The 137,737-nt window shown below is 39.7% G+C and overlaps 2 protein-coding genes across 10 annotated transcripts; one reads left to right on the top strand and one right to left on the bottom strand.

The window, feature by feature from the left end:
• Nucleotides 1-19,499: 19,499 nt before the first annotated feature.
• On the bottom strand, nt 19,500-111,762 carry thsd7bb (thrombospondin, type I, domain containing 7Bb). 5 transcript variants are annotated; one of them, XM_027171507.2, is made up of 29 exons: nt 111,448-111,761; nt 89,759-89,897; nt 60,455-61,289; nt 57,951-58,199; nt 57,545-57,705; nt 54,595-54,750; nt 52,623-52,823; nt 47,344-47,535; nt 46,310-46,544; nt 44,939-45,054; nt 44,715-44,862; nt 43,279-43,382; nt 41,795-41,986; nt 40,586-40,885; nt 39,585-39,763; nt 37,917-37,922; nt 37,658-37,812; nt 36,265-36,415; nt 35,957-36,095; nt 33,963-34,078; nt 33,714-33,828; nt 30,515-30,660; nt 28,438-28,612; nt 27,396-27,569; nt 25,442-25,537; nt 25,060-25,142; nt 23,884-24,070; nt 23,659-23,746; nt 19,500-21,506 (listed from the first exon to the last, which is right to left on the bottom strand). In XM_027171507.2, exons 2-29 carry the CDS (start codon nt 89,883-89,885, stop codon nt 21,425-21,427), a joined length of 4,908 nt encoding a protein of 1,635 aa, XP_027027308.2. In that variant the 5' UTR covers nt 89,886-89,897; nt 111,448-111,761; the 3' UTR covers nt 19,500-21,424. The 5 variants fall into 5 exon arrangements, with proteins under 5 accessions (XP_027027308.2, XP_047666453.1, XP_027027310.2 ...); XM_047810497.1 differs by having other exon boundaries at nt 41,795-41,983; XM_027171509.2 differs by having other exon boundaries at nt 44,715-44,847.
• An 8,073-nt stretch (nt 111,763-119,835) lies between these two features.
• On the top strand, nt 119,836-130,282 carry lims1 (LIM and senescent cell antigen-like domains 1). Of its 5 annotated transcripts, none has more exons than XM_047810047.1 (10): nt 119,836-120,025; nt 124,904-125,063; nt 125,308-125,374; nt 125,533-125,653; nt 125,763-125,912; nt 126,389-126,539; nt 127,015-127,107; nt 127,260-127,308; nt 127,763-127,838; nt 128,259-129,149. In XM_047810047.1, exons 1-10 carry the CDS (start codon nt 119,997-119,999, stop codon nt 128,398-128,400), a joined length of 1,038 nt encoding a protein of 345 aa, XP_047666003.1. In that variant the 5' UTR covers nt 119,836-119,996; the 3' UTR covers nt 128,401-129,149. The 5 variants fall into 5 exon arrangements, with proteins under 5 accessions (XP_047666003.1, XP_047666004.1, XP_027027269.1 ...); XM_047810048.1 differs by having other exon boundaries at nt 124,901-125,063; nt 128,259-129,145; XM_027171468.2 differs by lacking the exon at nt 128,259-129,149 and adding an exon at nt 129,238-130,282 and having other exon boundaries at nt 119,837-120,025.
• Nucleotides 130,283-137,737: the final 7,455 nt, after the last annotated feature.

Here is a 137,737-nt window from a genome sequence, read left to right as displayed (position 1 = left end):
GAGTATCACTTGATTTAAAATATATTGTTTGCTATTTTAGTTTTAATAAATTGATCTATAATCTAACCATCCACTCTATCATTTAAGGTTTTCATTAGTAACATAAACTTAATAAGTAATATGACAATAAGTCTTATGACACATGGTCTCTTTCGGATAGCTACTTTAAAAAATAATTCCTGTGTAAGACATAAAAAACTTGTCAGAAGTGAGTGTAATTACTTCCATCAGTGTGTTGAAACATTTTTAAATGTGATCAGGAAAATATATGCCGATATGATGAAAGAAAATCATGGTAATATAGTTTCTGACCCCAATTTACCACCAAAATTGCCAACGTCAGGCAAGTGGGCATTAGAACTGGACTATGGACCAAAAGAAGGTGGCCTGGTCTCATGAATCATGATTTCTTTCACATCATGTGGACGGATGGCCAAATGTGTGTGCGTCATTTATCTGGGAAAGAGATGGCACCAGGATGCACTACAGGGAAAAGACGACCCAGCAGAAGCTGTGTGATGCTCTGGTTAATGTTCTCCTGGGAAACGTTCAGTCCTGGCATTCATGTAGATATTTTGTTGACACATACCACATAGCTGAAAGTGATTTCAGACCAAGTAAACTCCTTCATAGCAACAGCATACCCTAATACATTTACAGCATTTAGCAGACTCCCTTATCCAGAGTGACTTACATTTTAAATTTATACATCTGAGGGTTAAGGGCCTTGCACAGGGGCCCATCAGTGGCAACTTGGTGGACCTGGGACTTAAACTCACAACCTTCCAATCAGTAGTCCAACACCTTAACCACTAGGCTACAACGTACCTGAATGACTGTGTCCTCTTTCAGTAGGATAATGTTCCTTGTTGCTCTGCAAAAATGGTTCATGAATGGATTGAGGAACATCACAAAGAAATTAAGGTGTCGAATTGGGCTTCAAATTCCTCAGATCTCAATCCTTTCGAGGATCTGTGAGATTTGCTGGACATACATCTGATCCACCTCGCAACTTACAGGACTTAAAGGATCTGCTGTTAATGTCTTGTAGCACAGCACACTTTAAGTCTTGTGGAGTCCATGCCTCAACACATCAGAGCTGTTTTGGCAGCATAAAGGGGAACTACTAAAAATGAAGTAGGTTTTTTAATGTAATGGCTGATCTGTGTACTGTGATGGTTGACTGTGCCCTTAGAACAAACTCTGTGCTGTTTGTATCAGCGAATAGCAGATTCTAGTGCTGTGGTAGCAGCGCTTTTGGTGCCAACATGCAAACCAAAACACTCAAACAATTCAGATAGGAAGATGATTCCATGGTCACTTACAGCTTTTCAAAAAGACATGAGTTCATCAGCAACTGGGTATTTTTGTCTGAAGTACAGACGCTAAAACAAAAATTCACTCCTTTACAGACTATTCAATGGCTTGAGGAATGACTGACTTGACTGACGTGTGATCCTTCTTAAAGGTGTCTCAATTATTGAAGCAGTCATGAAATTATATCTCATATGCAGACTTTCTATATCTGGCCAAGAAGCTATTATTTACTTTTGGAAATGTTGGTGTTGTCATTTTGGTGTTGTCTGAATGCATATATAACAAACAAAAGGGCAAAAAAAACCTCATAAGTGATGCTGAAGTTAGCTCTGGATACAACAGATACACACATTCACACTTAATAGTGAGCTGATGACCGAGCTGATATGTTCACCTAATGTCTAGAACATCAACTGGACTGCAGAAATTAATCCGAAAGTGCATTTGGATTCAACCTCTAGTGCCTTGTTTCAGGAAACTAATCTACAGTGATGCTGTAATATAATATTTACATGGAAGTATTAATATAATTTCTGATTTTAAATCATTTATATTGACATAAATTCTGGTTTCTTAATCCTTAATACACGGGTTTATGTTTGCCCAGTGAGAGAGGAACACTGAAATAAATGCTGAAAAGGTAAAAATAATCAATGTCACATTGCTGCAGAACCCAGGAGAGGCCCACCGGCAGATCGGCCGGAGTGTGCTCCAGCTCTTGGTTACACACCAACACATTGGACAAAGGGGAAGGGGACATGCTGTCTCAGGTGGCTGAAGGAGAAGACCACCTCATGCTGTACATCAACTGCAAGTACAGCACAACTGAGATAAAGTGTCTGGATATCAAGTGTGTGGTTCTGATCCTCCAAATGAGCCTCCATCCACTTCCCCTGCCTGCTAAAGTAGCATCTCATTCAGGGTGTGATACAAGTTTGTGCTCAGTGTTCCAGGGTTAGCTCAGTTACTCAAAGCTGCTACTGAAAATGAAGGAATAAAATCATTCTGCAATTTGACTTTATAAGTCTAAGGAGACATTTTCCCCTTTAAAACATGTTGCTGAGGAACATTTTTGTGCCTGTTAGAATAAAAAAAAACATCTGCTTAGCTCCAGTTGGTGTGTGAGATTTCCCTCATCACCCTGCCTTATAATTATCTGTCTTAATTAACTTTATTGTTTGCGTTCTGGAGTCTAATCTGGGAAATGGTAATGAGTTTTAAAACCTGTGTGTGAAAGAGAGAGGGAAAGTGTGTGTGTGTGTGTGTGTGTGTGTGTGTGTGAGAGAGAGAGAGAGAGAGAGAGAGAGAGAGAGATAGTGAGAGAGAAAGAGAGAGAAAGAGAGAGAGAGAGAGAGAGAGAAAGAGAGAGAGAACTACCAGTGTAAAGAGCTAACAGTGAATAACCTTCAGATATTAAAGTCAAATTATAAAAGGAATATATAGCGAGTGGCAAAAATGCAGGTGTATGGGGTATCTTCTAAATTTGTATATTTATTACTTCTCTCTTGACTCTTCATGTATATTATCTATTATACACTTCCATTTCTCCGTTCTAATCCCTACACTCGTGCTTGTTTTGAAGTCATTCAGCAGAACCGTGAGCTCGGTACAACAGAAAGTTAAGAGCCGACTGAAATCCAGCCCTTAGTAGTTCTGCTTCATTAACAACCCTGTTACAAAGAAAACTGCTAACTTGTACAGATAAATAAACATAAATCAAATGTTAATTTTGTCATTTCAGAAATATAAAAAAAATATATGATGAAATATTAGACACATAGAGACAAATCTATGTACTGTATGTATTGTGAACAGAATGAGGAAAGGTTCAGCTGCTATTACCTACATTTCCCACAAATCACCTTTATACTCATTACTTTAGTCAGAAACATAATTAAGCCATAGACGGTTAAGGGACTTGTATAAAAGGACAACTGTTGCAGTTTGGTACTTAAGTGAACTCTTAACCTTTCAACCAGTAACCGAAAGCCTTAACCACTGAATGACCACAGCCTTCGTCAGCCGAGACCAGATAAAAGTATTAATGCTAACAGCCATTTACACTGTTATCAGTCTGTTTATCCGTCTTAACACCAGACTGTTGTTTAAATAGAGGCAGAACAGCCTCTTGGTGTTCTTTGGGTGAAAGCTGTATTGTTATATATTTCTTTTAAAATTTTGCCATAAAAGTTCTCTCATCAGATGTTATAGACTTTACCACATGGTTTGAGGTGATTCAGTTGGACTTGAATGCTCTAGCCCTCTACATCATAACTCAAACATGTGAAAAATGTAAGTGATTGTTGACACATGCGCATGAAGTGACCTGTACTTGCCAGATATCACATATTATATATAGGTCTCTTGGCGCTGATAATTTTTCCTCTTTGAAAGACATCTTGTTCTTTTTAATGGGTGTGTAGACGTTTTATAACCATTGTCATTGTACAAAATCCTGTTCAAACAGGCGAAATTACATTCCTGAGAGAGATCAATTCAAGTCTCGATGTTTCATCCAAATTTGGTATTGCACATTGTCAGGATAAAATAGGACCTCTGCCAGCTTACGGGACCTCCGTATACTAAACCCTGGCTATTTATGGACAGGAATGCCTTTACTGAAGGACCTAATACAGCCTAATGCAGATCAGACATTTAATCAGACAATTTATAGTGGATTGATTTATTTACTTAGTTTGTGATTAATATAAAATCTAAGTATAAAATCTAAGTATAAAAGTGTGTTCAATTTTTTTTTTTTTTTTTTTTTTGTGGCCGGCAAGATTGTGGCTGAAAGTGAGAGGAATGTAGGAGAATCTATCACCTTTACACCTCGGGACAGAACTGTGGCATACTTCCCTTTTAAAAACAAGTATTTATTAACACCAGCAGAAAGTTTGTAGGTCATGAATAATTAAAAAACTGGAGAATACTAGCTGAGTTTGTTAAAGAGGAAATAACCCACAAGATAATTACCATTTTGCTATTAAAAAAAGGCAACATATTGATACATGACTACAGCAGCATGAAGGATGACCTACATCTGCATTTCATCATATATTTATATATTCATTCTTCCTCATCTCTCCTTTTGCATCTTTTGGGAAATAAGCAGACACGATTGGTTGGAAAAGAGAAGAAGACAAATTATTAGGGGTGTGACAATTCATCGATCCGTGTTGATGCATCAACTAAATAGGAAAAGAATCCGACATGATGCACAGAAGTCGATTGCATGCATGATTATTTCCACATGTGCTCCAACACTATGAACTCGATCCACTTAACTCTGACACTACAGGTGGTGCCGTGGTACGCAGTGCACTTGTTAACACTCTTTGAATCTTGAATCTATTTACTCTTACTTAAATGCAAAACGTGAAAAAAAAAAAGAAAAAAAAAGTGCTGCCAACAGTTGAACAATGCAGCAGCAAGAGTCAGCATGTTGTAGTAGCAGTAAAAAGGGTTAGAGAAGTTTTACATTCTCCCATACTGTAGGTAATAAATCATGGGCGTGGAAACATTTCGGTTTTAGAAAAAATAATGGACAGATCGATAGAACCTTTGCAAAAAATTAAATTAAATACTCAGGGAATCTCTCATATGTCATCATTTGAAAGGCACCACTATGTTGAACTCGGCGGTTCTAGCTTCAAGCAACTCCCTACACCTGCATCTGTAGCCACGATTTTCCCTCTAAAACTGACCCACACTTCAGAAAGAGCGACGAGAAGAACATCTGTCATTTGTTGTTTCATTTGCAAAGACATAGTGTTGTTGAAAGCGAGTGTTTCCTTGAGCCGCTGCAATACAACATACCATCTAGACAACACTTCAGTGAAACCTGTATATCGAGGCTATATAAAGAAGTGAGAGATGACATTAAACGCGGATTAACAGATGCAGAAGGAGTTGCAGTTGCAATAGACGGCTAGACTTTATGCACAACCGAAGCAGATGTAATGGTGACCTGCCATTTCATCAACAGTGACTGGGAAATGAAGAACTATGTTCTTCAAACACCCTTTCATCTAGGGATGTACCGATACCACTTTTTCTCTTCCGATCCGAGTTTGCCGGTATCGGGCCGATACTGATATCGATCCGATCCGATATCTGTGTTCTTTTCTACCTTTAACACTAAAGAATGCATACAACTTGCTCAGTTATTACGATTTACTTGTTTCTGGCAAAGAAATACAAAAATGCCCATATTACTGGATGAAAAATGAAAACGCAAGAAACCTTAAAAAAAATGAATGCAGTAGCAAACAGTACTTTTAACAGTTAGCGGTATAGCAATCTAAACCATATACACTGTAATTATTAAATTTAATTACTTTCTGAAGAAAATGCAATATTTTAAAGTGAATCTTATATTAGAACTCTTGAACCACAATGTAAAATGTATTAAACAGTAAACCTCGCACCCAAATGAGCGACATGTTTAACGCGCTGAGGTAAATAGAAAGGATGCCTGCTAAACTTGCCTGTCTGTCGCTGGTGGTCGTGTGACATATTACCTATAAAATTTATTATATTTATTTACATTAATGTAATTTAATATATAAGTGTATTTTTCTTATAAGTTTAAGCAATAGTCTATGATGTTTGCTGTTCATTAATCAACCACCACGGGCATGGGCTTCTGAAGCAAATAAAAAGTGGGCGTGTCCTGTCGCACCCACATATAATGGTTCCGTCGCCCATGGATTTCAGGAAGCAGGAATAAAACGCTGCAAGAATGCTGTAGGTAAAACGCGGAATGGGGTTTAATTTAGTAAGGCATTCCTCTATGGGGTCAGAATTGTTTCATTATTCTGAATAAATACACTATGATCCACAAATAAATATAAAGAGTTTCACAAATATTTTTACAAATTTCACAAAAAGAAATGAAATTCACAAATAAATAAAATGGGATTTGCAAATAAAAAAAATTTATAAATTGTATTTATTTGCGAATTGCTTCCTGCTCAGGGGGGGCACGGTGGCTTAGTGGGTAGCACCTCTAGGGTCGGGGTTTGATTCCCGCCTCCGCCTTGTGTGTGCGCGGAGTTTGCATGTTCTCCCCGTGCCTCGGGGGTTTCCTCCGGGTACTCCGGTTTCCTCCCCCGGTCCAAAGACATGCATGGTAGGTTGATTGGCATCTCTGGAAAATTGTCCTGTGTGTGTGCGCCCTGTGTGTGTGCCCTGTGATGGGTTGGCACTCCGTCCAGGGTGTATCCTGCCTTGATGCCCGATGACGCCTGAGATAGGCACAGGCTCCCCGTGACCCGAGAAGTTCGGATAAAGCGGTAGAAAATGAGTGAGTGAGTGCTTCCTACTCATTTGTGAATCACGTTCTGTGCATTTGTGAATCACTGCACGCATTTGTGGATTTGAAACATTTCTAAAGCACAAGAATCCACAAATAGGTGTCTACTCCAGCCAATCACGTTCTGATTTACTCGCTCTTCACACTACAACTGGACCCATTGATGATGCTGAAATCGTTTCCAAAGAAAGCAGAATTGAACTAACCCTTAGTGCTGGCTACAATCCATACAGGGTTACCAGATTGGGTTCGAATCTGCGACAAATGTTTTTTATTTGGTTTTTTTTAAATCGTATTTTGCAGTACATATTACACTGTGATAGTGCGAGTAAATCAGAACGTGATTGGTTTGAGGTAGACCGTGCCACGATTGGTCAGCGCCACGAGACCGTTGTCCGATTGGCTGGAGTAGACGGTGGGCGGAGTCCACCTATTTGTGGATTCTTGTGCACGTCTTGGCGTTAGAAATGTTTCAAATCCACAAATGCACAGAACGCAATCCACAAATGCGTGCAGTGATTCACAAATGCACAGAACGCGATTCGCAAATGAGCAGGAAGCAATTCGCAAATAAATACAATTTATAAATATTTTTTTTATTTGCAAATCCCATTTTATTTATTTGTGAATTTCATTTCTTTTTGTGAAATTTGTAAAAATATTTGTGAAACTCTTTATATTTATTTGTGGATCATAGTGTATTTATTCAGAATAATGAAACAATTCTGACCCCATATTCCTCAAGCAGAATGGATTCGACTGGCGGTGCTCTGAAAAGTAATAAAAAAAAGACATTATGCGCTAAATAGAGATGGTAAAAGTGGGTGGGTCCAATATTATTGGTCATAAAAAGTGGGTGGGTCCTGTCCCACCCACATATAATGGTTCCCACGCCCATGACCACAGGTATCGGATTTGGATCGGTCACGCACCACCGATACCCGATCCACTCAAAATGCTTGGATTGGCGCCGATACCGATCCAAAATATCAGATCGGTACAACCCTACTTTCATCTCAGAAAGGCATAAAATGTGCGGGTGAAGTCCTTCTCTTGGGGCAAGTGAGACGGGTTGTGAGTTTTTTTGATCGCAGCACGGTTGCTAAAACAGGATGTGATAACTCACTGGAATAGTTCATTTGATATGTTGGAGCGATATTTGGAAAACAGGCAGCAGTGTGTGCTCAATAAAATGACATCACTACAGTGGAAGAGATGGTAAAACTTGGATCAGTGGAGTCCTCCACGACCATCATGTGTAAGGAGGGGTAACCTACACTGTCAGTGATCGCACCACGACTAGACAAATTATTGGATCATTTCCAAGTTGACGAGGGTGGTGGCACTTTGATACAAGAAATAAACAAAACTATGTCAAGAGAGTTGGAACATCGATATGTAGATGTGCAACAATTCTTACACCGAGCATCTGCCTTAGACCCCAGATTCAAAAAGTTGCCCTTCTTGAATGAAGAAGAGTCTCATCCAGGAAGCTGAACAAATGATGGACCAAAAGGTAAGACATTTGATGTATTTAAAATTGTGAGAGGATTCATTATCTATTTGTGTCTTTGTTTACAGACTGACAAAGCAATACAGGGTGAAGAAACACGTCCCTGCTCATCTAGTGACCTAATTCCTGTTACTTGTCCCAATGTATCCCAGGCTCAAACCTCTGATGAAGTTATGCATAATGATTTGTTTTTATTCAGAGGGCACTTTCAAATAGTCTTTGTCTATTCTTCTATACTGAAGACACTAGCCAGAGAATCAAAACCACCAGATTCTTAAATACCAAGTCACACCACTGCTATTCAGACTGTTCAAGCCTCAGACCAACTCTCCTGTCATATATAGAAGACATGGGAGACTCCCATCAATAAACAGAGATGGGCTACTGGATAAGGAACTCATCACTATGACCTATGGGTTAGCTGTGACAATCCACTTTATGAGGAGCATCGCCTTCTCATGTAGTCTACTAGTTTAAATAGTATCAGGTTTAACGTTGAACAAGGTTATCTGTGTATCACCTTTATATTTAAATCACATACTTATTTACATAATGAATTATTAGGTTATTTATTTATCAGTTACCTAGGGTTAGGGTTAGGGCTAACCTTATCAGCCATCTCATCATAATGTAGAAAAATTGTGATCGGAGTGGTTTTGGCTGTGAAATGATTGTTGGTACCAGACATGATGGTTTAAATATTCCTGATACTGCTGAACTCCACAGAAGTCTCTGAAATTTGTTCAGAATGGTGCAATAAAGTAAAACCAGTAACTCAAATAATCACTCTTTGCTACTGTGGTGAGAAATCAGAATTCATTCATTCATTTTCTACCACTTATCCGAACTTCTCGGGTCACGGGGAGCCTGTGCCTATCTCAGGCGTCATCGGGCATCGAGGCAGGATACACTCTGGACGGAGTGCCAACCCATCACAGGGCACACACACACTCTCATTAACTCACACACTACGGACAATTTTCCAGAGATGCCAATCAACCTACCATGCATGTCTTTGGACCAGGGGAGGAAACCGGAGTACCCGGAGGAAACCCCCAAGGCACGGGGAGAACATGTAAACTCCACACAGACAAGGCGGAGGTGGGAATCGAACCCCCAACCCTGGAGGTGTGAGGCAAACGTGCTAACTACCAATCCACCGTGCCCTCCATTAGTCAGAATTTATTTATTTTATTTTTTTCAGATTTCATCTGCCCTGTAAGCCTGTGCCCATGATGGCTGACAGAAGTGGACCCTAATGTGGGCTTCTGCTGTTCTGCTGGTCTCCTCCACCTCAAACCTCTATGTATTGTAGCATGCTGAGATGCTTTTCAACTCACCACAGTTGTGAAGATTGATTATATGAGTTACTAGATCCTTCTTGGCAGCTTGAATCTATCAAACCCTTTCCTCTGATCTCACATATCAACAAGGTGTTTATACCCACAGAACTCTTGCTCAGTGGAAGCTATTTCTTTATTGCACATTTCTGAGTAAACTCTAAAGACTGTTGTGTGTGAAAATCCCTGGAGATCAGCAGTAATAGGAATGTTCAATCATACCACAGCTGAAATCACTCATTTTCCCCACATTCTGCCTCATGACTAACTAGATAATTGAAAAGTTAATAATCTAATAAAAATCTTCAAGCCATTCTCTTTACAAAGCCCTAATTTATTCTGTGTCTTTATGAAGCATCCGTAATTGCACCCGGGTTTACACTGAGTTTTATTTAATGGCGATAACAATATGGGCAGAAATGATAACAAAGCTGTCCACAAGATAACACCGTTTTTCAGCTGTGACAAGTTGCTTAAGATTTGAATAAAATAAATGAGCATGCTGACTGCTGACAACCAGAGAAGTAACTAATTTTCACTCTAGAAATCCCACTAGATCTCACGTCTTTTTTGTCTTTTCTTCTTCTTTCAATACTAATATGCTATATTATTCTACAGTGGTGGCTGTTATTATATTTTTTAATAAGAGAAGCAAAGGTCTCTATCAAAGGTGTCTATCATCTGTTGATCTGGACTGTGGTCTCTTCTCATAAGTCACAGAATATTACGTATTGTTTGCCATTTCATAATATAAAGCAGCTAAGCTTATAACTACAGTAGCTAGCAAATTTCACTTAGCTACATTTCCACAGGGGGTCAAGGTGGCTTACTGGTTAGCACGTTTGCCTCACACCTCCAGGGTCAGGGTTTGATTCCTGCCTCCGCCTTGTGTGTGTGGAGTTTGCATGTTCTCCCCGTGCCTCGGGGGTTTCCTCCTGGTACTCCGGTTTCCTCCCCTGGTCCAAAGACATGCATGGTAGGTTGATTGGCATCTCTGGAAAATTGTCTGTAGTGTGTGTGCCCTGTGATGGGTTGGCACTCCGTCCAGGGTGTATCCTGCCTCGATGCCCGATGATGCCTGAGATAGGCACAGGCTCCCGTGACCCAAGGTAGTTCGGATAAGCGGTAGAGAATGAATGAATGAATGATTAATGTTACAGCAGTTACAGTATTAAAGGTCTATAATAAATTACAAATGTGTATTTTGTGCTTCTTTTTCTACTCCCTCCACATCCACCTATTGTTTAATCAGTACTTACTGACCTTGTCACCTGTCCGAAGCTCCAGTGTATTAGTAGGGGTCTGTATTAAAATTCAACCCTCTGGGGAAAGTAAAAGCCTTTTAATTTCCCTGTGACATTAAAACTGCCTGGCTGCAGGGCAATCTCTGGTGTTCATGCAGCGCTATGCAAATTTTAAGCAAGCAGCAGTTGCTCTGCATGGCTCTTTTTTTAAGACTCAGTGTTATGTTGAGAATAAAGTCACACAGAGGAGAAGTTATAATCTTGCATTAAATTGTCTGTAAAAATGAAGGTCTGCCAGACAGCTTATAATGTTATTCTACGTTTCATTGATCAGAAAGAAAACACACACACACACACACATACACATACGCATGCACGCACGCGCACACACACACACACACACACACACACACACACACACACACACACGCACACACAGTCAGTCATTTATTCGGCATCATCTCAGGAATCCCTCAATCACATGAGATTACAATTCGTTTGTCTGTATCATTATGCATGAGTGAACTTCATGAAAGTAAAGTTCATAACTGACAATCATTTAATTACAAACTAAAAATCAAATGAACCGGAGATAGATTAATTAATTGACATTTGCATGATGAAATGTGATTGATTGCAGTCCCAAGTAAACATACGTACACACTGCTTTATAATAGTAAAATACACAGACAGTGTAATCGCTCAAGATATAACATTAAATAAATGGCTATAAGAATACTTTCTAGGATCATGGGTTTGTTTGCGCAGGTTTCATCACATCATTATTATTATGGAATTTGTCTAAAGTATGAACCTGTACTGAGATTCAATGGAAATAGTGCACATAAATATTATTAACTTATAAATACATTTGGATATGCAATTGGAAATACCAGAAATACAACAACAACAACAACAACAACAACAACAACAACAACAAAAAGATTCAATATCATAAAATTCATTAATGTTTAGCTGACATGGAAAATATTTTCCATCTTAAGAAAGATCTGATAAATGGTAATCAAAATGAGATCAATTTTACAAATAAGTATTAAATGTATTAGGTCATTTTTATCTTATTTGTACTGGTGGATATTTGAGTAGCTATTGGAAGCAAGAATTCATTCATTCATTCATTCATTCATTCATTTTCTACCGCTTATCCGAACTTCTCGGGTCATGGGGAGCCTGTGCCTATCTCAGGCGTCATCGGGCATCGAGGCAGGATACACCCTGGACGGAAAGTGCCAACCCATCACAGGGCACACACACAGGGCGCACACACACAGGACAATTTTCCAGAGATGTCAATCAACCTACCATGCATGTCTTTGGACCGGGGGAGGAAACTGGAGTACCCGGAGGAAACCCCAGAGGCAAGGGGAGAACATGCAAACTCCACACACACAAGGCGGAGGTGGGAATCGAACCCCCAACGCTGGAGGTGTGAGGCGAACGTGCTAACCACTAAGCCACCGTGCCCCCCTGCAAGAATTCATCTGAAATTGAAATTCACTTAAACTTGTGCCAAATAATAAAAATTGAAAAAATGTAAATGTACCCTGAGTAAATAAGTATATAGCACTTGCAGACTGTACTGCCAGAGACACTTTTGCTCTGCGGTGCCTTTTCACTGAGAAAAAGAGAGAGATTAGCATAATGCCTGACAAACAGGAATAATAGCTAGCACCTTATCTGTGCAATCAGGAGAGAATAGATGGTGTTGTCAAATTCCAGCCAGAGAAGTACACAAGGACTTTTACCCAGTGGAAAACAGCCGGTGCTTATTAACTCTGGTTCATACAGTCAAAGCACTGATACATGAGGCTGTAGAACTTGGTCCTAATCAATGAGAAGGAACTACACTGAAATAATGTCAAACTGTAGAGAGCTGGAAATCTATTCAGCCTGGACTTACTCAGTACTTATTACGAAGCTCACTGGCTGAGCTGTAGTACATTAACTTTTACAAACCTATTGTAAGAATGACAATACATTATGTAATACAGAACATGCTCATATCTGTATAAATGTAAAAGCTTTCTATGTAATGCTTCAAACTGGCTCCAAGTCACTTCCTGTCTAGGTTGCTGGTATATTTAACACTCAGGTCACGGTGCATCACGACAGCCGTTTAGATGGTAGTTCTGGAGACGAGGAGCCGAGTGACATTGATGTATGATCTCTGTTAAAGCAGTGTCTTAGTCTGTTGATTACCATGGACTGGGACTCCTCAGCTGGTTCTGCTCTTGGGAAACACTGATAGTTTTTTCTAATTAACCTCAGGAACATTTTTTTTTGCTCACTAGCAATAAAGAAGAATTTGCATTTGCAATGCTTTGTATTGCGTGGCTTTCTGAAGGACTTCACTGAAAGCGCCGATGGCTATTACAACACAAATGGCTTTTTATATCAAAGTTTAGATTGTTTCATTCTTGGTCAATGGACTCAGACGTTCACTTTGTTCCAAAGGTTATCACCCTACGCAGAGATGGTTTGAGAATGTCTTGCATCATAAATCCCAACATTGCTATAAAGATGTCTTAGCATGACATGAGATAAACAGCTCAGTAGTCCAAGCTGGCCGTGTTCAGGGTTTTATCTGAGCTCACAGCAAGCCCGGCGAGGTCGTGTCAGGATGAGCTTCGGCACTCGGCGCATTTACAGCGTAGTATTAAAAGAGAGATGTTCAACCATTGAACATCACCCAGAGCAAAACCATCAAATCTCTCAGGAAAGAAATGGATCAAGTGAAATATAATGTGGTCACAGGCTCCCTCCAGGCAGCTGCACTTAAAGCCTTGCATTACAAAGTGGATTGCAGCATGGTGCCGAATTGTGTCTGGGTTAGGGAGATGATGAGGTGCTGTGCCAAGCCAGGCCCTGAGCACCAAATGTGACATAGAGTGAAAAAGAGAGAGACAGAGAAGGAGAGAGAGAGATAGAGAGGGAGAGAAAGAGAGAGAGAGAGACCAGAGTAATTCTGCCTTCCTGGAACGAGTTTTCTCTGCCTGAAGAGCCCGGGCATGCGTCCATCGTCTATCTCACAAAACAGCATTTACACACTCAATTTTTACCCACAAGTCCCATATTTCAGAGAAGTTTTCCTTTTTCATTGCCTAAATGGACAAGTATAAGGAGAACGGCAGATAGAGAAGAAGAGAGAGTCAGAATGTACATTTGGCAGTGCCGATAAGACGTCAGAAGTGGGTCAAGGACTCTTGCGGCTTGACAATTTGCTGTAATTACAGAACTCCCAGTGCCATAAGTGGGAAGATCAAATCCGTCACGGGATTTGGGAAGCCATTGTGTTGCTTCCCCTTTCTCTCTGTTTCACTTGTTAGCCAGGCGTTTTAGCTGGATTTATTTGCATAGCCATTTGTAGCCAGTTTGTGTAATTTAGACTGTGCAATGTTCTAAATATAATAAACAAGTCCAGTTTTTTAAGGACAATATAAATCCACAGAACCATCCATTACAAAGATAAGGGAAGAATTTGAAGAATAGTCATTTTTTTAATACCCAGCAACAAACTGTTCAGTTTTATGAGCCATCGAATTCCCTTTCTTTAAAGCCGAATACATAAAGCTCAATGATGTAACCTGGTTCCACAGGTCGGATAACAGATACTGTAATGTTTCTAGTGCAAGGTTGTTGCCTTGACAACACTATTGGCAGGTGAAATTGACAAAGAGGTGTTCAAGCATTAAATGTTACACGTGCAACACTTCACAAGTTATTGAATATAACACTTGCACGTGATGTGCCGCCTGCGGCTTTAATTACCACCGTGTTTCATACAGCAAAGCGTTTGCAGACAGCTTCGTCATATTGTTTTCCAGGCACCGTCGATTATTTCAAACACCTGGTTGTAGAGAACCTGGATATTATCACTGGTGACTCAGGGCATAAGATATGACACACACACACACACACACACACACACACACACACACACACACACACACACACACAAAAACACACAAACATACTGTACATACTACAGATCATTTTGTATTAGGATGAAACCTGAGCACATGTACAGTAAACCCCACACACAGGGCAGAGATTGGAATGAAACCCAGCAACCGTGGAACTGAGAGGCAAATATGGCCACCATTAAGCCACTGTGCCTCCGGTGTTTTATTACAACCGAAATGTCATCCCAGCTTAAAGTATGGTGGAGAACTTCGCACAGTTTGGGGCTAATATCGCAGCTCCCTGAACTGCTCTCAAAAAACTGAGAAAACAACAAATTCTTTTGCAAGACATTTTGCAGGACAATGTCAGGGTCGTGTGTGTGTGTGTGTGCCCTGCGATGGGTTGGCACTCCGTCCAGGGTGTATCCTGCCTCGATGCCCGATGATGCCTGAGATAGGCACAGGCTCCCCGTCACCCGAGAAGTTCGGATAGCGGTAGGAAATGAATGAATGAATGAATGAATGAATGAATGAATGAATGAACGAACATACATAAACATACACGGAATGACATGTAGTGAAATGTATCATGAAAGGAAACTGGAACAAATATTTGTGTCTTCAAGAAGTTTCTAATAGACTATGCTTTGTTTATGAAGACAATATCAGGTAAAGTAATGTAAGGTACTTTATTATCATTGTTTACAGTACAAGACATTTAGTGTGCCAACTGTCAGACAGCAACAAGGACATTTAGACGTAAGACTCTAAAAGAACCGACACAATAAAAATATATACAAGATTGCATTAGTTAATGAAATGTATAATGAGACGTATATAATCCACACAAAACCATTAGAAACATATTGTACATCGTATACGGTGAACTTTACAAGACAAGGCAGAGACAACAGGGAATGATCTTAACTTCTTTGTTTGTATCTTCCATAAACAGGCTTTTACAATCAGCAAAATCCTGACATGTTCAAGAAGGTGTGGAGAGGTTGTGTGACGAGGCAAAGAACAAACCATCATTATGAGGATGATAGAAAGTGTCTGTCAATGTTTGTGTGAAACATACTCAAACAAGTGCCATCATTCCCATGACCTGTCCTGGTCTGACAGCAGACCCACTCATAACCAGCGCTGCCGGGTCTCCATGTTTGATTGATAACGCCTGCATGAAATTCAGAAGGTGTCGGGCCGCCTCCTCCTGGTGCAGACGGAGTCAGGGAAAATGAAATCGATCGGATTTTGTGGAGACAAGTCGCTCTAACAGCCTCTATCGCACTTTTGTCAATAGGCCTCTACCTTTATTGATCCTGAGCGAGAAAACTTCTGCTGGCATTCTCACCGGTCTAACTGATTAAACTGCTGCAGAAAACAAATGATAGATTTGATTAGAGGTGAAAAACGCTGAGGTTTTAAAAGCAACCAGTCAGTAAGATAAGAGATCTCTTATTTATGACTCATGGGCAGAGAGAGAGACTCAGAGAGGTTCTTTTGATGCCAAAGGTATAAATTCAGGGACAGATTCTGCATAAACACTTTGGTTACTTTAATGGGAAGCTTTTCTCTTGGAAACCCGATCAGTTATTTTAATATAGCTTTACTGATATTAGTCAGGGGGCACTGTGGCTTAGTGGTTAGCACGTTCGCCTCACACCTCCAGGGTTGGGGGTTCGATGACGCCTGAGATAGACACAGGCTCCCCGTGACCCGAGACGTTCAGATAAGCGGTAGAGAATGAATGAATGTATGAATGAATGATATTAGGCAAAGGATTATTCCTTGTATTACAGGATCAGGGACAACATGTTTACGATGGAGGCTGTTTAGGACCGGGATTGAGAAATGCACATAGATTTACATAAAGAACATGTTTATAATTCTAAACGATGAGGCACCTTTAGTTCTAGTAACTGAATAAAAGACAGATGAAGGAAAGTTAGTCATGTTTAGATGAAAACTGATTATCTAGTAGAACATTCAGATACTTCACACTTGCCCATGTCACATGCTGCTGGAGATCATATTTCGTGCACACCCTCTAAAAGTTATTTTCCTGTTCCATTTCTCATAAAAATGATTGTGTGTGTGCAGCGTGTTTGTGTGTGTGTGTGTGTGTGTGTGTGTGTGTGTGTGTAGAATGACAACGTGGTTATTAGGTGAAGAAGGGGATTCGTCATCCCTGTGGGTGAGTACTTTAAATAGTGTAAGAAGTGGCAGACTTAATTTCCCCAAGCACAATTACACACATCACCTCTCACCTGAGACATCAGGAAAAATCAGAGGAGGTAGAAAATAGTCTTAATAAAACTTTTTTTAATCCTCTACCTTTTTTTGGCTATTTTATGCTGCATGCTGATTGGAGTCATGTTACACTGGTTTAATGAAATCTGTGACCATAAAGTTCTCACAAAGAATAAAACACATTATGGTTTTCTAAATAATTTTTAATAGATACAAAATATTGACAAGCAGCACACACACACACACACACACACACACACACACACACACACACACACACACGCTTTGTTATAGTCTTCCTGATAGTGTTCAGGGCTCAGACACACTTTCGCAGTTTAAATGTAGATTAAAAACTCACCTCTTTAGTCAGGCGTACACACACACTTAATACATCCCATAATATTGTGCACTATTATATCAGACTTGCAAATATTATGAACAGCAGCTACGCTAATTCCTCTCCACTGCTTCTCTCTTTCTTCCCATCCTGAGGCATCCAGAAACTGTACCAGCTCAGATCTTCTTCCGTGCCATGAAGATTTTGGACCTCCACTGAGACGAGGCCGACTCTGTGAGGCTCCTGAAGCATCTAGAGATCTACCAGCTCCAGTTAGACTCTGCTATACTAAAGAGGAGATGTGAACTCCATGTGGTCTTTTACACCAACACAACATTTATCAGACTGTATATTTATAATCAGACCCCCAGTGTCACCCAGATGAGGATGAGGTTCCCCTTTGATTCTGGTTCCTCTCAAGGTTCCTTCCTTTACCATCTAAGGGAGTTTTTCCTCCCCACAGTCACCTGAGTCACCTAAGACTTGTTTATTGGAGATAAATACATACACATTTAAAACTATCTAATATTAATCTTGAATTTTTGAATCATATTAATCTTTATATTAACCTTTTGTTTTATGTTTATGTTCTGTAAAGCTGCTTTGAGACAGTTTCAATTGTAAAAAGCGCTATACAAATAAACTTGAATTGAACACACGTGAAACTAAACTTCAGGCTTGTTCTCAGATTTTACATAAAACATTACGTGCACATTTATTTCTAAGGTTACGGACATTGTCCACTCCTTAAACCCACTTTTCCTTAGACACTTAGACTTTACCTTTATTTGCAGTAAATTATTAGATTTCATTTATTTGATATAACATTAGGAATTCGATGCAGCTTCATTTGAAACCCAGTCAGTTCTGACATTCATCACTGTTTCCCTTCACAGCAACAGCATGATTCCTGTCCCACAGTTTCCATGTAACAGTCTCTCCTGGACCTCCTGATTTTGCTATTGCAGGAATGAAAGCAAAATCATGCAAACTCCATGATATCCCATACTCCATGAATTAATGGAATTAAAGTATTAAAAAATGTAGTTTTCCGTCTAAAGCACAAAAAGCCCAAATTTGCAAATTTTGAAACATAGCAGGGGGGCACGGTGGCTTAGTGGTTAGCACGTTCGCCTCACACCTCCAGGGTTGGGGGTTCGATTCCCACCTCCGCCTTGTGTGTGTGGAGTTTGCATGTTCTCCCCGTGCCTCGGGGGTTTCCTCCGGGTACTCCGGTTTCCTCCCCCGGTCCAAAGACATGCATGATAGGTTGATTGGCATCTCTGGAAAATTGTCCGTAGTGTGTGAGTGAATGAGAGTGTGTGTGTGCCCTGTGATGGGTTGGCACTCCGTCCAGGGTGTATCCTGCCTCGATGTCCGATGACGCCTGAGATAGGCATAGGCTCCCCGTGACCCCGAGAAGTTCGGATAAGCGGTAGAGAATGAATGCATGAATGAAACATAGCAGCAGAAACAAACAATCACAAAGAAAATTCTGGAGGGATTGTTTTTCTGGAGTTAGATAGACTGTTCCTTCTCATGATTGTGCAACATCTAGAAAGGCAAAGTAATCATAGTGCCTTAGATTATTCAAAGAGCAATTAGGAATGATCACTGGCCTGAGAATCCTGAGACATCTCCAGTTAGACTCTGTGATACTAAGGAGATCTGAAGTCCATGATCCTTACACCAATACAACATTTAACTGACTGTATATTTACAATCACACCCCCAGTGTCACCCATATGAGGATAAGGTCCCCCTTGGGTCCGGTTCCTCTCAAGGTTTCTTCCTTTACCAATTTAAGGGAGTTTTTCCTTGCCACTGCTGCCTGAGTCACCTCAGACTTGCTCATGGGGGATAAATGCATACACATTGTGAACTATATATCTAATAATAATCTAGAATTTTTTATTCTGTCAATTCTTTTACTTTTATTATTCGTTATTTCCTTTATCATTAATTATGTTTACCTTCTGCTCTATGTTTATGTTCTGTAAAGCTGCTTTGAGACAATGTCTATTGTAAAAAGTGCTATACAAATAAACTTGAATTGAATTGAATGGCCAGTCAAAATGAGATGATTAGTATTTCAACAGAATTTCAAATGACATGTGAATGAGTTTGTGTGTGTGTATATATATATATATATATATATATATATATATATATATATATATATATATATATATATATATATATATATATACATACACACACACACACACTGTATATGTGGTGAGTTTGTGTCTGCTGGGAAAATGCTACTTGAAGTAAATTTTCCTGGAATGTGGCAATGACTAAACCCTGGGCTTGATGTATGAGCTAGTTTTGTGTTAAGGTACCGCATGCTGTACAGGAATGATGTATGATCCTGCGGCTGGATGATGTGTTTGTTTGTTCGGCGCACACGTGAGAAGAATCTCACTGGGCCAGGATGCTATTAGGACCCAAGCTCACAGTCTTATCTCATCTGATAAGACACACACTGAGCAAGAAAGTGCTTCCTCTCAAATACAGCGCAGACAGAGGAGAGTGGAGAGATAGAGGAGCGGAGAAGAAAGGAGGAGTGGAGTGTCCTAGAAGATAGGACAGGTGAAGGAGAAAGTCAACTCCAATCTCTGGATGGTGAAATGCTTGATACAATCATTGAGGCTGTTGACTGTCTATCTGTCTCGGAGCGTCGGTTTTTAAACCTGGTTCAGCAGACAGGCGCTAGAAGAAAAGTGTGTTCATGTACCTGATGACACTGCAGGATGTGTGTGAAAGATAAGTGCGAGTATTTTAAAAAAAAAATAAGTGAATTATTAATCTTGTGGTGAACTCATTTAGAGATAAAATGATTCAATGTCTAAATAGCCTTCAGTATTATCTGTTTGGAGCATAATAGGTTCTTTTTAACTTAAACTCATAAATCAATGTACCCAATTTCATATCTGAACGTGGGTGAGGCTTATCGCAGACCTCCAGTGGTGCTGAGGAATCAAACTACCTTAGGAGTGGAGTCGAATTTAAGTTATTGGACTCAGTTGATGCTACGTGTGAACAGAGTGCGAAATACAGACGAGTGATGAGGACGTATTTCCATCCAGGTGCTCAATTTATTGTTTACCGGATTTATACAGACTTGAAAACTGGACTGACCTTTGTTGCAGTCAAAGTGGACCACTATAATGTATTTTTTTTTCTGTGTATAGTGAAGATCTAGGATCTTGAAGTTTTTCTGTGCACTAATTTCTGATTTGCATTATATTACCACCTATTGTAATGTCCATGCTTGTGCAGCCTGATTCTGGTCTTTTATCCTGTGCATCTACATATAATGATTCTAATAACTCTATGATGCTGCTTGTCTTCAGCTTGGTATCCGTTTGAGTTTGGTCCAGTTCAGCTGGTTGGGACTAATGGAAAACGACAGAAGAGCTCAGTAGTGGGGCAGCTTGCACAGATGTCAGTGACGATTTCACTTAATTTCAGAGCAGGCAAAAGAGAATCTGACAGATTAAATTACTAAAATGAATTAGCAAAAGATGCAGCTGGCTTAGGGTCACATTTTTTGTCACCCTGTGGATTAAAAATCTACCCACAACTTCTAGGCAATTCACTACAGCGTCCATGAATGTGGGTTATGTCCAACATGTGTGCATGATTCTCTGTGCTCAGAAGATTGACATTTTTCTACAAACCATTCAGGACACAGTCCTGCCAGATATCTCACAAGAAGCTATATAACCGCTGCTGCTCCTCTGACTGAATTAAGCCATACACTATGATGATGATCCAATGTCTAGAATTAACAATATGCAGTGGTGGTCATCCTGAAGAAGATGAAACTGTAGCATCATAAAAACATCAACATGAAAGGTTACAATATAGGTAACAAAACAAAAGCCACATTATTATACTGCACTAACATAGTGCATAAAGGGAATCCATCTGTTTGAAAAATTAACTAAATCTTTTTTTCAGGTCACTTTTCTCTGTGTGATAATTCTCCAGGTTTTTTAAGCCCACTGTACATTTATAGTACATTTGTTTCATAAAAAAATGAAACCACACACATTACATGTAGAGGCACAGGGCTTGGTTTGAAACAGCATGGTTCTTGTAGCTGGAATGACCTTGGTTTGTCTCAGGAGGTCTCTGTGTTGCATAAGTTGTTTTCTCATCGGCAGAATAGTCACATGTCTGTGTCTCCATCATAGGCCAGTGCTAAAGCCCTTTGGGTCCTGCTGGAGTTTTTGTCATCCTTAGGGTTTTTGCTAGTAGAACACACACACACACACACACACACACACACACACACACACACACACACACACACACACACACACACACACACACACACACCAAACAGGAAACGATATCTCATACACTTCCAATTTCCACCACAAGAGGGCAGCACTTTTCTAGTAAATTATTCGTCTCATTCTGTGACAGTTCGGTTTCATTTTTAAGGATTTTATTACCACATTAAGTTTTTTTAATCTATATATAAGACGTCATGGAAAACTTTTACGTTTTAAGCTTCATGCCATCGTGGTTAAACTGACGGCTCTTATAAATAACTTTAGTGTAGCTGTGTTTAAATTTTCTGTGCTATTTGTTAGAATAGTCTTATTTGTGCCTATTTATGTCATCTTTATGTCTTATGTGTTGGTTTCTCATTATAAAGTCAGGGTCTCCGATTTTTGAAAGCCAACGTTGACATTTGAAATCACCAAAACAAACACGCCCCTAACCCAAACGGGCCCCACCCCTGTATCGATAGCTCTGCCCACACATACATACGTAACCCAGGCGACTAACAGAAAGAAACGTGTCTATCATAGCTGAAGGGAAGAACAATACGATTGTAGATAAACAAACAAGCAAAAATGACACACAAGCATAATCATGTAAAAGACAAAGGCATATATTAGTTCTGTGTAACAAAGCAAAACCAACGTTGCTCACCTATCGAGAAGGAAAAAAGCGCCTCGGCGTCTTAAGTAAAGTCGGCCACATATTCACAGGTCGGAGTTTCCCGAGTCAATAACTCCTGAGCTAAACGCTGTTACTACACAAAACGCGGTTGTAGCTGCCTCTCTACATTACTACGATAGAAAAGAGGTGTTATTTGTGTAGTAACAGCGTTTAGCTCAGGAGTTATTGACTCAGGAAACTCCAACCTGTGAATATGTGGCCAAATTCCTGCTCCTTCAGTTCTCTCCAGCGCTGGAAAGCTGATCCTATATTAACATGTCCTACTTCTTGCCTTATCGTAAGTCTTTCTTCTCTTTCTTTCTGTTTTTATCCTCCATGTCAATGTTAAAACCGCTTTCTGCTAATGTCACACATGCGCACTGAACACTCTCTCCGTCCATATTGACATGACACGCTCCTTTCTGCTCATTGGCTACACGTTTGTTTTGAATTTTGTTTTGATTTTTGTTTATTATTCGGACCGACTCAGTTTTCTGAATCATTTCTAAAAAATCGGAAACCCTGCCTTTAATTTTGTTGTGTCTTTTGCTGCCTCCTTGGCCAGGTCACTTCGGTAAAAGAGATTTTAACCTCTGAGTTTTTATCCTGGTGTAAACTTCTACACGGCACCTAAATAAGCTGTTCATCACAACACAGTAAATGTGTCTTTGATTCCAATTTGTGCCGCATTCATGTTTCTGACAAATACACACGATTTCTGAGAAATGAGCAGAAAAGATGATAAACTACAGATTAAATGTCAAATAATAATTAAGCAAGGTAAAGATTCTGAAAACACTAACATATTTCCAATATCTTCTAAGTACATTTTAAATTCTTGTATAGATAAAAACTTTGATAAGTGTCTCACACATTTTGTGCCTTTTTCTGGTCTCGATAAACAGTCTATTTATTATTTAATTTTAAAAATATTTAATTTTTTTAATTTTTTGCCACTACAGTAGAATTCCATACTGCATTAATTATTTTATTGTCATAAGTCTGATCTAAAATGAGTCAAATGAATAAAATGAATCAGACTTTATCTAAAATGTTGTCTTCCCAAGTGAGATGTGGGTTTTTCCCTTTGTTGATAACTTTATACTGATCTTTAGTAGTTGAAGAAAAAGACCTTAAATTTTTAAGATGATTATGAACAAGCTCTTGGGGCTGAATTGGGTTTGAGATCAAGATTTAATAAACTTTTCTATGAATATATTGCCCTTAGTAGGCTACATAAAACCAGACGTGTTTATAGATGTATGTTTACAGATGTAATGTTGACTTTTATATTAACACCACTGTGGAGTGAGACATGACAGAGACATTCAAAGAACACAACAAAACAGGAGCAAAGAATTTTTTGGGAAAAAAAATATTAAGATCATCATTACAGTCTACAAGCACTGGTAACACTACAGACTGTGAAGAATGACATATTACACTTACCACAGTAGAAAGGACATTGTGATGATGAGTAGGATCATGATGAATCCACCTGCCATTAACCCGTACACCCACAGCCTGACCCGTCCATCTGGTGATTAACAGAAAAGGCAGCTTCATAACAATGACTCTTACCTTCTGATCTGTAAACAGCTGAAATTAAGAAAAACAAGAACAGTAAATAAGAACTGGTGCAGTAATATAAAGAGATAAATGAGGCTTTTTCACCCGGTCCGAGTGGCTGTAGGGTCCAGGTTCTACTCTCGTTCTGCTTGTGTAAGCGCCTCAGACGACCACCGCTTCTCTTTGCATTCGCTTTCTTATAATCTGACTCTGGGGTTTTCGTACAGTAATCTAAGAAGCCACTAGAAGTCACGACCTCAGTAAAGCCCTTCTCACAGCCACACATGCCACCCTGAAAGAAAGAAACAAAGGAAGAAAGGAAGGAGTGTTGTCATCAGCCATTAACACTGTTTTTTAAACCCTGTCACACTATTTTTGATTTTTTTTTTTTTTGAAGTGTCCAGTATGGTGAGAATGCTCGAATATCCAGTGTAAATGTGACAATGAGAGGGGTAAGTTAGCAAAGCTGATACTTTACAGATGTAAGATTAGAGTTTAATGTGCTTGCAGTGGAATACAAGGTAAGAACACTGCTATCACGATCAGACTAAATCCTAATCTCTCAGTTTCTATGTTTTGTTTTATATCAATAATCTGATGTGTAATGCTGAAACAATATTTAAAACAACAACATTTAAAAAAAGAAATCAATTAACTTATTCCTCATATTATCTCAGTGAGTTGTTCCTCACCACCATCGCCTCAGCTTGATTAGGGATAGATTCATTCATTCATTCTCTACCGCTTATCCAAACTACCTCGGGTCACGGGGAGCCTGTGCCTCTCTCAGGCGTCATCGGGCATCGAGGCAGGATACACCCTGGACGGAGTACCAACCCATCACAGGGCACACACACACTCTCATTCACTCACACACACACACACTACAGACAATTTTCCAGAGATGCCAATCAACCTACCATGCATGTCTTTGGACCGGGGGAGGAAACCGGAGTACCCGGAGGAAACCCCCGAGGCATGGGGAGAACATGCAAACTCCACACACACAAGGCGGAGGCGGGAATCGAACCCCCAACATTAGGGATAGATGTTAGACATAAATAATAATTACATTTAAATGAATGTTTATTCTATTTGTATACTTCTGTAAAGCTGTTAAGACAATATGAATTGTTAAAAGTGTTATACAAATAAATTGGATTTATAATTTATCTTAACATATTACTTTCTTTGTGTAACGTTCTGACATCTTGTTCCACATCATTGTTTGTGTCGTTATACTGATATGTAAAGTGCCAAATCTGTCACGGAACTGGTTACCTGTGTACAGAAGGAGAAAGGCTTGGTACATGCTGGAGTGCACTGACGCACAGTAGAGGGTTTAGTCTGAAGAAAACACCCTCCTAACAAGAGAAATACATGACCATATTCATTCATTCTTTCATCTACATTAAATCAGGGCCACAAACACAGGAGTGTATAGAACTGTAATATGGACTGTAAAACAATGCACCACCCCCTCGCAGGAAATACATACAGTCCTCATTATATTCTTTTAAATGTTAATGAAATAAGCAGGAGCCCAATATGATGCTGCCACACTGTTTATATTAACTATCAGTAAGCTCACATGTATCATCCACAGTAAAAGCTTACTTTCACTATATGAAGTACTTTAATAATGTTTAAATGACATTACTACCAGTGACATTAACCCCGTCAGAGCGCTGGCACCACACTGCTCTCTGATTTTCTTTCCATTCACCTGTGACCCACTCATAACTGAGACAGGTTCCTCCTGCAAATAGACACAACAGACACACAGACAGAAATGTCAGCAAGTATACACTATTTAACGAATGTATATGTAACATCGCGGGTGCCTTTCAGGAAAATCTGCAGACAACAGCACGTCTCTTTCTAGTCTCTTGTTCATGTGACTATAATTAGCACAACTCATGACTTTACACAGCATTATTTAAGACCCCAAGTTTCAAAACAAATATTCTATGCCAGAGTAGTTTGGTAATATATAGCATAGTGGTCATTTCCCTGAGAGCCAGGAGTCAGTCTCAGTCTTGGGCTCTCCCCTCTTCTACCCCCATCCAACCCTGCCACCGCCAGGGCCTGCGGACCTAGAGGGGGTCCCAAATGACTTCAGAGACCTCCAAGCGGTCTTCTCTAAGCAGAGGCCAGGCCCTGCCGCCTGACCAGCTCTTTGACTGCGCCATCAACCTGTTCCCATGGGCAGGCTCAATATATCCACATTATGAATATTTAGTGATACCCCTTGGCCTAATGAATGCCTCGTTTCCCAATACCTTATTAACAAGGCCCTCAGGGAGACCATGTACCACTATGCATTTGTGTACCTAGATGACACTCTTATCTTCAGCAGTTTGTTGAAAGAGCATGTCATTCAGGACCCTCGGGTCCTACAGTGCCCTGACCAAGTTTGTATGGACCATTGAAGCACAGGGGACATTCGTGGCCTTGATGAAGAGGCTGATTTTGGTCCCAGTGCTTTGGATGCCTGACTCAAGGGCCCAGGTCATAGTGGGAGTCAATATTTCCAACATAGGAGCAGGGGCTGTCCTGTCCCAGCGGTCAGGCTCTAAGAAAGAGCTGCACCCCTGTGCATACTACTCTCATCGACTGACGACACCAGAGAGGAATTATGATGTAGGATCATGATCACCTGGTTATTAAATTGACCCTGGAGGAGTGGAGGCACCCTTTCCTCATCTAGACGGACCACAAGAACCTGACCTATAAACAGCAGGCCAAGCGACTGAGCCCATGACAATCCAGATGGTCCCTGTTCTTCACCCGTTTTGAGTTTGTCCTCTCTATCAAATCTGGTTTGCAGAATGCCAAATCAGACACCCTCTGCCACCAGTGGGATTCCCTGGCAGAGAACCCTGAAACCCAAACAATAACACCATCTTTTAGGACAGAAGCACCATTATGTTGGGGTTTGGAGGTGGCAGTATGCTGGGCATCCTGACAGGAGCCCGACCTGGCCTTGAAGCAACCAATAGGCGCTATATAGCAACCCCATTTCAAAGACAGGTTCTCACCTGCGGCCACCCGTCACCTTTCGCTGGGCACCCAGGAGTAATGAAAACCTTGGAGTTCCTGCGGTGCTGGTTCTATATGGATTGAGACGTCCGGGCTTTCGTGGCTACCTGCCAGACATGTGCCTATAACAAGGAGCCCCGGACGTGTCAACAGGGCTTGCACCGGCCCTTACCTATAACATGTCATCCGTGGTCACACCTCTACCTGGACTTCATTACCAGCCTTCCTTGCTCCCAAGGAATTCTTGTGATCATATCGGTAGTCTCAATCTGTCCTGGGCATTTCAACCTTCATATGCCAGTTCGGCTGATTTTTTGGCACCCTTGCTCCGCCTAGGTCAGAGGGTAAGGCTGGCGACCAAAGACCTGCCCCTGCGGGTGGAGTCCAGGAATAGTGCATAGCGCACGCAGAGGTAATATATAAGAGTAGGATTAAAAAAGGTGTCAATTAAGTTTCAGGGTGGTAATTTGTATCAGAGCGCATGCCTCCTTGCATCAAACCCTGTTTTGGGCATTTCTACTTAACATAAGCACTCCTTCTTCCCCTATTACTTTTGGTTGCATATATACACATACGTTGGCATGGTCGTGTTTCGTAGACTTGACTCGGACAGGAAGCCTTGTTCTCCAGAACTTGGACAATCACTGCTCTGGATCGAGCCTGGTGTCCCAACATCTCAAAGCTCCGTCCGTCCAGACAAAGCAGCTGACACATACTCCATTGTGACCAAGTGGTCAGATGACAGTCTCCTGATGAGATGTGACAATTATGCAAAGTGACTCATGTTCAAAGTAAAATAAAATAAGGTGATTTTATTCCCATATGACACACCTCCTATGTCTTCACATTAGCAAGCATGGAATATCTGTTTATTAGCCTAAATAATATTTAGACAGAGGCTATTTGAACCTGGGTTAAAAACGGTGTGCACTACAGTATGACTGCTACCTCACATTCATGCTTTAACATATAAAAGGATACAGTACAAAAATACTAGGTAATTAGCCATGTCTCAATATTTTATTGCACCTACATATTACTCAGTAGAATAAAGTTCTATGGACTTTAATAATTAACATGTCCAGTTTTGTATTAATTAGTATAATATATTAATTAGTAGAATTTGCTAATATTGATAAAAATTACATTATAAGTGTTTTTTAATGGTGAATATTTAGAGAAGCGGTGTCCAATCTTATCCGGAAAGGGCCGGTGTGGGTGCAGGTTTTCATTCCAACCAAGCAGAACCGCCCTTTGGCACCCACACTTGCCCTTTGTGGATAAGGTTGGACACCGCTGATTTAGAGGGACCCAATTTTGACTATTAATTAATGGACTATTGGACTATTAATTCATTTGACTATAATTAATGGTCTTAATAATACAAGGTTAATTTAATATAAGCCAACATTAACTAATTTAAAAAAAAAAAAAGACATATACATTCTGTTAAAATATGAACAACTCTCCTTTATTGGTGTTACTGATGCAAATATTTGTACTGTGTGGCCTTCTATGTGCTAATAATAAGAACTATATACTGTTACACATATGGAAACCCAACTTCTTCCCCCCAGTATAATTGTGTAGGTAGTGAGAGGTAGTAGGGTTTTTTACCTGGACACGGGATGGAGCAGGGCTGCTGTAGTTCAGTCATCATCACTTTACTTAGTCCGTTCTCCACACAGTGCTCCCCCTGCACTGCTTTGGGATGAGGAGGCCCAGAGAGAGAACCCCAGTGCACCACACATGATATATTTCTCTCCTTCACCCCGTCACCACACTCCGCACCCTCAATATGTACACACACAAGCAGGTGTATCTATTACGATAAAGGTTTTATGATATATGTGAAGTTATCTGGACAGTATATTGAAGGAGTGCATTATTCTTTGGTTCATTCATTCATTCATCCATTTTCTACCGTTTATCCAAACTTCTCGGGTCACGGGGAGCCTGTGCCTATCTCAGGCATCATCGGGCATCGAGGCAGGATACACCCTGGACGGAGTGCCAACCCATCGCAGGGCACACACACTCTCATTCACTCACACACTCCGGACAATTTTCCAGAGATGCCAATTAACCTACCATGCATGTCTTTGGACCGGGGGGAGGAAACCGGAGTACCCGGAGGAAACCCCCGAGGCACGGGTAGAAAATGTAAACTCCACACACACAAGGCGGAGGCGGGAATCGAACCCCCAACCCTGAAGGTGTGAGGCGAACGTGCTAACCACTAAGCCCCCTTCTTTGGTTCAATGAAAACGTTTTTATAAAATCCACATTTCCAGGTGAAAGTCATTAAGTTCTACTCCTTTTTTTTGGTAGAGTGTACTTGAAACTCTTTGTGGATGTCAGATCTACTCTTCTAGGATAGATTCACCCTGTGGCACATTATTGCACAGGCACTGAAAATATTTCATCACTGACACATCAGTTTACATCCTGAGTTATAGAAGTATTTACTGACACATTCTGCTTTATTTTAAATATGCTATTTTCTCATTTTGGACTTTTAAGATTGCATTGGTGTCATATGAGATCAGAACTTATCAGAATTTATTAGGTATATCTACCTGGCTATTGAATATCTATTCTTTCAAACTCAGAAGAATAATTCCAGTCTCTCCCTGTTCATGTCGCATCAGAGTGCCACTAAAAAGCCAAGCAACCACACCCGACTAATATATTTAATCAAACAAGCTTTTATTTGAGTTCTTAAATTGTGCAAATTAAAACTTTTTGGTAAATTTATGAATAAGTCAGTTTTAATTTCCAGGTTTCACACAGCCACAGATAGTAAGACAACAGTTAAGTAACATTTAAGCTTCTCGTGTGACTTCCATGACAGTGCTGAAGAGAAGGTACCATTTCAGCACCAAAGATAATGACTGAAAGTGCTGCTGTGAGGCAGAGCTGGGGCAACACCAGCAGACCAATCAGAACCAACGTGCTTTCCTCCATTAGGATGGATGGATGGAGAAGAGAGCCAAGCGATTCCAGACTCTGCTCAGAGGTAATGTTGGCTATTTAGCCAAAACTAGCTTGTTTTGTGTGCTGTCTCTCTTTCTTACAGAGAGCCATGAAAAGCATGATGCTACCTGAGATGGGAACTACGCCTAGCAAGGCTGAGTTCATGCTGCTACTGCACTGCTACTTCCCCTAGTGCAGTCTTGCCCACTCCACCTCCCCATCGAGGTCATGGACTTCACTAACAGACCTCCTTCACCGGCCTCCATCACTTCACCCAGGATAGCACCTTAAGTTACATGTCTTCTTCTCTCTGCTCTTTCACTCCTTTACTTTCTTCTTCTTTATTCCATTGTAAATTAACTGCTCAACCTTTCGATACTTAACCAAAAAAAAAAAAAAAAAGATCTTCTCCTGGGGTTTTCACACAGAACACGTTTGAGTTTAAAGTGTGGCAGAAGCACTTAAACAACATAAAACATCCAGTGAGTGGCACATCTACAGCATCTTTTTCTATGTTTTTGTAACTGAAATCACATTTTTCCTCACGTAGGATGTAACCGAAACTCTTGACCTGTATCTGCAATGACATATTCTGCTGATGGGATGACTGCATGAATGAGCAAGCAAATAGTTTAGTTCTCAATAAATCAGTTAAATTGTATGCTTTTTGTAAGTGTGTACTTGCGTGTAAACTGTACAACAGGAACTGCATCGGTACCTCCACATTGCAGGAGCTCCAGTCTCCCAGCATCCAGCTGTAACATGGCTGAATGGGACATGGTTTTGTTTGAGAGAGCTGAGAGGAGCAGGGCCTTCCACTGTCTCCTGCCTGATGTACAACTAATCTGGATCGTGTCATCTGACCTGACACACACACACACACACACACACACACACACACACACACACACACACAAACACACACACACACACTCATTATATTCCCAGGAGCAACAGCATTATTTATGCAGTTAACAGTAATAAGCACCAGGAGTAAAGTTCCCTCCTGAATGAAGACGTGTTAAATTAACACATAATGAACTGATACTTTAGAGTATTATGACTCTGAAAGGCTTATGAATGACCTTTTAATGAGCTCTGATCACATAGTGAGCAACAGAGATCTGAAGTGATCTGATAGTTATGCTTTAACACAATATAATTTATATTTTTTTTACATCCTTGTGCATACTACTGTATATATTTATATTCATAAGAATGCTATGATAATATGCTATGACTGACTAGCTATAACTCCCAGAACAAACATCACACAATCATTAGATAAAACAGAGGTAAGTCCTCTGGATCCTGCATCATAACCACAGAATAAATCATGAGTTACCATGACAGCTTATGTCCAGCGATACGAGAGTGACATGCATCTGCTATTGGGAATTGCCATAATAATTTTCGAAGCCATCACAGCTTACATGTTAATATTATATGTACTCTAGTTATCATATTAGTCAGTTTAATGACAAATGACAAGCAATGCTCTTTTCTGATTGGCTGGGAAGTCAATTAATATCTTAGTTTCATAAGGAATTCAAGTCCTTATTATTTTGCTTATATTTGGTTAAAAATGATTTGTATTTTTAGGTTAATGCTCATGACACTTATTTTCTAGCATACTGAAATGTAACCTAAGACAGTAAGCATGAAAAACAGCTTGGGCTTGACTTATATTTTTGAACATTAGGGGGGAAAAGTTTTTTTAACAAAGTAAAAAGTTAAATAAATAAATGTAATAAACTAAAACAGATGGAAACATTTTAATTAGAAGTGACAAGAACAGAAGGGCATACCTTTCTTCAATACTGTGACATCTGTATTAAAAAAAAAAATCTGCCGATGTGGATGTAAATCCAGGTAAATAAAATAATCAGTTGACATTTTCAATTAGAAATGAGTGAAAAACATGTAGAAAGCCTTCGAAAACGCTTGAATCTGAAATTTCAAAATTCCGCTAGAAATTTCACAGTTGTAATTTAGAGTCTGGGGTCAGCATGGCTTTTTCCACAGAGTTTCGCTTAAAGCAGAGTGTAATGGTTGCTGAGACGGATCCATACATGGTATATCATGGAATATTAATGAAGAAAAACCAGCAGATAAATCCAAAACTATAGCAAAATACAACAAGACAAAACATAAGGCAGACAAAAGGTTTAGCAACAATCAATCAAATCAGTCCGTGAAGCAAACAAATCAAAAACAAACAAAAAAAAAAATGCGGAAAATACAAAAAGCAATAAATAAACGGCTTGGTAAGGCAGGGATAAGCTGACAACACTTTGCATCGCAACATAGAGTGAGCATGGTTTAAATGCTCGTAATCCCAGAAGTAGAAGCCAGATGTGAATCTCGATGACCGGAAGTGGCTAGAATTCTGGCAAGGGTTCCCTTTGGTGGATTGTGCTCTCGTTACAGAATGCACCCTTGTGGAACACCTCCTGGGGTTCTCTTACTACATTGGCCTCTGGGTCTGGTGCAGGGCCGTTAAGGTGGGACTGGTGAAATTTCCTGAAGAACGTAGGGTCAAGATGTTGTGTGCATCGACCCAAGATTATTCCTCATGCCCGTATCCCTCCCAGTCTCACAGTTTTTGTCGAAAGTTGATGATGGAGGTTATTAGCTTTGCCGGGGTGCCATCAATCTCTAATGGTGGCTGCAGTCGTTCCTAATCAGTGGAGGTGCTGGAGTGGGCAGATTTGAGAATGGAGGCGTGGGTTTAAGGAGAGATTCTATAATTGGCTGGGAGCTCTAGGTGATAAGTTACCAGATTGACTTACTCGAGAACTTTTTCTGATGTATCTTGGGTTGAGTTTACGGCAGGGAATTTTAGGCAAAGGATCCTTGCGATAAGGCCAAGTATATCTCCTGTGCTTGGCTTGTATACTGTATGTTGTTGGCAAATCACACTCTGTAGACATGTGTTGGTGCTCTCCCAGAGCTCGTTGCTCCAGTGAAACCAGTCGTCTACCACCAGGAAGTCATATGGCTCACCAGATCGTGAAAATAGGGCTGGCCTAGAATGCACTGAAAAGGTGTAAGGCCCGGATACTCACGTCTTAATTTGTATCCTTTGGGGTCAATTTACGAGAGAAGGAAACATGGGTGGAGTTTCCCTGGAATCTTCCCTGATGTCTTTGAGGTTGCACCACCTACCCTGAAGCAAGTGCCAAGATCTGGGAGCGCACGGTTGATGCAAGCACGGAGAGGCTGATTTTAGATAACATTTTCCAGTCGAATGGCTGTGGTAACGTATTGTGACAGTGAGATTCTTGTTGTGGCAGGCAAACTCAGCCTGCAGGGAGGGGATGAGACTGGAAGTATCCTGTAATGATTGCTGAGATGGATCCATATGAAGTATAGCATGGATCTTTAATGAAGAAATCCTGACAGATAAATCCAAAACGGTAGCAAGAGAAGTCAAAAAAAGTTTCCAAAGCTGTAAAAGAATCTGCTTGGGCACAGAATTTCTCACTGAAGCGAAAGCGTGAGACAGACAGTTATTCAAAGTGCTCATGTACTGTATTTATTCAGCTCAGGTTGACTATTTGAGAGACTCGGTCAGAAAGGATAGAGGTAAGGATTACCTGGATTAATTGTGAAACCTGGTAAACTATGAGCAAAGTGTGAAAAGATAGGTTTTTTTTTATTATTACTATTTATTTAAATTATGGTAATTTACACCAGCCAAAGCATCAGAAGAGAATGAATTGCTTTATTGTCATCTGTGATTTTCTATTTTTGGTAATAATTCAGACATTATCTTGGCTATTTATAATTTTTTTATTTTTTTATATTAAAGCATTGTTGAATTCTCGAATCCGATTGGTCAGAAAGTGTTTATTAGTTTTTATAACAGCAGCTCTAACAGTATTACATAAATAAAGTTTGTTTTATTTAATTACTTTGCGCTCCACAGGTATGTGAGCACTCAGACCAGAGCGACCAGTCAGACAGCAGGCAGTCAACAGGACAGCCGACTTCACATGGAGCAGACAACTTCCCTCGTGAAGGACCCCACTGGTGTTAGATCACAGAAAAGGGCTGAATCGATCAGTGTTCCAACAGTGTTCGGCATTCCTCAAATCGACACAGATGACAGAGTGTTATGGAAGAACAGAATAATGGTAAAAACGTGTTCATGTGTTCGTCACCTCTTTGCACATGCTGAGTTCTACGAGCTTTCCTTTTCCATCGATGCAGTTCAGCAGCCGCGTCTTCGTTCCTTGGCCACATACTGCGTTGTCACTGAGCCGACAACTGCTCCAGTCTTTGAAACATATCATTTATGAAGTTACATTATTACATGCTTATAAAAGATATTCATATCATGATCGACCGAACCAAATTTATTTCTTAGAAAATTAATAAATTCTACTTTTTTTTTTGTTCCTAATCGATGGTGTTACCATAATAAATTAGATGAAAATACTGACAGCCCCGATTCTGTTTCACAAGTCGGTATTGCCCAACTACTGCCTCCCAGTGCCGGTGTTCTGCAGGTGATTGTGAGAACATGCTAAAAATATATTTTGTTATCTTAAATGTTATTTTAATAGTTCCTATTATCCTCCTCAACAATGAGGTTGTTCACTCTGTACATCAGGTTGCTCTGTTGTCTGTAGACAGATGGCCCACTTCTGCTTTAGGTATCTGAACATTCTGAAGTGACGTAAAGCTTCGACAGAATCATCGCATCCAATGAGAACATCCTCTGTCAGGGTCATGACTGGACATTCGCTGCTGGTACTCTAGGGTGTGTTCTGACGGTGTATGTTTTGTATTATATCATGTGCTGTTGTCTGGTCCATGTTCACATGTCCTTGTCTCTCCCTAGCCTTAATTCCTTCCAACCTCTGCACACCTGTCCATTCCTGTCGGTTTGCAGCACAGAATCCTTGTCTTTGAGTTTACATGTCAGTTTGGTGCCTCCAGATATTTACCCTGTTAGAGGTATCCCCTCACTGGGGACATTAATGTTAATTTCGTCACCCATTTTTAATTTAGTCTTAGTCTTAGTCTTGTGCCAAATGTCCGTGTTAGTTTTAGTCATATTTAGTCATTCACATATCTTTTTTGGTTGGTCAAGTTTTAGTCGACCAAAAGTCTCATCATTTCAGTCTAGTTTTAGTCAAAAGAAAACTCAAGATATCTTAGTAAAAAAGTAATTTATCAACTTAAATGCAAGTTATACATGGTATTGCACACACCATTATTGATGATATTTGGAGCAATATTACATGTAATTATTAAACTTGATTCCCTTACATATACATTTGCTTTTAAGCCTAATTATTAATTATCATTATGATGTGATTGTGACAGGGGAAGAGGTTTCAGGTTCGGGGTAAAGAGTTTTTATCTTAGTTTTATTTTATACAAAACATTTCCGTCCCGTCTTTTTTCGTCAACAATATTGCATGTTAATTTAGTCTTAGTCAGCGTTTTTGGACAGTGGTGCAGTCTTGTCATCGTTTCGTCTTGAAAAAAAAAAGGTTGTTGAACATATTTCGTCTCGTCTCATCTCGTCTGACGAAATTAACACTGACATACAATTTCACTGTTTTCACTTTGTGTATTTTTTACATTTGTGTTTTCTGTGAACATCTTTCATAGATATGCTTTGGAGAGAGAGAGAGAAAGAGAGAGCGAGAGAGAGATAGATAGATAGCGTTACATGCTACCAGCCGGCTTTTCTATGTATTCCTCATGTGATTCTTGCTTTGCCATTTCCTATTGTTCTTCCTTCCTGTCATGTCACCTGTTCCACATCTGATCCTAATATTCTGCCCTATATATATTAGCCTTTTTGTATCTGTCTTTGTCAGTCATTGTTTCATGTTTGTAAGGCATGGTTCCATATGTTTCTTGGTTTGCATGTTTTTGTTATGTTTGATTACCCGTGCCACATGTGTCTTGTGTTAGATTTGCGTCTTCTTGTAGTCTATTATGTTCATTTGAGCCGTGTTTCAAATAATCCTGCATTTGGGTCTGATTCTCTGATTGTGGCTGATGTGAGTAAAATGTGAGTAAACCCTCATTCATGTCACTCCACATTGTTCAAACCAAATCCTTTTCAACAGGGTGGTTTGCTCTATAACAAATGTCAGTAAGGACAGTGTTTCTGTGCGTTTTTGTGTACAAGTACCTGAATAAGCATAGGAGTAGGAGACACAGGTAGTGTTGGTACAGGACTGTGTCTGATTCAGCTCAGGACAGGTGTGTCCACTTCCTGGCATCCTCAGCACTCTTTTACTCCTCCATCTAAATCCCTTCTCATTACAGCCCTACACACACACACACACACACACACACACACACACACACACACACACACACACACACACAGCTACTAATTGCTATGCTAAACCTTAACCTCAGTAACCCAAAGAAACCTTTACAGCTCTTTAAGTTTTCAGAAACACTTATAAAATAAGAAGTCGGTCCCTCACTCACCATAGGACATTCGGTCCATAGGCTCCATTCTGATGTGACACACTGGCCAGGGCAAGGCAGGTAGCAGGCTTGTGCTGCTATCGGCCGATCAAACTGGCCACATAAAGAGTCACTCACACTGCTGCGCCGGTCCTCTTCTTCCCTCACGCACCTGCAGTACAAATCCTATAATGCGCTGGATGATTTCTACAACTTTCATTATTCATTAGGCAGAAAGACAACAAAGAAACATTCATAGGATGAGTTGTTCCTCTTGTAGCAGTCAGTGAAGTGCGACAGTACTTCTGTCTGAATGCAGAGACATAAAGGAGGAGCTTCTTTCCACAGACCATTCAGTCCCTCAACCTCAACCAGACACTTGAGTGGAACTTGAACTTTTATGGACCTGTCTGCACATCACCCACTACCTAAAGTGGATGTACCTGCACTTTACTCATAATAGTCATTGTCACCAATATATCTCACTTCGCCGCACAGCGCAGCTCATGACCGCTTTCTTCAGCGTTTTTACATTTACTTTGTTTGCACTGCTACACATTTTGTCTTAATTCATATCATGTTTCTGCCCCATATTGCCACCCATTGTTACCATAATGTTTTGAGTTTTGCCTTAGAATAATCTGTCTGTTTAAAACCGCAGTCTTGAATTCTTCTCAAAGTTGCGTGTGATTTATGCTTAGTGCCTGTTAATGCCAATGCTTTCTTCCTTTTTTTTTTTGCCTGCTCTGTCCTGAACCCAGTTCTCTTCCCAGTTCTTGTTCTTCTGTATTTTTTCAATTGCCTGTTGTTTGTAAATCTCCTGAATTCTGCCTGTTTTTTGGTTTTAGAATTTCTCACATTTTTGCCTGATTGGATTATTATGGATACTAAATTTTGTCCACATCTATGCCTCAATTTGTGACAGTCACACACATTTTATTCATTTTATTTCATCAGCTGTAGAATATCTCTACTGGTTACTCTTTCGTACCTGGAGAGTTACCTTATATTTTATATATGGAAGCCTGGCATGTTAAATAAGTCTCAATGTCATAGATTTTGTAGCCCAGTTGTAACCCAAGTCCTTGTGAATATTGTGACTTTGTACTCATCAATCTATTTGTCAGTCTTATATCATGCTCTCCATTTTAAAGAGAGATTTATGAGCCTATCTATTCATATGACATGGACAGGATGTCTCCAGTCTTTCTTTTTTTTTTTTTTAAAGAGCTGAATTTCAATCAACTATAGCCATGTTTATGGAAGTAATTTTCAAAGTCGGAGCACACACAGAATACCTCACTGATGAGTACAGGTTTAGCCTGAAGGGGCTGAGAACACTTCAAGCATCAGTGATGATGCAAGAAAAATCACAATTCATGACAAGTGTGGCATAGCAGTGAAGTGAGCCCACCTGATTCTCCGGGTCTGGATACCTTCTCCACACAATGGCTGGGTTTGTCTTGTGATGCTGATAGCACTGGGTGAGTTGATGACACACATGGACCATGGCTCAGCTTCCCAACTGTACCGATTGCACTCAGAGTAACAAGGCACTACCTCAGACACCTGGAAATGAAATCCATGATTAATCGCACCGTCCTGGCTGAAAACACAGACACATACATTTGTATTTGCAACAGCAGCATGCATTTCTGAGTAGAATCACTAACCTGAGCCTTTGTAGATGTCCGTACAGAGATCCGAGAAGAAAGAAAGGGATAGAGAAAGTTTCCATTACTACTATTCCGTGACTATTTTGAACTTGTTCTCTTTCTTGATGACCCTGGGCCAGTGTTTTAAGGTTTTATTTATAAGAGTGAAACTGAGCTTGAAAAAAATGTCTCCTGGTTCTAATAAAACATTAATGTAGTTCCATTTGCCCCGAAGGAGCACAGTTTAAAGGGCAGTAAGGCGCAGCATATAAACAGAAGAGACAGAAAAGAGATGCTGTTGGATGAGAGCTCCAGAGAGACACTAACTTATTTAGACTTGCTTTACCACAAAAGCACTTTGGAAACTTCTGGTACACATAACAGGGTCGAATAGAAGCAGCTTGAGCCTAAGGTACCAAGAACTGAATTTTCACACCACATTCTCTACTGTGGTTCCCTTTCATAGTCACACGGATGTTATAGACATGGTTGGGGGAAGTCGTGGCCTAATGGTTAGAGAGTTTGACTCCTAACCCTAAGGTTGTGGGTTCAAATCTCAGGCCGGCCACGACTGAGGTGCCCTTGAGCAAGGCACCGAACCCCCCCCAACTTCTCCCCGGGCGCTGCAGCACTGCTCTGGGTGTGTGTTCACGGTGTGTGTGTGTGTTCACTGCTGTGTGTGTGTGTGTGTGTATGTGTGTGTGTGTGTGTGTGTGTGTGTGTGTGTGTGTGTGTGTGTTCACTTTGGATAGGTTAAACGCAGAGAACAAATTCTGACATACTTAGCCGTATGTCACATCGTATTTCAGAAAGTGCTGTTTTATTTTCATCTTTCTCTTTCACAGGCAAAAATGGATACATCAATGTTGATGCAGGTCTCGTAGCACAATGAGAGACATTTGAAATCTGTTAGCAGATTTCATTTATAAATATTTGGGTGTTTGGATCAGCAATTTCATTTTGATCTATTAAATAACCTGAAGGACACTAAAGTAATATTTCAGTAGTCAAATTGGGTTTATTGGATTAACAGAAAATGTGCAACATGCATCAAAACTAAATTAGACAGGTGCATAAATTTGGGTTAGCCAGTATTTAGTTCTGGAGAGGTACCAGATGTGATCGTGTTTTCTTAAATTTGAATGATTTTATGTGCTATCTGAAATAAAGTATTCTGTAATTACAACCCGGTCTGATACCTGACTCAGCCATAACTGAACCTGTGTGGCTTTGGAGATTAATGTAAGGCTGAGTCCCTGGTAGTAGGACCCCCGGGGTGGTGCAGTTGGCCAATTTGACTTGCAGCCCAGAGTTAATATATTCCCCTTGCGCTGGTAAAAGTGAGGGGTTTAGGCATGTGTGCCACCAAATTAGCAAAATCAGGAAACTAGTATGTGATGGACGCTGCAGCAGGTCTTGAAGGGGAAAACTAAATAAAATGTAGTTTTAAAGTCTCCCATTATGTCTCCCACTGTTCAATCTCTTGTTTTATGTAGACAAGACGTTGCACCACCACCGTTACCAGAATAAGCAGTTGATGAAGCAGTTAATGAAGATAAATGATGTCACTCATCACCAGTGTATAACGTTCGTACATAGTCTAGTGGTCTACTGAAATAGATCCGCTCTGACCTAAACCCCTATTAACAATAATGCAAAATTTATCTGGAGCAACGCTACTCTCACCTGATTTTTGACATTCAGTTTCGGACAGGGTCGTCCTCCATTAAAAGGCTTCTCTCTTAACCACCGAGCACGCACTTTCACTCCACCACCACAGGGGGCGCTACACGAGGACCAGGTAGACCACTCACTCAGCCTGCAGTCGACAGGACACGGCACTGCACACGCTTCCTCTTCAACACCTGGAATAACAGACCATTTTTAGAGGCCAAGCAAAATACCTTAGTGCATCTTATTATTCAATGACAAATCCCACATTTCAAAGTCCAAAATACTACAAAGAATTGCTTTCGTTAACACAGTTATGCAAGAGAACAATTTCTAAAAGAAAGGTTTCATAGATTTAGAGGTTAATTTAAATAGTTAAATAGCAATATAAATTTATTCAAACAAATTTATGCGTTTCACAAACATTTATGAACTGCTGCATCTGGTGCTTCTTTGTTGCACAATCAGACTAATGATAAAAGCCTATTAAAAGGTATTCATTCACATATACCTTATGAAATGTGTGTGTGTATATATATATATATATATACATATATATATATATATATATATATATATATATATATATATATATATACACACATATATGTATATATGTGTGTATATATATATATATATATACATATATATAAACATCTTATAACAACAGAACAATTGCAGCTCTTTACAATTAACACAAACAACAAGAAAAAAAAATCATTCTAATATTGTTTTATTCCCTCCAACTATTGCAGATGAGTCACTTGGGCAATTATACTTTGAATATCACCTGCCACCTCACATGCAATTTATCAGACATGCAAATGAGTGGGTTGTTTTGAATCTTTGGAAATGAAAGCTAATATACAGACATACTGAAGAAATCAGGTATATTTCAGTTTTATAAACATGGGTTCATCAATTTATTTATTTTTTTTTACTAAATACTGTTTTTCCCCTGTAACAGACCCTATTGTGCATATCTTACTGTATACCAGGTAAATGATATGCCTCACCACTGCTGTTGCAAAGAGCAGGATTAACCAGACGCTCATGATGGTCTAGACATGCCAGGGCTCTATAGCGCCATCCTTGTCCACACTCCTTTCCCTCTGCATGCACATGCCAGGCTTGGGTGATCCTCTGGACCAGATGGGAGCTCCTCTTAGTTAAAGGATATCTAATAGGTGGCTGAAGCTTGGGGAACAGGCAAGGAGACCATAGTCCATGGGCTTGTGTGTGATACTCAGAGCAAGGACATGCTTCTCTCTCCACTAGTCTCTCCTGCTGGCAACGCCACCATTTCTTACTGCGGCCTGGAGGATAACATGGGACAAAGGGAGGTGTTGTTAAAGTGATGGTGATATCAGTCAAGCTGGTGATATCAGTCCCAGACACTCTACTAGATGTCTGACACGCAGGGCTAACTTACCGCTAGCTGCTGCACGGAAAGCGTCATAAAGACAAAATGCTGTAAACCTTGTACGTTATATAATGAATAAAAGTTGGTATTCAAAAGAGTTACAAGTTATAAGTCAGTGGTAGTACAATACAAAGCCAATTATACTGTACTTATTTCATATACATTTACTCAAGTAACAAACAACTCGTTCCTACTGAAAGACAATTAAACTAATCAGATGGATTGGAATCCCATACACATAATATTCCTGACTTGCACTCAGTGTTGCCAGGACACACACTGGGTCTCTACTGTGTAACATGTACTAGAACCCTCTCTCTCTGTATGTAAATATATTATATATTATATATATATAGGGAAAATGGCAGATGGTTTAAGTATCTCACAAATTAATGATCTCCTGGGATTTTCACACACAACAATGTCTTGACTTTACACGGAATGGTGTAAAAAACAAACACTCCATGTGTCAAGGGTCTGCAAACTCGAACACCTTGTTGTTCTCACTCCTCTTGGAGATCTCAAGAGCTCCAGTTCATTTTTATACATCCTTCCACAGAACTGTCCCTCATTCAAATGTTTGTCAATTCTGGTGAATCTGCAGTTTCTGAAATACATAAAACTAGCACACAGGACACCAACATGCATGGCATGATCACAGACACAGAGGTCACACTTTTTCTTATGTTTGATATGAAAATGAACTGAACACCTTGACTCGTATCTGCAGGTGTTTCTAATGCTTCAGAAACTGGCAACCCATCAACAGACATGTTCTGGTATCAGTGCTTGTATGTGATACCTATGAGCGTGCGAGTTCGAGTGCGTGATCCTCCACAGCTCTGGCACGGTGAGAATTTGCTCCAGGAGCTGAAGATGCAGTCATCTTTGCATGCTACCCTGCATTTCTGCACCGCAGTTGGCATGGCTCCTGCCCACTGTACACATTCTGTCATGTCTGCAGGAGCATCGTCCATCCCAATACATGTCACTGCTGTACAGTAGAACAGAATTGGGGATAAACAATAAAAATGAGAAATACTGTTATTATCCTGATTTCTTCATTAAAACATAAAATTGGTTAGAATTAGTTAACCACTTACTTGTTAGGACTCGCCTGACATTACCTGACACCTCATGAAATTAACATACAAGGTGAAGGAAAGTATAATGATCCTCCAGGAAATGTGAAGAGAGTCACTGCATCTTTCCAATTTGAACCCTTTCTTCGCTAATAAGAGACACTCAAACACTGGCAGCTGATCGACATTACAAGTTTTTGTTGCCAGGGTTACATAGACGAGAGCATCCCTGCCGTGAGCTGATTGGTCACTACTTACGTTTAAATGTGTATAAAATGCACAGCGGGCCTAATTACAGCAAGGCAGCATGGTGATGTGAGCAGCTGCATGACATTTCAATAAACAGTAATAAATATTATTTAGTGGTTTAAAGCAAATCTATATAAAAGTTTCTGTTTTGAAGATTAATTCCGACATTCTTCAGTACTGCAGAAAATGTCACTGCACCACAGAAACAGGAAAATCACCTGTGAAAAATGCAAATTTGACAGATAAATTCCATCACCTGTGACATGCACATCCCCTTCTTGTGGTAAAATGGTGTCATGTGGTTTCATAAATTCTGCATCTCATATTTTGTGTTCATTATCTTGGTTTGTGTCTGGTGTATTTTTTATTCCCAGGGTCCTTTGTTTTTATTTCTTATCTTTGCCACTGTCCTGTCATCGGTCTGTTCTCTAAAGCAGTGGTCCCCAACCCCCGGGACGTACAAAACAACGGAATAAACTGGACATAAGCAACACACTTCTGGTGTCATTGTCTCCTATTACCCCAGATGGAACCGTCTCGTTGCAAAGAAACAAGCTCGGGGTTCTCATTGATTTAGCGTTGTAGTGAGTTAAAAAGGTACGTTTAAATAGATTTAAATAAAAATTATTCATTCGTTCCATGTTTCAGATTTTTTTGGTTTTGACTCACTTAAAATAAAATAATAAAATAAAAGACCCTAATCGGATGCTGCCTGTCTGTGCTGTGAGCTCTGCTTCATTATTGTAATAATATAATAAATCAAAAAAATCCTCAATATACACACACGTGTATAGTGTTCAAATCAACAGAATGTTACACAAAAGCCTGGCTTTTACGAATTAGGAGATTAGTGCTCATAATCGACGATGTCAGTACACTTCACTGTCATACGGTCAATCTCAATTTTAAAAACAATTTTATCGGTTTAATCTAAAAATCCCAAAGCTTGACTCACATCTGGTCTGCAGACCAATCCCACAGGCTTCACTATGGCTACCAATCGTCTGTCTCACTGAATCAGGGACCAAAATGCATTGATTCCAGTGATGCGTCTGCCACCTGCCAGAAAAACAGTATTGAAACGTTTCGGTAAGAGACAGCGCATAATTACTGACATTGCATGAGATCATTTATCAAATATATGAAAAAAAATACTAAAGAACAAAAATAATGGAAAATCCAGCAGAGAAAAGAAAATTAGATTGTGATCACAGTGTGTGTCAAGATTAACTAGTCAGTTGCTCATTTCTTGCTTTTTGTTTACTAGATTCACTTTTATTTTATATGTATATGTTTTTTATTAATGCACAAACTGAATCTAAATCTCTCTTACCTTAAAATACAGTAGATGCATAAGCCATAATATATCCAGATTCTCAGTATTCAAAAACAGTAGGTGAAGATACTGAGATGACCAACTGCTTCACAGAGATTGTGCAGTATGGAAACAAGGGACCCTGTGCTATCCCATAATGCAACAAGGGACCCTGTGCTATCCCATAATGCAACAAGGTACCATGTGCTCTCTCATAATGCAACAAGGGACCCTGTGCTCTCTCATAATGCAACAAGGGACCTTGTGCTATCCCATAATGCAACAAGGGACCTTGTGCTATCCCATAATGCAACGACCCTGTGCTCTCTCATAATGCAACAAGGGACCCTGTGCTCTCTCATAATGCAACAAGGGACCCTGTGCTCTCTCATAATGCAACAAGGGACCCTGTGCTCTCTCATAATGCAACAAGGGACCCTGTGCTCTCTCATAATGCAACAAGGGACCCTGTGCTCTCTCATAATGCAACAAGGGACCCTGTGCTATCTCATAATGCAACAAGGGACCCTGTGCTATCTCATAATGCAACAAGGGACCCTGTGCTATCTCATAATGCAACAAGGGACCCTGTGCTATCTCATTATGCATAATGACTGGGCTGAGTGCAAGTGGGCTGAGAGTAAGTGGCTAAACCATTATTGATTAACAAGAGTACATTTTTAAATTATGACGACATCATGGGTCACATGACAAGGTGGTTGTACAGATGTAGGTCTGGATTGTGTTCATGCGACACACACATTGTGCATGAGTATGAGCTGTATGAAAAGTCAGTGGGTACTGAGTCAAATGCAGTAGGTAATGAGTTGAACGCAGTAAGTAGTGTCACAGTACACAATTCCGGATGCACCAAAGCCTTCCTGCTTAACCACAAATACTTTATACTCAAGGCGTATGGATCCTAAGACTCCTGCTGAGTACAGTTCAGCGTGTATGAACCAGGACACTCACTTTCCTGAGATATGCATCCGAAGCATTTTGACAATTTCACTCAAACATTTTACATCCTGTAATATTACACATCATTCAGGATACATTTTAGCTCCAGATTTCACCTGTATGTTGGGCAAAGAGTCTGCGGGTCACATTCTCTCTCTTCCAACAGTGTAGCTGGACATTCCTGACCACCGTTGGCTGGCCTCTGTATGATGATGCGATGTCTGGACTGGGTCCTAATACTGCTATTCACTGAGAAAAGGAGTTCTGATGATAATCAAACAGACAAAACTTGATAAATGCTGTACATTTACCTATAAACCGGATGTGTGTCTATATTTACTTGGGGAGCAGGAGGTTGGACACGGGCCCCATTCACTGAAAGGTGTAACGATGCAGTCCAGCTTGCATAGAAGAATACAGGAACGCTTCTGTTCTGGACGAGTTGATTCAGGGCAGCTAAAGGAGAAGTCAATCATATGAACAAACGTGGGCTTAATTAGGAATTTATAAAAACAACAAAAAATGTGTTGATTTGTTTCTTCATTTACACATTCGCAATATGCCACCGATGTGATCAGTGAATCAATGTGATCACGTGGTGAAGAGAGATCATTTGTTTCATCACATTTTTAGATGCTTTGATTTGTCAGCGGTTTCAGCGAGCGAGCGTTCTGCTAGTAGATTAACACCTTGTTTAAAGTGTTGTTCACAATTTTAACCAATTAACCTTGCCTAACAAACAAAAACCAAAACACACACACACACACACACACACACACACACACACACACACACACACACACAACTTTTATTGCATTAAAAAGGAACAATTAATACAATTTAATTAATTAATTGTGTTATAATTATTTTCCTATATATTTGAATGGAATTTCACAGATTTTTTGTTTTTGTTTGTATTTACCTACATAAAGAATTTCAGAGTGACATATTGGTCTGTCTGCCAGGAGCTTTTGACTTTAATAATGCAGAAATTAAAATCAAATATATTGTCAGGATCTAGCAATTTTATAAGATGACTTGATTTGTTGCAGATTTGGGCTGAGATGTTGCGACCTAGGGTTAGGGTTAGGGTTAAAGTCCTCTTTGATTCGCATACATAGAAAATAATTACACAGGTCTCTTCACTGGAAGGACTTTAAGCAATTTCACTAATCGAATAGTTTCCCCAGAAAACACAGTAATTGCATCAAAAATTTGAAAAAGCTGCAACAAAAATCAAGTATTTTGGCAGCAAAAATTACAAAAACACTCAAAATCATGGAGGGACTGATTATGGTTAGGGATAGTGACCCACAGTGAGAAAGTGGTTGTTTATTCTTATACACTTACAATTAAATGTTTTTCTTTGCTTACTGCAACTTTAAAAACTGTCTTCAAAAAGAATTCTGTTTTATTCATTTTTATGGATTTATTTGTTACATGGTCTTGAGTGTGTTCTTTATTGTTCAGGTGCACCTCGGTATAAAAGTTTTACAGTTGCACAGTGACAGCACATCTCATGCCTTTGACTAAACCCCGGCTCTTAGTCTGCTGATTCTTCAGTCATCTAGAAATCAAATGAAACTTCATGTTTGATCAGCCATGGAGATCAGCTTTTTATTAACTTTGAATTATTTGATATTTGGTGTATGAACAGTACAGTATTTGTCCTAACCTGACACTCCTGTGGTGTTATCCTCAGAGTTCCTACCTGTAAGGCTCCAGCTCGCCGCTGTCGGATCTCCTACAGGACACAAAGCGAGTCTGTATCCCAGTGCCACACCCCATTTCCTCCACCTCTTCCTGTTCTGTGCTGTTCTTGTCTGTGCCTGAGTCTGGAGTGCAAGGACCCCATGGGGATGTTTCCCAGTAGTACACTGTGAATCCCTGAATGCCACAGACTCTCCACTGCTGTAGGACAGGTGCAGGTAAGCATCCCATTCCATCTGTATTCACAAAGCATACGCTGTCAGCATACGTCAGCTCTATACTCCTCCCAAACGGAAGTACGTCACTCGCAAGTGAGTCTCACTGTTGTGCAACGCTCCAGAAATAGAAATGAGGTAAAATATATTTGCGTTTTGGGCGGGAGTAAAAAGATCGGATCAATATCCGATTCACCGGGACGCATTTATGTGGCCTAATGTAAATGGAACAGTTTTAACAAATCAGATAGCTATCAGATCAGAGACAACACGAAGTGACCAGGTGTAAAAAGGCCCTAAAATGAAGAATAAATAAAGGTTTCTACTTTCACGTATGTATACAGGAGTGTGGCTCAAACACGTGACTCTTTCAAACATTACTCATTCTAACACATTAAATTATTGTGTAACTCACAAACCATGCATAATAACAACAATAATTATGTTAAAAAAAAGTTCTCTCTACACGTTTAAGAAATTATTTCTGACAGCAGTAATCGTGTGTGATTTCTGCTTTCTGGATATAGAAAGAAAAACAAACAAACAAACTAATAATTGCTTTCAGACATAAGGCATTCAAAGGAGCTCATTTGCATGATATTCACCCACTGTTTTTGTTTGCCATCAATTATTTTCCACAGGACTGACCAGTGGTGCATATTAATTTGAATCCTCAAGCAAATCAATAATTCAAGGCTATTTTCACACTTGGTGTTACATATTCAGTGCCAGCCGCCATTGCAATAAATTATAATTAAGATTAGCTGTTTCCCTGCTGGGGTATTTGTTATGTGATTTGAAAGAGGTTGAAATGTCTTACGCTCTCCTGAAGGTGCGAGAATGACACGGGAGCGGGTTTGTTTGCCCTGCACTTGTTTGCTGGAGCAGCAGTGGGAGCAGGAGGACCAGGAGCTCCACTCTCCGAGAACACAATCTTCAGGACACGGCATCTCACACAACTTCTGTAGAGGAGGAGGATCCCCTGGACACCGCTCAGTGGGAACGACGTCTCCTGTAGTATAAGAAAGTGTGATGGATGTTTGGTTTGCTTCTGGTTTCATTTGTCTTTGTTGTAGATTTTAGATCTGAGAGCTTCAAGTTCATTGCACTTCAATTCAATGTGATTTATTGCAAAATACATGTACATTTTATAAAAAGGTAGAAAGGGTTGGTTCACAGACACATACAATTATTAACACAATCTCATTCAATCACATTCTAAATTGAGGTCAATTTCACACATACTGACACAGTGAAATAAATCAAATCATAAGTGTTAAGCCACTTATTCACTCGTTAGAAACCCACAGAAGGGAACATCTCTCCGAGTCCGCTACAATTACAAAAATGCAAATCAATTTGAAAAATGTGCCATACTAAAATGTACATTTTATGACCCACTAAGTAAAATTACTACAGAGTTTGGTATTTTATTAAAAGTGTCATTTGAATCTTCTTTGAAATATCACAATGTTTAGATGTTAAAAATTTGCTGTTTTGGACAGGGTCGTTTTCCTGACCGATCGAGTTGAAGGATATTAGATATGAATCAAATAGGCACAAGGGGAACCAAAATTGTCTGTACGCAGAAAAGAAATTCACACAAGTCTTGTCTGGCATTTAATGCCATGCTTAGGATTGCTAAGCATAAATTATATCCACCAGCTTCACGGTATAAATAAACTGAAGATCCAGGATATTGAATTCAACAATAAGTTCTGATTGAATATTTTACATTATTTCACTGGGGGAAAGAAGGCTAATGAGCACTATTTAATAATTCTGTACAAATGACTTACATGTCTGATAAATGATTGAACGTACAGACTGGGTGTAGTCATACAAAAGGATCTGAAGTTAAGCTGATGATCACAAACATTCTCAAGTCAAGAGTTGAAATGGTAGCACAGTGTCAACAAGAACATGAGCTATTTCCATATAATGGATTGCTTTGTGTTTGTTTGTGTGTGTGTGTGTGTGTGTGTGTGTGTGTGTGTGTGTGTGTGTGTGTGTGCGCTCATTAAATGGAATGCACAATTGCAACATTCACCCCAACTAATATTTTGTTGAAGCACCTCTCAGTCTTTTTCGGCATGGAACATTTTGACTTGCCAATATTTTATATCTTTTAACTTGTGCAAGGGACACGGTGGCTTAGTGGTTAGCACGTTTGCCTCACACCTCCAGGGTCGGGATTCGATTCCCACCTCCGCCTTGTGTGTGCAGAGTTTGCATGTTCTCCCCGTGCCTCGTGGGTTTCCTTTCCTCCCCCGGTCCAAAAGACATGCATGGTAGGTTGATTGGCATCTCTGGAAAAATTGTCCATAGTGTGTGAATGAGAGTGTGTGTGCCCTGCGATGGGTTGGCACTCCGTCCAGGGTGTATCCTGCCTTGATGCCCGATGACGCCTGAGATAGGCACAGGCTCCCTGTGACCCGAGGTAGTTCAGATAAGCGGTAGAAAATGAGTGAGTGAGAGTGAGAACTTGTGACAAACAATACATACTTTAAGCTCTTAATACTCAGCACAAAATTTATTTTGCTAAATTCATGATCGTTAGTCATTTACATCTTTATTTGATCTTGATCTAGTTAATCTTTACTGCTGAGACATGCAAAGGCTTTATTTGGCAATGTACAGTAAGGTGCTTTTTTAGCATCAGTCTGACACCTACTGTACTGCCAAGAATCCACAAAATTTGCCTTCTTTCTGCTCACAGGAAAAGCTCTGGATTGGGCATCAGCCATTTAGTATAGAGAGGCCCATGTGAGAAAATCTTATGATTACTTCACGCAATTGCTTCAAGAGGTTTTTGAATACCCATCGGGGGCCGTGATGTCGCAGATCTGTTCTTCAGCTCTGCTATGGCAATCTAACAGCAACCGAGTGAGTATACCGGAACTGTATACCGAGTATACCGGAATGCTGTCAGCGCTACAGATTATGCTTTTATTGTGGCCAAGCAGGTCACCAAGTTACCAGATGCAAAGAGAAGCCCCCCCTCCAGATCAGCTAAGGTGAGCATGAATTCTTACCCACTCAGTTTTCGAATACCAGACATGCTGCACCTAAATGGCTCCTCTCCTTTGGTTTCAGCAGTAGTGGACTGTTAACATCATCCACCACCTTGTCAAAGACCTTGAGCTTCCCATCACCCCATGCACCATCCGTCTAAATATCACAGCATAACCATCCAATTGGGGAAAACCTCATCATGCACCAAACACTTCCCCTCACTATCCAGATTAGACTCTTCCACTTTGAGTAGATAACCATGCTAATCACCACCTCTCTTGCTAACCAAATCATCCTAGGCTTTACTTGGCTCCAAGATGACCTACAGATATATTGAGCAGGAAAGGAAATTAATCACTGGTCCTCCCAGTGTCAACTCCAGTGCCTAAAACATACCATGCACCAGGCCTGCCGTCTACCACCGTAGAAAGTCCTGACACCAGTCAGGTCATGACCATGCCCAGGGAATACCGAGACCTGAAGGAGGTCTTCAGTAAGGAACAGGATACTTGGTTACCCCCACCGACAACCAAGTATCCTGTTCCTTACTGAAGACCTCCTTCAGGTCTCGGTATTCCCTGGGCATGGTCATGACCTGACAGCAGGTAACTTTTAATCAAGCCCACATTTCAGCTGGCTTCATCTGACCCTCCACATCGCCAGTGACATCAGGCTTCTTCTTTGTAGAAAAAAGGATGGGGGCTTGCGACCACGCATTGACTGGGGCCTTAATGCCATCACTGTGAAGCACCACTACCCCTTATTGCTGGTACCACCTACCCTAGAGCAGCTCCAGGAAGCTCAGATATTTACTAAGCTGGATCTAAAGAGCGACTACATCCTGGTTTACATAACGGGAGTGAGATAAACGGGATACGGCATTTGTCACTTCACTGGGCCGCTATGAATCTTTAGTAATGCAAGTCCAGTGCAGTGTAATCTTTTTTGTAATTTGTCATTTTCTTTTTCAATATTTTATATGCCTTGGTTTCACATTGAAGATAGAAAATGTTCTGAAATTATTTATGCTTTTATTTTTGATTGATTTGTACTTTGATTTTAGACTTTGTTTAAAGATATAATATATATTTATTTCACATCAGTAAGGATGTTCTACAATATGGGGTGTTGTATGATCTAATAAATTAGGCTAGACGTAATAAAAAAGGTTGTATTTTGTGAGATGTAAAAAAATGCAGAATCTTTTAATCAAGCCCACACTCCCTCTTCTGAAAACACACTTTCCACTATTCAACAACTCTGAAAATTATTACAATTACACATTATTGTGTCGCTTTGTAGAAGCCAACATTCTGTTTTCCTATTGAAGCTTAGACAAAAATTTATCAAGAGTAACTCCTCCTAGGGCTTTCAAGCCACATGCACCAAATTCGGATATGTCGAAGACCCTGGTCTGAAGTTTTTACTTTTCTAAGCGATCCGAGTACCAGTACTTCCGGTACTGGGTCACAAAGTGGCCTTTTTTCCCCCATAGACTCCCGTTATAAACTTTGGAGGTTTATAACTCGGCAAGCTTTCGAACTATCTACACCAAACTCAGCCAGCTCCTTTAGGGTGATACTCCGAACAAAGGTTCAAATCGGTGTACCGACTTCTCTTTCGGTTGTGCCGCAGCCCCGCCCACAATATATGCAAAATCAAAAAAATTTTTACAACATGGACATGTGACATATCAAAACACTTAGCCAAATGAGGGGAACTTCCTCAAGAGAATTTGGATGATGTCACATGCTTGTCTCCACTTACCTCCAAATTTTTTGGCACCCTAGCATTCTATGCACTTGCCTTCAAAAGCAACACTGACCCTTATGTCCACTTGCCTCCAAAAGCAACATCCTTTGCGAATACTTGCACCATCAAAGCCAACATCAAAGTTTGTCATGACAAACTTTACAAATCTAGTTTGTTATTATTATTACAATTCTAATCTTTCTGAAACTCGCACAAAACTCCTAGCAGGTTTTGATTACATTCAATTTAACTGAAACTTTAACATAACTGAAATCTGGAAAATATCTAGTAAAGTGCATTGTACAGCATGTGCTATTGTTATTGAATAATAGATGGATTCTAGTGCAGGCGATTTATTAAATAAATCACACGAGTCATGGGATTTAAACGACAACAATATTGCAGATGTGGTTCATGTTTCCCATGAACTCTTTAATATTAATGTTAATCTGATGAGCAGTTAATGAGCACCTCAATGCTACAATCTAGTAGTTAAAAGGCTTGGGAATTATTGCAAAATGTTAGTCTAATGATTAATAAATGAAGTGCAACATAAATAAAGAATATTTCAGGATTTGGTTATAGAATTACTATCACAAAACTAATTAGAATTTATTTTTTTTTGGACATATTTCATCGATATTTAATAATTTAGAAGATTCGAAACATAGGATCCGGAGCAGTGCGTCCAGCTCCCAAAGCTGAATTGACTACATTATGCCCAGTCACGGCTCACATGCAGGAATAATGCTTTGTATTTTTTTCCTTTTAAGAATTTACAGCCTATATTTCCTGCAGTGACTGTTCATTTGTAAATGACATTTGACTAGCTTTGTGACATGCTTCACACAGCCAGAGGAAAAGTGTCTAACACACTTGCACTGTGTGTATGTGATTGTGTGTGTGTGTGTGTGTGTGTGTGTGTGTGTGAGAGAGAGAGAGAGCGATGAGACATCTGTGCTCCTGACTGAAACCCCAAAGGACCCTTCAAAACATGGCTGGAAGCCTTTAGCTATCATCTCAGGGATAAAATATATGGAGCTCTAGCTCCCGCTGGTACAGAGGCTACTATGTCCACGTCTCTTGGTGTTTAATGACAGTCATTAGCAGAGTGTCCCATGATGTCCTGCTCGCTCAAAGTCAGTGTGTATTCTGATAAATGAGCCACATTTATCTCTGTGGGGATGAGGTCAGTCCATTCCAGTGAAAGACAAAGAAGTGAAAACATGATGTCTAATATCATAGTGTGTATAGGATACAGTACTGTGAATTAAGAAGAAAAAAAAAAACATGGCATGGAATATGGAAGGAAAGGACAAAAGATTGAGGAACCTGTCACAGAAACACACTCCACTGCCTGCTCTTGGACTCCGTGGCCACATGCTCCATTCTGAGGCATGCAGGGTCCTTGAGATATCACATGCCATTGGAAGCTTATGGGGTGATCACAGGTCATCACTTCACTAACATGAGGGCAGCTCTCGGACTCACCCCAGGGCTCCTCAACAATAAAGCGCATTCTGGACTTAAAACCTGAGAGAGAGAGAGAGAGAGAGAGAGAGAGAGAGAGAGAGAGAGAGAGAGAGAGAGAGAGAACGGGATGACTGTAGCATCGTTGTGCCTGTGAGGTGGAATACTACTAGTGTGACAAATGACAAGGTAAGTATGAAATGGGTTTCTGCACCTGTCAAAATCTATAAGCATTTCTCAATGTACTTATGCCATTGCATTCATATTTGAGCAATCTGAAAACAAACACACCAGAGGAGACTGCACTCACTTTATGTCTCAGACAGAAAGCAATCTAGAGCTGCAGAGGGTTTTTTATATCTGCATAATGATTTAACTGATACAATGGAGAGAAACAGTAAAAGCAGCCGGCTGCAGACCAGAATATGAAATGAGAACAATGAGCATGTCATGAGTCAATGGAAAAATGGAGAGAAAGCTGCTAATTAAGTACAGACTCAGTGACCGACGTCTACATCATCAACACAAGTTCTATTGCAGGTAAATGGAGGTTATTCTTAAATTATGGTAACATTTCAACATAGTTATAACTTTAAGTATAGTAAAAATGCATTGCATTGCATTTGGGATAGCTGGTGAAGTAGTTAATGTCATATATAATCAGAAGAAATAGAGTTTAAGCATTGAATCATATAAAATGCAGGGAGTATAAAGACTACATGTGTCAACCACCTTAGGAAGCTCTCTCATACATTTATATCCATTAATTAGTGGCTTAGTGGTTAGCACGTTTGCCTCACACCTCCAGGGTTGGGGGTTCGATTCCCACCTCCGCCTTGTGTGTGTGGAGTTTGCATGTTCTCCCTGTGCCTCGGGGGTTTCCTCCGGGTACTCCGGTTTCCTCCCCCGATCCAAAGACATGCATGGTAGGTTGATTGGCATCTCTGGAAAATTGTCCATAGTGTGTGAGTGAATGAGAGTGTGTGTGTGCCCTGTGATGGGTTGGCACTCCGTCCAGGGTGTATCCTGCCTCGATGCCCGATGACACCTGAGATAGGCACAGGCTCCCAGTGACCCGAGAAGTTCGGATAAATCGGTAGAAAATAAATGAATGAATGAATGAATTAATTTATTTAGCAGATGCTTTTTTCCAAAGAAACTTACAAATGAAGAAATATAAGCAAACCGATATATCAAGCAAAGGACAATATGTCCACATCATACAAGATAACTAACACAGTATAATATTGATTGCAGCTGTTATTTTTTCACTGCTATGTCTCATGACAAAAAAAATAAATAAATAAATACAAGAGGTTGATAAATTGAGTCAGTGTTTTATGGCACAATCATTTTTGAATAGCTACCATAAATACCATGAATACAGGAAGAAAGACAGATATTTACAACTTCACCAGTTATCTATCCCAAATTTGGTAGACCACAATCATGTTTCATGTTCAATACTGAGTACTGGTGTTACTCAACAACATTCAAATAGTTAATGCTCAGAGTTGGTGATCGGAAGTTTTCCCTCTCAGTTCAAGCTCAAATAAACTTACATGTGTCCTATAAATAATTCCTGCGCAGCATTCAATATTCTTTTCAGAAATTAAAGAGTAACTATTTGCTTTCTCTCTACATTATTTCTCTCTTTTACTATATCTTAATTAAAATTGTTTTAAAATGAGCACAGAGAATAAACTGGTTTCAGGATATACAGATTTGTCAGCATCACAAATTCTGACCTCAACAAGAAAATGTGCCTGAAATGTGCGAGTTTACTTCGATTGAAATCTCCCATGAGCTTTGAGTGGGATGTTCCATCTCTCACCTTTTGTTCCAGGATGCTCTACACTGTTGTCATGGATACAAGGTCCCCAAGGTGACCAATCCGAGAGATGGCAAGGTTTAAAACAGGGAATGGAACAAAACTGGATCATTGATGGAGGAGCATTGTAGCATAAGTTCTGCTCAACAGGTCTGGACACTGGACAAACAGAGAGACTGATGTTATACAATTTTTGTCTGTGAGCGATATTAATACATAAGGATGATGTGTAAGTAATAGTCGAGTCAAGAAGATTGTCTTTTTTAATCATATATATGAAATGAGACAAAGTTTCTCGAAAACCATGGAGCTACATAGAACAAAGAACAAGGTAAGTTACACAAAGTGCATCTGTGCAACCTGGTGTACACAGTGTGAGACACAAGACAAAGACAGTGCAGGACAAACAATACAAGACAATACACAAAATACAATACACAAAAGCAGCACTGACCTGAAATACTGTACTGAACACATTGGTATTATAGCTGCAGTTATATGAGGTGTTGTAATGTATTGTACAGAACAGCAGTCGACTGAAATGTGTAAGACAGAATGTGTAAAGAGCAAAAAACAGTGTGTAAAAACATCATGTAAACAGTTTGATATGGTGGTGCTGTAGACTTGGATGTATATTGGAGGAGCATGTATTTGATGCAGGTCAGTGCAGTCCACATGGTTGGTTGGTTGGTTGGTTGGTTGGTGTGTGTGTGTGTGTGTGTGTGTGTGTGTGTGTGTGTGTGTGTGTGTGTGTGTGTGTGTGTGTGTGTGTGTGTGTGTGTGTGTATATTATGCCCGGTAAAGTTCAGTTCAGTTTTGTGGAGTCTGATGGATTGTGGAAAGAAACTGTTACAGTCTGGTTGTGAGGGTTTGAATGCTTTCATGACCTGTTACTGGTCTCTGATCAGGGTTGTGTCTCTTTGCTAGTTTTACTTGATCGTAGTACAGCTTTTGATACCATTGACCATTCTATACTACTTGATAGGATAGAACATGTAGGTCTTTCTATTACATCATGTGCAGCAGTAAAAGACCTCGGTGTGATTATTGATACCGGTCTCTCATTTGAAGCTCACATAAATAATACCACAAGGCCTTCTTTCATCTCAGAAACATTGCTAAGATAAGAAATATGATGTCATTACATGATGCAGAAACACTAGTTCATGCATTTGTTACCTCTAGGTTGGATTATTGTAATGCTTTACTGTCTGGATGTTCCAGTAGGAGCATTAACAAGCTCCAGTTAGTCCAGAACACAGCAGCTAGAGTCCTAACTAGAAGATATGAACACATCACTCCTGTCTTATCCTCACTGCATTGGCTCCCAGTCAAGTTTCGCATTCATTATAAAATACTATTACTAACCTATAAAGCACTTAATGGTCTCACGCCTTAGTAACTGAGTGATCTTTTATTTTTTTTATATGATCTGTCACACCTACTTCGATCAAACAGTGCAGGCAATTTGGTAGTACCTCAAGTAAAAAAGGCTCCAACAGGGGGCAGAGCAATGGGAAATTGTTAAAAGCACTATACAAATAAAATGAATTGAACTGAATACCTTTTTCCAGATGGCAGGAGGGTGAAGTGAAGTGTGTGTGTGTGTGTGTGTGTGGGGTGAAGTGTGTGTGTGAGGGGTGTGTAGGGTGAAGTGTGTGTGTGAGGGGTGTGTAGGGTGCAGTGTGTGTGTGTGTGTGTGTGTGTGTGTGTGTGTGTAGGGTGAAGTGTGTGTGTGTGGGCTTGTCCACAATGCTGTTGGCTTTGCAGATTCAGCATGCGGTGTAAATGTCCATGATAGAGGGAAGACAGACTCCAATGATCTTCTCAGCTGTCCTCACTATCCGAGATGGTGCAGTTCCCAAACCAGACAGTGATGCAGCTGCTCAGAATGCTCTCAGTGGTCCCTCTGTAGAACATTGTCAGGATGGGGGGAGGGAGATGTGCCTTTCTCAGCCTTCATAAGAAGTAGAGACACTGCTGGGCTTTCTTGGTTTTGGAGCTGGTGTTGAGTGACCAGGTGAAATTCTCCGCTAGATGAACACCAAAGAAATTTGCTGCTCTTGATGATCTCAACAGATGATCCGTCAATGTTCAATGGGGAGTGGTCACTCTGTGCTCTCCTGAATTCAACAATCATCTCTTTAGTTTTATCAACATTCAGAGACAGGTTGTTGGCTCTACACCAGGCAGTTAGCTGTTGCACCTCCTCTCTGTACAGTATGCTGACTCATCATTCTTGCTAATGAGACTGGTTGTGCATCGCTATACAGTTGTGAGTCAGCAAGGTAAACATTTGACTAACCACACAGCTTTGAGGGGCTCCAGTGATCAGTGTGGTGGTGCTGGAGATGCTGTTCCCGATACGGACTGACGGAGGTCTCCCAGTCAGGAAGTCCAGGATCCATGTGGAAGAGGTGATTGTGTTGAATGTTGAACTAAAGTCTATGAACAGCATTCGTACAGCAGGAACAGCAGCTCTGCTCAGGGAAATGTTGAAGATGTCAGTGAAGACACTAGCTGTTCTGAACATTCCTTGAGCACCCTGCCAGGAACGTTGTCTGGTTCAACAGCCGTCGGTGGGTTAACTCGGCATAAAGCTCTCCTGTCACTTTCATGGGCATGTGAAGCAGTCTTGTAGTTTGTGATGCCTCTATGCCCTGCCATATGCGCCATATTTGTGAGCATTTTGCTCCTCTGATGGCTCAAGAACAGTTTGCCCCATGCTGTTCTTGATATAGGATATTATATGATGGTATTATATTTTATATGATTAAATTATTGAACTTGCATGCAAAGTCACCAAAGACATGATATTGGCATGGTATTAAGGAACCATTTCACAATACATTACAGAAATAGCCATGCAATGATAATAATAAGAAAACCTTATGGTGCTGCACAGCAATTCGACATTCCCAACTCGTAGAGTTTATAAGAGTGATGTTCTTACTGTGGGATTTTGTTGTGTTGGCAAATATCCTAACACAGTAGGCCTCCCGGGTCTGGATCCCACCTCCACATAGGAAACTGCTGTTGCCATGGCGATGATCATGCTGACTAATAAGAGGTCTTACCTGACATGGACCCCAGTTCGTCAGCTTCCAGTCATACCTGTGTTTCAGCAAAGTGAATATTACATCACTCAATCCACATCATTATTTTCCCTTTTGTAGGTTAATTATTTGACATAAATATGTCCTAATCCTGCTGTATCTAGTACTGAAAAATACAGACTTTCTTTTTTTCCTGGATTAATCTATATGGACATGTGAAATAATTCCAGTGTGTTAAGTCAGAAGGTAAAAACTAAAGGGATTAAATCATTTACTATATAATGAGCATTTCTGATCATTTACCTGGGACAAAGTGGAAGTAACTCTTCCAGTGTGTTACAAGTCTCTACTTCTTCCAAGGCAGGACATTCTTCTCCTCCAGCAATAGGAACTGTCCTCACACTGCGCTTCCTGCTACGAAAGCCTGCTGATTGGTCTGTTGCCCTACAGGTTTTAGAGCACAGGCCCCATGCTGACCAAGCAGAAACGTCACAATCTCTTGGCATCAAGCAAGAGCGAAAGTTTATAATGGTGCCGACATGGTCACAAAGACTGGAAATGGAGAAAAACTTATCTCATGATCATTATTCACTGCAGACAACTGATCTAAGCCAGAAACATTTGCAGTATTATATAAGACTTACAGAGAATAATTTCTAAACTATATTTGTTAGATTTTAGAATTAATCACACATTTGTTACTCAATTGGTGAAATTCTCTGAATCTATTAGCTTTCCTGCACCGTCCCATTACATAATGACATTTAATCCAATCATTTTGACATTTAATCCATAATAAATAAATAAATAAATAAATAAATAAATAAATAAATAAATGAAAAAAAAAACAGTGTCTTCAAAATCTTGGTTAATTTTGAAGCAACTGGAGAACATTTGGATTTCACACCTGTTCTATTGTGCCGTTGAACTTTATATGCTCTAAAAACAGGAAATCCCTGTAACAAGATTTGTGGGATCGCCCTCTAGTTGTGTGGAGGTGAATTGTCCCTGCTGAACCTGAATGGTTCAGTATTCTATTAAGAAGTATATTGAGAAACATCAGCGTAGACATATTTGGTCTATTGCAAATTCATAAATACTGCATGAGCATAATATTTTCATGTGTAAAATTACACATTTTACATACATACTCTGTATGTATGTGTATGTGACAAATAAGATTGGATTTGATTTGATTATTTCTTACAACGATAACATAAATACACAGATATTAAAAAAAAAACAGAAAAGAAATTGAAGATTTAACACCTTTATTATTTTAATTTGTGAATCATCTTTTAGTTCTTCTCATATGCAAATTTGATGCTGTGATAAAAGTAACAGCTACTACAGTTTATAGACACAATTAAGCCATAATTAATCTGGATAATTAACTGGTTGGGCTTTCCCAGAAATGATAATTACTTTACTCTCTAATTACATTCTCATTTATAAACTAAGAACAACTAAATTTGGCAGAGATTCTCACATTTTCTCAGTGTTAACATGATTGAGCTTCTGTTTGGACATTTTAATAGGTATGCTAATGAACTCTCAAATAGTTTCTTTAAAGGATCAGGAGAAAGTGTTGGAGTATCTATTGATGCTTTTAGTTTTAGTCGCATCTAATTTGCTCGTCCTGTATCGGAAGTTTGTCCTGTTCTGTTCTGGCACCGAGGTGGTGGAATGAACTTCCCCTAGAGGTCCGGACAGCTGAGTCACTGACTATTTTCAAGTGCCGGTTGAAGACCTACTTATTCAGGAAACACTTCAACTAGCACTTCTTTCTTTATCTTTTGCATTAAAAAAACAACAAACAAACAAACAAACAAAAACACAACCTTTGACACTTTTTCATTGTTACTTTGAACAAATGTTTTAAACTCATGGTATCTTAAGTATGTAACCTAGTGAACCAGCATTAATGTATTCAATGCTAGAGATTTAAGCACGTCGCTCTGGATAAGGGCGTCTGCCAAATGCTGTAAATGTAAATGAGATGTGCTAACGTGGATCAAACATACTGGCTTGTAGGATATAAGTGCTAGATGCATTCAATGCATGGTTCTAATTTTTTATACTTTAATTGTCATTTTAAAAATGTCCCCATTTTTCTCACCAATTTGGTCACATGCAAATTCCCACCCACCAGGTAGCTCTCCCCATCTTCCAAAAGATACTAAGCTAAGCTAAGCTAAGGAAGGGTGAGGCTATGCGTTCCTCCTCGAACACTTTTTCTTTTTATCCATGGCGGTGACAGATGCTGTTGGTTCATGTAATATTGTTTCATTCTTACATCCCACGCCTTTATATTGCATAACACTAGTCATAAGGTTTCGTGTGTATTTATCACATTATGTGAGAAACAATATGTTAAAAATAGAGAGAAATGAATTTTTGGTGAATATGGAAATCCTCATAATACATGTACAAATGCACACCACACACACAGAGAAGACTGAGAAGATCTGTAATCAGACAGAAATATTCCTGCAGTCAGTTAGCATTTTCCAAACAGGCACAAATATTGGTGATCATTAGCTGTGAGTGTCAAAGCGCTTGGATGTATTATTTGCATATGCCGAGCTTGTAATGACCCAATGTGCAATAATTTTAAACAAAATATTCATACACATGCAACTGGAAGCAGATACAAGGGAACACATATACAAGACCGTGACCAAGTTGCAGTAAAAACCTGTTTTTATTTTATCTGTTAAGATAATGTGCATGGTGTTTGGATATTTATGATTTATTTCATTAATTGATTAGTGATCATTTATTCATTGATTGATTATTTAACTCACCTTAACATGGCGTTCTTGCCGTCACTTCTCATGCAACGAACTTGCCGTGTTTGGTAGCCGACGTGTATATCCCATGCTGCTTTGAGGCTTCTGTGGTGATCATGGTGATGATGAAAGAGGAAATTCCCAGCATGCTGCTTGATGTTATGTGATGATTTGACCACTATGTGTCCACTCAGACTATTACTAAATTCAACTGTAGTCCTTCCACTTGGCATCAGGCCTTTGCGTCTGCAAGGACTCCACGATCCTGCCCACAAGCTGTAGCTGTGTTTTTGTGGGTCAGAGGGACACTGGGCAACATTTTGACTACAGGGGCGGACCTGCGTGAGGCTCGGACATGCAGATCCACCATAAAGAGGCGGGGCTAACACCTGTCGTGTACGGTGCTGTAGAGCAGGAGCACAGGTACGACTGCAAGGTGACCATTGAGAGAAGGTTGAAACAACACAGTCAAGCGGGCATGGCAGCAGACACGCCCTTTCCAGCTCTGGGGTGGGAGAAAATGTTTCACACATATGAGAGCTCACGGTGGTGCCATTCAAATGAAGTACACAGATTGCAGTACGCTTCTGCAGGCCATTCTGTGCTGTCACACATTGCTCAGCAGCCAAGGGAGGAGTTGGAGAACAAGGACCCCATGCAGATGTTTGCCATTCAAACAGCTGGCGCTGCCACTCACACACCTTCACACATGTGCGCTGGAGACCTGGACGCTTCCAGAGCTGACAGTTGGATTGGTGTGTGCTCCAGCCTTCAGAGTGAACACAGAAGACAGAGCGAACCTGCAGTCCTGCAGAACCACACTCTGAAGCCTTGCACTCACTCCACATGCCTTTAACGAGAGTCAGAAAGGGAGAAACACAGTAATTGCTCTTTATTTTAGTTCTGTTCATGGTCTGAAACCTGTACACCTGTTTATTTACAGGTCACAATAGTTATTGTGTTTAGTTATTGTTCAAATCATGCATTAAAATAAGGACTCTACAGTACTGTATGTGACCTCAGTTACCATCATTCTCTTGTAATTCTCCTTTGATCTATCTCTTCAACAAGGCATGCAGAAGTGCTGCATACCGGATGTATTTTGCACCATTCTGTGTTTACACTTTTTAAAAAATCTGCATTTTCTAAAATGCTCAAACCATTCAGACTGGAACCCATAACCCTGCCACAGTCAAAACCATGGTGCTCACACCTTTCAATATTCTGATGTTTGATATGAACACGATCTGAAGCTCTTGATCTGTAGCTGTATGCTTTTTATATACTGCACTGATGTGATTGGTTGATTGTATAACTATATTATCAAACAGATGTGTATTTCTAAGTGTAAATAGTGAAGATAGAAGATATATTACATATGAATACATGAAAATTGTGATTCCATATGGAGAGGAAAAACATTACGCTAAAATATTACATCAGTGTAACCCAGTCTACTATATTAGATTAGTATCACTGTAATAAGAGAGTAGGGGTGGAGGGGGATAGCAGGGATTGGGCATTTATAGAGGTTATAGGGTTCATACCGAAACTGAATGCTTTCTAGAGACTAAGAAAGTATGACATCATCATCTGTTAGACCACAGGGAGAGTTAAGGCTTGAGGCTCATATCAGAGTGTGAAAACGGGTCCAATAAGAAAAAAGATGCACATGGAGAATACATTAATTATTGTAAGCTTTAAACAGGTATCTCAACTAGGGTATGTTATTGAACATATTATCATTTATTTAAAGAATAATCTCTATTATCCTTTGATATATTATCTTTTTTAATATAGAAAATATTTCAGTCACATCAAATTGATTTATTTATATTTTACACTGAAAATAAAAACAGTGAATCTACTGTTAACATGTAATAGAAGGCATTTCTGCTTATTGCTTTCTATTACATGCTGTTAATTACTCTTAATGAGCTGGTTGTGCTTTAGCATAATATTATTTAAACTACCCTTGGTGACAGATATAGCCCTGTTATAACCCAGATAATGCTGGGATGTGCGATAAAGCTAAAGTTGGCTGTCAGAGTGAGACTCAATTACTTAATTCCGGTACATTTTCTAAGATATGGTTGGGCAGTTTTTATAATATCAGGCTCATTAAATCTCAATGCTGAGTATTGCATCTGTACAGGTAATGGTTTAAATATACTGCTAGCAATGGGTGAATTATGCACCTAAAGCTTTAGGAAGCTGTAAAGCTTAGTAATAGAAAAAGAACTCTGATGGAAGAGAAATTCATCTTTTCAAGTCTACAAAAATGCCAGCACTATTCACTCAGCAGAATTGTTCATTTGACAAGTACCTAAATAACAGAAGACACATTATCAAGCCCAAAAGGCACTACTTAGTATTTCAACTTTCAGTAAACCGCAAGAAAACATCAGTTCCTCAATTTTACAGTTTATTGGATTCAAGGGTGTGCAGAATTGTTCGAACTGAGTCTTTAAATAATTCTGTATAGCCAGCTTTCTTATACAGTATGCAGATGAATGTGGTCTCTGATTCTTTAAAGTTCACCTCCTCCTCCTGATGCTCTTAGACCACTGAACTGACATGAGAAAACATACAACTGTATACTTTATATCCATAAATAATGTATTTATTTGTAATCTTTAGCTGATAAAATCTAATTAGTCACAACTGTGTCCGTATACATACATGAACCAGACCAAATATCAAAATGCTCCGACTGTACAGTGATTGTTGGCACCAGACAGTTTTTTTTTTTTTTTGGACTAACTATTGAGAAACTGCTGGTCTGCTGGCAGTTTAACATACAACAGTTTCTAGAGTAAGGTGTGAAAAACAAAATACACTGTAAACAGAATCGGAGTCAGAAGAATTTCTTCAACCAAATAAGTAATTGAAAAATAAACACGTGCAAGCAGTCAGGCTTGCGCCAGTAATCAGGAAGGATCAATAGGCTTGAAAGATTGCAAGAAACAATTTCAGAATAATTGTTAAATGAAATATGCCATAGTAGTTCAAGAATGAATGCAAAGCAATATGAGTTAAATAAAAAAAAACAAAAACAAAAAAAAAAAAACAGTTATGGTGAAAAATGTGTTTCTTTAAAAAGACAAGTGTCCAGCCTTTGGCAGACAGACACAATCCTAAAGCTCCTGAAGGCAAATTCCTTGCTCACTCCATCAGTATGACTGTTGGCATGGTAGCAGCAAGCAGACAGATGGAGAGAGAGAAAGGGGAAAAGGACCATTCTCTTGCCAATATACATTTAGAGGAAAAGAAACAAATTACTGCTTTAGGTGGGTGAAAGATAATGATAATTATGTGCAATGGAGGCAACAAATTAAATCCTACAGATCTGTATAAAGCTTAGTATAACATCCATTCAGACATCAGGTTTGTAAGCTGATCTGGTGACTGGTTGTGTTTGTTATACTGTATACTGTAAATTTCTGTAAATGTGTGTGACTGATGTTTCTAATTGATTCATTCGGGCAGTGTGAACATGTCTATGAGGTCAGAAGTCTTGTGGTGTGATAATGCTTAATGTAATGTTTACAATTATTATAAAAAAAATACAGTAATGTACTCAATTAATAACTAATTGTATTCTTATACAGTCTAACAAGAGTTTTTTGTTTCATTGTGACTTGTAAATATAACGTGACAAATAATATCTTGGCAAAATCCTTTTTTTTCCTTGTTCAATCCTTCCATAAACTTAATCTCTTCTCTCTTGTTTGACGTTAAAGTGGATTTGTAAAAGAATGTAGAGCTTCAAAGTGATTTGGCCAGTGGAGTGGCCAATCATAATTAAATCGGGATTGATACTCCGTGACTCTTCCTCTAGATCCACCATGACTAAAGCAATACCATTGGAATATAGTGTAAATATAGTGTAAGAAAACTTATTTCTCTACAATCTGGTCTCTCTCTCTCTCTCTTTCTCTCAGCCACAGGATTATTCACTATATGGGACAATACATTATATAGGAATATATAATAAAATATGGACAGAGGGGGCCATTTCTTCTCTACAGAAACAGTTTCAAGATACTGACTGGAACATGTGTGCCTCACAGGCCACACTGGACTCTCACACAGACATGGACATTTACACATCATCTGTTTTGGACCATATTAACACATGCATTGACAATGTCACTACCGTCAAACACGTGAAATGCTTTCCTAATCAGAAGCCGTGGATGAACTCTGAAGTCCGTCTCCTGTTGAAAGCAAGAGATGCTGCCTTTAAATCTGGCAGTGCAGAGGACTACAACAGAGCCAGGGCCAACCTGAAAAGAGGCATCAGGAAAGCAAAACTCATATTCAAACTCCACATAGAAGAGCACTTCCACAACTCTGACCCCAGGCGCATGCAGAAAGGCATCCAGACCATCACAGACTACAAACGCACAGCTCAACCAACCAGCAGTGCCTTCCAACCGGACGACCTCAATCATTTTTTGCTAGTTTTGACCAAAGCACAGGACATTTCACCTCAACCACAAACTCTTCTACAGCTTACAGCCCACTTTCACTCTCAACAACGGATGTCTATTCAGTTTTTATCATAGTGGATGCACGCAAGGCAGCTGGCCCAGATGGATGTGTTCACAAAGCATGCACTGGACAACTGGCACATGTTTTTACTGACATTTTCAATCTGTCACTGGCCCAAGCCACAGTTCCTACATGCCTGAAGACCACAACCATCATACCTGTACCTAAGCACTCAGCTGCCGAATGCCTGAATGACTTTCGTCCAGTGAAATGCTTTGAGAAACTGGTCCTGAATCACCTCACTGCAGGCCTACCACCTACACTGGACCCACACAAGTTTGCCTATCACCCGAACAGGTCAACAGAGGATACAGTTTCCACAGCTCTTCATTCAGCTCTCACCCACCTGGATAAAAGCAACACCTCACTTCAGAATGCTGTTCATTGACTTTAGCTTTGTGTTCAATACAGTCCTCCCCACTGTACTGATCACTAAGCTCAGTGACCACTACAAAACAAACACAAAACAAACCACTGTATATAACCTCTGTACAATACATGTACATATTACATAGTTTATCTTTTTTACTTCACATTACATCTGCACTATTTTTTATCTATATGTATCTTTATATCATTACTGTACATTCTGCCCAACATTTCACATTCATCTAGGTGTATATAACATGTGTGTGTGTATATATAGTAGACTGTTTATTCAGCTTGCTAACTCCTTAAATGCCATAATATTGTAATCTTGTAACCTTTCACTGCACATTCCTCTTCAATGCCATAGCCTTAGAACCATTTCTGTAATTTTGCAATTTTTAAATGATGTCCACACATCTCTGCACTGTTATAGCCTTTATATTTATTCACTGTACTCCTGTATGTCCAAACATATCTGCACTTTTTCACGATGATCTATCTATCTATCTATCTATCTATCTATCTATCTATCTATCTATCTATCTATCTATCTATCTATCTATCTATCTATCTATCTATATGACATCAACTTTAGCTCTCTCTATATAAAACAACTTATATAACTCATAAACATATTCATATCAGTTTTCAAGTCAAACACCCTGTGTGTGTTTTTACTGACATAAGATTCTGTAATAACAATTTCTGAGCTGACACCTGTCTCTGTGGCTTTATATTATTATATTGTATATTTATGGTATATTTATGATTAGATATCATGAATCTTTACAAAATGTCATTACAGTGTTGTGATGGCTATTCATTTGTTCATTCTCTTCATGCTTTATACTAAATACTTTATCAGCTGCACCACCATGCACCTGAGAGAGAGATAGTTCTTTAAATAAATCAAACATTACAGGCTGAACTCTCCTGCAGAGACAAAGGCACCACAATTGCACAGTACATAACACTGGTTATTTGTTTGGACAACCTAATTGGCCCCTACACTTAAATATCTCATTGTCGGTCCTCAATGGACAACCGCAACCGTCCAAGGTCACAGGTGTGCTTCGTGTCCAGAGAAGTTTGAACTCCGCGTTCCCAAGGTGAGCCCCTGTGAACATGCTCAAAGTTTAAAATTGCCTGAATTAATTCTCCATGGTAATACTACCTACCCTGTCTTAGTTCTAATAGATTTGGGGTCCACAATTATCAGAAAAAAACATTATCCACTGTCAACTGGTGGAAGATCTACAAGCTGTAAACATCCTACTATTTAATTTATGATAACTAATTATGGACCTGGTTCTGTATCTGAATGCCCTAATAATATGGATGCAACAGCTGGCCTTAAATTATATGAGGCACATCTTTGAACTAGTTTCATAAATGGATTAAGAGAGGACATTGCAAGAATGTTCAAGCACACTTGCATTACCTGGAACACTGGGAAAATACAGTATATCTGATTGAACAGCATGCCATCCATGCAGAAAAACTAAGGCCCAAGGAGATTCTACCAAATGGAGGGGCCATGGCCATGAAAAAAAGGTAGAGGACGGGGTAGACCTGAATTTCAGAAAGGATATTAATAGATGTTAAAATCGCTGGGCACGGGATTGCCCTAAGAAATATTGAGGGGAAGCCCAGTATCGAGAGACATGAAAAGGGGAATAAAAGGGAGAGCTGAAACACTGGAATTTGCCTCTTTACTGTGTGGACTTGGTACTCTACACTGTACGGAAGACACCTTTTGCTGCAGCAAAATAAAATTCTTTCTTTACTTCTTTGCTTTTACCAGCTCCTCTGAGTCTGAGAGTGTTTTTTACATGTAGATCAAAACTGCCACCCCAGTCCTCAGACATAAAACAATTTGTCGACTCCAGCTCCGTCCACGGGGTCTTGGTGCTGGTTTGTCTGGGTGATTCCAGTGAAATTCAGCAGTTAGAGAAGAAGAAGGAGTAGGAGACATATATTTTTGGAATTAACCCATGATTGTTCTTCAGGGCCATATCCCTCCCATTCAACCACATACTGTAGATGGCCCCTGAATCTCCTGGAATCAAGGATAGAATTGACCAAGTAGGCCTAAGCTCTATCTACCTCTATGGGAGGTGGTGGTGGTGATGAGTGGTTGTTGTTGGAATTTCTGATTTGGGCAGGTTTGTGGAGGGTGTAATATGGTAGCTCGCAGGCAATTGTAGTTGATAAGTTACCAGGTTAATTTGTCTTAATATTTTAAATGGGCCTATGTAACTGGGGGTTAAGCTTGCGACATGATGTCTTCAGCCGTAGATTCTTGGTGGATAACCAGACTTGCTGTACAGGTTGATACTGGAGATGAGGGTGCCTTCTATGGTTTGCCTGAATGCACTGGTTATTAATTGCCCTTTGCAGTCTCACATGAGTTGGAATCATTCATTGACCGCTGGGACATCCGATGGTTCACCTGACCAGGAGAACATTGGTTGCTGGTATCCAAGGATAAATTTAAAAGGAGTCAGGCAAGTGGGATAAGGGTATTCTGGGCATATTCTGCCCATGGGAGAAATTGATCCATTGATGTTGAGCATGGCTCCTATACCACAAATGAGGCATCAACCTCTTCTACAAATGACAGGTTAGGATCAGGATGTCGTAGAATAGGGGCTGAGGTAAACTGGTCCTTGAGGTTTCTGCACTGCATCTGACCACTGTAAATTGCAGGGTGTGCCACATAAGAGAGATGTGAGAGGTGCAGCCATTGAGCTATAGTTGTGAATTAATCTCCATTAATTTTTTTTCAGTCTTCCATTCATCACCCTCCCGGATTTGGACCAAATTATAAGCGCTCCTTAAATCCAATTTAGTGAAGATTCATGTTTCTCTGAATTTTTCTAGGGCTGGAGGTACTAAGGTTAATGGATAGGAGTATCTGACGGTAGTCGATGCATGGCCTTAATCTGTCATCCTTTTCAAAAAAGAAGAAACCTGCTGCTGTTGGTAAAGTGGAGGGCCTAATTAGCCCTGCCCCGAATGCCTCTGTAATATAGTTCTAGAGGGTAGCACCTTCCTCAGATGCTGATATTCCCTGGGTATACAATGTTTTGACTCTTGTTGGGGCTATCAGTGGTGTTAGTATAACATGGAAGCTTTATAGGGAGATTCAGACACCGGTTAAAACAATGTGGAGATCAACTTAAGAGTTCCATGGTTGACCATGAAATCTGTGGATAATGATCTCAGAGCCACTGGAATCCCAGAATGATTTGGTTAACTGGGGAGGATGTGATAAACAGGACCCCTTTCTCGGTATGATAAAGTCCTAGTTGCAAGGTAATAGGAGGGGTTTGGTGAGTGAGGAAGCTGTGTGAGTGTGGAATAGCTTTTTCTGGTCAGTGGGAGCATATGTGTCCAGCTTGGCTGCACTAAAACAGAAATGATGGCAGCGGTGCCATTGGCGCTCTTCAGTGGATACCTGGATGGGATACTTGCATGGGCTCCAGTGTTTCTTCAGCAGGAAGCTCGTGTGTAAGTCGCAAGCTGGATGGCTGGTTATGGACGAGGTTGTCTAGTCGAATTGCTGGTGAAATATATTGTAGCATAGGGCTGTTTATCTGTGTCCTATGTGGCAGCGATAAACATCATTGTGCTCATGCATGTTGATCCACCAGGGCTTGTAATTGCATTACGTCCACTGGATCCATGGGGGCTAAATTACAGTATCCTGTAATGACGGAGTACAGGAATGCAGAATGATAAACAGCTTTATTAACAAAGCAGGCAAACAGATCCAAATCGAAAAGCAGAGTCGTAGACGGGAAATACAGACAGGAAGGTCAAAAAAATACATATAAGCAGTCAGCAAGGTAAAGGTCCAGGTGAGGGCAAGGCAAACAGAGCGTAATCCAATAAACATTAGCAATGGTCATAAACTGAAGAAATACAATATGCAATAGGCAAAACAAGGCTTGGTACACACAGAGTGATGATACTTTGCGTGGTGCGTATAGTGCACATTTTTACAGTTCCAAAAAATAGTAACATGAATTTTCAAGCCATGTGGTTTTATTTATTTTGTTTATGTGGTATTATTTATTTTATTTTATGTGGTACAATTTATTAGTGTGAAGATGAAGAGGATTTCTTACAGAATGTACTGCATACAGTATGTGTACCTGTTATAAGAAGCCTGTAACTTTAACCTCCTAAGACCCGAGCTTTTGTTTGTCCTTGCATTTTAGATGCAGTGATGTCCACGTATGTGGACACCAGGTCGTAGGAGGTTAATCATCTAAATAAATCAAGGAATGATTTTATGTTCATAGAAGACCTTTAAACCTGATGTCAATAAAATCTAAGAAAATGTACATGGTATTGTAGGTTTAGTGGGCCATAAGTAAAACATAATAAGAATCAAAATGAAGAAACTATAAGGTATTTTTTTTCTGTTAAGTGTTTTAGTTTATTTATTTAAGAAATCAAAAAACAAACAAACAAGCAAAATAATAAAACACTCAACCTCACTTATTGATATTACTGGTTTGGTTTTAATCAGTGCCTTATTCATTAAAGTGGAGTGCATATTTATAATCAACTAACTTATTCCACTCTTCTCTGCATGAACAATAGTTAAGTTTGTAATATTTGCTCGTTGCATAATCACTTTAAAAGCATACATTATTATGAGTTTAACAAGCAACCAATGGAGTCAAATTAGCGAGAGCAAAGGGCGATTGCTGTAGGAGAGAAAAGTACTAGGAAACATGATTTCAGAATAAAACAAATTAGCACTGGAAGAATTATGTACTGCAGAGCATTAATTAGACTATAATGTAGGAAATCTTTATAGCTATGGTTATGGGGCTGGTAATAGCATACAGATGGAATTCAGGCTTCGACCTTGTTTTAGTATAGAGGATAAATAATGTGTCTCATATTGGCACAATATTTCATGCCTGCTCTGTCAGTCAGGCTGTTGTCAAAGTAATGGGAGGCAGACAGATGGAGAGACGGGGAAAGGGAAAGAGGAGCATTCACTCAGCACTGTAAGTGTCACCGAGCTTTGATGGGGTTAGTGTGAGGACGGTAGAGGCATGCCTGATACTAAGCATCTGAATTGAACAGGTCATTGGATTTTATATTGAGTTGAAGAAAGTGGAGTAAAAAAAGAAACAAGGTTTAAATAGTGCTATCTTTAGATCATTCAGTTACACTTCAATTTATATCACATCCCACTGAACTGGCAGCTTGTAGAGTATTACTTTTGGAAGTATCATTTAAAAAGGCAGATATATTTAAAAAAGTTATATGATGATATGTGGATCAACAACCCTATAAACAATGCTTACCTCACAAGTAAAGAACCCTTAATGGATCTACATTCCATTCCCCATGAACACCACCATATCTACATATCCGTGCTTGTTCAACATATGTGCTTGATACAAGGTTTCCTGCTATATCAAAATGCACTCTTTTGGGAAGAATTTCCATCACAACATTAGTGAGTTTGGGCATGTAATTCTTGAGACTCTTGCAGCATTCTAGTTCATTCACAAGGTCAGGGCTCTGTGCAGGATAATAGTGGTCTTCCACTTTACCCATAACACACCATGTCTTTATTGTGCACAGGAGTATTGTCATGCTGGTACAGGGTTTTAATCTCTTACTTCCGGTGAAGGGGAGTCATAAAGTTACAGCATACAGAGATGTTGTAATTCAAAGAATTACATCTGTGTAATAGTCAGGTGTCTGTATACTTTTGGCTATGTATTGTATGTAGATAAAAAGTTTACAATAAATAAAGAAGATGAGCATGTACAATAGATAAAGGAAGTAAGAGTGATAGGTGACTGGGAATAATAGTGATCAGTAATAGATAGATGGGAATAATAGTTATCAATGATAGGTAATTGGGAACAATGGTGGCCATTAGGAACAACAATGATCAGTGATTGGTCATATTGAATATTGGAATATTGGAATATTGGTGATGAATAAAGCTGATCAATAATTTGTCCCTGTAAACAATGGTAACCATTCTAATCAATGTTGATCAGTAATATAGGTTACTGTGAGAATAATTGTTTAAAACATTCTTTTCTGGTAATGTTGCAGACTTTTTGTATAGAGCACATTGTTCTTTCTCTCTCTCTCTCTCTCTCTCTCTCTCTCTCTCTCTCTCTCTCTCTCTCTCTCACACACACACACACACACACACACACACACACACACACACACACACACACACACTCTTGTCCCTACCATAATTAGTCTTACAACAGATGGCCCTGCCATAAACATTCTTTATGTTACCAGCCATGGGAAGTAAGGGAAGTATAGGTTCACTTCCCTGATAAGATCTGACTTCATTGGGGTAACTGAGAGGTCACCTAAACACAGATGCACACACTCATACCAACACACACACCCATTACACCCTCCCTCTTCTTGTACGACTATATATTCCTGCTTTTCCTAATAAACTTTGGAACTTCTCTTTGGAAGACTGACGCGTGTGTGTTTCATTGAGATTTCCCCAAGCGCTTGTGGAGAACAGAAATCGAGCAGAGGTTCAAGAGGCTGAATTTTAGGTTATCCTGCCCAGGCGGCAGATGAAAAGAGGGTTACCCTCTCCAGGCGACAGACGAGAATTCCTTACAGTTACTGTGGGCAATGGTGACCAGTGATTGGTTGTTTGGGAACAGCCAGATTTTACACACTGGTAGTGATTCTATGGAACCTGCTTTGTTAACTTGTATATAAACATCCATCCATCCATCCATCTTCTACCTCTTATCCGGGGCCGGGAAACACGGGGGCAGCAGTCTAAGCATGGACGCCCAGACTTCCCTCTCCCCAGACACTTCCTCCAGCTCTTCAGGGGGGATGCCGGGGCATTCCCAGGCCATCATTTGTGATAAAGAACTGTATTGAGTACAGGACTGTTTCTAAGGTCTGTTTAAAAAGTCTCTGGATGTTTTTCGTAATACAGAGGCACTAATTAAAAATAGGTTACAAGTGTGTTTAAAAAATGCTACTTCAAAACTTTCTATATTCTAAATTGTTCTGATATGGACAGTAAAAGGTCTAAGGAGTGAATAGCTAAAAACTATCCCAATAGTCATTTTAAGTTATCAGGTGTTTCAGACTTATTTATCAAATCAATTACATTTCCAGCTTTGTACATATCCAGGTAATTATTAATACTAGAAATAATAAAATCATCAGACCATTTGTCATGACATTAACATAACTTAGTTATTTTGCAGAATGAATTCAGTTTGCCTTGCTGTGCTGCCCTTTACTCACCATGGTTTCTATTCACTTTCTAAATATCACCTCTGCATCCCAGAACCCATTTTCTGGTGCACAGCAATTTAATGCACTGCATGCACTTTCTCACTCCAAGTGAGCTATTGTAAACCTTTCTCTTCACAATAAAACTACAAAACTGTACTTACTCAGAACCGAGCCTTTCTACCGTTCTATTCTCTATGTACTAATGGATAATGTGGGCACTTTTTCTTCAATTTTTGGTATTTTCTTATAAGTTGTGCTGTTACTTTGTACATGCATCACACAGTATAAAACGTTTTCAAGTCTCTATCAATGAGTACATTACAACTGGTTCACTAGGTTAGAGACTTAGGATACCATCAACATAACTAAAGCTTGCTCAGGGTTTTTTGAAAATACACATAAAACAGGGGAAAAGTGTTAATTAAAGTATTTCAGGAAGTTGTAGGCCTTCGTTTGAAGCTAGCCAGTGTAGCAATTTTGGCTCGTGAAGCAAGGTAAATATTTATAAGTAACTATAACGTGTTATAGTGACTTCTAAATATTTTAACCTAAGTTGAAATTAACGGTACTGGAATTAAGATTACGCTTATTTGGTCTGTTCGTCCGGCGAACAGGCCGTGTGCCTTTATTAATTCTATGAAGGCGGTATCTTCCCGGCCATGAAAGATTTGCTTTCCTTTTACTGTATACAGTAATTTAAATTAAATTAACTCAATAGAGCATGTAGTTCAGACCTGATGTTGCAGGTACCTTAATTTGTGAGCGATACTCAGAGACAAATCACCTGTGGCTCAAAATTATGCCATTTAATGAATGAGACAAACACAACATAAAACTAACTACACAAACAAACAAAAGAAAATTGGGAAAACGAAAATAAAATAAAACAAAAGAAATTAAAATTGGAGAAAGGGAGGAAGAGACTGGAAAGAAGAAACTAGAGAAAGGAAGGAAAGGAATGGCAAGCTTAAACTTCAAAATTAATCACACCCTAACTGGGAAATCGTCACAGAAACTTAAATTCACCTTAAGATTCAATGAAAGATTCCTACTTAAAATTACACATCTAAATTGGTTGGTAAAGGAAACGGTTACTTGCATTGGCTTACTGAACAAGAGTCCGGATGCAACAGAGAAATCTCTGAAAAGTCAGTTATTGTGGGGTCAGACGTTCTTCCAAGTTCTCCTGAAGATCAGAGCAGTTGTCGTTCTTGGAAGTGAAACTTGCTGGAACTTCTTTGAAGGAAGATGGAGTCGTCTTGAAGCTGTTCCGGAAGTCTGACCACGGATTAGTGGTGTTTGTGACAATTTAAAGGTCGCGAACTCCACCCATCCACCCACCCAGCATGGTTTAGCTATCAAACTTTTAGATGACTTTAAAGTTTGATCCAGGGTGTATTAAGACGGTATGGCGCCTTTCGTGCTCAAATAAAATACACCAGTGCTTGAAAAATGAGTAACCGATAATTTTGTGGTCATTTGGATACTAAACATGAAGGGTAATGACGGTATGAAGGCAGCGGTACGTTACATACATAGATCATTAATCAAAGTATAACTTATTTTAAAATACAATGTTGTTTTCTGACACATGAATAAAATACACCCTTGTCAGGAAATTAAGGATTAAGCAAATAATTTTAAGTCAGGCAAGCCTTAAAAGAAGAACACATTACAAAAAGGGTTATAAGAATGAGAACTTTAGAGTACCTTATCTTCGGGTTTTATTAGTAAAAGGAATGTCTCATTGTGTGTGTGTGTGTGTGTGTGTGTGTGTGTGTGTGTGTGTGTGTGTGTGTGTGTGTGTGTGTGTGTGTGTGTTCTGGTTTAGGGCCCCTATGAGTCGTTTAGGGCCGCATGGGGTTATCTGGTCTTTGTGTAGGTTCCAGACATTCTGGAGCCAGGTGTGTGTGTAAAACTGGGTTGCTTATCGGTTAATTGAGGAGTAGATGTTGAAATTTAGGGTGCTACAGACGCTACACCAGTGACTCAGCTCTACAGACATCTAGGGAAGTTCATTTCACCACCTTGGTGAAAGAACAGTAAAGATTCTTGATGTAGCTCTGAGGGAGTGAGGTGCAGTTTGATTGATAAAAGCTTTGAGGCAAGAGGGAGGGTGGGGTGGTATGTGAGAACTTAAGCAGGTTGAAAACAAGTTATGCAGCTGCATTTTGGATCATTTGCAGAGGATGAATTGCATTCATAGGTAGACCTGCCAGCAATGAGTTGCAGTAGTCCAGTTTTGAATTGACAAAAGACTGAACAAGTACCTGAGCAGCCTGTGTGTACAAAAATGGCAGAATCCTTCTGATTTTGTAGAGAGGAAACCAATGTGAGTGTGTTACATTAGCAACATGTGAGGCAAAGGACAGTTGATTGTCCATGGTTACCCCAATGTTGCAAGCCATGACTGAAGGGGAGATCAGATCATGTGCAGAGATTTGCAAGTTCCAGACATGGGGGTGAATCACCTGGGATGATTATCAGTTCAGTTTTGATGGGATTGAGTTTCAAATGGTGAGCCATCATCAACAATGATTTGTCTGCCAGCCATGCTGACAGCCATTTTATCTGAGGGAGGGAAAGAGAATATAAATTGGGTGTCATCGGCATAGCAGTGGTAAGAGAACCCATGCGATGAAATAACTTCTCTAAGAGAGTTAGTACAGTATACAGGAAGAAAAGGAGAGGACCAAGTACTGATCCCTGTTGAACAGTAGATAGATGAAGCTTGGCTGATTTAGCAGCGGGTAATATAGGGTAAGAGGCAAGATCTGGTTCGAGTTGTGATTTCTTTCACTTCCTCTCTGATGATATTAGTTCTCTTCAATTGCTTTGCAACACATCTGATAGCCAGGGAGCAGAACAAGAAGTCTTCTTGGGTTTAGTGAACAGAGAACAGAAATCTTCCCCATGGTAACAGAAAGATGCTGAAAGTTGGTTTTAGGTAGCATTTGGAGAGTGATAGTGATGGATACCAGGTGATGGTCAGATATGTGATGTGAGGTAGATGTCATGTCTGTAGCTGGGGAAGGACGGGTGAAAAACAGGTCTAGGACATTTCCTCCCTTGTGTGTGGGGAGGCGGTTGTTGAACATCAGGGAGAAAGAGGCCAGAAGAATCAGGAGTTAAGAAGACTGAAGCTTGTCAGAGAGGAGATTAAAATCGCCAAGCAGAAGGGATTAGCAGCTATGGTCAGGTTAAATGCATATTTAGAAGAACCATTAATTAATTGTTTTACCAGTCACTTTATTATGAAAACCATAATTCCTCCGGGTACTGCTAGTTCCTCGTGACTGTCATGGTGGCTTGGACAATTCCCTGCTGGAACACCAGGGGGCATTACAACAGGGGTTTGTATATATTCTGTGCCAGGAGTCTTTGTTTATGTTTTGTGCTCATGCATGTTTACCCATACCAATTGTTTTGTGTGTGCTTTTATCCTAATCGTTCTTTACCTGGTTTTCTTTGTGTTATGTTTTTTAGTTTTTAGTTTTTGTTTTTATCTTGTTTTGTATATTAGTTGCTCAGATTTTAGTAGAATTTTACTGTGTTAATTGATTTTGTTATATTTTTTTTTAAACCATGTCTGTTATCTATCCATGCATTTTAGTCTGGACATCTGTTTACACAGAGTCACCTGTTTCTAACAATGAAATGGAATGACAAAGTGTTAGCAATATTCCTGTGAAAGTCAGCTCCATGTTGACAAAATATAATTGCTGCAGATTTGTTAATGTCATATTCATGCTCTGAGTTTCCCATTATACCACATCCCAAAGATGACCTATTGGATTCAGATCTGGGGTGGCCACCTGAGGAAGTACACTGAGCTCATTGTCATGATTATGGAACCTGTTTGAGGTGTTTTGTGACACATGGCACTAACATCCTGGATGTGGTTTACAACAACAAAACTCATTGGCTGTGGCAGTTCTTGATTGTTAATGGGCCCAGTTTATACCAAGAAACCATTCCTCACTCTGTTACATCACTTTCATCACTTCCACCACCATCATCTTGCTGTATGTGAAAATCCCAGGATATCAGCAGAATCTGAAATACAAAGATCAGACTGGTCTTTACCAGTGTCTGCATGGTTGCATGCATTGTGCTGCTTACAATTGGCTGATTGGATATTTGGACGAATGAGGTTTGCTCTCTTTAGTGAAACACCCACTGAGAAACCTGAAAGAGCTCTGCTTACAGGAGACTCCATCTTAAGGCATGTCAAATTAGCTCAGCCTTTAGGGGATCCAGCAGCACTGGTTAGGTGCATTCCGGGAGCCAGGGCACCGGACAATAGTAGGTAATCTTACTGTCTTAGGCAAGCATAGGTACTCGAAGGTAGTTTTCCACATAGGAGATAATTATATAGGCCTTTGTCAGTCAGAGATTACTAAGAGTAATATTGTAGAGGTGTGTAAATTAGTGAAGGCGATGTACAATGCTGTAGAATGCTCTGGCCCCATCCTAATGTAGCGTTTTGATGTAGCTTACAGCGGGTTATGGTCGCTGAACTGCTGGATGTCCAGGTGGTGCTCCAAAAACAATGTGGGCTTCATAGATAATTGGAACACTTTTTAGGGCAAGGCGGCCTGTTAGGACGGGACGGTGTCCATCCGACACGGGAAAGTGCTGCTCTCATTTCTTGCAGCATAGCACATAGTTTAAGACCAGGCCTAGTTAATCGGTGACAAACCAGAGCCAGGGCCATTGAGCAGACAAGCAGGCTAATCCCACCATCTGCTAGCTACAGTGAGTCATCACTCAGGGTTCACAATATTAAGGGTGCTTTCATACCTGCCTTGTTTAGTTCTGTTGAATCGTACCAGAGTTCGATTGCTCATTTGGTGCGATTCGTTTGGGCAGGTGAGAATGCAGCTATCGAACTCTGGTGCGCACCAAAAGCGGACCAAACAGGCGTACCGAGACCTCCTTGAAGAGGTTGGTACAAACTTTAAAGGTCCCCTTCCACACAAAACCATTTTTACTTGTATTTTTTGATATGTGTTAGGTCCATATGTGTTTGTGTTGTGTCGGGAATGTGAAAATGAACTGCTACCTGTCAGCTCTAGCCACTGAAAAGAAATAAGCGGAGAAATCAGGTCAATTAGAAAAGCTGCTCAGTGTGACGTGGAATTGATCAAGCTCATTACTATTCATGAGCTCTCCCACTTGAGACCGCGCCCACAGAATTCGTGTAGCTCAGTGAGTTTCCTATACAGCAAGGATGGCTGAACGTCAATATACCTGAAGAAGCCATTCTGCCACAAATCAAGGTGATTGTAAACAAAGTTTGTCTAGCCTAGGCTACTTATTGCGCTGGGTGAATGAATAGTCATGCTCTCATATCCTAGCGGTTAGCCAATCGGAGCCAAGCAGCATAGCTCATTGAATATTAATGAGAACTGGCGCAACTCGAGCTGAGTCTTCCTGCAGGCTTTCTATACCACACTAGAATGGCTTGAAACAAGGTAACCAAGGCATTTTTTCCACAAAAAAATGTTAGAGTCCATGGTAAACTTCAGACATTACCACAAAAGTAATGAAATACGTGTGGCAGGGCATCTTTAAAACAATCTGCTAGGAAATTAGAACTTAAATGGCATCAAACTAAATTATCAGTATTTTGATTAGAATGGAACGAAAGCCTTCATAGCTACAAAAAAATATTTTAGTGCTGCTAGATGAGTGTATTTCTCTAGCTTTATCAAAGATAACAAAAACAATCCAAAATTTTTATTTAATATTGTAGCAAAACTAACTATGAATAAAAACACTGTAGAAAAGCACACACCATATATTTGTAGCAGTAATGACTTCATGTATATATCAATGAAAAAATTGTTAACATCAGGCATAAAATTCAGACCATTATACTAAACAATTTGATAGATAATCCTGTAGAGAGTATTTCCGTTTTTGATCAGTATTTAGACCGTTTTAATCCTCTTCAAGAGACTGACTTATTTTCATTGATTTCTTCTTCAAAATGATCAAACTGTATGCTGGATCCCTTACCCAGATGTTTCGTTAAACAGTAATAACCAGTAGATATCCAACCCATTCTAAAGATAATAAATTCTTCCTTTAGCACTGGCTATGTGCCGAAATCTTTTAAGCTAGCAGTATTCAAACCTTTGATTAAAAAACCTGACCTCAACCCAACCCAGCTGTCCAGCTATAGGCTACAGCGCTGATTAAAGTGGAAAATGACCTGTTACTGGCCTCTGATCAGGGTTGTGTCTCTTTGCTGGTTTTGCTTGATCTTAGTACATCTTTTGATACCATGTTATTCTACTTGATAGGCTAGAACATGTTGCTGGTGTTAAAGGGACAGCTCTCTCATGGATCAGGTCTTATTTGACAGATCGATATCAGTTCGTAGACCTAAATGGTGACCACTCTAAACAAACTAAGGTAATGTTTGATTTTCTGCAAGGTTCTGTTTTAGGCCCATTGCTTTTCTCCCTATATATGCTACCCCTTGGTGCAATTATTCGTAATTATGGAATTGCCTTCCACTGTTATGCTGATGACACGCAGCTATATGTTTCAGCTCAGTCAGAACTGAGTCACCAACTAAATAAGACTGAAGATTGTGTGAAGGACATTAGATGGTGGATGCTTAATTACTTCCTCCTGCTTAACTCTGTCAAGACAGAAGTTCTTTAACTAGGACCACAGGCAGCCAGAAGTAAGCTTTCTGATTACAGAGTAACTCTGGATGGTCATTCTGTTGCATCATGTGCAGCAGTAAAAGACCTCGGTTTCTTCCTCATATCATCTTAAGGAGATTTTCCTTGCCGCCATCGCCTCTGGCTTGCTTATTAGGGATATGGATAGATATATAGTATTTTACTTTTTAAATTAATTTTAAAACTTCGATTGTATATATTCACTTATTTATTGTTCTTCTTCTTTTTCACTTATATTATACGTATTTCCTTTTCTCTCTATTCTGTTTCCATACTTCTGTAAAGCTGCTTTGAGACAATGGGAAATTGTTAAAAGTGCTATACAAATAAATTGAATTGAATTGAATAGAATATGAAAGTCACTTTGTTTTTTATTAAATATGATGTTGCTGATGTGTTAGCGTGTCATCGGCTCACAGGTTTAGTTTCTGTTTTGCATTTTATACATTAAAAATCTGAGCTTGCCTCCTCAGTCATCTCATAACCCTGTCAATAAATGACAGACCTTTTTTGTGACAAAATTTGAACAAAGACAACTTAACAGAACAGACAGGGGTTGATAAGCATGCTTTTATCAGCGATGTTGAGCTTAAACTGTTTTGTACATTGACTACAAATAAATCATTGCAATTCGAATTATTACTCACACCAAAACATAAGTTGAACTGTATTGTAAACTGTTCCTACACGTTCATAATCACTGTTTTCCATTAATTGTGTTTTTATAAAACATTTGGGATGGAAGTATTTGTTTGTAAAGAATTTATATGTAATAGAACATATAAATTCAAACAGAACCACAACATAACACTGGCACTTTGCTATAGCAGCCACACTTTGCAGCCACACTGGCACTTTGCTATAGCAGCCACACTTTGCAGTTACAAGCCCAGATTACAGCATATAAAGAAATCCCAGACAACTGTGTGCTTCCCATTTTGTGGCAACAGTTTTGGAAAGAACCACATATGGGTGTGATATTCAGGCAGAATTACATTACACATGTGGCTCATTTTATCTGAAAAGTGAGTTCAGATTTTTTACATTCTAATTTTTTTTCATTAAAAAAACCCTTTTAATAACGCTTTAAAGTGAAGATGTAATTAACTTCAGGTTAATGTCTTTGTTTTAATCAAGTCTACAGATCTTAATTAAAGCATAGGAAAGCTGCTTTTCTAATAATGAGCATCTTTCGAGATCTCACTATTTGAATAATAGCCTCTCTTGGTTTCTATGTACATAGGGGATGTAAATGACATTATTAAAAAGAGAGTCAGATGAGAACCCTCATCATCACGTAGAAACGCAACAAAACAAATTATAGTTTTCACAAAAACAATAGGTCTTTTTATGTGACTGAGATCTTTAAATACTTCTCTCTTGTACTGTACCCAACCCCCCCATTGAGATCTATGTGAGGAATAGGATGTCAGCTCTTGTCAGTTGTAACAATAGGACAGATGACAGAATAATTACATAGTAATAGTCATGGAAAGAATTACAGTGCTCTTATTCTCACAAAGGTTTTGGCAGAGAAGATGAGGGTACTTTTGTCTTGTCACTGGTGTAGAGAGGACGGACAATGACACCCAGTTGGTTTACTAAAAAAGGGCATGTTTAGAGTCGTAAATGCGACTGTGACCTGTGCTGTGAATGTTTACTGTATGTGTTTGAGTAGATTACTCAGTATATATGAGTAACAGATATGATCATATAACCTGTGATTCTGCTCATGTTGAAGTTTATAAGAAGCTGATAAGAAAATGTAATGTTTTAACATACAGTTATTAATGTTTTTTAATATCCATTAATCTTTTTGTCCGTTGTAATGCCATTTTTTAGCAACTTCTCAGCTACAGTTTGTTGGATGTATATGTACATAACTGAAGCATGACCAACTCTCTGGCTATGGCAAGCTTAGCTAGAATGATCTTGGGTGAATTCCCTTTTCACAAAGACAAACAGCTGAGCAACACTAGATTTTTGGCCATTATTAGACATGAATTCCTTCTGCAATCATGCCAGCATAGACCAGGCCCGTTATTGCCCTCATAAGATGTTTCTTAAGATTCCTGTTAAAGCAAAGGGAGGCTCTACCCAATATCAGTAAACTGCTTCTAATAAAGTTCTCTCTGTGTGTTGTAACAGCTTGTATAGATAATTATGATATTTCCATGCTTTTATATGCCTGTGTATTATTACAACCCAATATTTGCCTATGTGTAATATTCAGCAACCTCAGGGGTCGGTCTTGGGGAAGTCAGCTCTGTCTGCTTCATCTCACAGTACATGAACAGAAAAGTATCAGAAAACAATATCAGAAAAAAATCAGAAAATAATGATACTAATAATAGTATAAATATGTATTTGTTTGTAATATATTATTATATTTATAAAAGAAGATACATCTTCACTGCTATTTGCAACAGAAAATGACTTGCAGTGTGCTTTCTGCCGAGCGGTTTCACTCGTGTTAAAAGGTGATACACACTTAAGAGTGCTGAACTGCAGAATGTGGACTAAATAATATATTACAAAACTAGAACAATATTCAGTTAGAGATGATAATTATTTCTGCATTACATGGAATACATTTTTCCCTATGAAAAACAACAGATGTGTAAGGTTTATATACAGTAGTGCTTGATATTACAGAAAACACGAGAGAAAAAGAATGGAAATACGGTGAAGGAAAACTTTCTATCTTCACCTTTATTGGAACAAGAACTGATCTCCAGTCGAGTCATTTTCATGTATATGTGCTGTTCAAAACCGATTCATCTTTTTTACATTCTTACAGCTCACTGTTTTTTTTTTAAACACTTCTTAATTCCAACGTCTCCTGCAGACATTCTTTATCAAACTCCTTAAAATCTTTAACAACTGAATAATTCCATTGAATATTTTCTAATAGCTAACAATAGCATTTTGGCTGGTGATACAAGTGCATTTCTTTCCTATTATAATGACACGCACACCAAAGATTGTATACAGAAAGATTGTAAAGCAAAAGAACATCCAGTGAGATATTGATGAGAAAGGTCAAGGAAGAAAATACCAGTAAGGAAGTCAGGAAGTAAAGAAACTGTCAGGAAGAGGAAAATGGGAAGACAGGAAGGATAGTAAGTCACAATCAATCTTTAGTCAGCAGAAAAGCATCACAACTTCAGGTGGGCAGAAACAGGAGACCACAACCACTGTACTGGATCAGTGTCCTGGATATACTGAATAACAGTAACAGTAAAGCCAAAAGCAATGCAGTGCCAAATAAAGTCTTTAAGGAAGCAAAAGATGATTTCATTTTGGTTTAGAAGCGCAATAGTGATGCAGTAATGCGGTAACTGTCAGACGTTTTGTTTACTTCATAACAGTTGATAACTCGAAGACTACATTCTAACTAAAATGAATTTCCTTTTTAACGCATTGAGTGTGACAGTCCCTCATTGTGGTCTTTTGACGTGACGTGACATACGGCGACCCAGACTCAGAATTTGTTCTCTGCATTTGACCCATCCAAAGTGCACACACACAACAGTGAACACACACACACACACACACACACACCGTGAACACACACTAGGAACAGTGGGCAGCCATTTATGCTGCGGTGCCCGGGGAGCAGTTTGGGGGTTTAATGCCTTGCTCAAGGGCACAATCCGAGACAAAGTGGCCAGTCCGAGACTCGAACCCACAACCTTAGGATTACGAGTCAGACTCTCTAACCATTAGGCCACGACTTGCCCCGTTTTCACATTCTCCCGCCACACATTGTATTTGTCACGAAGAAAAACTTTTTGACTATTTATCATATATTTAATAAGCCAATGAAAAAAAAGTAGATCCTGGAATTGTTCAGCATCATCCTCATTCACCCACAGAGAAAATGTTACAACAAATTCACAACTTGTTTGACACAAACAATGACATTGTGACTGCTGCTAGAGACATTTCCCAGATCATCAGCATGAGTTTGTTATGAGTGTCTGTAACTTAGTCAACACTTGCTCAGAACAAGTAGTCTAGGTCAGTGGTTCTCAAATTGGGGGTCCTGAGATGGTCCCAGGGGGCCCCGGTTCACTGACAAAACCTGCTCAGAACAAGTAGTCTAGGCCAGTGGTTCTCAAACTGGGGACCCTGAAATGGTTTTATGACATTTTATAAAATAATGAATTTATCATAAATTCTGTGTGATTAAATCTCAGAATAAATAAGGCTACTAACCAACAGCACTACATTGTATAATTTAATATGGTTTGTTTAATTCAAATATTAAGTTTTGGAATGTTTTATGTCATAAATCTTCTTCTTCGTTTTTCTTTTTCTTTGTGTGTGTGTGTGTGTGTGTGTGTGTGTGTGTGTGTGTGTGTGTGTGTGTGTGTGTGTGTGTCAACTCAAATGCAACTAAGCATTCTCACATCCACCATTAGAGGAAAGTCCCCCTATAAAGGCCAGGTTAAAGGATGCTGGCCCAGAGAAGGTGGCGAAAAGGGTATTGTTGTGTTTGCTCTTAACTGTCTTCAAAACTCAAGACCCTTGATTTACAATTGCAATTTTTACCCATCTAGCACACAGTTATGGAAGGAAAATGATTTATAATCCCACTCTCAGGTGTCACCCAGATGAGGATGAGTGGTTCCTCTCAATGTTTCTCTCATCTCAGGGAGATTTTCCTCTGCATTGTCACCTCTGGCTTGCTGATTAGAGATCAATTTAAATACTACAAATTTATATATTTCTATAAAACTGTTTTGTGACAATGTCCATTGTTATAAGAGCTATACAAAAGAAATTAGTCAAATCAGTTTAGAAATAAAAAGCTTATTAAATACAATTATTAATATCAATATCAATTCTAGTTGATTTGTCAATTTAGGAAATATTTACCTATATAAATATTCATGTTGTTCATTTATAATGCAGTAAATGCTGATTTTTATATGTGCAGTACACATTATCTGCCAATTATACACAGATTTCGTGGTTACCAGACTCTGCAAATCCTGGCAGCGATTCATTTGATTGAACACATCAACAGTAATGTTGGCTCTGATTATTGGAGTGTGATTAGCTAAAACGTGTGTGTAACAGAATAGATCTTAAAGGTGACAGATTTGATGTGATGCAGCATATTTCAATCTCAATCTCATTTCAGGTCTGAGATCTTCTGCAAAACAGAACCAGGCAGTAATAGACAGCACTTATTTAAGATGAACCTGCACTCTATGGCCATTAAATATTTCAAAAATGAAGGTTAAAATGTAGGAAAATTTGATGTAGGACTGCCATCAATCCTTAAATGATGATGACATAGGCTAAGGATGACATTAAGCATCAGAGTTACAGACAAATCATCTCACAATTCTATTTAATCATTTACACAATCGCTGTCTTTTTATAGAATCAAATATATTTTCTAAGAACCGACTCATCCTTCTATTTTCTGTAGCACTTATCCTACACAGGGTTGTGTGAGCATGAGACAAGGGTTAGGGTTAGGTTTTGGGTTAGGGTTAGCCTAACCCTAACCCTAACCTTGGACACGGTGCCAACCCATCTCAGTACACAATCACACACACTGTGGACAGTTTACTGTACACTTGCCAATCAGCTTACAGCTTGTGTATTTTTATGAGGGAGGAAGCTGGAGTACCCATAGGAAACCCCCAAAGCACATGGAGAACATAAAAGTCCACACACATACAGTACACAGGGTGGAGGCAGGAACTGAACCCCAGATGTATGAGACAAACATACCACTAAGCTACTATAAGAATTTCATCACAATTTGCTGATTGTTGTCATTTCTGTTGTTGATGGATTGCATTGATTCAGATTATCTGACCTCTATATGGTGTAGGTCCCCCTTGTGCCACCAAAGCAGGTCTGTCTTGTTGAAGACCTCAGAAGGTGTGCTGTGGTATCTGGCATCAAGACAGATTATTTAAGTCCTGTAAGTTGCAAAAGGAGACCTCCATGGATCAGACTTGTGTATCCAGCACATCCCACAGATGCAGATCAGATTATGATCTGAAGAATTTGGAGGCCAGGTTAACACAGTGAACTCAGGATCCTTGAATCATTCCTGAGCAATATGTGCAGTGAGGGGGGCACGGTGGCTTAGTGGTTAGCACGTTTGCCTCACACGTCCAGGGTTTGGGGTTCGATTCCCGCCTCCGCCTTGTGCTTGTGGAGTTTGCATGTTCTCCCCATGCCTTGGGGCTTTCCTCTGGATACTCCTTCCCCGGTCCAAAGACATGCATGGTAGGTTGATTGGCATCTCTGCCAATCATCTCTGCCAAAATTGTCCATAGTGTGTGATTGCATGAGTGAATAAGAGTGTGTGTGTGTGTGTGCCCAGTGATGGGATGGCACTCCGTCCAGGGTGTATCCTGCCTCGATGCCCGATGACGCCCGTGACCCGAGAAGTTCGGCTAAGCGGTAGAAAATGAATGAATGAATGAATGAATGAATGAATGAATGAATGAATGAATGTGCAGTGAAGCAGGGCACATTATCCTGCTGCAAGAGGACACTATCATAGGGAAAACTGTTGCCATGATCCTTACACTTTTCCATTTTTCCTGTTCCATCACATCCACTTGGAGAACTGACTGTTCACTTTGCTCCCTAATATTTCAAACTGCCATTTATAGAGATAATCAATGTCATTCATATCAACTGTCGGTGGTCAGATGTAAAGGTCTTTTTGCCTCATGAAGATATTTGTTTACTGATGTTAAAGTTAAGATTACAATTAGGTGAGCCATTGAATTTAGAAGTATGTCACTGGTAGATGCTTAAAGGTATAATTAAGAGCACAATTATAGGATGTGGACACGCAAAAGGATAACAAAATACAGACAGGGATAATTGCACTGTGAGATGTGCAGCTTTTACAGTGTCTCCTATGATTGCCAGGTTTTTCTATCCTAAGGGGGCTATCTTTCTTATTCTCCTCTTCTATCATTCTATCTCATGCCCTCTGTCACCCATAAATGACAGAAAGACAGGGGGGGAAAATGACATAAAAAAATGTTGTGGTACAGTAAGAAAAGGTCTAAAAGGGAAAGGAGTTCGATCTGGAATGAAATGTAAAGCTCAGAATAAGCACTACAGATTTACTCTCAGCATGTCCTTCTACTTGATCTTTCATGTCAAATGAGACAGGCCATCACTGCAACGTTGAAGTTGTCATGGCGATGGAGATGTCTCATTAGATGGTAATGAAATGCACATGCACAAAGACTCATGGGATATGCACCAGACGGTGAAAAGGGACTGACCACATAAACAGAGCTGCAAATCAAACCAAGGATTTGAAGATAAATACATTCAAAATCGATTTTTACTCTTTTCTAATTGGTCAGTGTTTTCTTCACTCTCAAATTATTATAAATTCTAAAAGAAAAATGTTTTTTTACTTGTGGATTAATTATAAGTGGTGTTTTTCTTTCCATGTGTAGTAATTATTGGGAGTCTGCCCAATATTCCAGTTTCCCTTTATTTTAAAGAGAAGGTCATTTACAATGTCCTGTTAATTACATCTGCCAGAGTGAAAGATCTCTTAAAATGGAAAAAAAAACCTTTCATTTGCATGCTATCATTTATGCCTTGTCATTTGATCCAATTAACCTCCCATTGGCCAGCCATGTGCAGAGAGGTGAAATAAGAAAGATATTTTAAATACTTCCAGTGCTTACATATCTCTTATTTCAAATGTAATGTGCTTTCAAAAGTTTTCACACATATAAGGGCCTTTTTACACCCGGTCACTTCGTGTGTATTCTCTGATCCGATAGCTATCTGATTTGTTAAAAGTGTTCCATTTACATCAGGACACATAAATGCGTCTCGGCGAATCGGATATTGTTCCGATCTTTCTACTCCCGCCCAAAATGCTAATATATTTGACCTCATTTCCGGGGTAATTGAAACGGAACACACTTTGGTGTATGCGGTTTTCAGAACACAGTCAAAAAGAAGACGTAAAAACTGGTTACGACGTTTATGCTACAAAAAACAGCGTTTACATTTATTTGTTTCTGGCACGATGCACGACTCGTGAGTCACCTGCGAGTAACGTACTTCCGTTTGGGAGGAGTATAGTGCTGTGGCTTGAACAACCACATTCATTTACACCTGTCCAGTTTCATCTGAAACGTGTCCCAGACCACCTCCTGAAGGGGTTTGTACCATCGGATTTATATCCGTCTCCAAAACGTTTCGGAGGGCATTTAGACCTGGTCTTTTTACCATTGGATAGCTATCTGATCACAGAAGACACATGACGTGACCAGGTGTAAAAAGGCCCAAATATACAATATTTTGAAAACAGAATGCATGTATTTTTAAGCATTAACAATGTTCTGAATAACGAATAATGAACATTGCTGCAGGGGACAAATCTGCCTCACTTGCATGCTCTCCCTTTGCATTGGGGGGTTTCTTCTGTGTAATATAGTTTCCTCTCCAGTCCAAAAAGCTGATCTGTAAATTGTCTGTAGTTTGTGAAAGGGTGTGTGAATGTGATGGGCTGGCACCGTGTCCATTGTACCTCCTGTGTTACCCCCTGAGACCCATAGGATAGGCTCCAGGGTCCACAAAACCCTGTGTAGTACAAGTGCTAAAGAAAAATGGATGGATATTGTTGGCATTGTTACAAATTCAGACATGTACAGTAAGAAGTATTCTTACTAAATAGTTCCTATTCTTCTTAGCAAACTGTCATCAATTCACCAGAAGTATTTACATACATTTTCAATGGGATTTAAGTTAGGCCATGAAATGCATGTTATTTTGGATCTATGTTTGGGGTCATTGTCATTGCTCAGGTTTCTTGGCTCATTAGAATAAATTCTCCTGGTTCATTACTCCAAATGCTTCCTTCAGTGATATGTAGTCTCAGTATCCTGTCTAGTTAATCAGCTCTACAGCACGATGCACACACCACCATGCTTTAGTGTGACTACAGTGTAATTGGGATAAATGAAACCCTTCTTTTTCTAAAATTGAGTTCTACTTTTGTTTCTTTGGACCAGTTTCAAAAGACGTGTTATTAGTGGAGATGATTGCAGTGCAAATCATCGCTTATTATTCTCTGTGCAACTGTTTATTCTGATTTCTGTTTATCCTTCGACTCTGTTTCCTTCTTTATGGACATGAAAAGATCAAGCACAGAAACAACACAGTAACTGGAGCTCAGGATTATAATGAGGACCCTGAAGCTGATCATGTTTAATTTGTGTCAGTCAGTATATTTTTTTTTTGTCTTGTTTTTTTTTTTTTTTTACATGAATCATTCTAAATTATCTAAACATGTTGAAATAAACATGGTCAATGGTCTAAACATGAGGAATAGAATCATTAAAATGTAATGCACAGCTCTGTAGCATGGTCAGTGGAGCTCCGGCTGGGCTGTAGGGTGTGGACACTATTCTCACATTACACACAGGGGGACTGACATTCATTCATTACTTCATTTTCTACCGCTTATCCGAACTTCTCGGGTCACGTGGAGCCTGTGCCTCATCAGGCACAGGCGTCCCATGCATCGAGGCATCATCGGGCATCGAGGCAGGATACACCCTGGGCGGAGTGCCAACCCATCACAGGGCACACACACTCTCATTCACTCACACACTCACACAATTTTCCAGAGATGCCAATCAACCTACATGCATGTCTTTGGACCGGGGGAGGAAACCGGAGTACCCGGAGGAAACCCCCGAGGCACGGGGAGAACATGCAAACTCCACACACACAAGGCGGAGGCGGGAATCGAACCCCCAACCCTGGAGGTGTGAGGCAAACATGCTAACCACTAAGCCACCGTGCCCTGGGACTGACATGATTAGTGTAATTCTACAACAGCCAAAGATTCACCCTTATCCTGGAGTTGTGATGGCTAAAGATGTTTTTGTGCTTATTTGCTTTAATGTACTTATTTATTAACTTTAACGAACGTCCTCAAACACTCGAGGTCTCGTCTATCGAGTGTCTTTGAGACACATTACATATTTCCATTTTTTATCATTACAATTCCCTCCATCTTATTTAATTACTTGCACATGCAAGAGGCTAGAAAATACAAGCAGAATAAAAGTTCCACATTCAACAGACTGGTTGTTTTTACTGGTTAGTCTGGAACCGAGTCCTGCTTCCTGACTCGAAACTCAAGACGGACTCCAGTGAAACTCTAACAACGGTTAATTATTTTTTTCCCCTAATTTCTTTTATTTGCATTTTCAACATTGGTGAAGGGAAGACATTGGGATTGTGATGGTTTTAATCTCTTTCCTTGTCTGATCTGTAAGTTCATGTGCTTAATTAAGCAGTATTACACCCAAATGCACCAAAGGTGAAATGTAAAAATTGAGGCAGAAAGAAAAAAAAAATTAAGTCATACCTGTTTTCCATGAGAACGGATTCTTCTTTGGAGCATCTGTGCTCGCTGCAGTGACAATTAAAGAAAGGCAGAGGAGAGAGTTCTGGATGAAGGAGAAAAAGACCAGGCCGTGATTTAGAAACCACATGTTTCCTTACACCTGAAAGAGAAAGAAGCATGTACAGTACAGCACTGAGATTGTCAATCACTGGTCATTAACTGCGCTGTTAAAACACAGCTTGGTCATTTCTTTGCTTTAAGCCACGTATTTAACTTGGTAATTAAGCAGGGAACTGAAACGGCTGTCTATCAAGTAATGAATTCAGATTTATATCTTTATATATATATATATATTAATCTTCTTATAAAACATGCTGTAATCATGTGACACCCAAGTTAAAAAAAAAAAAAAGAAGGAAAAGGAAGCAATGAACAAAACTCATGAAGTTTGTTCAATGTGCAAACAAATTCTAACTCCATCAGACACTTAATGCTCCATCAAGGATGAGATGCACACAGACATGTTTCAGGGGAAAAATAGTCTCCTGCCGTGTCCTGACTCCTGCTCGGGCCACAATAAAGGATCTCTCGGCTGGAGAGGTGATATTTAAGAACTGAATAGGAAACTCGGTAAGAGCAGAGCAGCATGCTGAATACATTCAAGCCAAAAATACATGAGTCAGATTCACACCATGCAAAAAGCATGGAGAGAGAGAGAGAGAGAGAGAGAGAGAGAGAGAGAGAGAGAGAGAGAGAGAGAGAGCATCTGCCATGTCATTATAAGGCTCCAGATTTCTCTTATCCACAGGAAAACTGAACAGAACAAAGTACACATAAAGTCCACTGCTCATTAAGCCGATGTCCTCCTGAAAACTGTTTTAGACACGAAGCAGGCAAGCCATGCCAAAACTGTTCAGGAAAAAAAAGGATATATTTATATATTTATTTATTTTTGGAGTCTTGCTAAAATGATTTCTTAAGTATGCACCTCCCTAGTTATCCCGATTCCCCTTAAATAAAGAAAGTTCAGTTCAAACTCATGACTTGGGAAGACAAGCAGAATCAATACTAGATCTTCTGCTGTGTTCCTTTCATTACACATGACAGCAATTATTTATTTGTTTGTTTGTTTGTTTGTTTTTAAGCATATCATGTTTCCACACACGGACTCTTCATTTTTAATGGAGAAAAGAAAGCCAATTAATTAGATTAGATTAGATTCTTTTAAGAATTTACAAGAAGGACTTTGGTTAATTAAACATGTGCCCGATGGAAAAAATACTGCAAACAGGAGCTGTGAGAGAAGGAAAGCACAACACCAGCCATATTAAATTTGTTTACACGCATTCTGTCGGACCGATCATTTGCTGGAGTCATTGTTATTTGACGTGTCAGATTTCTTTAACTTGCCTTGGATGTAAATGCTCTTGATTTACAGACTCACTATAAATTAGGCTTAAGATGATCAGACAGAATATTTACTGTAATACTTTAGTTGTGTTTGTATTATATCAGAGGCATCTAATTAAATCAATGACCTTTCTTTCTCTCTCTCTCTCTCTCTCTCTCTCTCTCTCTCTCTCTCTCTCTCTCTCTCTCTCTCTCTAACTCTCTAATCCGTCTCTAACACTGAATTCATTTGATCCCATTCCCAGCTCCATACGTACCTGCTCTACATCTGCTTTCCCCTCCCATCCTAAACACTTCTAGTGACACATATTCACTATTCTGTCACTCCATCCTCCACAGTTTGAAAGCATTATTCATTTCTGTTTTGTGGAGTCCATAAGTAGAGCATAATTACAGAAGTTACTGAGTACTCCAAATGTGAGATGTAGAGGCTGGATAATAACCTCTTCAGCTCTTAGCTTTTTTACAGTTCTGCCTGCCTGTGTATCACTAAAAGGCCGCAGCTTGACACTCAGCGTCGGGCTGGATGCTATAAGATCACAAGATTCCCAGCCGAGCCTGAGTAATTACAAAGCTAATCGTTTCAGACACGGTCCCGTTCACAGACACGCACACAAAGAGAGACCAGACTTTCCAAAATGTTGGCTGATTAAAACGATCAATCTTTGTTTTTAATTAAATTGATTTCTAAAAGAGGAAGTATCTGTCAGAAAGTCTGATTAAACAGTTTGTTTGACCAATTAAAGGGAAACCACTTTTTCATTACAGAAAGCCTATAAATAAACGTCTTGTTAGTGCCAAGGAATGAAGATCACATGCGCACTACACACTACAGAAAAGGTACACGATAGTAGACAAATGTTTACTGAAATACTTGAATCTGATTGGTCAGGGTTTTTATTAATATACTTGTTTAAATAGATACACTACAGTTAGTGTTAATTACATGAAGATGCAGATACTCTGACAATTCAACACAACTGAAGACTATGAATAATAAATGGATTAAAGAAATTTTATCGGTCATGTGACTATGCTCGGAATCAAACAATTACATTTAAACTCCTGTTTAAAAGTAATCATCATTCTAAAGACATTCTGATTAACCCTGAAAATAGATCAGCTGTTTCTGTAGGATCGTCTTCTGTAAGCTTTTCTTGGTTTTGTTTAACTGAGCAATCTTCAAAAAGTTTAGAAAGCATGTTCAGGATCTCTTTGCTAAAAGGTATTCGATCAGGACAGGGTTCCAGAAGAACTTTCAAAACATTACATGTCCCATAGAACACTGTGAAGGCCATCATCAAGAAGTGTAGAAAATGGGGCAGCACAGTGACTTTACCTAGAACAGGATGTCCCTATAAAACAGATGACATGATGTAATATCAGGGAGGCTGCCAAGAGACTTGTAATATCATAAAAGGAGCTGCAGGAATAATCTGCTCACCTCCTGAATGCAACAACTTCTTTTTTCTTAGAACCCTGCGGCAAAATGTGTGATGGTTCGCTGAAACCGAATTAGAACTCTTTCAGCATCAATTTAAAAGATACAGTAGAGTGAAGCACGGTGTTGGCAGCATCACGCTATACAGCTGCTTCTGGAGATATTCAGAGATAACTGTAAAATATCTATTTTGTAACAAAAGCTGCAGGCCTCGGTTAGATAGCTGAAGATGTAGAAAAAAGAAGGACCCAAAGCACAAATCCATGTCAAAAAAATGAAACGCTTCAGAAGAAGAAGATCAGGATTGTAGTTGTGGAAAATGGTAAACTTTTTACATTATTAAACGTAATTATAAACTGATAAAAAAATAAAAAAAAAAAGGCATGGCAATTTTCCGTGATAGTAATAGATCCCAGATGCAAATAATCAATGTGGAAATGATCATTTTTCTCTTACATCCTGTTTTGTTGCTTACTAAATACCTATGAAATATAACAAAAGGATCACTAGCAAATAATTCCAGGCATTTGACCTTCTTTCACTTCCTCCACACATAATGTATTAATAATAACATTCTCATAATATAATCTCTCTTTCACTGCTATTTAAAGTGCCACCTGATTTAAGTAGAACTTTAAATGATCACTTCTCCTGGAAGATAGAAGTTAAATGCAACACTATTGTTAACACTATTGCTTTAATTTTCCTGGAAGAGACTCGAATTAACCTCACATCACTGCGCCTTGAGTGCAGAACAGATGGAAACAGCTTTCTTATGGAAAAAAAACAGGAAAAAAAAACAGCTCTCTTTATGGAAATAATTCACTTTCACTGTAAGATCCAGTATAATATCTGTAGTGAGCTGCAGCACAGCAGCAGAATAAAAAATGCTAATTCTCAGTAGTAAAGTTTACTGAAGGGGGAAAAAAGAGCTCTTGTTTAATCATGTTTGTAATGATGCCATCTTTCTGTGGTTGTTTGACAGACCCTGATGAAGCCATTCTAAAGAATTATATTGTGAATATCTGTAAAAATGAAAGATAATGGGGATGGGGGGGGGGGGGGGGCACGGTAGCTTAGTGGTTAGCACGTTTGCCTCACACCTTCAGGGTGCCTTATCAGTTACAGGAAAAAAAATCCATCTGAAGTAAAATGCACTCAAGAGTCAAATGTTAACTAGAATGTCATGCAGTATAAAGCTTTTAGTACTAATGTGTGTGAATGTCCGAACAGAAGAAAAACATTTCAACATATACAAAGTTCCAGAAAAGCTATTTTTCTTTGTAATCCCGTGCACATGTCGATCACCTGTAAAATGCAAAGGGTTTTACTGACACAGCTCATTTGTATTTAGTGACGCCCACAAAACTCCTTATAAGGTCAAAAACTGTGAGCCTGAAATTAACTCTAATGGTAAAATCGGAAAGACAGAAGTGGAGGTTATTCTGAGTCACATTTTTTAGGTCTTCAGCCGTCGAACAGTACTAGACACTTATATTACAGAGATACTTACAAACCTGTAGTGGAGATACTATCATTTACCCACAATTCACACCTTAAGGGAGACTGAAACTTCTCCTGATTAATCGGCTGAGAGAACATCTAGGCAAAGACCAACACTATAAGATCAACAATGGTATAGAATCTAACAAAATTCAAATCACACTAATTCACACAGTAATTCTAATTCACACTAATTCACACACTGGGTGAAAAAGTGAGTTAAGCAGGTAGTACACAAAAGTCAGGAACCTACTTTATCAGAAGACAATATATTCAAATGAAGAGAGTTAAAGCACACAGTGATGTAGTACACAGTGATGTAGTAATGTGGAGTCTCATGTAAATGTAATAAAGAAATAAGAAACTTAAACTCTACAGTATAGTATATGCATAAAAGTGCTGTTAAAGTCGATCCAGTGATCGGAGTTTCATGTAGTTACTTTGTTACATTATGTTACTTACGGTAATGTTATGAGGCATACAGTATGCTTAGGAACCTATAATGGGGGTGTTACGGGACTGTGGGGGAAGAATAAAAGTTCGGTTAAGAAGTTATGGTCGGCTGTCGCATGGTTCATTTATGAAAGGTTTATGTTGTACCTATTAAACGACAGAACATGGTGTCAGAAGTATAGCGGGTGTGTGTTATGCACAGGTTTGTTAGCAAATTTGAATTCTGTATAGCTTGTAGTTTCGTTTGTGCCGTCAGCATGAAGGATTGACGAGACGGGTTAGCACGGCGCTATCATGGTTCAATTTCAAGTCTCTCCGCCAGAGAAATTCACGTTCAAAGCGGATGACTGGCCGAAATGGATAAAACGTTTTGAGGGATTTTGTGTTGCATCTGGCTTGGAGACACAGGCGGATGAAAATCAGGTGAATGCCTTGATCTATACGATGGGGGAGGAAGCCGAGGATATACTCACCTCCCTGCATTTAAGTCCTCAAGCGGCGAGTGACTATGAAGTAGTAAAGAACAGATTGAACGATCACTTCATAGCTCGAAGGAACGTGATTTTTGAGAGGGCGAAGTTTAATCAGCGGCAGCAAGAAATGGGCGAGTCCGTGGAGCACTTCATAACGGCGCTGCACTGTTTAGCCGAGCACTGTGGATATAGCGATCTGCACGATGAGATGGTAAGAGATAAACTCGTCATGGGTCTGACAGATAAAAGGCTGTCAGAACAGCTATAGCTGGACCCTGAATTGACACTTGAGAAGGCTGTCGTTCGAGTTCGACAGAGTGAACTAGTAAAAAAACAACACAAACAGCTCAAATCAAATCAAACTTCAAGTGGGACATGGCAAACGAACAGCTGGATAGTGTACAAAATAAACAGTACAGTAATGTGAAAACAAAACCAGTAAAGCCACTTTTTGGACAGCTGGCAAAGAAAACACCTCAAATAAAGCCTAAAAAGCAGATGCTATGTATGAGATGCGGTGACAATTAGGGGCATAATTTGCAGCGATGCCCTGCAAGAGAGGTGACCTCTGTCATAAGAAGGGACATTATCTTAGAGCTTGTAAGTTAATGATGGTACTTGAGGTGAATATAGCAACTTCAGATACAATGGAGGACATTGCATTTCTTGGTTCACTGACATCTGATGTAACAGGAAGCCCCTGGATGACTGAGATACAAATTGACAATCTCAAGACGTTGTTCAAAATTGACACGGGGACTGATGTAACAGCAGTCCCAGTTACACTGTACAACCAGGACCAGTTCCAAAAACTGAAACCTCCCAGGAGAGTCCTTCAGGGACCAGGTGGAACATCACTGAAGGTAAAAGGGAAATTCTCAGCAACCCTTGGCAAGCATAACAAACATATGTGCTATGAATGAAGCACCTGTCTCGCCTCCCGACCACCACCAGAGGGAACCTTCGCCCGAGTTCTGGCGACTTCGGAACTACATCTCCCACAATCCACCGCTCCTGTCATAATTACTCCACCAGCTGATTTCAATCACCTGCTTCCTATATAAGCTGAACTTGAACCCCATTTCTGTGCGAAGTCTCGATTTGCCTCTGCTATCGGTCTGAGCGTTTACCTGTCTGTGTATTCCTGGTTTTTTGACTCTGTTTATGGAGAGAGGACGGATCAGCGTTTTCTTCCTTCAACCATTTCCTCGCCCAGTTTCGCACTGTAATCGACCACGTCGCTGGAGGGGAGAGCGCAGAGGAGCGCTTCCTGAAAATTTCCCAGGGGAGCCACAGCGCAGCGGAATACTCCTTAACTTTCCGCACCCTCGCAGCTCAGACAGGTCACACAACGACCACACAACGAGCAGAGTACGCTAGTGAGTGTGGCCAGTTTCGCCTCACAAACCCAGACTTGTGCTCGATTCGCTGTGCGCTTGAACATTCAGGGCGAAAGTATTGACTTAGAAACTCTCATTGATTCCGGTGCATCTGGAAATTTCATCTCAGGGGAGTGTGTCAAAGCCAACGCTATCCCAGTAAGAGAGTGCGATGTCCCCGCAACCGTCGAAGCAATAGACGGTCGACCCATCGGAGCGGGACGGATAAGATTCGTTACCGAAGAAATCGAGCTATTGGTGGGTCCACATCACAGCGAAACTATCCGGTTTCACATCATCACTTCTCCTCGTCATCCTCTGATCCTAGGATTACCCTGGCTAAAGCTCCACAATCCGGTCATTTCCTGGAGAGAGCCACGGATTATGGCCTGGGATAAGACCTACGCTCCACATAACCAACCCTCCGAGGCACTACTGTCGCTATGCTCCGCGGCCACTGCGCCCGTCATTCCCGCTCTCCTGGCTGAATATCATGACCTAGTAAAGGCATTTAGCAAGGTCAAGGCCACCCAGCTACCTCCTCACCGTCCCGGCGACTGCAGCATCGAGCTCCTACCCAACGCCAGGCCCCCAAAAGGCAGAATTTTCCTGCAGTCACAGCCAGAGACAGAGGCTATGAATGCATATATCGAGGAGGAATTAAAAAAGGGGTTTATTCGGCAGTCTGTGTCACCAGCATCATCCGGCTTCTTTTTTGTAAAGAAGAAACACGGGGGACTCCGCCCCTGCATAGACTATCGAGCTCTGAACGAGGTTACCATCAAATTTCGCTACCCTCTCCCCTGGTCCCTTCAGCCCTGGAATAGCTGCGCAAAGCCAGGTTCTTCACCAAATTGGATTTACGCAGTGCTTATAACCTGATCCGCATCAGAGAGGGGGACGAATGGAAGACCGCCTTATCCACACAGTCTGGCCATTGCGGTCTTCCATCCGCATCAGAGAGGGGGACGAATGGAAGACCGCCTTATCCACACAGTCTGGCCATTATGAATACTTGGTCATGCCGTTCGGCCTAGCTAACAGTACTTCGGTGTTCCAATCACTCATCAATGACGTGTTCTGAGACATGCTGGATCAATGGGTGATCATTTAAATTGATGACATTTTAATATATTCTGAAACCATGGAGGCTCATGTCCAGCACGCGCGTGCAGTGTTGAAAAGACTAATACACCATCAGCTCTATGCTAAAGCTGAGAAGTGTGAATTCCACACAACCTCCACGTCGTTCCTGGGTTAGGTCATTTCTGCTGGTGGAATCGCCATGGACGAGTCTAAAGTAGAAGCAGTGTTAAAGTGGCCCCAGCCCCAGACTGTCAAAGAACTACAACGCTTTCTGGGCTTCGCGAGCTTCTATCGTCGCTTCATTCGCGGGTTCAGCACGGTAGCGGCGCCACTCACTTCTATGACAAAGAGAACCTCGCCCTGTCTATCGTGGTCACCTGAAGCTATCCGCGCTTTTCACCTGCTGAAGGAGCGCTTCATAACAGCTCCCATCCTGCACCACCCTGATCCGGCTCGGCCGTTCATAGTAGAGGTGGACGCCTCCAGTACAGGCATCGGAGTGGTACTTTGACAACGACAAGGTCCGGCTAACAAATTGTTCCCATGTGCTTACTACTCAAAAAAACTATCTGCTGCTGAACGGAATTACGACGTGGGGGACCGTAAGTTACTGGCCATGAAGGCGGCCTTCGAGGAGTGGCGACACTGGCTAGAGGGCGCTCAGCAGCTGTTCACGGTTATCACAGACCATAAGAACCTCGAATACCTACGCTCGGGCAAGCGGATGAATCCCCGTCAAGCACGATGGGCCACGATGGGTTCTTATGGTCAGTTGGGTTCCCAACCGAACTCTCCATGTACCAGTCGGTACCCTTCCAGGATTAGAACTCCTCCTGGGTATCTAAAGGACTTTGTTTGTAATTAGAGAGAAGCACCATGTGGTCAATGAGGCAGAATAATCCCCACACTCGGTTGACGGGTTTTGGGTAGTCTACCCCATCCTTCTAGGTAGAGAAACTCCTCTCTTGCGAAAGTGTAAAAAAATAAAATAAAATGGTGAAGATTGTTGAAAATTGTTGCCTTTATATTTACATGTTCAGTGTCTAATAAGAAGGTCAAGTATAGTCATTTTTTGGTTTATTTGCTTCCCCATGTGTTAAATAAGGAAAAGAAAAGTAAGAATCTTATTTGTGAAAGGGGGATGTAGTATTATGTTACAGTATGCTTAGGAACCTATATTGGGGGTGTTACGGGACTGTGAGGGAAGAATAAAAGTTCGGTTAAGAAGTTATGGTCGGCTGTCGCGTGGTTCATTTATGAAAGGTTTATGTTGTATCTATTAAACGACAGAACAGTTCATGTATAAATACATTTTCACACCAGAAGAACACAAACACTTTTTTCTTGAATGTACATGATTATTATTGATAACAAATTTCTCATCCAGCTTGAATACTGATGTCTGTGTTCTTTTCAGATTTTTTTAATTACTGATACTTAATACACTCTTTTAGCAAGTCTTTGTTGTTTCACTTCCCTTTGAAGAATCCTTCCCTCAGCCAATCCTTCCAAATACACAAACACTTCTAACACATGATCCATGCCCCCCTACAGCACTAATGTGTGGCCTTAGGCCTAAAAAAAACCCAGGGATTCACATCAGTACCTAATAAGTCACATGTACTGACAAGACATTGTAATAAACACTGCTGTGATTTGAAGAGATTCACAGAAACACTATTGAGCCTCTTTGCTTTATGCGACATCTCCAGCAGACGCCGAGGGCTTAAATTATACAGATAACCTAATAACTATGTTTTGTAGTTTATTGTGCGTGTTCTCTCCTTTAAACTGTCTAATAGATATGTTTATATAACTCTGCTGTGTTCTCATGCAGAACTGCACTCCAGAAAGGAACAGTTGTACATAGAACCTGAAATATTTCACTTGCGACATACTATATATGGATGGAACTCCAAAATAGTTATTTATTTATTTATTAATAACTAGATCTAAAGCACCATTTTATTATCATTCATTTATTCATTTTCTACCGCTTATCCGAACTTCTCGGGTCACAGGGAGCCTGTGCCTATCTCAGGCGTCATCGGGCATCGAGGCAGGATACACCCTGGACGGAGTGCCAACCCATCACAGGGCACACACACTCTCATTCACTCACACACACCCACACACTACGGACAATTTTCTAGAGATGCCAAAGAACCTACCATGCATGTCTGTGGACCGGGGGAGGAAACCGGAGTACCCGGAGGAAACCCCCGAGGCACGGGGAGAACATGCAAACTCCACACACACAAGGTGGAGGCTACATTATTTATTTATTTATGTATGTATGTATGTATGTATGTATGTATTATTATTATTATTATTATTATTATTATTATTATTATTATTATAAAACATATTATTATTATTATTATGATTATATACAATTTATTTAAATAAATACAACATAATGGTTTGAAAACATTTTAGAGATTATTTATGAAAGCAAGTTTGAATTATTTTACAAATGTAATAAAATATTTAATCTTTTAAATATTTAAATAAATATCTCACAGCAATAAAGCAATAATGTAATGTTACTTATTACAGCCTTCGCATTCTGTGAATTTAATATAAACAGTTTATTAGGTCCTGTGTGCGAGAAAAGATTCTATTTCGAACTTTATTATATATACGTATATAAAATATAGTCAGAAGCTAAAACATTAATATGCATTATGTAGAAGTGCCTCTTATGGATGTTATTATAACAGAACACAGCTGATCATATAAAAATTAAATAATAGTGTTGTTGTGCTCCACTGTAATACATTTCATGAACTCATTAATGCTGTTCGCCAAACATAACATCAAATAAATGCATCTGTTAGTTAAATCACATTAGCTACCAGTGGCTACAAGATTTTAACCTCTTGTTATCATGTTGAAAGATAACAACCAGCTAATTCCAGCTATTTGATATGGATGTGACAATTAATTAAGTACCATGGGAGGTTTACTGCAGATCTCTTAGCTCTGGGTTTATATGTTTTTTATTCCTAGCATGATAACATTCTATTCTATTAATGCAATAATAACAATAACAAAGTATTTTAAACAACACGTGCAATATTACCTGTGTGCAATATGTCTGTTAGCGTAACTACTTACTAGTGGTTTATTTTTTCTTCTTTGTATTTATGCATTGTGTTGTGTATATACTGTATACTATATTAGATCTTTATTTTTATATATATATATTTGCATTTCTTTTTCTTTGCTGCTGTAACAGAGAAATTTCCCCAATGTGGGACAAATAAAGGTATATCTTATCTTATCTTATCTTATCTTATCTTATCTTATCTTATCTTATCTTATCTTATCTTATCTGTTAATCTCCTTCAGGACAACTGTCAGGAGCATATTTATTTCCTTCACTTATTATTATTTTTGATTGACATTAGATTGTGCCTTAATAACTCAGTGATAAATTCTGAATATAAAAATCGGGTCTACTCTGATTGGCGTCCATGTGAAAGGCACATATCAGCTTTACAGTTTTGGATGACTATAATTGTTCTACTCTTGGTAACACTGGGTGGAGTTAATAAAGCTACAGAACACCTACATAAGGCCTTCATGACAAATGATACAAACCTACAGAAACAATAGTAAAGGTTTATTCCATCAGGCACGAGCTATAAATTGTATCATATGTTGTCAAAAGTTCAGAATTATAATAACAATAATACTGTGTTCTGATTATCATTAGTAATATATAAGTTTTGTTACCTCTTAAGCTCAAAAATCAGTCTCTTGATCCAGATGTCTTTTATTTTTTCAGTTAATTTAATGTCCTGTTGTTTATGTATTTGTTTTAGTTTATTTTCTGTCCTAATGTCTTCATCTGGTTTGGGTCTTTTGTTATAATAACTCCAAGCCTTAATTTCCTTTGTTTCTTCTTCTTTGTTTCTAGCCTGGGTTAGGGTTAGTCTGTGTGTGTGTCTGTCTGTGTGTGTGTGTGTGTGTGTGTGTGTGTGTGTGTGTGTGTGTGTGTGTGTGTGTGTGTCTGTGTGTGATCCTGAGAGCTGGTGTCTGTGATCTGTCTCAGAAAACACAGATCAAAAAAAACAAACAAAAAGAAAGAAATGTTCTCGACACTGACCTGTTGTCTTGTTATATGTGTCAGTCTCTATTTAGTTCTTCAAATATTCATATCTATATTTGTATCTCCATTTATAATTAAAAACAGTCTTTTTATTATTCACTAATTTTATTATAATTATTTTGAGCTTCTGTAGTTGCTCAGTTACATAATGCAATTCATAACAGAGATACAGAGTGTTTTTTTGCAGCATGGTGAAATCTTCATGTTGTTTCCTTTAGGCAGAGAAATATGTTACATTTGTGTGTGCTTATATCCAAATAATGTATTCATGTATGGTTAGATTTTTATTAAACATGCACCACACACACGAGAAATGTATGAGAAGCACTTATTATTGTAGATGAATAAAAAATGGAATTAATTTACTCTGTATTTCACGTTTCTCATGCTGTGTGGATTTATCAAGTGTCTTCAAAACAAACAAATTGGTTGTTGATTGTGTTTTCTTTCATCTAGTGTGTAGCCTGCGGCCAAAAAGACTTTAACAGCAAAGAAGATTTAGATGTTTCTGCCTTTCATGTGGCTCTCAGAAGTGACAGAAAGTGAACATTTTATGTTATTTTGTGATATGATATTAGTTACAAAAAGACTTTGGAAGAGTTGGAAAGGTCTATTCTTTGGCACATCAGAGACTAGACAGACCTTTCTTTGTTGAATTTAGTGCAGATTATTTGGATTAAACAACTTTTATGAATATAAATCCAGATATTGAATAAGAGATGCACTGTTGTTGTTCTTATTGTTGTTGTTGTTGTTGTTGTTGTTGTTGTTGTTTTGAGACTATAAATTCTCATCGATTTAAGAATCATTGATTTCATTACACACTGAGATATATACAGTATTCAACTTACAGTAAAACGAGAACTTGGCCTACAAGTCCGTAAACTGCACATACTGCATACATAACAATTAAATTTTTTGTAAAGTTCGTCGTGACAAACTTCGTTGTTGACTTGTCAAAGAAAGTATTCCCAAAGGCCGGTATGCTATGGTGCCAATACTTTTGGAGAGGAGTGGATACGAGCGTGTGACATCATCCGAATACAAGTGACACAATTCCCCTCATTGTGCTGAGTGTTTTGATATGTCAATGTTGTGGAAAGTTTTTAGATTTTGCATATATCGGGGGCTAAAAGAAGCTTCTAAAGAAGCTTGCCGAGTTATAAATCTCACAATCGAAAGCTCTAGGAGGAGTTACTCTTGATACATTTTTGTCCAAGAAGAATAAGCAAAACAGAAAAGAAAATACAAAATGAATTAAAGAAAATCCAAATTGAAAATATTTCTGCATGGATATGTAAAAAATAATGTAGTTATTCTATGTGCAGTAATAGTACAGTTTTGTCAGTGAAGTGAAGAGTGACAGAGAGTCTTAATGAGTCTTAATGAGTCTTAATGGGTCTTAATAGGATCTGAACGGTGGACATGTCTGCGTTGAGGTGTCTGATCCTCCTGAGCCTCTCAGATTTATCCCATAGACTACTAAAGAACAGAGAGTTACCAGGGTGGAGTTCCATGTCCTAATTCTACATCTTCAGGTGAAGATGATGTACAGAGAGAAGAGAACAGACCTGGAGATACACTCAGATAGATGCAGCTCTCTTTACAGGGCTGTGTATTTCTGGGTTGTTCAGATTCTCTACCATGCTGACAAGCACTGAGTTAGTAAACTTTCAGTAACCCCAGGATAAAATGTTTCTGGATGTGCTGAGCCCAGGTTACGTCCTCAGTGATGTGTCCTTCAAGGTACCTGAAGCTGTCCACAGGGGACCCTGCAATCAACACGACAACCGGTGGCTTGTTATGTTTATACAGCTTACAGGAGAAAGAAAAACTTTGTTCATTGATTTGAAAATGAGGTGATTTGCACAGTGCCACATTTCATGTTCCTGTCAATGAACAAGGTCTTTCTTTGTCCTGTGAATATTTACATAACTGCCTTGTAAGGATTGTGCTGCTTTAACTATGACTAGGATAAAAGTGTATTTATATGTAAAGTATAAGTAATTAACTCAAGTGATGAGTCGGAAATGACAGACAGTGCTGGTGTTTCTACCTCTGAGTTTCTCACAACACAAATAATAAAGGATTGGAAACCCCCGAGGCACGGGGAGAACATGCAAACTCCACACGCACAAGGCGGAGGTGGGAATCAAACCTCCAACCCTGGAGGTGTGAGGCAAACGTGCTAACCACTAAGCCACCGTGCCCCATCAGTATAAAACAAATAATATACAATGTATAATAGGAAAATGTCAAGTTTTTTATTATGTATTTTCTAATTATTTTCCACATCACTATGACTAGTGACTTGACAAGAATTTAATAATTTAATAACTTGTGTGATTTGTACACATATTTTGTGTTGAGAGAATCCACCCATATACCTATCGATCTCTTCATGCCCTGATGTTGTTTGATTAACCGTAGGGAGGCTGGTGGCAATGCTGCCCGTCTGGACATTACAGCTTCTAGTTTTGGTCTTCTAAAGGACATTTCAGTGAACCTGAATAATCCTGTGGCATCTGAAAGATCTCTTGTTGCACCAGATATAATTGTGTACATCATTACTGCTGTGTCTGAAAAAAAAATTATTAAAGATGTGGGTTTGTTCCACTATGGCTGTATACGAGTTCAATAACATTTCATCCATCCAGTGTATTTAAAATGTAGATGCAGCTTTTGTATAATTAAATGTAGCAATGGCACTGGGTGTCTGACAAAGTGTGTGTGTGTTTTGGCTAGTGCTTGAGCCCCACAGGCAAGACTCCGTAATGAGGCTAATTAGCAGATTAAAAGATATGCTCTAGACAAGCTCTTGTGAATAGCAATGAAAGCTAGCAATACACACAGTAATACACACAGCCTTCTCTCTCTTGTTTTCTTAGCCTATGGGTCATAAGTGTATATTTGGTTTTACACAAATTTGGTTGCAACTATGCCGGTTAACGGTTGCCATTTTTTAAAATTAAAAGGTAAAAAGGGATGAAAAAGAAGTGAGTAAAGGGCTGAATACATGAGTGTCTTCATCAACACATCATCATCTTTGCATAATGATTTTTTGTGGGGGGCACGATGGCTTAGTGGGTAGCATGTTCCCGTGATTCCCGCCTCCGCCTTGTGTGTGCGGAGTTTGCATGTTCTCCCCGTGCCTCGGGGGTTTCCTCCGGGTACTCCGGTTTCCTCCCCCAGTCCAAAGACATGCATGGTAGGTTGATTGGCATCTCTGGAAAATTGTCCGTAGTGGGTGATTGCGTGAGTGAATGAGAGTGTGTGTGTGTGTGCCCTGCGATGGGTTGGCACTCCATTCAGGGTGTATCCTGCCTTGATGCCCAATGACGCCTGAGATAGGCACAGGCTCCCCGTGACCCGAGGTAGTTCGGATAAAGCGGTAGAAAATGAATGAATGAATGAATGATTTTATGTGGTTTGTACAGACTGTGAAGATAAAGTAATGAACTTTAGGATAATCATAATAGTAATCATTATAATAGATCTGCAGAACATGCATAAAAAGAGAAAAACACAGCTGTCAGGATTTTGTTTTTGTTTATTTGTCACGTGTCTGCCCGCCCTTGTTTATTCCTCCCTGCCCCTGCACACCTGTTCCTGATGTGTTAATTGCTATGAGTATTTAGCTGTGCCGCGTTGCCGATGGCAGCACGAATCCCTGTCATTATTCGTTGTCCTTTGTCATGTCTAGTTTCGTCCGTGTTCCTGTTTTGTGTATTTAACTTATTAAACCTGTTTATTTAAGCGCTGCTGCATTTGGGTCTGTTTTTATCCCCGCATCGCTGACAACAGCACCATTTCTTCATTCTGTGTACAGTTGTTGATACATGCAGTGTTTTGTACGATATGTGCTTGTTTTGTTAAATCATTTCTCCTGTTCTCAATAGATGTTGCACGACCTCTTCTGCTCCTGATATGAATAATACATAATCCGATTGCAGACATTAAGACTTTTTCCCATAGGACTTAACCAGGTCACATCCTCAATACAACCCTGAAATATTTGTGTGTGTTTCAGTTGTGTTAATGAACCAGTATTTACATATATCTAGCACGAATTCTTCTACAGCCAATAAATTATAATAATATTACAGGATATAAGTGGCTCAGATGAGCCAAACTTTTTAACTATTATAATGACTCAGAAGCAGAAATAATCAATACATTATGCAGTAGTTAGTTCTGGTCTCTTGATTTAATTTGTCGAGTTGATATCCCAAGAATGCTTATATTTTAAACTTTAAACTACTTTAAACTTTCTAAATTTCTCATTTGAATATCATACTGATTGTAAGATGAAGATTAAAAAAAAAGAAGAGACAACGATTTTATCATAAGCACCTTTAACAGGGATGTACAAATCAGTGTGATTTAGCTGTTCAGAAATCTGTGGACTATAAAGTGAGTGTGGCTTTTTCCAGAACGATTTTCACCAGGAGAGCAAAAAAAAAAAGGTTTTGACCAATACTACACTTGCTCAATATTAATTTTGTTGTATTTTTTTGTTGGACATTGTTAGACACAGGTGGACACAGATTAACATAGCTGTACACAGATTGACACAGGTGTACACAGTTAAACATAGATTGAGACAGATTAACACAGCTGTACACAGATTGACACAGATTAACACAGGTGGACACAGATTGACACAGGTGGACACAGATTGACACAGTTAGACACACATTAACACAGGTGGACACAGACTGACACGGTTAGACACAGATTAAGACAGGTGGACACAGTTGGACACAATTAGACACAGGTGGACACAGTTAGACACAAGTGGACACAGACTGACACGGATTAACACAGGTGGACACAGTTAGACACAGATGGACACAGATTAACACAGGCGGACACAGATTGACACAGATTAACACAGGTGGACACAGTTGGACACAATTAGACACAGTTAGACACAGACTGACACAGATTAACACAGGTGGACACAGTTAGACACAGGTGGACACAGTTGGACACAATTAAACACAGTTAGACACAGGTGGACACAGACTGACACAGATTAACACAGTTAGACACAATTAGACACAGTTGGACACAATAAACACAGTTAGACACAGGTGGACACAGACTGACACAGATTAACACAGTTAGACACAATTATACACAGACACAGGTGGACACAGACTGACACAGATTAACACAGGTGGACACAGTTAGACACAGGTGGACACAGTTAGACACAGATTAACACAGGTGGACACAGTTAGACACAGGTGGACACAGTTAGACACAGATTGAGACAGATTAACACAGGTGGACACAGACACGAATTAACACAGGTGGACACACTTACACTGTTGACTTCTAAGTTGAAATGAAGTCATGCCTCCAAAATCATGCCTAATATCCAGTCACTAGCTCAAAAATTCAGGCCCAAAGTTCACATTAATTAGCATTAACAAACAATTTATTAGGCTTCTTTCAGTCAGGAATACAGGAAATTGCATGCATAAATCAACATATGTATAATTAAAATATGGGAAAATGTTTGATTTAGTGATATTCTTCCGAAATTAATTAATGTATGTTTTCAGTTTTTTCAAGATTTTAGTGTAATAATATGTACAATAATACATACATTTTTCAAATGAATAGATTATATTTTACTCTTATTGTTCATCATTTTTTTTTATAAAATAGAGTCTGCTGTTGCACAAACAACTCTGGCCTCATGAACCCATACATTCTGTAGTTACTCATGTTAAGGTAAAGTATAATATAAACACATTTGTGTGATAACATGATTTCTCTAATCAATTGATATTTACATTAACATTACAATTAGTTTTTTTTTTATTTGTTCATCGGTTTTAGACAAAAAAAAGTATAACCTTATGAATAATTGCATGTTTGTAGGCATGTTTGATTATTTTAATAACAAAATTGGTAACAATTTGAATGTTAAAGTAGACGTAGCTCCGCCTGCAGATCTGCATACTGGAATACGATTGGCTCTTCAGAGAAACTTCATCCTTATGAGTAAGAGAGGAACCAGATTCAAAAGGGAATCTCATCCTCATCAAGTAACAATTAGAGTGGGATTATAAATCATCGCCCGAACACCAGTGGGACATTCTGGCAGGCTTTGTCTGTCCAATGTGCCTTTGTTTTTGTTTTTGTATCACATGTGTTAGCTCCACCCTTTCCTTATCTGTTCTGCCTCTGCACACCTTGTTACACTGATTGTCACCCCTATTTATACCGGTTGTCTTGCGTCTGTGTTTTGCTTAGTCCTTGTGCTTGTATTTGTGTTTCTGTGTTTTTGTGTTTCTGGTTTCCTAGTGTTTCTAGCCCTTTGTTATTTCTTCCCTAAATAAACCCCCATTTATGTTATCCCTGCACGTGTCTGTATTATATTTGTTTGTTCCCTGACAATAAACACTGAGAGTGGGGTTATAAATCATTATAAACACTGAGAGTGGGATTATAAATCATTATAAACATAGAGAGTGGGATTATAAATCATTGTAAACACTGAGAGTGGTGCTATAAATCATTATAAACACTGAGAATGGGATTATAAATCATTATAAACACAGAGAGTGGTGCTATAAATCATTATAAACACTGAGAGTGGGATTATAAATCATTATAAACACTGAGAGTTGGATTATAAATCATTATAAACACTGAGAGTGGGGTTATAAATCATTATAAACACAGAGTTGGATTATAAATCATTATAAACACTGAGAGTGGGGTTATAAATCATTATAAACACTGAGAGTGTGATTATAAATTGTTATAAACACAGAGTGGGATTATAAATCGTTATGAACACTGAGAGTGTCAGAAATCGCAGGGATAAAAGCAGACCCAAATACAGGGATATGGAATAAAAACAGATTTTATTAACTAAGACACAAAAAATAATAAATACACGAAACTAATCCAAAACACTGACACCGAAAAAAGATTGAGGATTCCACAAAGCTAACCGCAACTCGGATGAAATAAATACTCATACTAATTAAACCAATTAAACCGGCAGTGAATGTCCAAGCAGAAGTCCTGAGAGAGAGTGGGATTATAAATGGTTATAAACAATGGGAGTGGGATTATGAATCATTGTAAACACAGAGTGGGATTATAAATCATTATAAACACTGAGAGTGGGATTATAAATCATTATAAACACTGAGAGTGGTGTTATAAATCATTATAAACACTGAGAGTTGGATTATAAATCATTGTTCCGGCAGAGAATGTCCAAGCAGAAGTCCTGACAGAGAGTGGGATTATAAATGGTTATAAACAATTAGAGTGGGATTATAAATCATTGTAATCACTGAGAGAGGGATTATGTCATGGACGTCTTGAACTATTCCCTGCCTGAACACCAGGGGGACTTTCTGGCAGGCTTTGTTTCCTGCTTCTGCACACCTGTTCCTTGTGTTTTCCTGCTTGTTTCCACTATTCATACCGGTTGTCTTTGTTAGTCTCTGTGTGTGTTGTGGTTTGTGTGTTGTGGAGTCCTTATAGTTTTGTGTGTTTTGGTTTGTTGTCATGGCTCCTGTTTTTTTTTTCTTTTGTGTTCTGTTATTTCAGTTGCTTTCTGTTTGTAGTTTTTGTTATTGCTCTTAATAAACCACACTTTATGTTGTCCCTGCATTTGGGTCCAAATCCACTCTGTAAAGACACCCGTTCCCTGACAGAAGGACCACCGACCCAGTACGATAGCCTTTAGCCTGGCACCTAACAATTTTGGAGTATGTTTTCTGGACTATTCTTTCTGGAATTTTAGAATCCTTTTTTCTGGACTTCTGGTTTTCTTGGTTTGCTTCTGTGGACCTCACTCTGCATCTGCTCCTGTTGGGGTCATCACTTCACTTCCTGTTTTCCTGTGGAGGATGTCGCCTCACTTCTTGCCCAAGGAGGATGTCACAGGCCTTAATCTTTTTTAAAAAATGTTTTATTTGTGGGCATTTTCCTGCTCCTGTCGTGGAGGTGGCTCTATTCCAGCGATTGGCGGAGGATCCCCCCATCTATTTGGACTTGAGTCTGCCCCCTACTTGGCTGGAGTTGTTGTGCAGTTTTCATGGCTCTGCTGTTGACGTCACTCTGCCTTTCTGCTTGGCTGTGGATGTTGCTCGCCCCCCTCTGGCTACGCTGCCATGCTGCTTGCTCCCCCCATGTGCATCGCCATGCTGCTCCCTGATACTAGCCAGGATCATTTCACCTTTAGACTTTCGGGCATGGTTCCAAGTTGGTGAGCCAGGAGCCGTGCCTTGAGGGGGGGTAATCTCATGGACTGCTTGATCTATTCTCTGCCTGAACACCAGGGGGACATTCTAGCAGGCTGTGTTTGTCTTGTGCCATGTGTCTTTGTTCACTTGTTTGCCCCACCCGGTCCTTAATCCGTTCCTGCCTCTGCACACGTTTCTTGTTCTCGCTGATTGTTTTCCCTATTTATCCATGTGTGTGTGTGTGTGTGTGTGTGTGTGTGTGTGTGTGTGTGTAGTCCTTGTGTTTTATATGTGTTCTGGTTTGTAATGTCTCCTGGTTCCTGTTTTTGTGTTCTGTTATTTCAGTTGCATTGTTTATAGTTTTTATTCCTATTAATAAACCCCCTTTTGTTGTCCCTGTAATTGAGTCTAATTCCACTCTGTGAAGACACCCGTTCCCTGACATTATAAATCATTATAAATAATTTCCTTTCTAAAACTGTGGGGTTTTGTAACCAGTGGCTTTTGAGTCATTATATAGATTTAACTGTAATTCCTTCCTGGCATCAAATGCTCAGTGATCAGCTTGCTGTTGACTAAAACTTTTAGCTGTATGACCATTTTAGAACTCAAAAGAAAAGTGATACTGGTTTAGATTTCAGATTTCGGATTTCTTAGTTTCCTGTTGTAATTGGTCAATTCTTTCACTCATTATTTAATATATTCACCTTACTGAGTTAACTGGATATGAGCGTGTCTGTGATTACATTTGACCTACAGCCAAATCACAACCATGCCGATATTCTGAATAACATCACTCTTGCTTCTGCCATATTGCTTAAATATTTCATATCCTTCCTCAGAGCTTTTAGAGAATAAAGTATTCACTATTTAGAAGTTGCTTGTTTTTAAAGCCTCATCACCTCACAGAGATAAATGACGCTGCATTAATAGACCAACAATCTCCGAGGACAGAGACTGAGACACGCTGCCGGAGCCTCAAACCCATTCAAAGCGTCTTTCCAATGCTCAGATAGTATCAGACACCTGCTCCAAAGTAAGCAACTGATCAACAACCCTAAAATATGACAGAGACTCAATGCAGCATGCACTGAGTCCGCGACTTGATATAACACACACCTCAACCTGTCCTTAGTTTCACAGAAGTTAATAAATAATTCAAAGTAGGTACTAAATATGCTTCAAGATGACTAATAACCCTGGACATAAGACATGAGTTACTCAGACTGAGCAATAAAAAAAGAGTCAGTACTGTATGTTAGTCTTTAATATTCAAATATGATATATTCAATAAATTTCATTACAAAATGATTATTGCTGTATTATTGATCATGACTGTAGCTATTTTAAAACGGTGCATTTTGGCTTTTTTACTTTTATTATTACTTTTATTAGCTATTATTTAATATTACATGTAGTATTTAACACACACCTTATTACACTTGTGCACCGTTCTTCTTATAGTCTAATTATAAACTTCACACATGGAGGAACGCTCATGAAAAGACCAGCAATAACAGCACAAATGCAACAAATCACACACACACACACACACACACACACACACACACACACACACACACACACACACACACACACACACACACAGCTTCTCATTCTTACCTGTGCTGGAGCCTTCCCTGGTTCTGTTTTGCTACTTCAAGACGGTGTGTGAGATGAGAGGAAGAAACAAGGAGGATGGAGAGACAGATAGAGGCATACAGGGAGAAGGAGTTGAGTGAGGCAGATGGAGATGCGAGTCGAGAAATCAGGCTTGGCTGTCAGGACAATGTAGTGAAGGCGAGGATCCGTGTGTATGTGTGTGTGTGTGTGCGTGTGTGTGTGTGCGTGTGTGTGTGTATCAGTGAGAAGATGCAGAGCATAGTGGCAGCTTCACTACCAAGCGTTCTCTCATTTCTTTCCCACTCACTTTCTCTCCCTCCCTCTCCCTCTCTCCCTCGCTCTTTCTGTCTTCCCCCGCTCAACCCTCCCTCACATCATTTTGAGTAATATAGCACCATTCACACCATGCGCTGTGGCCACTTAAGGGCTTTTGTACTCTTTGTAATTTTTGTATTATATTACTGTGCCCTGTAGGTGAATATAAATCTGATCAACACCAAATAAAGCACACATATCTACATAGATCCAAAATAATCTACAAGAGTCATCTGTAATACACTGTAATATTCGGTTGAGTTCAAATTTGATAGCATTCATGAATAAAGTATAGCTATGGTCAAGAAATGATCCCCCTGCCTCCATTAGCTGCTCTTTACATTTTAAAAAAGACAGAATAACATCTGTATTTTTCGAATGCACTCCTAAATCATTCATGTGTTTTTTTTTGTTTTCTTTTTTAACATGACAGTGACTAATGACACTGAAGATCTAGACACCAAATATTACAATTTCAGTACTTTGTTTTATCAATGTTATTTATTCATTCATTCATTCATTCATTCATTTTCTACCACTTATCCGAACATCTTGGGTCACGGGGAGCCTGTGCCGTCATCGGGCATCGAGGCGCCATCGGGCATCGAGGCAGGATACACACTGGACGGAGTGCCAACCCATTGCAGGGCACACACACTCTCATTCACACACACACACACACACACACACACACACACACACACACACACACACACACACACACTATAGACACACACACTATAGACAATTTTCCAGAGATGCCAATCAACCTACCATGCATGTCTTTGGACCGGGGGAGGAAACCCCCGAGGCACAAGGAGAACATGCAAACTCCACACACACAAGGCGGAGGCGGGAATCGAACCCCCAACCCTGGAGGTGTGAGGCGAACGTGCTAACCACTAAGCCACCGTGCCCCCGATGTTATTTATTTATTTATTTATTTATTTCAGAAACTTTATATATTTCTAATTTTGAATATGATTGACAAATAAACTTGACTTAAGCTAGGTGTCAGAACAATTTGCTAAACCATTTGCTGAATAGGATAATTAATCGATCGAAACTTAATTCTTGTAATCAGTAATATGGTTATCTTTAATTTTATTCGTGAGACGAATAGGTTCGCATTATTACTTGTGTTATTGCAGATAGAAACAGTAGTGAATCGTTACACCAATACAACATTTAACTGACTGTATATTACAATCGCACCCCCAGTGTCACCCATATGAGGATGGGTTCCCCCTTGAGTCCGGTTCCTCTCAAGGTTTCTTCCTTTACCAATTTAAGGGAGTTTTTCCTTGCCACTGCTGCCTGAGTCACCTCAGACTTGCTCATAGGGGAATAAATACATACACACTGTGAACTATATACATCTAATAATAATCTAGAATTTTTATTCTGTTAATTATTTATTTTATTATTCGTTATTTCCTTTATCATTAATTGTGTTTACCTTTTGCTCTATGTTTATGTTCTGTAAAGCTGCTTTGAGACAATGTCTATTGTAAAAAGCTGTGTACAAATAAACTTGAATTGAATTGAATTGAATAGTGAATAAGACAAAAAGATAATGTCAGTGAAAAATAGAAAGGCCCAAATCCTCTACTGCAACAAAACTTTATGTTGCACCTAGAACAAATTTCCTGTTTACGTAATGACAGTTTTTCACCATATGAACACAACAATGCTGCTACAAACTGTTTTGCATAGAAAACAAAGCATCTGCATTTCACTCAGACCCACACAATTTGCACAATCTTGCACACTCACACACTATTTTTTTTATACTTTATTTTTCAGCCATAAGTTCTGTGTTGTTTCATGTAGCTATTTGTCTTTATGTAGCACCAGAGTCCTGCAGGAACATTGTGAAATACCAAAAACTACAAAAACAATATGTATTACAACATGCACATAATATAATCCTGTAAGTGAACTATTATCAGAGCTGCTGTTATCTAAAGATGATCCCACCTTCTGACTAATCAGAATCTATTTACTAACACTGTTGTGTAATCAGGGGGGTACGGTGGCTTAGTGGTTAGCACGTTCTCCTCACACCTCCAGGGTTGGGGGTTCGATTCCTGCCTCCACCTTGTGTGTGTGGAGTTTGCATGTTCTCCCTGTGCCTCGGGGGTTTCCTCCGGGTACTCCGGTTTCCTCCCCCGGTCCAAAGACATGCATGGTAGGTTGATTGTGTGTTGTCTGTAGTGTGTGTGTGTGTGTGTGTGTGTGTGCGCCCTGCGATGGGTTGGCACTCCGGTACGCACAGGCCCCCCTGTGACCTGCGGTAGTTTGGATAAGCGGTAGAAAATGAGTGAATGAATGAATGTTGTGTAATCTAGTTCATCCCACAGCATGTTGAGCTTTTTTAAATACTAGCTCAGCTCTTACAGTAGTCCTGGTTTTCATTTTAAATAATGTCATGCTTCTCTGTAACATGACAAGCTACATGACACCCACACAGCCACATGCCCACCAGCCAGCTCTCTCCATCACACCAGAGCTACCAGCTGGCTAAGGTGAAAGGCTAACACATGCTTAGTGCTTAGTGTTGTGCTGATTTAGACGGAGGACATAAAATGATCCCTTCTGGCCAGAGAGCATGGCCATGTTTGCTTTCTTTGACTCCTGACCTTGAGTTATTCTGTATACTCATCACAATTATCATCATAAAATAGTGATATAGCTCAAAGTGACAAACATAGTCATCGTAAAGTATTATAAGAAGAAAAGAAGTCTTTATGTGTCACATGTAGATTACAGCACATCATTTCTGTGATCTCTGTATTTGGTTCATGTTTGCATGTGTCTTTAGCTTTAACCCATATTCTAACACCCAACTCCTTTTTTGCACAGACACGGTAACGACGTGCCATTCTTCACCAGCCATTATCAAGCAGCCGAGGCCACATTAACGTTCTTCTGAGACGTGCAGAGCTGCATTATTAAAGCCAGCATGTGAGCCCTAGCAGCTGCCTTACAGGATCACTCTCACTTTCTATTGAACGATGTATCATACACTTCCACACTGTAGGATTACAGGGTGTTGTACAGTAGGATGTTTGCCAGAGGGGAACAAGCTTCAAATTTCCCTCATGGGACATCTCAGTGGCATTATAAAAATTTCATATAAGCCACTCTTTCAGATTTCTAATTCCACGTGTCTTTTATAGACATCCAGAGTATGAAAGAAGTAACCTATATTACAAATTAAACAGGTCATCTGTCTTATATCATCCTGAATGTGGACTTTTTGGGTCGGTTGTGGTGGTGTCATTTTTCCTTCAGTCTAAAAGTCTCAGTGATGAATTCATGCTTTCAAGCCTCATCATGAAGCAATGACCTTGACGTGAATGAAGGTAGCATGTAGCTCCTTTTTATCTGACATTATCATTTCATTTCATCTTGTTATTCCCAAGGCAGACAGTAATTTGACTGTTTTTATAGGACTATGAATATTAATTAAGAGTCTAGACTTTCCTGTCAGTTATATAAATACAGGTTCAATCATCTTGCATGGATATGAGTAAAGCTGCACAGTGTACAGTTTGTCACTCATCATAATAGTGACTTTATACTAAACATCAAGACCACAGAAACCCCCTGGGATAAACTCCAGGGCCCGTATGCATAAAGATTCTAATAATGATCTTAGAGAGTTTCTAAATTAGCTTTAAAGTTTATAACTACTGTATGAATCTTATCTTGAGAGTGATTCAGGACCAGAGCAACTCTGAACAAGGAAAATACAACCACCGTTATCTCAGAGAGGGGGCGGGGCTAAACCTGTTGCTAGGTGACACATTCTTTTGTAGACTGTGATTGGTTGTCCAATGAAAAAAATAAAAAATAATAGGGCTTTTAAAATGTGCTCTTTTATAAGCTTTCACTTTGTCTCTAGTTAAGATATTTGAGACTATATCGTGTAGGGATTACGATCATATTAGAGATGTTCTATCATCTGTATGTTATAAAAGTAATAAATGTAACTTAAATGTAAATGTAAACATTTCAGACACAGAACAGAAATGTTTAGCGTATCTATGTTATCTCTAATCTGATTGGTCACAAAAAAAAAAACATGATCTCTACATGATCTAATCTGTATTATCTTATTAACTCAATATCATTGTTAAATATTGTATACAATACATTTCTTCTCCCTCTTTACTTGCTTTATGAATAAGTTTTATCTTTACAAGGACCTTCACTTCCATTTTAAGGAAAAACACCCACCTTACTAAGAATTTTCTTAGAACTATATCACCCTTTGCCCTAAGAATCTTTATGAATATGTGCCCAGGTTCTCTGCAACCCAGTGCAGGATAAATGGTACAGGACAAGAAGTATGGGTGGATTGATGGATGACCATGGAGTCGAGATCGAGGTGGATGACTGGTTGCCTACAAGAATGATGCTAAACAGTAGGAGAAGCAGCAGCAGCAAGTTAATGAGTAAAGAACTCTAACCAAATGTTATACACTGTACTGATTACTGTAGCATTGATTCATCCATGTGGTCAGGCATGAGGAGCCAATTTCAGAAACACTGGCCATCAGATGGCCATGTATTGGACACCAGCCACAGCAACACACCATACACACAAACTGTATTCACAATTTGATCAATTTAGAATAGTCAATCTTCATACTGTTTTTTCTGTAATGGGAGGAAACCTGGAGGAAACCAATCATGAACATTTACCGAACAGGCTTGACTATAAGAGCTAGAAGGAATCCACTCTACCTGCACCTGGCTAGCACATTTGCCTTATACCTCCAGGGCTGGTGCTTTGATTCCCACCTCCATCCCATGTGTATGAAGTTTGCATGGTCTTCCTGTGCTTCATGGGTTTCTGCCACAAGTCCAAAGACATGCAATGTAGGCTGATTGGCATCTATAAATTGTTTATAGTGTGTGATGCCATGTGATGAATTGGCACACTTTTCAGTTGTAGGCTCCAGATTTACTGTGGTCTTGTGTAGAAGACGTAGTACAGATAATGGACGGATGGATGGATTTCAGTTGTCTTTAAAGGTTTTATCCAAATCAATGAATAATACATGAATGATACACCAAAATAAAGAGTTTATATGTTAACTGTCTGGTAAGGGTGGTGAATAATAAACCGTCTTGCTGTTATCAGGCTTTTAATCATTAAACGCTGTTATAGCTTCAACCTTTCCTTATGTAGAATTTTGTAGTACACTGCCACCCTGTGGTTGTAGTCTGAAAACACTGAACGCTTGAATAAACTTACAAATCCAGTGCAGCAAAGTCTCTGAGTTTGTGGAATAATAAATGTGTTTTTATCTGCTTTTAGCAGAAAATGTCATTATTAGTACTGTAAATTGTCATGTCAGTTATTATCATGGCCTCTATTACCCACAGTCCATCATGACCTCAGTCAAGGCCAAACCTGACTCACCTGATCACAAACCATCTGCACTCCTACTGTACATCACTGTTTTAAAACACCTTTGTTTCACAAAGTAATCACTCAGATCTGTAAGTCTGGGAAGTTACCAAGCAAATAGTTATGAAATATTCTGGCTTTGACATTTGCCTTGTGCTTTTTGACTACTCATTAGCTTAGCCTTTGTTATCCTGTTTGTGCTTCATTTGCACAAACAATGCTTCAGACCATTGTCTGATCTTGACCCGTTTTTGCTGTTTTCTGGAGTTTGCTTGTACTTTGTTATTAAGCTCACTTTCAGAAAAATTCATCCATTTCTATCCAGTCAATTGTTTCCAACCTTCCTAAGTTCTTCCACTCCACCCCATTGCTGTGCTCCTCCACTGGCTTCATGTACAGTAGCTGCTACATCACAATAAAAACACTGATGCCTGCCTACAAAGACAAAAAAAAACAGCTCCTCTTATCTCATAGCTCACATCACTCCCTGCACTAGACCATATTCTCTCAGATCTTCTAGCACTGCTCGACTCGTCCCACCGTCTCTTAGGGTACAAGGGAACATACATCAAAGTGCTTCTCTGTTCTGGGACCTGCAGGTGGCATGAACTTCCCCTGCACTTGCAGTTCTAGATGTTTTTACAGAACAACTTCATTTAGAATTTTTTTTATTTTTTTTATTGTTGCTCACACAAAAACCATTTGATATACTGTATACAGTATAATGGAGTCTTACCTGCCCCTATGGTGGAGACTAACTGCCACTTGTTAACCCAATAGCTTTATATTGTTGTTTCCTGTCCCAGTAGATTTCCTAGTAAAGAAACCAAACAATCCTTAGTATGGTTTTCTTTCTTCACAGAACTTCCTTGCATGCTTTCCCTGTATCCATTTCCATCAGCTTCTATTCCGTCAAGTCAAGTCAAGTCAAGTCAAGTCAAGTCAAGTATATAGCTGTTGCAGTACACAGTGAAATGAGACAACATTTCTCCAGGACCATGGTGCTACATAAAACAACACAGAGCTAAGGAGTACACAGTAAGTAATCCTAGCCACATAAAGTGCAACTGTGCAACCTGGTGCAAACAGTGCAGGACAAGACAAACAAGACACACAAGACAGTGCAGGACAAAAGACAGTGCAGACAAAAAATTACAAGACAATACAAAAAAAATACACAAAAGACAATTAACAGAAACAGCGGTGACCAGTGTAAATATTGTATGTTCAACAATATTGCGTGTGCAGAAATACTAGAATGAACACAGTGTTATAACAGCAGTTACCTGAGATAATGTAAAGTATTGTGTTGTGCAAAACAGCAAATGACGGAAATGTGAGACAGAAGGGCAAAATGTTTGCAAAAATAGCGTGTAAACAGACTGATGCATGTATATTGGAAGTGTGTGTATTTGGTCTGTGCAGTCCATACAGTTGATGTGCATGTGTGTGTGCTGTCAGATGTCCATTTTATTTTCCAGGGAGCAAACATCGGAGAGTGGAGAGACGGCCGGCTAGGGTTTGTTAATAGCCTAGGGTTAGTTTTTAGTCTAGAACAGACACCCGCCAGCTTACCGTGCTTCTGCTTCCTCGCGTATCCACGAGGACTGGTCTCTCCGCCGCAAGCTGAGGTCATGAAGCCTTTCCAGCATATCATCGTGCATGTTGGTTGTTGCATGATTTCTGTATTTTATTAATTTCCGGTGGTTGTATACATGAACACCGCTGTCTCTGGTGTCCACGTACTGGTAGTAGTCAGACTAAAAAATGTGAAAAATCTGGAGTGGCCATCTTGGAACTCATCAGCAAGCTCTGATTTCATTATAGTTTTAACATAAAGTCCAATTCTGCTGGAGCCATCAGATCTTAAATGCCGGCGATACAGTCTTACAATCCATGTCTCATGGCAGAAAATTCCAGAAGGAGATTCAAAGAGTAATGACAAAAATCCAGAGAAAGGTCAAACCCTATTGAACACAATGTGTGTGTTTGTGTGTACCTTTCCATTTGTTATGGTACAGTAATTGATGACCTCTCGTTGTCAGGAATGGCTGGGACTATTCCCTATCTGGACACTAGGGGGACATTCTGGCAGTTTTTTGTCTGTTCTATGTGCCATTGTTTTTTTTTTGTTCTTGTGGTGGAGGTGGCGGAGGACGTTGCTCGGCCCTCCTGTTCGGCTGTGGACTCCACTCGGCCCTCCTGTGACGTCATTCGGCCCGCCTGCTCGGCTGTGGATGCCGCTCTGCCCTCCTGAGACGTCGCTTGGCCCTCCTGCTTGGCTGTGGACATTGCTTGGCCCTCTGCACCGCCGTGTGACTCACTCCCCCACCTGCCTCACCACGTGCCTTGCTCCCCTCCACCTGCCTCGCCGCGTGCGTCGCTCCCCCCACCTGCCTCGCCACGTGCCTCTTGCATCTTGAATGCAAGCTCTAAAACTCCCATCAAATTCATAATTTTAGAAATGGCATGTTAAAATCTAAAAATACTTTATTCAACATAACATTTTACTTTTGATAGTGACTACTGTGTTATTGGTGTCGAAGTCGAAATGATAGACAGGCTCTTATGCGTGTTTGACGGACTATCGCCTTTGTAAACGCTCCCTTACTCTATTCGGGACTCCGATGACGTTTGAGTTCCAGACTGGAATTTGTTGACGGTCCCTCAGCAGCAGGGTGGGGTGACTAAAATCCAGCGCCCGGAGAAAAGCGGAGCGGAAAGAAGTGTTTAATTACAATTATTACATATAAAGCTGGTGTAAAGTTGTCCACTCGGTACACGTCCTGGATTAGCAGTTTATTAGGGGATGCTGGGTGTGTCAGAAATGACGGGCAGGTAAGGAAAAGGGCTTTAGACTAAACACTGGATGCTCAACACTGGATGCTAACATGCTAACAGAGACATTAAACTGTAACGTACACTTTAACTGTCACATAAAGTCTGTTAGTTTATATATATATATATATATATATATATATATATATATATATATATATATATATATATATATATTACGTACACGTTTATAGACAGCTAGCGTGTTTACTAAAGATGTTAAATAACGTCCTATTGTATATTTCTATATAAGTGCGCTATACACATATGTTATACAGAATAAACTTAGTGCACCGAATTCAACACCTTTTTCTTCTCTACTTTTGTGTCCACTATGGAAACATTTTCGATTCAAACATTGATTCATGAATCGGTTCCTCAAGAATCGGGGTAAATGCCCTTATTTGGTCAGCTGCGTTGTCCTCGCGCAGTTTACGTCATCTTGGTTTACGTGCAGGTTTGTTTTAGTTATAATGTGGAGACTACAGACGTTTGTTACGTGGGGAAACATGTATGTATGTATTTATTTATTTATTTATTGCTTTGCTTTATTGGTTTCCAGACATTCCTCCTTCCCTCTCGTACACAGTTTGAGCAGGAAGTTCACACAAACACTCACACTCTCTCACAGACATACACACACACACACACACACACTTATACACACTCACACTCTCTCTGACTCACACACTCTCTCTCTCTCTCTCTCTCTCTCTCTCTCTCTCTCTCTCTCTCTCTCTCTCTCTCTCTCTCTCTCTCACACACACACACACACACACACACACACACACACACACACACATATATTCTCACTCTCTCACACACGCACACACAGTTCCTCCGAGCACACGAACAAGCACATAAAATAGAATATTACCATTAGTTTTTGTGATATCTCACATCGTTAAGTAATGTAGTTCTTATTTTTATTTAAGACACTAAAGTACACAAGCTGTCCAAAGCCATAGAGAATAGGAGACCTTCCCATGTAAAGATGTCCATATAAGGGAACGTGAATGTCTTACGTCTCCTTGTCCTCAGACACATCGCACTGTTACCATGGGGCTGTTTGAAGCTCTTCTCCGTGCTCCACTTTATGCTGTTCTTCAGGAGAAATATCTGTTCAGGGAATCAAGTCACTTGACCAGTAGTGTGAGTGTAATCACCAGCACTTCAGACCTGAGACCCGCTGTGATAAGTGTTTTTCTAAAATTGGCTCAACTTTGACGAGAATCACCGCAGTCAGTTAAAAGTGTCTCATAAGCTACTCTAAACCACTGTCCAGGCTGTAGTGTGTTGTAGGGCTGGGTGATGTGACCGAAATATCATGTCACAATATCGTCTTTTGGAGTACAATCTATAATATGTAGGTTTGATAACCAAAGAAAAAACTTCTCTTTATTGTGTATAATATTAAAATGGTTTAATCTGTTCGTACAAAGTTTTGCAATTGCAGACGTAAACAAGAACTCAAGCTAACACAACGATACTTGTATGTTTTCACATGTAGGCCGAGACTCGTTGTGTGACGTCATCATAACACTCATTCAGTCAAAGCAAAGCTGCAGCAAATCAAGCATTTTTGGCTGCATCAATCACAAAAAACTCAAACATTTTATGACTTTAAAGATTACAAAAAAAAGTAATTATTACGTTTAGATTATTACTATTACTATTGTTACTTTCAGGTGTAAAGACTGAGAACTTAAAAACTCCAACGGTGAAAATATAAATTCCAGAGTAATTAGTTCTCACAACACGGAAACCTGAATGACCGAAGATCTGAAAATGAAGCTAACTGATGCTTATACAAAAGAGGAAGGCTATTAAAAGATACTTGCTGAGGCCTGTTGTGAAAGTACTGTAAGTGAGATATGACTGAACACACGCTAGTGATGGGCGAATCCGTCATCTGACACTAAAGTACCTGCGTCATCAGAAGAAATCCTTACCGAGTCTAATGTTGAGGTTTCATCAAACATATACACCTAGAGGACTTTTACTGTGCACCTAGAGGACTTTTACTGTGCACCTAGAGGACCTTTACTGTGCACCTAGAGGACTTTTACTGTGCACCTAGAGGACTTTTACTGTGCACCTAGAGGACATTTACTGTGCACTTAGAGGACCTTTACTGTGCACTTAGAGGACCTTTACTGTGCACTTAGAGGACCTTTACTGTGCACTTAGAGGACCTTTACTGTGCACCTAGAGGACCTTTACTGTGCACCTAGAGGACCTTTACTGTGCACCTAGAGGACCTTTACTGTGCACCTAGAGGACTTTTACTGTGCACTTAGAGGATCTTTACTGTGCACCTAGAGGACCTTTACTGTGCACCTAGAGGACTTTAACTGTGCACTTAGAGGACTTTAACTGTGCACTTAGAGGACCTTTACTGTGCACCTAGAGGACTTTTACTGTGCACTTAGAGGACTTTAACTGTGCACTTAGAGGACCTTTACTGTGCACTTAGAGGACTTTTACTGTGCACCTAGAGGACTTTTACTGTGCACCTAGAGGACTTTTACTGTGCACCTAGAGGACTTTTACTGTGCACCTAGACGACTTTGTGCACTTAGAGGACCTTTACTGTGCACCTAGAGGACCTTTACTGTGCACCTAGAGGACTTTAACTGTGCACTTAGAGGACTTTTACTGTGCACTTAGAGGACTTTTACTGTGCACTTAGAGGACTTTTTACTGTGCACCTAGAGGACTTTTTACTGTGCACCTAGAGGACCTTTACTGTGCACCTAGAGGACTTTTACTGTGCACTTAGAGGACCTTTACTGTGCACTTGGAGGACCTTTACTGTGCACCTAGAGGACCTTTACTGTGCACCTAGAGGACTTTAACTGTGCACTTAGAGGACTTTTACTGTGCACTTAGAGGACTTTTACTGTGCACTTAGAGGACCTTTACTGTGCACTTAGAGGACTTTTACTGTGCACTTAGAGGATCTTTACTGTGCACCTAGAGGACCTTTACTGTGCACCTAGAGGACTTTAACTGTGCACTTAGAGGACTTTAACTGTGCACTTAGAGGACCTTTACTGTGCACCTAGAGGACTTTTACTGTGCACTTAGAGGACTTTAACTGTGCACTTAGAGGACAAGTACTGTGCACCTAGAGGACCTTTACTGTGCACTTAGAGGACTTTTACTGTGCACCTAGAGGACTTTTACTGTGCACCTAGACGACTTTAACTGTGCACTTAGAGGACCTTTACTGTGCACCTAGAGGACCTTTACTGTGCACTTAGAGGACTTTTACTGTGCACTTAGAGGGCTTTTACTGTGCACCTAGAGGACTTTTTACTGTGCACCTAGAGGACTTTTACTGTGCACCTGAAGGACTTTTACTGTGTACCTGAAGGACTTTTACTGTGTACCGGGTGGTTAACGACATTCTTCTGTCCATGGATGCAGGGCTGATAAACATCTTGCTGCTTCTTGATTTAAGCGCTGCTTTTGACACAGTCTGCCATGATTTAATGATCTCGGCTTTCTGACATTGGCATCACTGGCTCTGCACTTTCTTGGCTCATTTCCTACATTAGTGACAGAAAGTATTACATCACTATACAAGGGTTTAGATCTGCTACTGCTTCACTCACACAGGGTGTTCCTCAAGGTTCGATTCTTGGCCCACTATTATTTATCATCTACATATATCCACTCGGTGACATCATACGCAAGCATGGACTTCAGTTCCACTGCTATGCAGATGATATTCAAATCTACCTCACCACCAGCTCCAATGCTCCATCTCTGCCTGACTCACTCACAGCATGTATCAGGGATGTCCCGGAATTTTCTTAAATTGAATGATAAAAAAACAGATATTATTGATTGGTTCTATTGCCACAGTCAAAACGATGAACCAGTCTTTTGATGTTCATGGAACTCACATTAAGCCTTCGTCATCGATCCGTAACCTTGGGGTTTTATGCGATTCAAATCTATCTTTTGGCCCTCACATTTCTTCTCTTGTTAAAAACTCTTTTTTCCATCTTCGTAATATTGCTCGTCTCCGGTCTTCTCTCACCATAGCTGATACTGAAACCTTAATTCATGCACTAATCACTTCACGTCTGGACTATTGCAATGCCTTATTTCTTGGTCTTCCAAAAAAACTTATCCCAAGATTACAGTATCTTCAAAACTCAGCAGCAAGAGTTCTCACCTCCACTAGGTGCTCTGCTCACATTACTCCACTGCTTCATGACCTTCACTGGCTACCTGTAGCATCACGTATACACTTTAAGGTATTGCTTCTAACGTTCAAAGCATTAAATGGTCTTGCTCTCCAATATCTGTCTGACCTACTCTCCCCTTACCGCCCTGTCCGGTCCCTTAGATCAGCTGAACTTGGTTTGTTGTCCATCCCTCCTTTCCGTCTATCTACTGTTGGTGGAAGGTCATTTAGTATAAATGCTCCTCAATTATGGAATTCGCTGCCTCCTACACTACGAAACATCACATCTGTGGGTGCATTTAAGTCCCAGTTAAAAACATATCTATTTAACAAGCATTTCGGATAGTGCAATTATATGTATTATGTGATGTGTATATATAGATGTATATGTAAGTGTCTGAATGTACTGTATTTGTGAAATGTAAAGCGACCTTGAGCTACGGAAAGGCGCTATATAAATAAAACCTCTCTCTCTTGCTCTCTCTATGTACCTAGATGACTTTTACTGTGTACTCAGAGGACTTTTACTGTACACCTAGAGGGCTTTAAATAGAATTAAAATTTACACTTCAGCCCCAGGATGAATGTCAGTTGTCTGATCTCAGATAGATTTAATATAGAACAGAGATGAACAATTTCAGGAATTAATAAAATAATTATTAACTGTTTGTCAGCAGCAACATGGCCAATGCCCTGGCGAATGCCTCGTGTGAGCGCTGTAAGAGTGGCTTTGCCCCGGCCGAGAAGATCGTCAACAGTAACGGCGAGTTGTATCACGAGCAGTGCTTCGTGTGTGCTCAGTGCTTTCAGCAGTTTCCTGAGGGACTTTTCTACGAGGTACAGCATGAAACAGACCTCCTAATGTTGTGCTTTATAACACCTGTATTTCTTATCAAGACAAGTGTGTGTGTGTGTGTGTGTGTGTGTGTGTGTGTGTGTGTGTGTAGTCTATGTTATTGTATATGTAGATAATAACATAACATTCCCTTTAATGGGACCTGCAACTTTATCCAGACTTTCATCTGTTTAGCTGTTAATTATAATTTCCAGACTGCTAAAGATTTTTTGTCTGTTTGTATAGTTTGAGGGCAGGAAGTACTGCGAGCATGATTTCCAGATGTTGTTTGCCCCTTGCTGTCACCAGTGTGGTAAGATTATACAAGGTTATACAAAGACAGCATGAAAATATTGTGTAACATAAGGTCTAAAAGTTGTGCAGAACATTTATCACTAGTGTGTTAAAGAGCAGGGCAGTGAGTGTAACCTGATGTTGTTGGAGCTCACGGTTAATGCTGCTTGTGTGTAGGTGAGTTCATCATTGGCCGTGTGATTAAAGCCATGAACAACAGCTGGCATCCTGACTGCTTCTGCTGTGACATTTGTCAGACCGTGTTAGCTGATGTTGGCTTTGTGAAGAACGCTGGCCGGTGAGCTCCTTAATCCCACTGACACGTCTTTTTAATACCACTTTGTTACTACACCGAATATACAGATTGTACAGCTGAAAGGATTCTTAGGAAGCGACGTGTTTTTCAGTCATCTGTGTCGCCCGTGTCACAATCGGGAGAAGGCTCGTGGTCTTGGGAAGTACATCTGTCAGAAGTGCCACGCCATCATCGAAGAGCAGCCCCTCATCTTCAAGAACGACCCCTATCACCCAGATCACTTCAACTGCAGCAACTGTGGGTAAGTGATAAAGTGGAGGGAATGATAGGAGGAAATCTCTCTCTCTCTCTCTCTCTCTCTCTCTCTCTCTCTCTCTCTCTCTCTCTCTCTCTCTCTCTCTCACACACATACTCTCTCACACACTCTCTGTCTCTCTCTCTTTCTCTGTCTCACATACTCTCTCTCTCACTCACATACTCTCTCTCTCTCACTCTCACACACTCTCTGTCTCTCTCTCTCTCTCTCTCTCTCTCTCACATTTGCTCTCTCTCTCTCTCTCTCTCTCTCTCACATATGCTCTCTCTCTCTCTCTCTCTCTCTCTCTCTCTCTCTCTCTCTCTCTGTATGTCTCTCTCTCTCACATACTCTCTCTCTCTCTCTCTCTCTCTCTCTCTCTCTCTCTCTCTCTCTCTCTCTCTCTCTCATGTATTATTGTGGTACACTTTGTCCCCAGACCCCAGTTAGATGATGTATTGGATTCCTCATATCTTTTTCAGTAAGGAGTTAACAGCTGAAGCTCGGGAGCTGAAAGGAGAACTCTACTGTCTCCCATGTCATGATAAAATGGGAGTGCCGATCTGCGGAGCCTGCAGAAGGCCTATCGAAGGACGTGTGGTCAATGCCATGGGCAAGCAGTGGCATGTTGAGGTGTGTGTATGTGTGTGAGTGAGTGTGTGTATGTGTGTGAGTGAGTGTGAGTGAGAGTGAGTGTGTGAGTGTGTGAGTGTGTGAGTGAGTGTGTGAGTGAGTGAGTGAGTGAGTGAGTGAGTGTGTGAGTGAGTGAGTGTGTGAGTGAGTGAGTGTGTGAGTGAGTGAGTGAGTGTGTGAGTGAGTGTGTGAGTGAGTGTGTGAGTGAGTGAGCGACCGAGCGAGCGAACGAACGAACGAACATATTTGGGTCATATCTAACACATGCTAAAATGAATATTACATGAGCCCCGGTGTTACAGCATACAGATCATTTACTCTACAGGTCTTTATGATATTATATATATAACTCCAAGCTGTCTAAAGTCTAGCTGGCAGATTCTGTGTGATGTCACATGCACCATTGTTTCCTGCAGTAAGATTGTGGTCCACAAAGCTGCATTTGCTTTAATCACCCGTGCCTGTGTGTTTGCAGCATTTCGTGTGCGCTAAGTGTGAGAAACCTTTCCTGGGTCATCGCCATTACGAACGAAAAGGTCTGGCCTACTGTGAGACTCACTACAACCAGGTAACATGGTCATGCCTGAGCGAGTGATAAACTGCTCTCCGAATATTGTTTCTGTGGTTATTCAGGTCCCTGGATTTTTCTCCACATGTTGTTCTTATGATGTTGAGTATCCACATGTGTTGAGCTTGATTATCTGCTCGTTCTTGTTCTAGCTTTTTGGTGACGTCTGCTACCACTGCAACCGAGTGATCGAAGGAGACGGTAATTTCTAGTCTTTCACATTTACACCTGTGCTGTTTCACAGATGCCTTTGTCCAGAGCAACGCATAGAAAAGCTTTGAGGTCTCCATCAGTATAAGAAATCAAAGTAATCAATGATTTATTTGACCTATTTATCCTTATTGAAGTTTTTTTTAGTGCTAGTTTAAACACTTTAGGAAGCGGTAGGTGTTTAGACGTCATTTAAAAACCCACAGTGACTCAAGTTCGTCACCACCCATTTGTCAGAACAGAGAGAACAAAAACAGTTTTCATCAGTATTCATAGAGTCGTTAGAGCTGATGGAGCAACTTCTGCTGAAACAGTCAAACTGGGGTGGTGGTGTTTTTTTTTTTTTTTTTAAAGTGTGTATTTGTGTAAAACTGTAATGTCCCCCTTGTTGATGCAGGCAGCATTTTATTTATCAGATGTTAATGTGGTCCTGGTTCTGTTACAGTTGTGTCAGCTCTGAACAAAGCCTGGTGTGTCAACTGCTTTTCCTGTTCTACCTGCAACACCAAGCTCACTCTGAAGTAAGTCTAGTGCAGAAACTCTCTCTCTCTCTCTCTCTCTCTCTCTCTCTCCCTCTCTCTCTCGTCTTATCACCCCTCTCTCTCTCTCTCGATCGACTCTTATCCTCTCTCTCTGTCTCTCTCTCTCTCTCTCTCTGTCTCTCTCGACTCTTATCCTCTCTCTCTCTCTTTCTCTCTCTCTCTCTCTCTCTCTCTCTCTCTCTCTCTCTCTCTCTCTCTGCCACATCCCTTTGGTGTTCTCCATTTCTGACAGGTGTTTATACCTGTTAATCCTCGTCTCGACTCTTTGCCGATAGCTCTTGTACATCTTATCTCTTTTCTTTCTCCTTTCCTTAAACTACTTCTTGTATTTCTCTCCTGTCTCTATCCTTTGTTTCCTTCCCGTCGCTCTCTTGCTCGAACTCTCCACTGTCCTCATAGGGACAAATTTGTGGAGGTCGATCTGAAGCCGGTGTGTAAGCACTGTTATGACCGGCTGCCTGAGGAGCTGAAACGCCGCCTTGCTAAACGTGAACGTGACACTCGTGAGAGGAAGAAGAAGACCGTCGCCGTCTGTCCGTAACTCCTGTCTCCTCTTTTTCTTCATGCTCATCCATCCTTACTTTATGCTTTTTTTTGGGGTCAGTGTCCTCCGTTTCATTTCCTCTGACCCGTGTCTGTTTGTTCGTGTACATATTTACACGTGTTTCCTTGTGTTTGTTCACAGATTCATATGTTTCAAACTTTGTCTAAATTTTACACCAGACATTCGACATACACACTAATGTCATATCATTAAACTTGGTTAATGTCCAAATGTACAGCTGTGTCAGTTACTGAGACCAGATAAAGTCTGACCTGCTGCCATAAAAAAATACCTGACATGAGGGTTAGGATTTCTGTGGAGTTTATGTAATGGAGCTCAGCAATTTAAACAGGTAGCAGGATTGACACGCTCACACATTACTGTACACAGCACTGATAACAGATGGTGTTGACTGAAACGTGTTGAATTGAAAGTGTTAACTCCTTCATGTGAGGCACTTCACACATGCATCAGAAAAAGGTACAGAAACATGTCTGGTGTGAATTGCTCTGAGTTAGAGACGAACGACACGCATCAAGAAACGTTAGAGGTTAATCCAGTGACTTGCACAAGTATTCACACCCCTTCTTTTTTATCTGTCTAAGATTTAACGTTGTTTTGTTAACCCATCTGGACACTTGACAAACACAACCCTTACATGTACCTCATGGAGAGAAACGTCCAGAGGTGTCCATAAGGATTCATTAAACATAAACACGTACATGACATGATGTATGTTTTTTATTTAATTTGTGGAATAGTTGTGTTTAAGGATTTTAGTATTTTCTTTCTTTATTTATTTTATCCTAAAATGAGTCCCTTTTTTGTTTACAGGAACAAGTTTGTGGAGTTTGACATGAAGCCTGTGTGTAAGAAGTGCTATGAGAAGTTTCCCCTGGAGCTCAAGAAGAGGCTGAAGAAGCTGGCTGAAACCGTGGCCCGCAAGTAGACCTCACACCCACAGGGGGGCGCCAGAGACTCTTGCAGATCCCAGCCTGTGCATTTTTATAACTTCTGGTGTTAGATATTCCTTCAGTACTCAGTATTACTCTTGTATTTGGGGGAAGTCCAGCGGACGATGTTCCACTTATTGACCCGAGTGCCTCTTTTATTACAATTCAGGAAGGAATTTCTGTCTTCTTTTCTTCAGTATATGCAATAAGAATATAATCTTCACAGTAATCAGTATGTGATATAATGTGCACGCTCGAATGTCTTGATGAATTGAATCACCCTTGTAACAGGATACACTGCTTTTACTGTATAGCCAAAGCTGTTTGCCTTTCTGTAGAATCCTAGTTTAATAACCGTATATTCTCAACAGGAAGTAAAAAAAAAAAACCCTGTTTAAGACGTCTTACATTAAATGAGCTTAGAGTATATTATAAATCAAATTCTACCGTAACACTATTATTATTATTATTATTATTATTCTTATTATTATTATTATTATTATTATTATTATTATTAATTTGGAAAACTCTTTTCTAAATGATCTTATAAATACATTCAGCATTCTCATGTGTTTCATGGCCAATATTTTGTACCCACAGTTTGTGTACCAGGATTATATTTCATTGTGTTTTGTGTCCCATGAGCAAAAGTGTGATGTTTTTTTACAGTAAAATCTTGGGACCAGATTTTTTTTTTTTTTATAAATCTCCCTGTTTTAAATTTGTTTAAATATATTCGTAAGTTGTTGAATATTTTCTAGTTTATTCTTATTTTGCAGCATTAAGTTTTCCCACCAGTGATTTTTTCACAGAATAACTCTTTTGAGAATTGATCGTTATTTGTTCATCTTATTTATGCCATTCCACAATATCTGTAATGTGCTGTTTAACCAAATGCAAATAAAATACACACTGGTTATTTTCGATCTCGTTCAGGTGTCATTCCGAAGCTCACCACTAGATGGCGGTAATGTGTAGTGAGGTTAGTGTAATAGTCTGTCGCTGTGTGTCTTTACAGACATCACACAAAAGAGAAAGCTAGTAACGATCTTTCATCCTGTTCTACTCTCAAATTCTCATTTCCATTTATAAACCATAAATCAATGTGTTGAGCCCGAGGGAAATTTAAAGCACAATAATACTACAAGGGACCAGCAGCTTCCAGTGTAGATCAATTAGTGATCCGTGTTTGGTGCCATTCACTTAAGTTTCAGTTTCAAGGGCCAGAAAGAACTGAATCAAAGTTCCATTACTGCAGTGGAGCAGAGAACAATGAAAATCGGATAAAAAATGTCTAGATCACTTCTGTCTTTAATTGTGATGCCAGACATTAGTGTTCATCTCTGTCCTCTTGAGAGCTGCATTAATTCCCTCCTTTAACTTTGTCCTCTGTGGAATCTGAGACATAAAGAGAAAAACATGGAACAACAAAACAAAACGCTCAGGAGAAAAGAGAGACGTCTCGGCATTTTATTCCGAACGTTTTTTTTTTGTTTGTTTTTTTTAGAAAGATGTCTAATAACTTAATAGCTTATTATTGAGTAAACACAACCGGTGAGTCACGTTTTCACAGCTGATATGAACAAATTAACGGTTGTAACCTTCACAGCATCGTTTGTTCACATCAGTGTGTTCGAAATCACTCGTAACGACAGCGTTATCAGGACAGCTGCATGTCGCACCTCGGGCTCAGTGTTATTTGTTTGAAGGTGTCCTGAAGTCACCAGCTCTCTCCAGCCCTTTCAATAATGCCCTGTAAATGAAGCATAATGGAAGAGGAATGTTAACAGGTCTGTGACTCTAAAGCTCTGCTGCCCGGCTCAATAATTCATGGCATGTAAGAACAGACATCCTTGTCTGACTTTGTTATTCAAAGTTAAAAACAAATTGATTGATTGCATTAGACATTCAGTCTTTTTAACATGCCCGGTGTAATGATTTGGCTGTGTGTGTGTGTGTGTGTGTGTGTGTGTGTGTGTGTGTGTGTGTGTGTGTGTGTGTGTGTAAAGGAAAGAGGTCTGGAATGAGTGAGGATGAGCACGGTGGGGACTAATAGCGAGTGACTGAAAATCTATCATTGTGGAGAGATGTGTGGAGAATGTCGATATGTGTCACACACACAGACACAAAAAAAACCCACAACAAAACCTCTGCTGCTGGATAAAGAAAGTGACGAGTGCTTTGCTGCTGATGGTGATAGTGATGTGTCTGTGTGTGTGTGTGCGCATATGTGTGTGTGCGTGTGTGTGTGCGTGTGTGTGTGCGTGTGTGTGTGTGTGTGCGTGTGTGCGTATGTGTGTGTGTGTGCGTATGTGTATGTGTGTGTGTGTATGTGTGTGTGCGTATATGTGTGTGTGTGTGTGTGCGTATGTGCGTGTGTGTGTGTGCGTATGTGTGTGTGCGTGTGTGTGTGTGTGTGTGCGCGCACGCGTGTGTGTGCGCGTATGTGTGTGTGTGAGTGTGTGTGCGTATGTGTATGTGTGTGTGTGTATGTGTGTGTGTGTGTATATATGTGTGTGTGTGTGCGTATGTGCGCGTGTGTGTGTGTGTGCATGTGTGTGTGTGTGTGTAAGGACAAGTCATGTGAGTGCTGAGTGCTTATCAGGTTTCTGAGCTTGGATTGTCTCTATAGAAGGACGTTATTGGAGGGGAAGATGACTGAAGCCCAGACATTTAACATAACGATGTTCCTATTGATCTGCAGTCTAATTATAACACTTCATGTCAGATCTAAATCACCTTTCTATTCACAACAGGAGTTATAGATCTACATCGGAGTTTGGTTTCTGTTGATACTGAACATTTTCTGTGTAATTAATTAAAAAAAAAGAACGTTTTGTTATTATGAGGCTCATCTTCAGCCATAGGACATTTCAGCCGCAGGAAAACACCTCATGTGTTTACGTGATTTACAGCAGGATGAATTCATTCGGATGAAGATCTGAATTGTTTAGATTCCTTTCTATTTATCCATGTCCTAAATTCGACAGTCTGCCGATAATCTCTAAAGATTTGCAGAAGCATGTCTGATGAGTCTTAAATGATTTCCGTCTCCTCAGACATCATCCAAACGTCACGACTGAAACGACGGTGAGGACGAGCGTAGCACTGCCGTGAGCTTTGATATGATGTTGATATTCAGCAGAAATTCGGCTTGAAAGAAAATCACAATCCTTCTGTGTTTGGTGTGTATTTGCTTATATGTTTATGATTTTTTTTCCCATTATATTTCACTAATTTATCCACTTCAACCAATATATATAATATAATATAATACATAATCATATAACAAACTTTAAGGTTTAATTCTGCCTCGTTCGTCTCTCCTGACAGCCCTGCACAGCTTCTGGTAACTTTAGTTTGTGGGATGATGGTTACCATGGAAACCCAGAGATGAATGTCATGGATGCGACTTTATCCCGACATTATCTCTGTGTTATAGTCAGTTATATGGTGAACGTCATGTTTATGGACAAACATAATCCGCCTTGTTTAGGGCTATTGTGTAAAAATGAAGGGGGTAAAAGCTATGTTCTCAGCTTCTTAGCTCAAAGCCAGCAGTTTGAGATTAAATACAATCTAATGAAGACTAAACTATGCAAAGCTTCAGGATATTCACCACTTCAGTAGAAGAGCCAGTGCTGTGTTATTACGTTGAGGTTTTGCTGAGATTCTGCTGGATTTAATACAGCTTAACCTTCTGCCCTTTTCATTTACCCAGGTGTGAGTGTAAATGTCATCAGCAGACTCTTCTGATGAAAGTTTCCTCGCTGTCGCTATTTCATACGGAGTTATTAAGGCTGAGCAATCAGCCGTCTCGCTCCTATTTCAGTATCTCCACAGACACTGACATTATCATTGGATTATACAGAGACTATGGTGTATGTTCTAATAACTTTGCTCCGAAGCTCAGCTCTACACCTCACACCCCTATTCTGGAGAATGTGCTGTTCATGTCATGACATTTACTCTGTTTTTCATGAACTTTAAAAATTCTGCAGTCTGCATTAGGCAGCATAATAGATCTGCAGGCACTGGGGTTTCATGCCAGTCAGCCTTCAAATCCATGCCAATAAAATTCATGACTATTGGTCACATACAGTGTTTGTACCTGGGGGTGCATGCTAATGCATGCTCAGAGAGATGATTGATGGTGGCACATGACGCCATCCACACAATTCCTCACTCAGTGATTTGTTAGGACGAGTTTCTGAAGACACACTAAATAGAGTGGATTAAAATGGGGACAATGATGATGATTAGTCAGTGGAAACAGTGGTGATTAGTGCTTTGTTTTTGAGCATAATACTGGTAACTGGTCACTGGTGGTGTTTTACTTATTGTTAATTGTTCATGTTCATGTTCACGCCTCAGTCAGACACTGGTTATGACTCTAATGAACCTGCTTTCTCAATTTATTTATAACCAGCAACTGTGATGTGAGGGGGGCATGGTGGCTTAGTGGTTAGCACGTTCGCCTCACACCTCCAGGGTTGGGGGTTCGATTCCCGCCTCCACCTTGTGTGTGCGGAGTTTGCATGTTCTCCCCGTGCCTCGTGGGTTTCCTCTGGGTACTCCGGTTTCCTCCCCCGGTCCAAAGACATGCATGGTAGGTTGATTGGCATCTCTGGAAAATTGTCCGTAGTGTGTGAGTGTGAGAGTGAATGAGAGAGTGTGTGTGTGCCCTGTGATGGGTTGGCACTCCGTCCAGGGTGTATCCTGCCTTGATGCCCGATGACGCCTGAGATAGGCACAGGCTCCCTGTGACCCGAGAAGTTTGGATAAGCGGTAGGAAATGAATGAATGAATGAATTAATTAATTAATTAATTAATTAAAAAAATTTATAATATTATATATCTATCCCTATCCCTAATGAGCAAGCCGGAGGCGACGACGACAAGGACAAACTCCCTGAGATGATATAAGGAAGAAAACTTGCGAGGAACCGGGCTCAGAAGGGAACCTCAACCTCATCTGGGTGACACTCTACAGTAAATAGTGTAAATGTAAATAATGTCCTTTCTACAGCAGTTTATAACAGTGTAGCCGAGAGCTCCTGAGGAACTAATGGGTCATCGCAAACTCTGAGTTCAGCACAGACCTGATTGCTGATAAAGACCAGAACATACAGCTGACTGACACAACATTGGTTCAAAAGAAGACATGACAATCTCCGGGTGGCTGCATACACAACAATCCCATGAGACACTGGCTGACCATGAAGATCAATCCCTGGCAAGGTGACCACCGGGCAACGAGACTCCAACCAAGGGTAGAACATCAGGATTGAGGAAGTAGCTCCGTAAGAAGAAACGATCAAGCTAGGAACTCGGAACACTGGGAGCTCGAGAGGAGAAAATTGTTAGGTATGATTGTAATCAGGTTATGGACAATGTACATTATATATAAAGTGCACACAGGGACTCCATCAAGACTAGTTATGACATCATAACTAAAAGACTAGAGCCAGAAGGTGACACAGACATGACGATTTCCTAGGATGTAAAGAGTCCCACCACTCCACAGTCTGCAAACCTGAGTGACTTGTGAGGGTGGTAGGAGACAACATCCAGACATCCCAGTTCACCAAAAACTCTGTGACCATGAAACCTCCAGATCTGCTCCTTTACCTAAGAAAAGCTATTTATAAAAATCTAAACTAAACAAATGTGTTTTTAGCCTGGACCTAAACACTGAGACTGTGTCTGAGTCCCAAACACTAATTTATAGGTTAGTAATAGTATTTTATTATCAATGCGAAACTTGACTGACAATGAGGATAAGATAGGATTGATATGTTCATATCTTCTAGTTAGGACTCTATCTGCTGTGTTCTGGACTAACTGGCGCTTGTTTACGCTCCTACTGGAACATCCAGACAGTAAAGCATTACAATAATCCAACCTAGAGGTAACAAATACATGAACTAGTGTTTCTGCATGATGTAATGACATCATATTTCTTATCTTAGCAATGTATCTGAGATGGAAGAAGGCCTTGTGGTATCACTTATTTATGTGAGCTTCAAATGAATCTTTGTTTCAGACACTTCCAGTCGAGGACACAGTCTTCCTGATAAGATAATTTATCCTGATGGCATCAGCTACCATCAGCTTCCTCTGTAAAACCCACAGTACTGTACAGCGCCCATTGATCAGTCCAGTCCAGTTTACGGCCCAGATGTGCATAATTGCTGAATCATGATTTGCTTAAACCTTAAAATTTTCAAGATGTCATTATTTGAAAAACACAAACAAACAAACAAACAAACAAACAAACAAACAAAAAAAAAAAAACAGCAGATTAAGCAATTGTTAAATTACATGACTATTATTATTATTATTATTATTATTATTATTATTATTATTATTATTATTATTATTATTATTATTATATCACACAGAATAGAAGTCACTGATATAGATATCATACCTCAAAGTGATGACATCACAGACCATTACCTTATAATGTACACACTACCTATAGAACAGACTAACTGTCTCACCACGTTATCGACTCCGTAGAACCATTATTCCGACCACCAAAGACAGATTCACAAATAACCTGCCTGATCTGTCTGAACTTCTTACTGTACCCTCAAACACAAACGACCTAGATGTAATGACTAACAGCATAGATGCTATATTCACTAGAAGGTTAGAGATAAAACACTTGCACCATGGTATAATAGTCATACTCACACCCTCAAGAGGGAGACCCGTAACCTTGAACGGAAATGGAGAAAAACTAAATTAGAGGTTTTTAGAATTGCGTATAAGGACAGTATGTCCAGCTACAGACAGGCTCTAAAAGCTGCTAGGGCTGAGCACCTGAGCAAACTCATAGAAAATAACCAGAACAATCCCAGGTTTTTATTTAGCACAGTGGCTAGTTTAACAAAAAATCAGAAATCTGAACACACTATTCCATCACATTTCAGTAGTGAGGAGTTTATGAGATTCTTCAATGATAAAATCGAAAGTATCAGGAATAAAATAGGTGACGCTCAATATATGAGAGCAACCAGTTACACAATCTCACCTAAGGCTTTACACAGCTTTACAAGTACAGGACAGGAAGAGTTAGATAAACTTATTACTACAGCTAAATCAACAACATGTTCACTAGACCCCATCCCCTAAACTACTGAAAGAAGTGTTACATAAAGCTGGTGAGCCTCTTCTTAATATCATTAACTCCTCGTTATCTTTAGGCTACGTCCCGAAGTTGGCAGTTATTAGGCCACTCATCAAAAAACCTAACTTAGATCCTAATGAACTATCAAATTACAGACCTATCTCACACCTTCCGTTTATGTCTAAAATACTTGAAAAGGTTGTGTCTGTATAACTGAGCTCCTTCTTACAGGAGAGCAATATCCTTGAAGAGTTTCAGTCAGGTTTCAGGCCCCATCATAGCACAGAATCTGCACTTGTTAAAGTTACAAACGACTTGTTCTTAGCTTCGGACCAAGACTGTCACTATTAGTTCTACTTGACCTTAGTGCTGCATTCGACACTATAGACCACAACATTCTTCTAGATCGCTTACAAAATTACACAGGTATTCATGGACAGGCTTTAAGCTGGTTTAGATCCTACCTGTCCGAGCGATACCATTTTGTAGAATTAAATGGTGAATCCTCCAGTTTACTACCAGTTAATTATGGGGTCCCTCAAGGATCAGTTCTAGGACCTCTGCTTTTCTCTATATACATGCTTCCATTAGGGAACATTATTAGAAGACATGGGATTAGTTTCCATTGTTATGCTGATGACACACAGTTATATATCTCATCAAAACCAGATGAAATAGCCACAGTGTCCAAATTAACTCAGTGCCTTAGAGAGATAAAAGACTGGATGAGCTGCAACTTTCTATTGTTAAACTCTGATAAGACAGAAATACTACTCATAGGTCCAAAAACCAGTGCACATAAACTCTCACAACTTAACTCCCATTTAGAGGGATGTACTATTACAAGTAGCTCGACAGTAAAAGACCTCGGTGTTATATTAGACAGCAATTTGTCTTTTAAAAATCATATCGCCCATACTACCAAAACAGCCTTCTTCCACCTTAGAAATATTGCCAAGCTGAGAAACATCCTGTCTGTATCTGATGCTGAGAAGCTAGTTCATGCATTCATGACCTCTAGACTGGACTATTGTAATGCATTACTAGGTGGTTGTCCTGCATCTTTAATAAATAGGTTACAGTTAGTCCAAAATGCAGCTGCCAGAGTTCTCACTAGGACAAGAAAGTATGACCATATAACCCCAATTTTATCATCTCTACACTGGCTACCAGTTAAGTTTAGAATTGACTACAAACTGCTGCTACTTACGTACAAGGCTCTTAATGGTTTAGCTCCCATGTA

The sequence above is a fragment of the Tachysurus fulvidraco genome, chromosome 2 (genome assembly GCF_022655615.1).
Source record: "Tachysurus fulvidraco isolate hzauxx_2018 chromosome 2, HZAU_PFXX_2.0, whole genome shotgun sequence".
Lineage (NCBI taxonomy): Eukaryota > Metazoa > Chordata > Actinopteri > Siluriformes > Bagridae > Tachysurus > Tachysurus fulvidraco.
Note: the sequence above shows the minus strand (reverse complement) of the source record. Positions and strands in the feature narration are given on the sequence as shown.

What these genes read in the sequence shown, in the direction of transcription:
- thsd7bb (XM_027171507.2), bottom strand. Translation starts at nt 89,885, where the DNA reads ATGTGGTTTCTAAATCACGGCCTGGTCTTTTTCTCCTTCATCCAGAAC. An exon ending in TATGGACCGAATGTCCTATG is followed by an intron (nt 36,096 to 36,264) that starts GTGAGTGAGGGA and finishes GTGTGTGTGTAG; the next exon opens with GGCTGTAATGAGAAGGGATT. An exon ending in CTGCTCCATCCCGTGTCCAG is followed by an intron (nt 27,570 to 28,437) that starts GTAAAAAACCCT and finishes ACATCTCATCAG; the next exon opens with GAGACTGTCATCTGACCACT.
- lims1 (XM_047810048.1), top strand. Translation starts at nt 119,997, where the DNA reads ATGCTGGGTGTGTCAGAAATGACGGGCAG. An exon ending in CCCTTGCTGTCACCAGTGTG is followed by an intron (nt 125,375 to 125,532) that starts GTAAGATTATAC and finishes GCTTGTGTGTAG; the next exon opens with GTGAGTTCATCATTGGCCGT. An exon ending in TTTGTGAAGAACGCTGGCCG is followed by an intron (nt 125,654 to 125,762) that starts GTGAGCTCCTTA and finishes CGTGTTTTTCAG; the next exon opens with TCATCTGTGTCGCCCGTGTC.